Consider the following 121,896-nt stretch of genomic DNA (forward strand, 5'->3'; position numbering starts at 1 on the left):
CGCCCAAAACAGCTCGAATTTGAGATTGGCGAACAGTTCCAGTAGAACAACGCTCATCTCTAGTTAGTACCTGCATTTTTTTTGTTGAATATCTTTTATTGCAGTTTTTACAATTCATATGATTCTTAAATCATGTGATTCCTTGATTCCTCATAAAACTTACATTTTTGACCATGTCAGAGAAAATAATGGAGGCCTAAGGAAGAAAAATACCACAATGTGGCCAATAAAAGCTATTTCAAGAGCAAGTTGCAATTTTTGGGGAAAAAAAGCCAAAATAACAAAAAAAGTTAAAGTGGAAAAAGGAACGATGCAGTATATGTCTTGTATTTAAAATGTATCATTTTAATTCTAGCAAATATCTGGTTGCAGCAATTTTGGGGAAAGAAATACCACAGAAGACTCTTCCAAAAGCTTTTTTCAGTCTTAAAAAAAAGCACTTAAAAGGATTATATCAAAGGCGTTTGATTAAACCAACACCCCCTTTTTGCTCTTAAACTTGGCCAACGTTTTTCTGAAAAATGTTGTAACCTTGCATGGGTCTACATTTATAGATCAACTTATTTATATTTTATCATCTATTCAAGGAAGCTAAATGTTGACCATAAGGTTAAGTGCACATGGTGCATTTTTTATGCGTTTTCACAGCGATTTTTCAGCACGGAAATGCATAAAAAACGCTATGTAATCCGTCTGCCAGCTAATGCAATGACAATCCTGATGTGCTGTGCACATGATGCGGAAATTTCCGCTCAGGATTGTCATTGCGTTTAGATACGCAGCATGTCCATTCTTTGTAGCGTTTCTGCAGTGTTTCCCGCCCATTGACAGGTATAAATATATTTGCGGATTTGCTTCAATTGTTTGCTGCATATTTGACTAGTCAGTGGGTCAAATACGCTGCAAAAACGCACATAGAATGGTACCCGGGACGGCTGGGGAAGACTACTTCTCCCATCATCTGACCGCCACTCCCGCTGATAACAGCAAGAGAAGCACGGCTGAGGGGAGCATTAGTCTCCTCAGCTGAGCCGGGGATGTGCGCTGTGTTAAAAAAAAAGTAAAATAAATAAAAAAACACCTATGCTCACCTGTCCGGTGTCCCCCACCATCCTTACGATGTCCCCTGGCATCCTGATCAACCGGCGGCCAGCGGTACACTGACGGGAGAGCGCTCGCTCCCGGCAGTGTATATCGCTGCTGCTGCATGAGGTCACGCGAGTTCACAGCATGGGACAATCTGGATTACATCGTGATGGAGGACTGGTGAGGAATATGGTTGTTTTTTACAGAAGATTGAGGACTTTGGGGATTTTGCAGCAGAATAAAAAAATTATTAAAACCATGTGTAATTTTATTTCAATAAAATACTTTATTCTGGCCATGTCTTTTATTGAAAAAGCGTCGTAAACTTTACTACGGGTTTAGTAATGGGGGCGTCTCCTAGACGCCTCTCCATTACTAACCTGGGCTTCATGTTAACCGCAAATACAAGACTGACATGAACCCCAACCCCATTACCCACCGCTACACGGTAGTGGGAAGAGTTGAGGCTAAGCGCCAGATTTTGCGCATCTTATGGATGCGCCATTTCTAGGACTGCTGAGGGGGTGATATTATTAGCCGCGGAGGGGGCTAGTATCCGTGGCCCCTTCCTTGGCTATTAATATCAGCTCACAGCTGTCTGTTTAGCCGTTGCTGGTTAGATTTTATAGGGGGACCCTACGTCAATTTTTTTCTGGGGTCCCACTGTAATCTAGCCAGTAAAGGCTAAGCAAACAGCTGTTATTAATAGCCAGGGAACATTTTTGGCTAATGGTCCCTTCCCTGGCTACTAATATCAGCTCCCAGCAGTCGGCTTTCCCTCTGCTGGTGTTAGAACTCTCCTGTTAGGTTTTTTCTATTTTGCTGGTCACATGACCTTTTTGCCTATTTAATCCTGCTCCGTCCTTCTGGCCATGCTGGACTTCTTTGTAATTTCTACTCTTAAGCTAGCCAGGTGCTTTGTAACCTTTCTCAGTCAGTTTAGCTAGGTCTTTTGACCTTTATGTTCTATGTTGTGTGTTTGTCTTTTTACTGCTACAATTTCTGCTAGGAGGTGTCCATCTTTCTCCCAGTCCCTAGTTCTTGTAGGGATCCCTCCCTCACATTTATAGGTCTTCGTTCAGACTAGCTGAGGACTTTAGCGGGTCTGATCGCAGGATCAGGTTCCCCGTTACATTGTAGGGATCTAGCTTAGTTCTATTGTAGGGACAGATCTCCTGTCTTTCCTTAGTGCTTGTAGCCTATCATAACAGTAAGTCCAGCCCAAAAATATCTCTAAGGAAAGACCTACAGTTTCCATCATGGTGTCGGTTCAGGATTTGGCTCAACGCCTGCAGGGACTCTCTCTGGAGATGGCCGAGCTCCAACAACACGTGAGTAGCTGTTCTGGAGCGCATTTTGTGGAGCCAAAGGTACGATTGCCTGATTTATTTTTTGGTGAACAACAAGATTTTTTTTCCTTTAAAAATGCTTGTTTATTGTATTTTCGTTTGAGACCCAGATCCTCTGGGGATGAATCACAGCGCATAGGGTTCATAATGTCACTTTTGCGCAAAGAACCTCAGGGATGGGCCTTTTCTCTCCAACCTAGTGATCCGTGCTTTAGATCAGTGGATAGTTTTTTTTCTGCTTTGGGGTTTTTGTATGATGATCCTGATCGTGTCTCATCAGCTGAGACGGAATTGAGACTTTTGAGACAGGGATCAGGTAATGTGGAAAATTATTGTACTCACTTCTGTCGGTGGTCTGCTCAGGTGGGGTGGAACGATTCAGCTCTGAAAAGTTTGTTTCTTGCTGGGCTAGGTGAAAGGGTTAAAGATCTGATCATTGCTTATCCTACACCTGGGAACTTGCAGGAGGCAATGCAATTAGCTATACGGGTGGACAGGAGACTGCGTGCAAGGGTTAATGAGAGTAAATCCTTTGCCATGTCAGCTCCTAGTCTTGAGAGGGTATGTACTGACATTGGAGAGCTGATGGAGATTGGGGCGATGTCACCCCACTCTCAGGAAAAAGACCGCAGGTTTTCTGAAGGTTTGTGCTTTTATTGCGGAAAATCTGACCACTTTATTAAGAACTGTGAGCTTCGTTTGAACAAAGAAAAAAAAAAGGTCAGTTACGCCCGTATTGCCTGTTTAAATTCTAAGGGGGTATTTCTTTCTGGAAGCACCTCAGTCCAGGAGGAATTGATTGAATTTCGAGTATTTGTGGATTGTGGTTCTACACTCAATGTGATTGACAAGGGATTTTTGGAAAAACTTAAATTAAAACCCAAACCTTTGTCATGCCCTATTACCGTGGTTTCTGTCGATGGCTCTCCCTTGAAATGTGTTACTCACAAGGTTTATGAATTTCCCCTCACTATTAATGGTATTCACCAAGAAAATTTGGATTTGGTAATATTAAATAATTTGCCTTCTCCAGTAATTTTGGGGTTACCCTGGTTAAAATTGCACAATCCTGTCCTGGATTGGTCTACTAATGAAATTAAGTCCTGGAGCCCTAAGTGTTATGACAAGTGTTGTAACGGGCGCATTGCTGCTGTGGATAAAGGGGAATTACCTGTACCTATTCAGGATTTTTGGAAAGTTTTTTCTGAGGAGGAGTCGCATATTTTGCCTCCCCATAGAGACTATGATTGTACCATTGAATTTGTCCCTGGAGCGACTCTTCCTAAAAGTAGTTTATTTAATCTTACTATTCCTGAGAGAAAGGCTTTGGAGGAACACATACAGACGAGTTTGGCCGCCGGTCATATCAGACCCTCTAAGTCACCTGTGGCTGTTGGATTTTTTTTTGTTAAAAAAAAGGACGGCGGTTTACGTCCTTGTCTGGACTTTCGCGAGATTAATAAAATTACTGTACATAATCCCTACCCACTGCCATTGATTCCTGATTTGTTTAACCAGTTAGTGGGGGCCAAGTGGTTCTCTAAAATTGATCTCCGGGGGGCATACAATTTGTTGCGCATGAAGGAGGGTGATGAATGGAAGATTGCTTTTAACACTCCTGTGGGTCATTTTGAGAATCTGGTTATGCCTTTTGGTCTTACCAATGCACCAGCATTTTTTTCAGAATCTTATTAATGACATCCTTAGACCTTTGATCGGCAAAAATGTGGTTGTGTATTTGGATGACATTCTGATTTATTCGCCTGATCTGGAGTCTCATTGGCGGAGCGTACGTGAGGTATTACAGTTATTAATTGACAATTCGCTTTTTGCTAAGCTAGAGAAATGTGAGTTCGCTGTACAGAGAATTAGTTTTTTGGGCTACATTATCTCCAGTGAGGGCTTTGAGATGGACCCGGTGAAAGTTCAAGCTGTGCAGGAATGGCCTAGGCCTATTGGTTTGAAATCGATACAGAGGTTTTTGGGTTTTGCCAATTATTACAGAAAATTCATTAAAAATTTTTCTATTATTGTTAAACCACTGACCGATCTCACCAGGAAAGGTGCTAATACGGTTCAGAGGACTACTGAGGCCATTGAGGCGTTTGTGTTTCTAAAGGAGAGGTTCAGCTCTGCCCCCATCCTTATGCAGCCTGATGTGACTAAGCCGTTTTTGGTTGAGGTTGATGCTTCTTCTGTGGGGGTCGGTGCGGTGTTGTCTCAGGAAAGCAAGGATGGAGTACATCCCTGTGCCTTTTTTCAAAAAAATTTTCTGAGACTGAACTTAATTACGATATTGGTAATCGGGAATTGCTGGCTATTAAACTCGCATTTGAACACTGGCGTCATCTCTTGGAAGGTGCTGAATTTACCATTCAGGTTTCCACTGATCATAAAAATCTGATCTATCTTGATGCTGCCAAGCGCTTGAATGCTCGTCAGGCTAGGTGGGCACTTTTTTTTTCGCGGTTTAATTTTTCCGTTACTTACATCCCGGGTACCAAGAATGTTAAAGCTGATGCGTTGTCTCGCAGCTTTTCTCCCATGGTCGGTGCTGAGGAGGAGGAGAGCATTTTACAAGAAGGTGTTGTGATTGCTGCATTGGACTCCGTTTTGGAAGATGAGATTCTTAAAGCACATGAGAATGCCCCATCTAACACGCCCCATGGGAGGTTGTTTGTGCCTAGGACCTTTAGGAGAGATTTGTTTGTTGAGTGTCATGAGTCTCGGTTGGCAGGTCATCCAGGAATTTCTGAGACCAAGAGACTTGTGGGTCGCAGTTTTTGGTGGCCTGGATGGCAGAAGGAAGTCATTAAGTGGGTGCGTCAATGTACGGTGTGTGCTAGATCTAAGTCTTCGCATGCTCCTGCTGCGGGTTGCTTTGCCCTCTGGAGGTTCCTAGTGCACCTTGGACACATCTGGCTATGGACTTTATTACTGACCTTCCCTCCTCTGAGGGTTTCACGGTCATCTGTGTGGTCATGGACCGTTTTAGCAAGATGTGTCACTTGGTTCCCTTCATTAAACTGCCCTGCGCTAAGACACTCGCTAAGGCCTTTGTCAAGGAAATTGTCAGACTCCATGGTGTTCCTACTGACATTGTTTCTGATAGGGGACCTCAGTTCGTGGCTCGTTTTTGGCGTGCCTTTTGTGACAGGTTGGGAGTTCATTTGTCGTTTTCATCTGGATATCATCCTGAGTCTAATGGCCAGACAGAAAGGAAGAATCAGGATGTTGAGCAGTTCTTGCGTTGTTTTGTGGCAGACAATCAAGAGGGGTGGCCTGAGTTTCTGCCGCTTGCTGAATTTGCTCTTAACAACCATACATCCTCTTCTGCTGGGTGTTCGCCTTTTTTTTGTTGTTCTGGGAGACATCCGTCTTTTGGGTCATTCTCCAAATTGGTATCGGCTGTGCCTGAGGAGGAGAGTTTTTCCGGTGAGTTGGAGAGAGTTTGGACGGATGTGCGTGGTAATCTTCAGGAGGCTAACAAAAAATCTAAGAGGTACTTTGACAGGAAACGTCAAGAGGTTTTGTTTACGGTTGGTGACATGGTTTGGTTGTCCTCTAAGAATCTGCAGTTGAGGATTCCTTCTAAAAAATTGGGTCCCAAGTTTGTAGGGCCCTTTAAGGTGCTTCAGGTAGTTAACCAATCTGCTGTTAGGTTGGAGGTTCCTACCTCCGGGAAGATTAATCCGGTGTTTCATGTTTCTCTGTTGAAAAAAGCTGATGTATCAGATAGAGACGCCACTGCCACTGTTCCTCCAGTGGTGGAGGAAGGGGAATATGAAATTTCCCGCATCCTTAATTCTAGACGGTATAGGGGGAGTTTGCAGTATCTCGTCGCTTGGAAGGGTTTCGGTCCCGAGTATAACTCATGGGTGAGGGCGGATGATGTTTCTGCTTTCAGACTTGTCAGAGCGTTTCACAGGAGGTTTCCTGATGGTCCTAGGGGATCCGGAGGATCCTCTTAGAAGAGGGGGTACTGTTAGAACTCTCCTGTTAGGTTTTTTCTATTTTGATGGTCACATGACCTTTTTGCCTATTTAATCCTGCTCCGTCCTTCTGGCCATGCTGGACTTCTTTGTAATTTCTACTCTTAAGCTAGCCAGGTGCTTTGTAACCTTTCTCAGTCAGTTTAGCTAGGTCTTTTGACCTTTATGTTCTATGTTGTGTGTTTGTCTTTTTACTGCTACAATTTCTGCTAGGAGGTGTCCATCTTTCTCCCAGTCCCTAGTTCTTGTAGGGATCCCTCCCTCACATTTATAGGTCTTCGTTCAGACTAGCTGAGGACTTTAGCGGGTCTGATCGCAGGATCAGGTTCCCCGTTACATCGTAGGGATCTAGCTTAGTTCTATTGTAGGGACAGATCTCCTGTCTTTCCTTAGTGCTTGTAGCCTATCATAACAGCTGGTTATGAAAATGACACGGGAGCCCACGCCATTTTTTTTTTATTTTAGGCTATGTGCCCACAATTTAGACTTAGCAGCGCTTGGGACGCATATTTTTGCTGCGTCCAAAATGCTCTGTTCTATTGAACGCAGGTAAATCCACATGTGTTCACTGAACCATGCGGATTTACCGCATTCTATACATTCTAGTGGTCAAATTTCTGTTGCGGAGACTAGCGACTCGGCAAGAGAATTTGACATGCTGCGGTCCTGAAAGACGTGCTGCATGTCAGTATCCACGGGTGATTCGAAGCCTCAGATGCACGCATAGTAGACATGGGATTTCTAGAGATCCCATCCACTATTCTGTAACATGTGGACACTGCAGGTTCAACGCTGTATAAATACGCAGCTTCAAACCTGCAGCGGCTCCTGATCGTGGGCATGTGCCCAAACTCACCAGCAACATGTCAATTTCTGTAGCAGACATGCTAGTCTCTGCTGCAGATTTTGACTGATTGAAATGTCGTTACATACGGTGGATCCACGTGTATTGACAACAAAAGTGCGGCATTAGAACACAGCGTTTTGGATGCAGCAAGAATATGCTGCGTCCAAAGCGCTGCTGGGTGCTGATCGAGGGGACGTAGCGGCTAACGAACCAGCTGTGAGCTGTTAGTAATAGCCAGGGAACATGTTTGCCTACTGGCACCTTCCTAGGCTAAAAATAGCAGCTCTCAGCTGCCATAGAAATTACATGAATGGGAATGCTAATGAAGATTGGGTTTATGGGACTAGCTGACACCTAGCCCTTTTGTTTGGTGATGACAAGGTGTCAATCAGACCCTTTCATTACCAAACCTAATTAAAGTAAAGTAAAGAGTTAAATCAAGTGTTTCTGAACGCAACGATACTAAATATGTGAATTTCTTTATTTTTTTTTATTTTTGATGGGACAAAAGGGGGGTGATTTTAACTTTTTGGGTTTTTTAATTTTTTTGATATTTTTTAATTTAGCTTTCTACTTTATTTAATAATCCAATTAGGACACTTGAAGCAGGTATCATCAGATCACCTGTGCTATACATATCAGTGCTTTAGTCCTGATATGTATAGCAAAAATGACGATCTACTATGAATGTCGGCCTTGAGCCTGCGTTTACAGGAACATCGGGATGACAGGTACGAGGATCTTCTTCAGACCCCCGGCTGTCATGGCAACCTATCGGCACATGTGACCACATTACAGGGGCACCTATGGGCGGGGTTTGTGATGCATTTCCGGCTGGCGTGACTTAAATGCTCCTGTCAGTGATTGACAGCGGCATTTAACCCCTTTCCGACATTTGTGGTAATAGTACGTCCCTGTGCCCTGAACCTATTTGACCAGGGACGTACTATTAAGCAGAATGCGATCGCGCCCGCACACAAGCGGTGCGATCGCCGCCGGGTGTCAGCTGATAGTTACAGCTGACACCCGGTACTATGTGCAGGGAGCGGTCCCGGGGGCAAGGGGAGGTAAGCGCCGATACCTACCTCCTCTCCGGGGTCCTGCGGTGTCTGTGGCCGGATGCCAGATGTTGTCATGGCGACCCAATGTCGTCATGACAACATCCAGGTCACCAGGAGGCAGGAAGTTACTTTGGTCAAGCACAGTGCATGACCAAAATATCTTCTGCCTGTGCAGCTCTTACAGCCTGTATAACACAGGGATGCTGCTGCATTCCTGTGCTATATAGGCAATCCGAATGTAAAATGTGAAAGTCCCATAGTGGGACAATGTGTAAAAGTCCAAAAAGTGTAAGAAAGTGAAAAAAATAAAAAATAAAAAAAATTGTAAAAAAATGAAAAAAATAATCCCCAAAAAATAAAAATATAATATTATTAAGAAAAAAAAACAATAAAAGTACACATATTTGGTACGGAACGACCTGACCTATAAAACTGTCCTGCTAGTTAACCCCTTTAGTGAACACGGTGAAAAAATAAATTAAAAAGGGAACAAAAAACAGTGCTTTATCATCATACCGCGAAACAAAAAATTTAATAAAACGCGATAAAAAAACAAATGTAAATAAAAATGGTACCGCTGAAAATGTTATCTTGTCCCGCAAAAAACAAGCTGCCATACAGCTCCATCAGCCGAAAAATAAAAACGTTAAAAAAGTTATAGCTCTCAGAATAAAGCAATGCAAAAAAAAATATTTTTTTCTATAAAATAGTTTTTATTGTGTAAAAGCGCCAAAACATAATAACTGACCCAAAGAATAACGCTGCCTTATCAATTTTACCACATGCGGAACGGCATAAAAAAAAATTCCTGAATTGTTGGTTTTTGTTTATTCTGCCTCCTAAAAATCGGAAGAGAAAGTGATAAAAAAATGTCACGTGCCTGAAAATTGTACCAATAAAAACTTCAACTTGTCCCTCAAACAATAAGCTGTCACATGACTCTGTCGGCCGAAATATGGAAAAATTATAGCTCTCAAAATATGGCGATGCAAAAACTAGTCTTTGCAAAAAAAAAAGTTTTTTTTAGTGTGTGACAGCTGTCAATCATAAAAACCCCATATGAATCTGGTATCACTGTAATTGCACCGACCCGAAGAATAAAGTCGTTTAATCACTTATACCGCACGAGGAACGGGGTAAAAAAAAACTCTAGGGTTAGGGTTGTGTTAGGGTTGTTCTAGGGTTAGGGTTATGCTAGGGTTACGGTTGTGCTAGGGTTAGGGTTGTGCTAGGGTTAGGGTTATGCTAGGGTTGGGGTTGTGTTAGGGTTAGGGTTGTGCTAGGGTTGGGATTTTTTCAAATGTAAAAAAAAAAACAATATGGCGACTAGTGTTGAGCACAAGTGCTCGCTACTTGAGTTTGCATCGGGTGCTTGGGTATGCACCGAGTCTCTGCCCCATATGCTTTGCAGCCAAAAAAACCTTGTGAGGATTGCCTGCCATGCATGGGTGATTCCCGCATATTTTTTTGGGGGTGTCTAACAACCGTGAAACATGTGGGGCGGGGACTCAAGCATATTTCCATTGTTTAGCCACATCAGGGGCTCCCCAAACGCAACATGGCGTCCGCTAATTATTCAAGCAAATTTTACATTCAAAAAGTCAAATGGCGCTCCTTCCCTTCCGAGCCCTGCCGTGCGCCCAAACAGTGGTTTTCTCCCACATATGGGGTATCGGCGTGCTCACAACAAATTTTGGGGTCCATTTTTTCCTGTTACCCTTGCAAAAATAAAATTGGGGTCTAAAATAACATTTTTGTGAAAAAAGTTAAATGTTAATTTTTTTCTTCCACATTCCAAAAATTCCTGTGAAGCACCTGAAGGGATAATAAACTTCTTGAATGTGGTTTTGAGCACCTTGAGGGGTGCAGTTTTTAGAATGGTGTCACTTTTGGGTATTTTCTGTCATAAAGGCCCCTCAAAGTCACTTCAAATATAATGTAGTCCCTAAAAAAATGATTTTGTACATTTTGTTGTAAAAATTGAGAAATCGCTGGTCAACTTTTAACCCTTATAACTTCCTAACAAAAAAAAATTTGGTTCCAAAATTGTGCTGATGTAAAGTAGACATGTGGGAATTGTTATTTATTAACTATTTTGTGTGACATATCTGTCTCATTTAAGGGCATGAAAATTCAAAGTTTGAAAATAGCAAAATTTTCAAAATTTTTGCCAAATTTACGATTTTTTCACAAATAAACGCAAGTCATATAGAATTTGACCACTATCATGAAGTACAATATGTCACGAAAAAACAATCTCAGAGTCACGGGGATCCGTTGAAGCGTTCCAGAGTTATTACCTCATAAAGTGACTGTGGTCAGAATTGTAAAAATTGGCCTGGTCATTAACGTGCAAACCACCGTCGGAGGTAAAAGGGTTAACTGGTTAACAGCTGCGGGTGGATCCCATGTGGGCATAATAACATGAATTGTAAGAGTTGGCGTCACCACATGTTAGACTTTCTTTCCTACACATCATTGCGCATTTGAAGCCTGGTGTACACTTCTTGACCTCATAGGCGCACTGCACATATCTTGAAGCAAAGCAGAGGCCTGAAGTCAGAAGAACTGTCACACTAGATATGGAGAGAATCCAGCGCATAACGACGGGAAAAGGGGAGGGAGCCCTACAACTAAGGAAAGGGAGAGTGGAGACCCCTAAACAGATCTAAACAACAAACCCTAACTCCCCTATAGACCCTAAATATGTTCTGCACCTATCACCGAGCAGGAAACCTGGCCCTAGCTGACCCGAAGGCTAGGCCCTAGGTAGACAGCGGGAGGGGTGAGCACTGAGTCAGCCCCACTACCAACTAAAGTACACACAGGGTAGTGATGTGTCGGTCGTGAACGATCTGACACAAAGAGCCGGCTCCCTGCCTTGACTGACGGGAGCTGGCACCCCAGTGAGAGCCACTAACTTCTCTATATGGCTCTCACTGGGCGTAAAATCGTTCAGAGGTCGTAACTCCACCCACCCAAGCCAAACCACCCACTCTTCAATTTAATTGGCTACTTGTGAGTGGGCGGAGTTTTCGCGGCATCTATGTCATCTTAAATATGTGTTCCCCCTATGGTGAACTCATATTTAATAAGGATCCATTTAGGATCCAAAAGAGCCGGCTCTTTTTGGTGAGCGGAGCCAGAAGAGCCAGATCACCAAAAAGAGCCGGACTGCCGATCACTAACACAGGAGAAACAAACAGGGAATACCCTTAGCTCCAAGATGACACCGGAGAAAGCATGGCAACAATCCACAAAGGAACTTCAAGGTAAATCTAGTATACTAGAATCCCAAGCCTAAATAGGTATAACATGCTATCACCAGCAACTCTCTGAGCAATCTGAGTGTATTTAAAGAGGTTGTCCACTACTATAGCGAATGCCCCAATGTATTTAAACAGTGGAAATAAGTATTTTTGTAAATACCTTCTGTTGTGATTTTTGCCTGTGAGCGGCGCGATCGCTGACTGCTCACCAGACATCACGTGATCCCGGCTGCAGCCGGCTCTGACATCCGCTGATGTCACGTCAAGTTCCGGCTGCAGCCGGGCGTGACCCAGTGACGTGCTCTCCTTTGATTGATGGGCTGTTAGCGGGGGTTTCACAGCACGTCACAGCCCAGCATCCACCGCATTGGGAAAGCGCGAGGTGGATGCTAGGCTGTGGTGCGCCTCTGGTCTCAGGCGTCGGCAGATGGGACTACCACACCCATCAGCCTACACCCGCTGATGCAGATAACAGCGAGAGCTGGTGCCGCTGATGGAAGTATTCATCTGCAGGCGCTTGCACTATAAACAAATTAAAAAATGGCATGGGTTCCCCTGTAGTTTTGATAACCAGGCAGGCAAAACTGATAGCTGCGGGCTACAACCCTCAGCTGTCAGCTTTAGCAAGGCTGGTTAGAAAGAAGAGAGGGGTCCCCATGCCATTTTTTTAATTATTTAAATAAATAATTTAAAAAAACAACGTGGGGTCTCCCCTATTTTTGACAACCAGCCAAGCATTAGCATACAGCTATGGGCTGGGAAAAATAGTTTTCAACCTGGACGGTGCCAAAATGCGACAGTCCAGGCTGAAAACCACTGAGGAATGAGCTGCTGTGAGCTCAGCCTCAGTGACCAGCGGTGACGTCATAGAGTTCACCGCTGATCACTGAGTCTGCGTTCCCAGCTGGGGCAATGAACTGCGGTGACCTCAGTGAGATCTCTTCTAGCGGCCAACAGTCACATCTTGGCACCGCCCAGGTTGACAACTATTTATCCCAGACATGGATTACGACGTGGAACAGAACTTGGGACAAATGAGGGATATGGTTGTTTTTTATTTTTGTTTTCTTACAGGAGACGATGGCTTCAATGGAATGGGCGTTAAGTGAGTAAAACTATGTTTGTTATTTTTAAATAAAAATGTAAAAGTGTGTTTGTTTTATTTCAAATAAAAGACTTTATTCTGTCTGTGTGTTTATTTACAATATAACTATAGGATTAGTAATGGATAGGCATCTAATAGATGCCTCCCCATTATTAACCCGTGGGCTTGATGTCACCGGACAATACAAAGGTGACATCAACCCCACAAATATTACCCCACTTGCCACCGCCACAGGGCAAGTGGGAAGAACTGGGCAAAGCGCCAGAATTGGCACATCTAATAAATGTGCCTTTTCTGGGGTGGCTACGGACTGCTATTTTTAAGCTGGAGGGCCAATATCCATGGCCCCTAACCAGCCTGAGAATACCAGCCCCCAGCTGTCTGCTTTAGCTTGGCTGGTTGTCAAAAATGGGGGGGACCCAAAGCCGTTTATTTTATTATTTATTTAAATATTTTTTTAAAAAATGGCGTGGGGACTCCTCTATTCTTGATAACCAGCCTTGCTAAAGCTGACAGCTGAGGGTTGCAGCCCACATCTGTCAGTTTTGCCTGGCTGGTTATCAAAAATACAGGGGAACCCACGCCATTTTTTAATTAATTTATTTATAGTGCAGGAGTCTGCAGATGAATACTCCCATCAGCGGCGCCGGCTCTCGCTGTTAACAGCAGGCGTAGGCTATTGGGTGTAGTAGTCCCATCTGCGGACGCCTGTGATTGGAGGTAAACTTTTTACCTCTGGTCACAGCTGCGGGCTCACGCTGTTATCTGACAACGTGGGAACCGCAGCTCTCTGACCGGCGGTAAAGATCGTACCACTGATCAGAGGCAGTGTTTGTCGCGCTGTCATGCACATGCCAGCGTGGCAAACACCCGATGTTCAGGTCCCTCATTCATATGAATGGGGTCCGGGTACTGTCCTGGTACCCGAACCCGAACTATTAATAAACTGTTCATCCAAGGGTTCGCCCATCACTAATAATTAGTATAAAATCGGTTTAAAACAAGTTGTTATGGAATTTATGTATGCTATCCCTAACTAGTATATCCTTTATTTTTAAATGCAATAATTTAAATACAATATATGTATATAAACACTAGTCTTTTCATTAATCCCCACTTTTTTTTCTTTATAATATATATGTAATCATATCAACCAAACCTTGGTTGATAGGATTCAATAGTAGAAAATAATATATGAGGAATTTTTAAGTAATAATATATACTGTATGTAATCAATTTTTCCTTATTGGAATTATAGGATTGCATACAATTCCTGGTCCCATTAATGGACGTATCGACTGTGTAAGTCAGATCCACAGGTTCAATCAGGTGTAGATTCTGTATTACGGTGTCTATCTCATGATCAGCTGGTATGTTTATGTATAAATAACAGCCTTCAGAAACATCATAGATTATTTCTTATATTTTTTTTCACGATGCAGCTATCAGAAATAATTGTTTTATATTTAATAATTGTCCAATGAATGTGTTTATGCTACGTACATTTGATGATATATGTCTTACAACTATTGGCAGTAATATATTTTATTTTTTTGTGACATATACATACTCTCTTCACATATATGTAGGTTACGTATAACATCATACGCATACCATCACACTTTAAAACAAAGTCTCGATTTAATGGATGCTATAACACCTATGTGACTGATGTTTAATGAACTTTTTTTATTTTTCAGATATAAGAACGTATTTCCAGTAGAGAAATCTCCACTTGCTCTTTATTATCTTATGGTTTTATCTCGATGTCATGTTAATCCAGATGTTTTTGGCATGTTTTTCTTTTGTTGAAATAACACATAATATATGTTTATCATGTAGTGATATGGTGGATCCTTTATATAGCACTTCCGCTTTTGGTTTGTTACATTCTATGACTAAGGGCTTCGGCCAGAAACGCGTCAGAATGGACACGGTTTTTTAACGGTTTGGATATCGCTATTTTTAATCTCATGGAATAAAGATCAGAACTTTTAAATATTTAATGCTGTATGGATCCGTTTTCTACAAATGCTGTTGGTTTGTGGTCCTGGGGGACCGGTCAGGTTCCCATTAATAAAAAAATTAAAGGTCTCGGAAAATGACGATCTTTTTTTTGTAAACGTAAGAATGTTTTTAACCATTAAAATAGTGAAAATCTTCTATGTTTGGTCATTATCGTGCTGACCAGAACAATCATCATTTGTGCCCCACAATGACGCAAAATGCTGAAGTTGGTTTGTTATTCGACAGTTTCTTATTCGGCAATTTTTTTTTTCATTTTTTTTTACAGGTTTAACAACAAAAGTAAAAAATCACAATAATAAAATACAATGCAGCGAGGTGGCCTGATCTGAATACACTTAAAAGCACCTAAGAAAACGATAAAACTGGCACAAAAATGGGCATCAAATTGAGAAGGGAATGGCGTTATTGAAAGGGTTAAATGACTTTGGGCCACTGATCTCACACTGCAGACACATAGATCAGGATGCCTCACATCAAATTCAGGTCACTCCAGCCTGGCCCAAATGGGTTTGGGCATCAGTACATGCATCAAAGCGGGCAAATAGTACATTTTCACAGATTTAAATAAGTAACTTGTGTTTTTCAGGGGTTAAATGATTTTGGGCCACTGATCTCATACTACCAATACACAGATAGTGATGGCCCGCATCAAATTCAGGTCACTCCAGCCTGGCCCAAATGGATTCTGGGCATCAGAACTGGCATCAAAGTGGGCAAATAGCCAATTTTCACAGATTTAAATAAGTAACTGATGCTTTTAAAAGAGTTAAATGACCTTGGGCCACTCTTCTTATAACACCAGCACAAAACAGGAAGATCCACATCAAAATCATTTTCCTTCGGGATGGCCGGAGTGGTTACTGATCAAATTGCAACTTTGTACGGATTTGAATAAGTTACTTATTTGTTTTAAGGGTTAAAGGGGTTGTCCCGTCTTAAGCTAAAAGTCTGCAGTTTCTCTATGTGACAGCAAACTCGTGAATCATTATATCGCATGCACTGCTCACTGTGAGTATTCTCCGGTGCCGGCGCCATGAGAGAGGGCATGTGACCATAGGCAGATTATAATGAGGGCAATCTCTGCTACCGCCTGGGGCCCGAGGCTTTGGAGGGGCCCATCTCCAGATTGCCCTCATTATAATGTTTCATGCGTCCCATCTGCGGCACACAAATCCCAGCAAGGACCTTTCTTGGTGCTGCGCTGCCAACATTGCAGAATGGCACCGCAAGTAGCTACAGTGGAGCTCCTCTCGCCTCTGCCATGACAGCGCGATGACAGCATCAGTTAACGCCGGCGGTGTCATCGCACTAGCATGTACGCGCTGGCCAGACTAAAAGTAGAGCGTTGGCAACCAGAGCAGAGCGCCAGGAGAACGGGAGGCTATATGGGGGCTCACACTGTATATAGGCTATATGGGGGCTCACACTGTATACAGGAGGCTATATAGGGGCTCACATTGTATATAGGAGGCTATATAGGGGCTCATACTGTATATCGAGGCTATGTGCGGGCTCATACTGTATAAAGGAAGTTATGTGCTGGTTCATACTGTATACAGGAGGCTATGTGCGGGCTCATACTGTATACCGGAGGCTATGTGGGGGCTCATACTGTATACATGAGGCTATGTGTGGATTCATACTGTATAGAGGAGGCTATGTGTGGGCTCATACAGTATACAGGAAGCTATGTGCGGGCTCATACTGCATACAGGAGGCTATGTGCAGGCTCATACTGTATACAGGAGGCTGTGTGCGGGCTCATACTGTATACAGGAGGCTATGTGCAGGCTCATACTATATACAGGAGGCTATATGGGGGCTCATATTGCATATAGGAGACTATATTGGGGCCCACATTGTATACAGGAGGCTATGTACGGGCTCATACTGTATATAGGAGACTATATGGGGCTCACACTGTATACAGGAGGTTATGTGCGGGCTCATACTGTATACAGGAGGCTATGTGTGGGCTTATACTGTATCTAGTTAGCTATATGGGGGCTCATAGTGTATATAGGGGACTATGGGACTTATACTGTATATAGGGAGCTATGTGGGGGCTCATTCTGTATGTAGGGGGCTGTGTGGAGGCTCATATTCTATGTAGGGGCTATGTGGGGGCTCATATTGCATATAGGAGACTATATTGGGGCCCACAATATATACAGGAGGTTATGTGCGGGCTCATACTGTATATAGGAGACTATATGGGGCTCACACTGTATACAGGAGGTTATGTGCGGGCTGATACTGTATACAGGAGGCTATGTGTGGGCTTATACTGTATCTAGTTAGCTATATGGGGGCTCATAGTGTATATAGGGGACTATGGGACTTATACTGTATATAGGGAGCTATGTGGGGGCTCATTCTGTATGTAGGGGGCTGTGTGGAGGCTCATATTCTATGTAGGGGCTATGTGGGGGCATATTGCCTTGGCCTGTGAGCTGTTATGCTTATTGTTGCATGGCTTATGGTCTCCTTTTCTTGTTCTGATTGAAGGAACTCCCTGATGAACCCCTGAATGACCAAAAAAGGGGGAAACGCGTCGGAATAAGATGCCATTAAGCTCAGTACACAACTGTTTAGGCCATATAGGATATATATATATACATACAGGATAGTCCATGGCCACAGAAATGTGACTGTGAGGTATATGGATGTTTTGTGGTATTAATTGCAATGCCACTTGACCGGCCATTTATGATTTGAAGGGTTATTCTTTGTTTGACATGGACATCATATATGTTTATTCTTGTACTTTGTCAAGGGTATGTGCACACACGTTGTGTTTTGCTGCGTATTTGCTTCAGATTTTTATGTAAATTTTCAGCTGCATCTGCCAGTACCAGCAAAGTATATGAGAAGCCAGAATTCACTGTTCCCACATGTTGCTTTTTGTTTGCTGCGTATTTTCAGTGATTAGAAAAACGCTGAAAGTGACATGTCACTTTTTTCCTCATTTTTTCAGCGTTTTTTCACCCATAGGAAGTAATGGGGGGATGAAAAAACGCTACAAATACGCAGCAAAAATGCACCTGCGTTTTTTGCTGTGTATTTGCAGTGTTTTTGATGGCAAAATAGAATAGGAGTCTTTTTTTTCACAGAACTTTATGTGCATTACTAAATAGAGACAGAAGGACAGTGAAAAAAACGCTGCAAATACACAGCAAAAACGCAACAAAAAACGCAGCTAAACCTGCGTTTTTGACGCAGCTAATCTCCTGCCAGAGAAAAGTTATTAGCAGATTTTGCTGCAGAAAACATGCAGAAAAAACACAACGTGTGTGCACATACCCTAAGGGTTTTTTCTGGTCAGATTCTTGAAAAATATTGATGATATATACAGTTAGGTCCATATATATTTGGACAGAGACAACATTTTTCTAATTTTGGTTCTAGACATTACCACAAGGAATTTTAAACAAAACAATTCAGATGCAGTTGAAGTTCAGACATTCAGCTTTCATTTGAGAGTATCCACATTAAAATTGAATGAAGGGTTTAGGAGTTTCAGCTCCTTAACATGTGCCACCCCTGTTTTTAAAGGGACCAAAAGTAATTGGACAATTGACTCCAAGGCTATTTCATGGACAGCTGTGGGCAATCCCTTCGTTATGTCATTCTCAATTAAGCAGATAAAAAGCCTGGAGTTGATTTGAGGTGTGGTGCTTGCATTTGGAAGGTTTTGCTGTGAAGTAAACATACGGTCAAAGGAGCTCTCCATGCAGGTGAAACAAGCCATCCTTAAGCTGCAAAAAACAGAAAAAACACATCCGAGAAATTGCTATAATATTAGGAGTGGCAAAATCTACAGTTTGGTACATCCTGAGAAAGAAAGAAAGCACTGGTGCACTCATCAATGCAAAAAGACCTGGGCGCCCACGGAAGACAACAGTGGTGGATGATCGCAGAATCATCTCCATGGTGAAGAGAAACCCCTTCACAACAGCCAACCAAGTGAACAACACTCTCCAGGAGGTAGGCATATCAATATCCAAATCTACCATAAAGAGAAGACTGCATGAAAGTAAATACAGAGGGTTCACTGCACAGTGCAAGCCACTCATAAGTATCAAGAATAAAAAGGCTAGACTGGACTTTGCTAAAAAACATCTAAAAAAGCCAGCACAGTTCTGGAAGAACATTCTTTGGACAGGTGAAACCAAGATCAACCTCAACAAGAATGATGGAAAGAGAAAAATATGGCGAAGGCGTGGTACAGCTCATGATCCAAAGCATACCACATCATCTGTAAAACACGGCGGAGGCAGTGTGATGGCTTGGGCATGCATGGCTGCCAGTGGCACTGGGTCACTAGTGTTTATTGATGATGTGACACAGGACAGAAACAGCCAAATGAATTCTGATGTATTCAGAGCCATACTGTGTGCTCAGATCCAGCCAAATGCAGCCAAACTGATTGGTCGTCGTTTCATACTACAGATGGACAATGACCCAAAACATAAAGCCTAAGCAACTCAGGAGTTTATTAAAGCAAAGAAGTGGAATATTCTTCAATGGCCAAGTCAGTCACCTGATCTCAACCCAATTGAGCATGCATTTCACTTGTTAAAGACTAAACTTCAGACAGAAAGGCCCACAAACAAACAGCAACTGAAAACCACCGCAGTGAAGGCCTGGCAGAGCATCAAAAAGGAGGAAACACAGCGTCTGGTGATGTCCATGAGTTCAAGACTTCAGGCAGTCATTGCCAACAAAAGGTTTTCAACCAAGTACTAGAAATGAACATTTTATTTACAATTATTTAATCTGTCCAATTACTTTTGGTCCCTTTAAAAACAGAGTGGCACATGTTAAGGAGCTGAAACTCCTAAACCCTTCATCCAATTTTAATGTGGATACCCTCAAATGAAAGCTGAAAGTCTGAACTTCAACTGCATCTGAATTGTTTTGTTTAAAATTCATTGTGGTAATGTCTAGAACCAAAATTAGAAAAATGTTGTCTCTGTCCAAATATATATGGACCTAACTGTATATACCCATTCAGCCCAGTAGTATTTATTGTATATACACTGCTCAAAAAAATAAAGGGAACACTCAAATAACACATCCTAGATCTGAATGAATGAAATATTCTCATTGAATACTTTGTTCTGTACAACGTTGAATGTACTGACAACAAAATCACACAAAAATCATCATGAGGGCTACACATGGAGGGCTGTGCGGCCCCCAAAAGAAATGGCACCCCACACCATTACTGACCCACTGCCAAACCGGTCATGCTGATGGATGTTGCAGTTAGCAGATCACTCTCCACGGCATCTCCAGACTCTGTCACGTCTGTCACATGTGCTCAGTGTGAACCTGCTTTCATCTGTGAAGAGCACAGGGCGCCAGTGGCGACTTTTCCAATCCTGGTGTTCTGTGGCATTTCTTTTGAGGGCCGCACAGCCCTCCATGTGCTCGGCAGAGGTAGCCTGTCTGCCATTAGGTACCGAGATGAGATCCTCAGACCCCTTGTGAGACCATATGCTGGTGCGGTTGGCCCTGGGTTCCTCCTAATGCAGGACAATGCCAGACTTCATGTGGCTGGAGTGTGTCAGCAGTTCCAGCAAGATGAAGGCATTGAAGCTATGGACTGGCCCGCCCGTTCCCTAGACATGAATCCGATTGAGCACATCTGGGACATCATGTCTCGCTCCATCCACCAACGTCACGTTGCACCACAGACTGTCCAGGAGTTGGCAGATGCTTTAGTCCAGGTCTGGGAGGAGATCCCACAGGAGACTATCCGCAACCTCATCAGGAGCATGCCCAGGCATTGTAGGGAGGTCATACAGGCATGTGGAGGCCACACACAAGACTGAGCCTCATTTTGACTTGTTTTAATGACATTACATCAAAGTTTGACCAGCCTGTAGTGTGTTTTTCCACTTTAATTTTGGGGGTGACTCCAAATCCAGGCCTCCATTGGTTAATAAATTTGATTTCCATTGATGATTTTTGTGTGATTTTGTTGTCAGCACATTCAACTTTGTACAGAACAAAGTATTCAATGAGAATATTTCATTCATTCAGATCTAGGATGTGTTATTTGAGTGTTCCCTTTATTTTTTTGAGCAGTGTATTTATATATGTTCATTACATATTATCTGATCACATATTGAGAATGACTGGTCAAGAAGTTTCCTGCCATTGCAGTGGTCACTGCTTATCCATAGCGTTAGTATACACAGTCTATCTTGTGCAATCTGTTGTACTGATGAAGGTCTCTTGACCGAAACTTCTTCACTTTTTGGATTGCTTGCACTATAAATAAATACACTGCTCAAAAAAATAAAGGGAACACTTAAACAACACAATGTAACTCCAAGTCAATAACACTTCTTTGACATCTACCTGTCCAGTTATGAAGCAACACTGATTGTGAATCAATTTCTCCTGCTGTTGTGCAAATGGAACAGACAACTAGTGGAAATGATAGGCAATTAGCAAGATACCCCTTATAAAGGAGTGGTTCTGCAGGTGCTGACCACAGACCATTTCTCTGTTCTCATCCTTTTTGGCTGTTGCTTTGGTCACTTTTTCATTTTGCCATTGCTCTCATCCCTAGAGGTACAGTAGCATGAAGTGGTGTCTACAGTACAACCCACAAAAGTTGCTCAGGTAGTGCAGTTCATCCAGAATGGCACATCAGTGCGAGCTGTGGCAAGTATTATGATCTGCAACATGTACTAAGGAAAGATGGGGGAACTCTGTCCCTACAGTAAGACTAAGCTGAATCCCTACGATGTAGCGGGCTGCCTGTTCCTAGCGAACAGACCCGCCTTAGTCCTCGGCTAGTCTGAACGAAGACCTATAGCATTAAGGGAGGGGTCCCTAAAAGAACTAAGGATTGGGACAGAAATGGGACACTTCCTAAACAGAGAAGTTGTTGCAGAACACAAAAAGACAAACTGACAAAAGGTACTAGAGGTCCCAGAAGGACCAAGCGAACTGACAGAGAAAGGCACAGAAGCACCAGGCTAGAGAAACAGTCAAACACTGAAGTCCAGCACAGCCAGAAGGGCGGAGCTGGAATATAAAGGCAGATGGTCACGTGACTGCAAAACACAAGATGGAAAAAACAAATAGGAGGGTTCTAACAGTGGCCCTTCTTTTATGAGGATCCTCCGGATCCTCCAGGCCCAGGCCTATCCGGATACCTCCTGTGGAAAGCTTTAACAAGCCTAGGAGCCGAGACATCATCCGTCCTTACCCAGGAGTTGTCTTCGGGACCGAAACCCTTCCAGGAGACAAGATACTGTAATCTCCCTCTTTGCCATCTAGAATTCAAGATACGAGAAATTTCATATTCACCGTCTTCCACCACAGGAGGAACTGTGACAGTGGCGTCCCTATCAGATACATCAGCCTTTTTCAACAAGGAAACATGAAACACAGGATTAATCTTCCAGGAAGTAGGGACATCCAACCTAACAGCAGACGGGTTAACAACCTGAAGCACTTTAAATGGACCCACAAACTTAGGACCCAGTTTTTTAGAGGAAATCCACAACCGCAGGTTCTTCGAGGACAACCAAACCATGTCACTCACAGTAAACAAAACCTCCTTACGTTTCCTGTCAAAATACTTCTTGGACTTCTTGTTAGCCTCTTGAAGGTTGCAACGTACATTAGTCCGAACTCTCTCCAAATCACCGGAAAAATTCTCCTCCGGCACCACCGACCCCAATTTGGAGAGCGAACAAAAAGACGGATGTCTCCCAGTACAACAAAAAAAAGGAGAACACCCAGCAGAGGAGGATGGATGATTGTTAAGAGCAAATTCTGCGAGAAGCAGAAACTCAGACCACACCTCTTAATTGTCCGCCACAAAACAACGCAAAAACGGTTCAACATCCTGGTTCTTTCTTTCAGTCTGTCCAATAGACTCAGGATGATAACCAGACGAAAACGACAAATGGACTCCCAAACTGTCACAAAAAGCACACCAAAAGCGAGCCACAAACTGAGGTCCTCTATCAGAAACAATATCCGTGGGAACACCAAGAAGCTTGACAATCTCCTTAACAAACGCCTTAGCGAGTGTCTTGGCGCAGGGCAACTTAATGAATGGAACCAAATGACACATCTTACTAAAACAGTCCGCGACCACCCAGATGACAGTAAAACCCTCAGACACAGGAAGATCAGTAATGAAATCCATTGTGAGATGCGTCCAAGGCGCACTAGGAACCTCCAGAGGGCAAAGCAACCCCGCAGCAGGAGTATGTGAAGCCTTTGACCTAGCACACACAGTACACTGACGCACCCACTTGAGGACTTCCTTCTGCCATCCAGGCCACCAAAAACTGCGACTGATAAGTCTCTCCAAAATTCCAGGATGACCTGCCAACCGAGATTCATGACACTCCACAAACAAATCTCTCCTAAAGGCTCTAGGCATGAACAACCTCCCATGGGGAGTGTTAGATGGAGCATCATCTTGAGCTTTCAGAATCCCATTCTCCAAAACGGAGTCCAATGCCGCCACCACAACTCCTTTCTGTAAAATGCTCTCCTCCTCCTCGGCACCGACCGTAGGAGAGAAGCTGCGAGATAAAGCATCGGCTTTAACATTCTTAGTACCAGGGATATAGGTAACAGAAAAATGAAACCGAGAAAAAAAAAGTGCCCACCTAGCTTGACGGGCATTCAAGCGCTTGGCAGCATCCAGATAGATCAAATTCTTATGATCTGTGAAAACCTGAATAGGAAATATAGCGCCTTCCAAAAAATGACGCCAATGTTCAAAGGCGAGTTTAATAGCCAGCAACTCCCGATTTTCAACATCATAATTCAGTTCGGTTTCCGAAAATATTTTCGAAAAGAAGGCACAAGGATGTACTCCACCCTTGTTCTTCTGAGACAAAACTGCTCCGACCCCCACCGATGAAGCATCGACCTCGACCAAAAAAGGCTTGGTCTCATCAGGCTGCATAAGGATAGGGGCAGAACTGAACCTCTCTTTTAGATACTCAAACTCTTCAATGGCCTCAGTAGTCCACTGGGCCGTATTCGCACCTTTCCTGGTGAGATCGGTTAGAGGTTTAACAATTACAGAAAAATTCTTAATGAATTTCCTGTAATAATTGGCAAAACCCAAAAATCTCTGTATAGATTTCAAACCAATAGGCCTAGGCCATTCCTGCACAGCCTGAACCTTCACAGGGTCCATCTCAAAGCCCTCGCTGGAGACAATGTAGCCCAAAAAACTAATTTTCTGCACAGCGAACTCACATTTCTCCAGCTTAGCAAAGAGTGAATTATCACTCAATAACTGCAAAACTTCACGTACACTCTGCCAGTGGGACTCTAGATCTGGTGAGTAAATCAAAATGTCATCCAAATATACAACCACATTCTTACCAATCAAAGGTCTCAGGATGTCATTAATAAGGTTCTGAAAAAATGCAGGTGCATTGGTAAGACCAAAAGGGATCACCAGATTCTCAAAATGACCTACCAGAGTGTTAAAAGCAGTTTTCCATTCATCACCCTCCTTCACTCGTAACAAATTGTATGCCCCCCGGAGATCAATTTTAGAGAACCATTTGGCCCCCACTAACTGGTTAAACAATTCAAAAATTAACGGCAATGGGTAGGAATTGCGTACGGTAATCTAATTAATTTCACGAAAATCCAGACATGGACGTAAACCCCCGTCCTTTTTTTTAACAAAGAAAAATCCAACTGCCACAGGCGACTTAGAAGGTCTAATGTGACTAGCAGCCAGGCTAGTCTGTATATTTTTCTCCAAGGCCTTTCTTTCATGGATAGTCAGATTAAACAAGCGACTCTTGGGAAGAGTAGCTCCCAGGACAAACTCAATGGCGCAATCATAATCCCTATGAGGAGGTAAAATTTGCGACTCCTCCTCCGAAAAAACCCTCCAAAAATCTTGAATAGATACAGGTAATTCTCTTTTTTCCACAGCCGCAATGCGACCATTACAACATTTATCATAGCACTTCGGACTCCAAGACTTAATCACATTAGTAGACCAGTCCAGTAAAGGATTGTGCAGTTTTAACCAAAGCAATCCTAGAACAACCGGAGAGGGTAAATTATCTAAAACAACCAAGTCCAAAATTTCTTGGTGAACTCCGTTGATAGTGAGGGGAAATGCAGCAACCTTGTGGGTAATACATTTCAAGGGAGTGTTATCAATTGCAATCACAGAAATAGGTGATGACAAAGGTTTGGATTTCAATTTAAGGTTTTACAAAAACCCTTTATCAATCACATTAAGTGTTGAACCACAATCCACAAATACCTGAAATTCAATCAAATCTCCCTGCAAAGTAGTACTCCCAGAAAGAAATACTCCTGCAGAGCGTAAACAAGCTATACGGGCGTAACTGACCTTTTTTTTTTCTTTACTTAAACGACGCTCGCAATACTTAATCAAATGATCAGCTTTACCACAATAAAGACACAATCCCTCGGCGAACCTCCGGTCTCTTTCCTGAGAGGAGAGCGACTTCGCCCCCACCTCCATCGGTTCTCTGCCATCTGAGCAGATTTTCTCGGGACTAGGACCTGACATTACAGGAGTCTTTACCTCATTCAGCCTGCACCTCAGCATCCTGTCCACAGGAACAGCTAATTGCATGGCATCCTGCAGAGTCTCAGGTGCAGGGAATGCAATTAGCAGATCCTTAACCCTTTCACTCAGACCAGCAAGAAATAAACATTTCAGCGCAGGATCATTCCATTTAACTTCTGAGGCCCATCTCCTGAAGTGTGTGCAATAATTTTCAACATCACCTGACCCCTGATTCAAACGCCTGAGTTCTGATTCAGCAGATGAGATTCGATCAGGATCGTCATATAATAGCCCCATAGCAGAAAAAAATTCTTCAACAGACCTTAAACACGGATCATTAGGTTGGAGAAAAAAGGCCCACCCCTGTGGTTCATTGCGCAAAAGTGACATAGTAAACCCAATGCGCTGTGATTCATTCCCAGAGGACCTTGGTCTCAAACGAAAATATAACAAACAAGCATTTTTAAAGGAAAAAAAATCTTGCTGTTTAACATAAAAAACATCAGGCAGTCCTACCTTGGGTTCGACAAAATGCGCTCCAGAACAGCTACTCACGTATTGCTGAAGCTCGGCCACCTCCAAAGACAATCCCTGCAGGTGTTACGCCAATTCCTGGATGGAAACCATACTGATCCCCGAATTTCTTTCCTTTTAGCTTTTTGGGCTGGACTTACTGTTATGATCTGCAACATGTACTAAGGAAAGATAGGGGAACGCTGTCCCGACAGTAAGACTAAGCTGAATCCCTACGATGTAGCTTTCTGCCTGTTCCTAGCGGACAGACCCGCCTTAGTCCTCAGATAGTCTGAACGAAGACCTATAGCATTAAGGGAGGGGTCCCTAAAAGAACTAAGGACTTGGACAAAAATGGGACACCTCCTAAACAGAGAAGTTGTTACAGAACACAAAAACACAAACTGACAAAAGGTACTAGAGGTCCCAGAAGGACCAAGCGAACTGACAGAGAAAGGCACAGAAGCACCAGGCTAGAGAAACAGTCAAACACTGAAGTCCAGCACAGCCAGAAGGGCGGAGCTGGAATATAAAGGCAGATGGTCACGTGACCGCAAAACACAAGATGGAAAAAACAAACAGGAGGGTTCTAACAGCAAGAAGGGCAGCTGTGTCTGTCAGTACAGTGTCCAGAGCATGGAGTAGATACCAGGAGATGTGGAGGGAGCCATAGGAGGGCAACAACCCATCAGCAGGACCGTTACCTCCTCCTTTGTGCAAGGAGGAACAGGAGGAGCACTGCCAGAGCCCTGCAAAATGACCTCCAGCAGGCCACAAATCTGCATGTGTCTGCAAAAACGGTTAGAAACCGACTCCATGAGGGTGGTATGAGGGCTCGAAGTCCACAGATGGGGGTTGTGCTCACAGCCCAACACTGTGCAGGAAGCTTGGCATTTGCCACAGAACACAAGGATTGGCAAAGTCGCCACTGGCGCCCTGTGCTCTTCACAGATGAAAGCAGGTTCACACTGAGCACATGTGACAGACGTGACAGAATCTGGAGAAGCCGTGGAGAGCGATCTGCTGCCAGCAACATCCTTCAGCCTGACTGGTTTGGCAGTGGGTCAGTAATGGTGTAGGGTGGCATTTCTTTGGAGGGCCGTACAGCCCTCCATGTGCTTGCCCGAGGTAGCCTGACTGCCATTAGGTACCGAGATGAGATCCTCAGACCCCTTGTGAGACCATATGCTGGTGCAGTTGGCCCTGGGTTCCTCCTAATGCAGGACAATGCCAGACCTCATGTGGCTGGAGTGTGTCAGCAGTTCCTGCAAGATGAAGGCATTAAAGCTATGGACTGGCCCGCCCGTCCCCCAGACCTGATTCTGATTGAGCACATCTGGGACATCATGTCTCGCTCCATCCACCACAGACTGTCCAGGAGTTGGCAGATGCTTTAGTCCAGGTCTGGGAGGAGATCCCACAGGAGACCATCCGCAACCTCATCAGGAGCATGCCCAGGCATTGTAGGAAGGTCATAGAGGCACGTGGAGGCCACACACAATATTGAGCCTCATTTTGACTTGTTTTAAGGGCATTACATGAAAGTTGGATCAGCCTGTATTGTGTTTTTCCACTTTAATTTTGGGGGTGACTCCAAATCCAGGCCTCCATTGGTTAATAAATTTGATTTCCATTGATGATTTTTGTGTGATTTTGTTGTCAGCACATTCAACTTTGTACAGAACAAAGTATTCAATGAGAATATTTCATTCATTCAGATCTAGGATGTGTTATTTGAGTGTTCCCTTTATTTTTTTGAGCAGTGTATATTCAAAATATTCTTTGATTCACCACGAGTGGCAAGTCTTTTCAACATGGTTAGTTAGAGTAGTTTAAGGGCTACACAGGGGCAGTCGACGAGGAGCTGGGGCGCTATACCGTTTCAACTTAGGGTGCCAACCACTGCTGTCAGGAAGGGCATTGTGAAGGGTGAAACTAGTCCCTGTCTCCTCTCATTTCTGCTCTTTTTTATATCACTCTTTTTCTGTGCAATGTGTGTGCATTTATGTCTTTATGTATTGGGTTTTAAAACTAACTAAATAAAGATATCTGACTGCATATCTGACTGTCTTTAAAAACTGTTTCTATCTGTCTCCCGGTACGTTCCCTGTATCCATTATCTGCTGTGTATCCACTGATCCCTGCTAATTTCATTCTATCTGTCCTTGGTATGTTCGGTCCAATCTACATGTTCATCACCTCAATCCTTTGATCCCAATACACACTGGTCCCTATCTGTCTGTTTTCTGATTTAATTTAGCCTCTGTGTCCTAATTACTCCTCCCCACCTTCACCCATGCTTTTGTCAGCAGTGTCCCTGCGACTCCTCCCCTCCTGCACACCTGACCCACCTAATGTGCTGGCCAGAGCTCCATAAATCAAGGGAGCCAGGTCTGACACAGACGGGTCTGGCTTTTAAAGGGTTGCTTTTTAAGGGGCTAAAAATGAAATATGCCAGAAGTGACCAGAAGGTAAGGATAACTATCTACTATTTGTACTTAGATTCTCTTTCTCATTCTCCCTTACACTTTCATCATTCTTACACATTCCCTTACTGTTTTTGCCCCCCTAATGCTCACTCTCCTTCGCTATCCCCAAACCCCAGCACCCTCTAACCAAAGCATCATCTCTCCTTCCCCACCGAACCTCATCTACAGACCTGCTCCTCAACCTCGGATCGATCCTACCAAAACATATCACAAGCCGGACACTCTCCTTCTCCCACCTGCTCTCCCTCTCTCTGCTTCTCCTCAGTGCTGGTGTTGCGCCCCTGAGGGTTCAGTCGCCACAGAGGTACTGCACCTCACCCAGAGGTGTGGCATCTCCTTCTCTCAGGTAAGGATGGAGTACTGCCCGGGACCCCAACACCTGCACTCAACACTACACTACTCCGGGCCGGCTGGAAGGGCATTATGCACTTTTTTTGCTGCCCCGTCCCTGGCTGGAGTGGGGGGAACCAAAAGTGAGGGGGAACCAAGTAGTGGGTGTTGGTGGAGGACGCAAAACAGGGGAGCACTTAAAGAATATATCTAAAAAGGGAAGCTATCTTAGAGAGTGGAGTTCAGTCAAAGGAGGAGAAGTGGAAGGAGCAGGGGCTCTTCAGGAGCTCTGCTCGGGAGGCAGGCTTGGCCTGTCATGCCCAAGGGAGAGAAGAGGAGTGGGAGCAAGGGAGGAAGGCTCCAGTAACAGAAGGGATCCCAGGGGGTACGGTGAGTGCAGGACGGCACCCGTATGCCCGAATCTGCCAGGTGTCAGAGGGATCAGGCCCGCAAGAAGGGAACCGGTCATTGGACTAGCCGAGTTACTTTACTTCTCAGCTGGAAAACCGGAGGCTTCTGCACTTTCAAGGTGCAGTTGCCACATCCGCACCTACGCCGCCGAAAAGGGCACCAAGCCAGGTCCGGGAACTTCAAGTTGCCCAGAGGGATCTCAAGGTACCTGATCTGGACTTTGTGTGGCGGGGCACAGGGCAGGAGGGAGAGACCCAGCGCGGGAATTTGGCTAAGAAAGTAACATACAGAGAGGGGTCCCGTTAAGTGCTCTTGAGAAACTTGAGGGAGTACTGAACCCCTGCCTGGTGAATGCAGCGCGACGTGGGAGACTGTCAGCTATCTAGTCCTACCTGAGGAACCTGAATAACTGTGAGTAAACTCGGATGACTGCACCCCACTGTTTCTGTCAGTTATTTCTACCACGCTATCGCTCCTGCACTACAACGCCCAGCATCACCATCTGCACCATCTGCACCTACACTGCCCTGGAGCTGAGCTCTGCCTGTGGGGAGCCGCACCAACCCAGCTGCCCTAACACCTGCTCCAGAGGTCTGCAGCAGCGCTGGTACTCATTACCAGAAACCACAGGTGGCGTCACAAGACAAAACTAATATTCATCCCCTTCATGCAACAACCCCCTTTTAAGAGTGACCCCAGGGTACGGGCCCGGGAGCCGGCCGCCGTGATATCCCAAGAAGGTAAAGGCCCGGGTACCGAGTCCCCCATATCCCCCTGGGCGAGTCATCTCTTCCTGGCATCACGAACAGGATTCAAACAAACCCGTTATCACTGGGTATTGTGCGCCTAGAGACTGTTTTTCTTTACTGAATGTGGCGCTCGCCCCAGAAGAACGGGCGCCATTATGTGCGTACTCAAAGACAAGAAGGAATCACCTCCCATCGTGGGCCGAGTCCCAGAATGGCGCCAAAAGCGTGGCCCACCCCAAGCAACAGTGACCATGTATGTAGATGTGTCTATCAAAGTGGGGGGGCCACCCTTAGGAGTGACCGACAAAAGGCTGCCATGGAACCGCCCCCGAAAGGGGAAAGGAGGAGGAGAAAAGCAGTGGAGACAGGGTGTGGTCTTAACCAGTCTAGACAGACCGCACCCGGCAGCCAGCATGGACAGAAGCCAGGACCGCGCCTCCACCTCTGACCTGCAGCAACAAGTGACCCCCCTCACCCTGGAGGGAGCGATAACCAAGCTGTCCCCGGAGGATGCCGAGTTCCTCCAGGCCGAAGTGCAGGAGCTGAGCAAGCAAGTGGAGAAGGCCCAGCAAGCAGCAGTTGCCAGGTGGAAAGAGGAACTGCTGGCGAAGATCGCAGCCCGGCGGCAGCCAGCGCTGCGTGTCACCAGTAGAACCCCAGCCCCGGCGGAGCCTGACGAGCGCCAGGAGGCCGCGTGCAGCACAGGAGCAGGTAGGAGAAGTTCCCCTGTCCCGGGAGCTGAAAGCGCCGACCTACTCCTGGGCCTCCTGCAGAACCCTCTGTCCCCGGGCGTGTACGCCCTAGAGCAGCTGCTGAGCCCGGAACCTCCAACACTGGGCGCCGATTCCGCGGACCTGCTGCTCGGCTCCCTCCCAGAACCGCCAGCCCCGGCACCCGAGTGGGTGTACGGAGCCCCCTCATTTGACTGGTCCGCCAAATACAAGGATCAGCAATAACCCCCTCTAATCCCTGCACCAGCGCCCCCGGCTTCCCGCCAAGAAGGAGAAGAATTTAGGTGGGAAAACTGGGGGGGGGACCTCGTGGGGTTCCCGCAGGAGACCCAGGCCCAAGCTCTCCCGAAGGAGGAATTCTGCAGACAGGAACTCCAGCAGCTGGCGAAGGAACAGCGCACCTGGTGGGTGCGCTGGGAGCAAATGGGGGCCCGGAACAAGGCCGCCAAAGCTCAAGTCCGCCAGTCGGAATCCGCCCGGCCTAGTCCCTGTGCGGAGGGACTAATAGTGAAATTTGATCTGGAGGCCGGATGGGGCTTTATCCGGGATCCGCAATTTGATCGAGACATTTTTGTTAATCGGCGGGATGTCGAGCCCCACCTGGAGCAGGGCCATCCCGACCGAAACCTTTACCCCGGTGACCGTGTCACTTATACCAGGCACCACGGAGAACGCGGGTGGTATGCCCTCCAAGTGCATCGCGTGGTCGAGGAGGAAGAGGACATGCCCCTGCAGCCAGAGGTGGCTGACCCGGCTGGGTCAGCCTGCAAAAATCAGAAGTACACCCCCAGGCGGGGACACCACTACTAAGCAGTAAGTGGGATTGAACTGTGTGAATAAGTTACCCGTAAGGGTACAAACAGTTATATGTGTGTGAACTGGAAATATATGTGTGTGTTGCCCAGTTACCCGTAAGGGTATAAAGACTTGTAGGCTGAGGACTTTGAGCAGCCAAAAACTGTCCGTTGTAAATAGTTGCACTTATTAAAGTGCTCCCTATTGGTTTTATATTAAGAAGACCACTGAACAAAAACCCGTTTGGCGTGGCCGATGACATGGTCCAACACCTGGATCACTTATGCCCTGTAGCCACGCCCAGGGCCTACGTTGAGGGTTTTCAGACAGGTCCCTCATGCTACTCATGTTGCACCTTCACCGGTGAGATGGACACCTGGTTATGGGACTCACTGTAACTTTAAGGAGAATGTCTTATATGAAAAATGTTTTATATACTTGAAGAAAGTTTTATAATGTTTTGATAAAAGTAACCAGTAACGTTTAAGAAAAAGAGCCTCCCATAAAGGGAAGAAAGCGTTTGTTTATAATCTTATATGTGATGCATCTAAAAACTGCGTGTCTGTAATATACCGTGTTTTACTCTGTTCCAGCCCGCGGACGTGCTGTGCCTTACCGGGGGGGAATGTGGCGCCCCTGAGGGTTCAGTCGCCACAGAGGTACTGCACCTCACCCAGAGGTGTGGCATCTCCTTCTCTCAGGTAAGGATGGAGTACTGCCCAGGACCCCAACACCAGCACTCAACACTACACTATTCCAGGCCAGCTGGAAGGGCATTATGCACTTCTTTTGCTGCCAAGTCCCTGGCTGGAGTGGGGGGAACCAAAAGTGAGGGGGAACCAAGTAGTGGGTGTGGGTGGGGGACGCAAAACAGGGGAACACTTAAAGAATATATCTAAAAAGGGAAGCTATCTTAGAGAGTGGAGTTCAGTCAAAGGAGGAGAAGTGGAAGGAGCAGGGGCTCTTCAGGAGCTCTGCTCGGGAGGCAGGCTCGACCTGTCATGCCCAAGGGAGAGAAGAGGAGTGGGAGCAAGGGAGGAAGGCTCCAGTAACAGAAGGGATCCCAGGGGGTACGGTGAGTGCAGGACAGCACCCGTACGCCCGAATCTGCCAGGTTTCAGAGGGATCAGGCCGCAAAAGGGAAATAGTCCCTGGACTAGCCAAGTTACTTTACGTCTCAGCTGGAAAACCGGAGGCTTCTGCACTTTCAAGGTGCAGTTGCCACATCCGCACCTAAGCCGCTGAAAAGGGCACCAAGCCAGGTCCGGGAACTTCAAGTTGCCCAGAGGGATCTCAAGGTACCTGATCGGGACTTTGTTTGGCGGGGCGCAGGGCAGGAGGGAGAGACCCAGCGCGGGAAGTCGGCTAAGAAAGGAACATACAGAGAGGGGTCCCATTAAGTGCTCTTGAGAAACTTGAGGGAGTATTGAACCCCTGCCTGGTGAACGCAGCGCGACGTGGAAGACTGTCAGCTATCTAGTGCTACCTGAGGAACCTGAATAACTGTGAGTAAACTCGGATAACTGCACTCCACTGTTTCTGTCAGTTATTTCTACCACGCTATCAATCTTGCACTACAACGCCCAGCATCACCATCTGCACCTACACTGCCCTGGAGCTGAGCTCTGCCTGTGGGGAGCCGCACCAACCCAGCTGCCCTAACACCTGCTCCAGTGGTCTGCAGCAGCGCTGGTAATCATTACCAGAAACCACAGGTGGCGTCACGAGACAAAACTAATAATCATCCCCTTCAAGCAACAACCCCCTTTTAAGAGTGACCCCAGGGTACGGGCCCGGGAGCCGACTGCCGTGACATCCCAAGAAGGTAAAGGCCCGGGTACTGAGTCCCCCATATCCCCCTGGGCGAGTCACTGGCGACATATCTCCCAATCCTGGACCCCCACAGCTTGCACCTTCCACCAATTCCCCCACCTATCGCATCAAACCAACTGCAAACTACCACAACCTTTCTTATGCAAAACCGGTCCTCCTGACGCCTACCCCGCTGCTCCCTCTCTCTGGAGCACTCTGGAATGCACGCTCTGTCTGCAACAAGCTCCATTTTGTCCACGACCTCTTTACCTCTCGTCATCTCTCCTTCCTGGGCATCACAGAGACATGGCTGACACCCTCTGACACTGCCTCCCCTGCCGCGCTGTGGTACGGCGGCCTCCACTTCACCCACACTCCTCGCCCTGGAAACAGACATGGTGGAGGAGTGGGTTTTCTCCTCTCTAGCAACTGCATCTTTAGCCCTACTCCTCCTCTTCCCTCCCTTATTCTCAAATCTTTTGAAGTCCACTCTGTCCGCATTTACTCTGCCTCCAACCTCCCAAGTGGCTGTCATATACCGACCCCGGGGCCCAATCACAGCCTTTATTGACCAATTCTCCACCTGGCTTCTTTACTTTCTCTCGGCTGAAATTCCCACAATCATCATGGGCAATTTCAACATCCCCACTGACACTCACCAGTCAGCAGCATCCAAACTCTTGTCGCTTACTTCATCCTTTGGACTTACTCAGTGGTCTTCCTCAGCCACCCACACAGACGGACACACACTAGACCTCATCTTCACCCGACTCTGCTCCCTATCTAACCTCACAACCTCCCCCCTACCACTATCTGACCACTATCTACTCACATTCTCATCCCTGTCCTCCTCACCTGTCACCCATGTCCGGCAACTAGCACACCCCCGCAGAAACCTTGCACATCTAGACACTCACACTCTCTGACTCTGTTCTACCACTCACATCCATATCCTCACTCCATGACACAGACACCGCCACCGCTTTCTACAATGCCACTCAAGCATCAGCTATTGACTCGGTCGCCCCTCTTGTGCATGGCAAGTCGCGACGAGTCAACAGGCAACCCTGGTACAACAACCTCACTAAACAGCTTCGACAAGCGTCCAGGGTTGCGGAGCGGCGTTGGAAGAAAACACATACTCAAAATGACTTCACTGCATTCAAACAAGCAACGCTCGCATTCAAATCAGCACTCACCTCTGCTAAACAGGCCTACTTCAGAACCCTCATATCCTCCGTATCCTACAACCCCAAACAGCTATTCAACACTTTTAACTCTCTCCTCCGCCCTCCACTGCCCCCTCCGACCTCCGTCATCTCTGCTGAGGAGTTTGCCACACACTTCAAAAACAAGATTGACCAAACACGGCAAGTCTTTACTGTCCGACCACCACAACCCCTTTGTTTTCCACACCATTTCCCTATCCCTATAACCTCCCTTCCCAACATCACGGAAAGAGACCTTACTCGTCTCCTCTCCAAATCACACCTCACCACATGTGCACTCGACCCCATCCCATCCCACCTCCTCCCCAACCTCAACCCCACACTCGTCCCATCCCTAACCCATCTCTTCAACCTATCACTATCTTCTGGTACTTTCCCCGCTGCCTTCAAACATGCCACAATCACGCCCATCCTCAAAAAACCATCCCTCGACCCAACCGCCTTGTCCAGCTATCGCCCCATATCGCTGCTCCCATTTGCCTCCAAACTCCTTGAGCAACACGTTCACGCTGAACTTTCCTCCCACTTTTCATCTGACTCTCTCTTCGACAACCGACAATCCGGCTTCCGTCCCCACCATTCCACCGAAACTGCCCTTACCAAAATCACCAATGACTTACCTCTCTCCTCCGTACATCTCTGAACTAATCTCCCGATATATTCCCTCACGTAACCTCCGGTCCTCCCAAGACCTCCTTCTCTCCTCCACACTTATCCGTTCCTCACGCAATCGCCTCCAAGATTTCTCCCGAATATCCCCCGTCCTATGGAATTCTCCGCCTCCACACGTCCGATTATCCACCACACTTGGATCTTTCAGACGGAATCTGAAAACCCATCTCTTCAAACAAGCTTACAGCCTGCCATGACCCCACTGCCTCCTCAACAACACCGGAGCTACTGCAACCCCTCAACCTACTGTCCCCGCCCCATTCCTGTAGAATGTTAGTTCTATCATTGTTAGTTTGTTTACTGTAAGTGATATTTGTATTTGGTATGTAACCCCTTATGTACAGCTCCATGGAATCAATGGCGCTATATAAATTAATAATAATAATAAAAAAAGAGAGAATTTTCTAAGGGTATTTTTTGTTATGGTTTACATGTATAGGGGCCCCATAGGTTGATCACTTTGGCTGTTGATTGTGGGGGCTCATAATGTATGTAGCGGACTATGTGGTGGGTCATACTGTATATAGGGGTATGTCAGCATACTTAATTCTGCTCATTATTAAGTCAATTATTAATAAGATTTTTTTATATGATATTAATATTGAGCAAAATTTATTTCAGCCTATTAGTTTTGCCTCCACAACAGTCATGATCTCTCATGTGGCCCCTTGGGAAAATTAATCTCCCACCCCAGCTCTATTTTGTTTAGCGCTATGTTATATATAGTGCCGTACAGAAAGGGAAAATTTTTGCAGAGCGGTAACGCACCGCTGTCATTTTCCATGTGCAGATGTGCCCCAGAGCACCTGTGTGTTATTCACATGATCTATCACAGGGGATCATGTGATGTCACATGATATATTGGGTACCTGGCCGGGGGGGGGGGGGCGACGCCTTCTAAACTGCCTGGGACCCTGGCTACTTTTAATCCACCCCTGCGTGTGACCGTAATAATGTGATTTGCATACTTTCGGCCACATTCTGACTAGATGTGTCTGGCCTCGCTAAATTCACTTGCGTTGGGCAAAGCTGCACCATTTAGTCGGCACATGACAGCATGTGTGCAAATCACATTCTTGCAGTCACGCGCCCTCTCTCATGGCGCCGTCACAGGAGAATCGTCACAGTGAGAAGTGTGTGCGATGTAAGGATTCACGAGTCTGCAGTCACATAGTCAGACTGCGGACTTTTAGCTTAAGATGGGACAACCCCTTTAACCCTTAAAACAAATAAGAAACTTATTTAAATCAATAGAAAGTTGCAATTTGCCAAGTTTAATGGCAGCTATTTTGATCAGTAACCACTCCGGCCATCCCGAAGAAAACTGATTTTGATGAGGATCTTCCTGTTTTGTGCTGGTGTTATAAGACGAGTGGCCCAAGGTCATTTAACACTTTTAAAAACATCAATTACTTATTTAAATCTGTGAAAATTAGCTAACAGCCCATGCTAAAGGCCAACTCTGCTGCCCAGAACCGATTTGGGCCAGACTGGAGTTACCTGAATTCGATGTGGGCCATCACTATCTGCGTATTGAGATCAGTGGCCCAAAGCCATTTAACCCCTGAAAAACACCAGGTACTTATTTAAATCTGTGAAAGTTGGCTATTTGCCCGCTTTGATGCCACTTCTGATGCCCAAAACCCATTTGGGCCAGGCTGGAGTGATCTGAAATTGATGTGCGGCACCCTGATCTATGTGTCTGCAGTGTGAGATCAGTGGCCCAAAGTCATTTAACCCCTGAAAACCACCAGTTATTCAAATTATTAAAATCGACTGTCTGCCAACTTTGATGCCAGTTCTGATGCCCAGATCCCATTTGGGCCAGGCTGGAGTGACCTGAATGTGATGTGGAGCATCGCTATCTGTGTAATGCTGGTGTGATTTCAGTGGCCTAAAGTAATTTAACCCTTTCAATAATGCCCACTTCTGTGGCCGTTTTATAACTTTTGCGGCTAATTTCAATCGTATTCTCATCAAGGCCCCTCGCTGCATTGTATGTTATTATTGTGATTTTATAATTTTGCTGTTAAAGCTGTAAAATACTGAAGAAAAAAAACAGACGAATAAGAAACCGACTCCAGCATCTTCAGTGGCGCGGTGAAAACAAAAACTAAGTTGGAAATGCAGTTTTTTTTCACATTTTTTTTTTCATTGGCATTTTTTCCTTTTTCCAGCACATCACATGGTAAAACAAATGGCGTCACTGAAAACTATAGCCCTTCCGGCATAAAACCGGCCTCGTACGTTTATGTCCAGGGTCGTACTGGGGCAACGGGACACCGAAGAATTCTCCGGTGGGCCCGGGTCCTCAGCGGGTCCCCGATCAGGACGCACGGGGGCCTGCTGGTTAACATGGCCGCCGGTGAGCCTGCACGGGGGCCCATGGTGGAGGGGGGCCCTTGCTGTGCGCATGATGAGGGCAATCTGGCCTGCTTCTTGGGCCCCCAGGCTCAGGGGGCCATGGCCAGATTGCCCTCTCATGTGCTCCGCTGCTGACAGGAGAAAATGGCAGAGGAGAGAAGGGATCTGTCCTTCCTCCGTGACACAGGCTCGTGCTGCTTGATGACGTAATCATGCAGAGCGGGCCTCTGTCAGGGAGAAACATGTCGGGCAGGAAGCAGAGTTATTAAATAACAGGCAGAGAAAGAACGTGCATCTAAGCAGTGATCACCAAAATAATAAATGAAGAAAAAAAAATTATATATATAGTAATGAGTACCCTGGGTATAAAGTACATCAATTAATTTTATTTAAATATCATCAGACACAAATAAAGGACATACCAACAAGTTTAAAACACCATTACAAAAGTGGAATAAACCACTATATGAGGAGCCAGCTACTCAGAAAACCTTCCCATGATATTGTAGAATAGAATGCTGAATGCACATAATCAAGTCGAACCGCACAGGCTGTATAGAATATCTGTAGTGGTCAATATTGCACAAGCCCTATATTGCACACACCCAAAACAAGAAGATTGTATATTGCACACTATGTTTGCATGATCAAAGTAAGCAATAATTTTCAATCAATTGATAAATGCCTATTCCCCATATGCCCGGGTGCCAGGCCTATGGTGTATTGCACACTCAGTTAGAGTAATCAGGGTGTAGACAATGATTTTTCAATAAACTAATAATATACCAAAAATGAATATCTGCAAAAAATTAGTTAGTCACCATGACTATAAAGGCAGGAAAAGCAGCTCCCCGCACATATGGCAATCTAGACCCGCAACATGACCCTAAATATACTTAATTCAAAACAGCATGTGCTCTGGAAGGTGAAGCTAGGACCTCAGTGCCCAACGCGTGTCGCCACGCAAGGTGGCTTCATCAGGGGCATGTATGATCCCATACCATGTGTCGATATATAAAGCCTAAGTAATCAGTAATTTTCCCAAGAAACAGCTGTATCCCAGGAGACGCCGGAGCCCCGGACATCGCGGAGCGGAAGTGTGTGTGTCTGAACCGGAAGTGCTCACACCGGAGTAAACATATCAAGTGCAGCCAGTATAGTATGCGTCCTGAGTTGCTAGGGAGACCCACGCCCACAGACCATCCAGTCCCCGTACATTGGCGCATGCGCAGCTTCATGAGGAGCATCCACAATATTGGCCACAGAGAAGATGCTGGCCCAATCAGATGGGAGGTTCAAAAATAAGAACTCTCCACCTAGACCCAATAAGGTGAGCATGGGTACAGTAATAAAGTCCCAGCTCAGTCAGAGCTAGGCTATGTCATGACAATAGCAGCATATCAAAGATAAGACACATAGGAGTGTGTACAGTAGTCAAACCCCTATGTGTCCTCTGGAAGATAGACATTTTGACTTATAAAGAAAAAGTTATTGAATTAGATCAGGGTCACTCAAGGTCCAATCCTGTCCAGTTAGTATTGATCATTCTGTTGCTAGATAGAGAGAGAGGAAAGTACACGTCACTTTTTGCTAAGATTTGTAAATGACCCCCCATTAAAAGAATGAGATTTCACAATAAACGCAAAACCACCACCGGAGCACTTATGGCACTATCCAACCGCACAATAATGCAACTCAATTCATATCATACATGGGCGTCGTTATATGTATTAATTCTTCCTTTAATGCACTCCTTATAAAGTGGGACGACAGATCCCCAAATTTTCTCACAGAAGTGGGCTTTAACGGGTGGATATTTTCTATTACCCAGCAAGGTCATCAATGACTACTGTATGTGCATCCAATACAATATAACCGTTATTGACCACCACAGATAAAGAATGGAAGAAGCCTAGTAGCCGACAAGAGGAGCAAGTAATAAACAAATAAATAATGTACATAAATAACCAATATACATAAATGACCCAACTGTCCTCTTGGGTGCATGGTAACTGCGCCCACATGGTAGGTTCCATCAAGTTACGGTGCCACGGGAGCCACAAGTAAATCATATGAGTCCTATCCGTCCCTCCAGTTCTTCTGAGGCCGCGGGAACAACAAGGGCCCAGACATACCAGTTATGCCGGCCGAATCAGAATTCCAATCCACAGTCCGATATTGAAGATGGATGAATGGTAAAGAGAGAGATAAAGGTTGTGGAGTTTGGTTCCCCGATTCCTCCTCACACCCCCTCCTTCCCACTCTCTCAATGGTCCCAAGGAAGTTATAGGTCCCTCGAGCAGTGAGTATCGTCCCTTCCACCATCAAGAGGACCAATAGACGTATATCGAAGATGTCTTCAGGGGATCCAAGATGCTTGGACCATCTTCAGTCGGCTTCAAGGGGAAAGTATCGTGAATAGAGCCAGATTTCAGATACAATAGAACTGATGCATGTTTCTTACAACAAACGTCCTGTGAGAGAAAGGGTAAGAGAACACAGGGGGTGAGAGTAGAGACAGGGCAAACTCACAACTGTTTATAGAAGCCTGTGAATAGAAGTTCCCCATTTAAACCTCCAGGCATCAGGCTCTGTAGATCAAAGATCCATTTGGATTCACACCTCAAAAGGGCATTAGTGCAGTCACCTCCCCTAATATTAGTTTTTATCTGCTCCAAACCCAGTACCTGGAGTCCAGATGGTCGACCATTATGGACATCCAAGAAATGTGTCGCCACAGACGTTATTGTTTTATCCTTGTCACGGTCCCTCCTGGCCGTGGAGATGTTGGAGATATGTTGTTGGATTCTCTTCCTGAGTTCTTACGATGTCTGTCCGACATATATCTTTGGGCAGCCACAAATCAAGGCGTATACCAGGTTTCGTGATCGACAGTTGAAGTAGGTCTTTGATCTGATCTGATAGGGAAAGATGGAAAGTGTTATACCATCTTGTGCAACTGTGTATTGGCAGATGTTACATCCCCCACAAGGATAAGTACCAACGATTCTGCCCCCTCTGTCCAATCTGGTAGAGGGTCGCGTATAGTGGCTCTGACACAGTTTATCTTTTAAATTCCTTGCTCTGCGGGCTATCAAACTAGGAGTCGTTGAGATGTGTGTAATCAGTTTTGGCTCACTCAGAAGAATTCCCCAATTCTTTGTGAGCACATTACGAATGTCGGACCACTGATTATTAAAGGTGGTAATTAGGCTCAGAGGTCTGACCGGTCTTGCCCCTTGTGTCTGCAGTAAGTCATTATGGTTCCTACCTCTTGCATCCTGGAATGCGCTCGAGATGACTCGTCGTGGGTAACCTCTCTTTAGAAAGCGTCGTGAGAGGTCCTTAGATTGTTCCTGGAATTCCTCCACACTGGAGGGACGGATAGGACTCATATGATTTACTTGTGGCTCCCGTGGCACCGTAACTTGATGGAACCTACCATGTGGGCGCAGTTACCATGCACCCAAGAGGACAGTTGGGTCATTTATGTATATTGGTTATTTATGTACATTATTTATTTGTTTATTACTTGCTCCTCTTGTCGGCTACTAGGCTTCTTCCATTCTTTATCTGTGGTGGTCAATAACGGTTATATTGTATTGGATGCACATACAGTAGTCATTGATGACCTTGCTGGGTAATAGAAAATATCCACCCGTTAAAGCCCACTTCTGTGAGAAAATTTGGGGATCTGTCGTCCCACTTTATAAGGAGTGCATTAAAGGAAGAATTAATACATATAACGACGCCCATGTATGATATGAATTGAGTTGCATTATTGTGCGGTTGGATAGTGCCATAAGTGCTCCGGTGGTGGTTTTGCGTTTATTGTGAAATCTCATTCTTTTAATGGGGGGTCATTTACAAATCTTAGCAAAAAGTGACGTGTACTTTCCTCTCTCTCTATCTAGCAACAGAATGATCAATACTAACTGGACAGGATTGGACCTTGAGTGACCCTGATCTAATTCAATAACTTTTTCTTTATAAGTCAAAATGTCTATCTTCCAGAGGACACATAGGGGTTTGACTACTGTACACACTCCTATGTGTCTTATCTTTGATATGCTGCTATTGTCATGACATAGCCTAGCTCTGACTGAGCTGGGACTTTATTACTGTACCCATGCTCACCTTATTGGGTCTAGGTGGAGAGTTCTTATTTTTGAACCTCCCATCTGATTGGGCCAGCATCTTCTCTGTGGCCAATATTGTGGATGCTCCTCATGAAGCTGCGCATGCGCCAATGACTGGATGGTCTGTGGGCGTGGGTCTCCCTAGCAACTCAGGACGCATACTATACTGGCTGCACTTGATATGTTTACTCCGGTGTGAGCACTTCCGGTTCAGACACACACACTTCCGCTCCGCGATGTCCGGCGTCTCCTGGGATACAGCTGTTTCTTGGGAAAATTACTGATTACTTAGGCTTTATATATCGACACATGGTATGGGATCATACATGCCCCTGATGAAGCCACCTTGCGTGGCGACACGCGTTGGGCACTGAGGTCCTAGCTTCACCTTCCAGAGCACATGCTGTTTTGAATTAAGTATATTTAGGGTCATGTTGCGGGTCTAGATTGCCATATGTGCGGGGAGCTGCTTTTCCTGCCTTTATAGTCATGGTGACTAACTAATTTTTTGCAGATATTCATTTTTGGTATATTATTAGTTTATTGAAAAATCATTGTCTACACCCTGATTACTCTAACTGAGTGTGCAATACACCATAGGCCTGGCACCCGGGCATATGGGGAATAGGCATTTATCAATTGATTGAAAATTATTGCTTACTTTGATCATGCAAACATAGTGTGCAATATACAATCTTCTTGTTTTGGGTGTGTGCAATATAGGGCTTGTGCAATATTGATCACTACAGATATTCTATACAGCCTGTGCGGTTCGACTTGATTACGTGCATTATTTGCATTCTATTCTACAATATCATGGGAAGGTTTTCTGAGTAGCTGGCTCCTCATATAGTGGTTTATTCCACTTTTTTAATGGTGTTTTAAACTTGTTGGTATGTCCTTTATTTGTGTCTGATGATATTTAAATAAAATTAATTGATGTACTTCATACCCAGGGTACTCATTACTATATATATACATTTTTTTCTTCATTTATTATTTTGGTGATCACTGCTTAGATGCACGTTCTTTCTCTGCCTGTTATTCAATGCCACTTTTTTGCGTGCAGCAGCTAGATCCCAATCACCAGATGGTGCCCTCCTTAATTGGTTGTTGGGCAGGAAGCAGAGGACGATGCTGCGGGGGAATGAGCAGACAGGGTAAGTGTTGTTTTTTTTTTTAGCTAGAGCGATGGTGCTGGAGCAGGTGGGGAGAACAGGGATACCAATGGTGCTGGAGGAGGTGGGGGGAGATATAGCAATGGTTCTGGAGAAGGTGGGCGGAGATATGGCAATGGTGCTGGAGGAGGTGGGGGGGTGATATGTCAATGGTGCTGGAGGAGGTGGGGGGAGATATGCCAATGGTGCTGGAGAAGGTGGGGGGAGATATGCCAATGGTGCTGGAGGAGGTGGGGGGAGATATGCCAATGGTGCTGGAGAAGGTGGGGGGAGATATGCCAATGGTGCTGGAGAAGGTGGGGGGAGATATGCCAATGGTGCTGGAGAAGGTGGGGGGAGATATGCCAATGGTGCTGGAGGAGGTGGGGGGAGATATGCCAATGGTGCTGGAGGAGGTGGGGGGAGATATGCCAATGGTGCTGGAGAAGGTGGGGGGAGATATGCCAATGGTGCTGGAGGAGGTGGGGGGAGATATGCCAATGGTGCTGGAGAAGGTGGGGGGAGATATGCCAATGGTGCTGGAGAAGGTGGGGGGAGATATGGCAATGGTGCTGGAGAAGGTGGGGGGAGATATGCCAATGGTGCTGGAGGAGGTGGGGGGAGATATGCCAATGGTGCTGGAGAAGGTGGGGGGAGATATGCCAATGGTGCTGGAGGAGGTGGGGGGAGATATGCCAATGGTGCTGGAGAAGGTGGGGGGAGATATGCCAATGGTGCTGGAGAAGGTGGGGGGAGATATGCCAATGGTGCTGGAGAAGGTGGGGGGAGATATGCCAATGGTGCTGGAGAAGGTGGGGGGAGATATGCCAATGGTGCTGGAGAAGGTGGGAGGAGATATGGCAATGTTGAAGGAGCAGGTGGGGGAAGATATGGCAATGGTGATGGAGGAGGGAGATATGACAATGATGGAGAGGGTGGGGCAGAGCAATTATGGGGAATTATTTGGATGCTATATGCTGTTAATAACTGGTCTGGTCACGGTGTGGTGGTATTTCTTCCTTGTATGTAGTATTATTCAGTCACTATGTGGTGGTAATATGTGGTCTGGTCACAGTAGATGTGCAGGAGCTGTGATTTACAGCAGACGCTCCACTATAAGGGGGATATCAGCAATCAGGTATTTGCATAGTGCTGTAGGGTGGGCCCCGAGGATCAATTCCTCCTGTGGGCCCCAGACACCGAAACTGGTTGTCTATGGGAAAATAAAACAACACAACAGTCCCATTCCTTGTGCTCCGCCCCGGGACTCGTGCAGCTCCCGGTTCCCGCCCCTTTCCCCGATGCTCTCTGTGACCACCGCGCAGATATAGCCCAGGCACGGCGGCGGCTCCGCGTCCTGAGCAGCACGTGCTTCTGTGTTGTTCTCTTTTGCAGCCAATAGATGACCACTTCCTCAGAGGTCCTCAGCCCCTGATTGGTGGAGCCTGCCTGACGTCATCACCATAGAGCACAAGCCTCTGAGAACATCCGACGCCATGTTGGAATTGGGAAACTATCCAGTTACTAATAAGAATCATGCAGGACTTGTTCTGCTTTTTATAAAAGAAGCCGCCGGTGTTCGGGAGACCATTACTGATCCCACAATATGGAGGGTGTAAATATCGCTGTTGTAGTGTATAGCACGACGTTGCCCTCATCCAATATGGCCGCACCTGAGCCTCTGCGCCTCTTAACTATGTCACTGTGCAAGTTACTGTCTCCAGGGCAACGCTGCGCTCAGACGTCACTTCCCGTCTAATCGCGACTCGCGTGGTGCTCCGCGTGTTGTGTGCCCACTAGTCCCCGGTGTTACCCGGTAGAGGGGGCGGGCGGGCTGCACAGGCCTGCCCCCGGTGTCACGGCGGGAGACATGGCGGAGCCAGCAGGGGTGTCCAGCAGACATGAGAAGAGTCTGGGGCTCCTCACTAGTAAATTTGTCTCCCTCCTGCAGGAAGCGAAGGACGGAGTGCTGGACCTGAAGGTGGTGAGTGAGCAGTGCCCTATCCCCCGTGCCCGGTACCAGCACCACGGCGGGGGGAGATGGAGGCCGAGGCGCCCCCTGTGGGTGAGCGCTGCCATCTGCTGTACTTGGGGTGTCTGCACCGGAAACGATGTCCTGCAGAGCCGCACGCTTCTATTAGAGCGTGTTCACACTTTTATAGCTTTTTTTTTTGCATAAGTGATGGCTGCAGAAACGCTGCCTACATTACTATGGGTTTTATGCATTAAAATTGTGTAAAAGCTAAAAGAATTGACATGCTGCGGTTATGAGACCGCACACTGCAGATCAAAAGTCACCAGGGGGAAAAAAGGCCCCATGTGAATGAGACTATAGAAACCGCACTTATTTTGCTGCTGGACCTTTTAGGGGCCTTGAACCTGTGATCGTCCAGTCTCTTATTCCATGTTACTGGACTATAGAGTGTAAATGGCCGTTTCCTAGAACGCTCGGCCTGCGGCAGCCACATGGCCTCCAACCGGCCCCCAGCTGCCACAGTATCCAGTGGTTCCCTGCGATTGTGTTGCGGGGTCACATGGGAGCCGGTGTGTTCTTTGCGCAGCAGCAATGACGTCCTTGGGATGTTGCCGTCAGAGCCCGGCAGTAGCGTCTGAATGGCTCCCAGTGATCGGAGCGCAGGTGTTACAGCCAGTTGCCGGCTATGGCATCCACTGCATGTGGAGAGAGCGCAGCTCCGGAGCCCCCGCTGCACACACTACACCCATATGCGCAAAAGTGTTATGAAAAAAAAAGGTGACAAATGCCGCCGTTCTCACCGGGTCTGTGCTGCATTGTTCTCCGGCTGCACCGGTTTCCACCATGTAGGTGATGTCTCGATCTTCGCTCACCTGACTGCTGAGGACTCACTCGCAGCTGCCTTTGTTGCAGAAATCTTCACTACCGACAATTGGTTTCATGTTAAAAAGGTTCTTTCTGCTGGGAGCAAATTGAGTTTTTGTTTCAGATGAACGGGGCAGTTGCAGATATTTTGTAATGAGATCTGTACAGCCGTCCTTGGGCTTCTGTGCATAATTATATTTTAGACATTGCTTTTACGTGTTTAATGCCTATAGAGGGAAGGCATAACCCCCAGCACCACCACCCCCCAACGCGCGCCTGGAGCATGCTGAGATAGCCCGGCGCTGCTCCATCAGTCACATGAGTGACTGCGCACGCTGACCGCCGCCATTTACACAGTGATGTGTGTGGCCGTGCTCGCTCCTCCCAGACTACAGTGGACATTTCACCAGTAAAATGTCAGATAACATTTTCATCCAAACTTTGACCGCCCCCATTATAGATCAATCAGGTCCAATCGGATCAGTCTGATTTCACATTTTTGAATTAGAGCAGACACAGCCAGTACTTGACATAGGGGGCCGTCCATCTTGGATTCTGAGGTCTGGCACAGCTCTTTATTAGCCCTCCCACCCTGTCTCTCTTATAGCCCCTGACCAGTCCGTGCATTGCAGTCCGTGCTCGTACCCTGTTGCATGGACGCCTGCATGAGCCCTTACACTACAAGCGGCCCTTTGAAGACAGCCATGCTGCTGATATGGCCCTTGGTGAAAATTGAGTTGAATTAGCTGATCTAAAGACGTGCCACCACTGTGATAAATCTGGAGCATTTTATGATTTACTTTTCTGAAGTCGGCCAATTGTTTGTCCTACAGCTATCTCTTCTCTTACACGGGAACGCTCATTTCACTGCCGACAGATCTCTATGAGAAAGCCGCAGACTGATCTCTGCCGGTGACTTATCTCTGGGAGAGCAAACCAGTCTGAAATCGGGCATGCCTTATTAACATCTTTCCCTATCATCGGTAGGTCGGGGCCCCCATACACATTAATGTGTTGGCCAAACCCATCAATATTGGTAACGTATAGATAAATTGATGGCTGGGTGTCACTGGTGGTGAGCCCCTTCACATGCTGACATTGTCCAGTCTGTGCTGTCAATTGCAGTGGTAAATCCCGCTCAGATACAAATAACAGTGCTCCAGTATTACAACTCAGTGGAGATTAAGACCGTTTACTGTATCTGATGCCAGGAGACCCCTTTTTAAAGTGGTTGTCTAATTTGGATAATTGCTCTTAGGGCCATATTACCAGTCCGAGTGCGATCCAGGAAAATATCATTTCGCACTTGGACCAGTGTTTATTTTTGGACCACATTCTCCATGCAAGTCAATGAGCACGTGGAAATCATCAGACTGCACTAGGATGACATCCGAGTGCAGTCTGATTTCCACGCACTGACACAATGGAGAAGATGGAGACATTTTGTTCTTCGTGTTCTCCACAGTCTGCTCCGGTTCCCTCATCTGTGAGCGAATCTACTGCCGTCTGCATGAGCACTTAGTGAGAATTTTCCCCCTACACGTATCATTGTAGAAAAGCTGTTTTTATTGAACTGCAGTGACTACTTCTGTCTTTCAGGCTGCTGATACTCTGGCTGTGAGACAAAAGCGCAGAATATACGATATAACAAATGTCTTGGAAGGAATTGGTTTGATAGAGAAGAAGTCAAAGAACAGCATCCAGTGGAAGTAAGTAATGTCTGACGGAGAAATCTCCCTTCTGGCAGCTCACAGATGATAGCCACAAAAATCAGTTTAATAAAGGGCCTGTGCGTTTCTCTATTTTAAAGGGACACTAAACCAAAAAATAAATAATGCATGGGAGATAACTTTGTTCCCTGTAATTTTCAGGTTGTAGGATTTTCTGTACCTTGCTAAAATGAATCTTGAAGAAAACACATGGGCTTATCTGAGGGTCTTTCATTTTTGGCTGGATAATGACTGATGGGGGAGAACTAAGTAAATTAGAGGAAGCAAGGAAGGAATTAAAGGGAGTAACAGATGGGATATCTTTATTTTTTTATGCATTTTTTATGTTAGGTTATGAAGGAGTTATAGACTTATGACGCATAGGTACTTCATAGGTCGTGTCCAGGCATTTGAAGCGGGCTCTGGCGCTGAGCCCAAATCTTTTCAGGCACATGACAGCCGATCTGATCAGCTGACATGTGCCCCTAACAGCCGCGGGTGGAATCGCGATCCACTCACGGCTGTTAACATGTTTAATACCGCTGTCGATCTCCGACAGCGACATATCACATGATCGCGTCTGAATTATGTCACTAACCCCCGCCCATTGGGGCCCCTGTCACATGACCGTGGGGCGCCGATGGGTTGGCATGACAACGGGGGGTCTGCAGGAGACCCCCGTTCTTGTCATTGCTGATCTGCTATGAACGCCGCCCTGTGGCCGGCGTTCATAGATGATGATTTTTGCTACACATAGTATAGCAGAAGTGATCTGACGATCGCAGCTTCTAGTCTCCGAAGAAGACTATTAAAGCAAGTAAAAAGTAGAAGAAAAATATTTTTTTTTTTAAAAAAAATATAAAAGTTCAAATCACCCCCCTTTTGCCCCAATCAAAATAACACAATTAAAAAAAAAAAAAAAATCATCAAAAATACACATGTTTAGTATCGCCACGTTCAGAATCGCCCGATCTATCAAAATATAGAAAGAATTAATCCCATCGGTAAATGGTGTAACGAGAAAAAAAATCAAAACAGCAGAATTACTTTTTTTTTCGTCGCTGCAACATTGTAATAAAATGCAATAACGGGCGATCATAACATTGTATCTGCACCAAAATGGTATCAATAAAAACGTCAGCTCGGCAGGCAAAAAATAAGCCCTCACCCGGCCCCAGATCCCGAAAAATGGAGACGCTACAGGTCTCGGAAAATGGCGTCATGTTTTATTTTTTTGATGTTTGTTTGTTTTTTTACAAACTTTGGATTTTTTTTTTCACCACATAAATAAAAAAAAGAACCTATACATGTTTGGTGTCTGCGTACTGGTAATGACCTGGGGAATCATAATGGCAGGTCAGTTTTAGCATTTAATGAACATGGTAAAAAAACAAAATAAAAAAACAATTGTGGAATTGCACTCTTTTTGCAGTTTTACCACACTTGGAATTTTTTTCCCTTTTTCCAGTACAGTATATCATAAAATTAATGGTGTCTTTCAAAAGTACAACTTGTCCTGCAAAAAAAAAGAAGCCCTCACATGGCCATATTGATGGAGAAATAAAAAATTATGGCTCTGGGAAGAAGGGGGGGAAGGGGGCAAAAAATGAAAGTGGAAAAACCCAAGGTGGTGAAGGGGTTAAGATTTATACAGCAGTTGCAGTAAGAATAATGCAGTTTTTTTTTTGCTTTCTGCATATTATGATGGTTCCCTAACTTCACAACTAGCGTGATCTGAGGTTGTTTCCTTTCTTTGTAAGGGGGGTCGGTGCCGGGTGCAACACAAAAGAAATCCTGGATCGACTGAAGAATCTTAAAGCGGAAATTGGAGATCTGGAGCTGAAGGAGAAGGAGCTGGACCAGCAGAAAGTGTGGCTGCAGCAGAGCATCAATAATGTGATAGACGACTCTGGGAATCAAACATATCCTTTATTACTGCAGTCCTAAGATAGGAGGGATGGGGACCACCACGGCTTCTGCACATCCAATTCTCACTATGTCTAGAGGGGATCGTATTAGATCAATTTCTATTAGAGGGGAAAACTCCAAGATAACGTTACATTGTGCTATTACAAGTGCCCCAGACTAAAAAAAAAACTTGTTCAGATGTGTATCTATAGTGGAAGGAAACGCACTAACAACACACATGCGTTTTTTACCTCTGTATTTTCTGCATCTATGCAATTCTATGGGAAAAATGCACACAACACTCAGCGTACCCGCCAGAGAAATAAACATTTTGCAGATTTTAAATACGCACCGCTGGTCAGGTTACACAGTGTGTTAAAAAAATAAAGAAATATTAACAAGCCCTATATTTAAAGCGGTCAGTCATTGGTTGTCATTTCTGAAAATCTGATGTGCGCACAATCTGATCCCATATACTTGCATATGTTGCCCATAGACTCTCATGGTAGGAAAATGTGCACGGTTTCTTTGTAAGAACCAGTATGGCCGCAATGCCACTTACTGGTCCCTTACTTACCATCCCAACATATGATAAAAGAATGCTATTTGTGTGGGTATGTCTAGCTGGTTCATTTCTGGTGTAACTTTGAATAAAAAAAGGTCTGCTGATCTAGGTCATGTCTGACAAGCCATCAGAATCATCTCTGGGAGTATAAAGGGAATCTATCAGCAGGTTTTTGCTATGTAATCTGAGAGCATCATAATGTAGGGGCAGAGACTCTGATTCCAGTGTTATTACTTAGAGGTATTCCTGTCTCCAAGATCCTATCCCAATATGTAGCTGGTGTAATAATAACAATATTAGCAAATACCTCCAATTAGAAATGTAGTATAGTTCTTCTGATTCACTGTCACCCCATGTGCAGGGCATTCCAGTAGCTTAGGTATCCATGGTTACGACCACGCATATAGGCACAGTTAATGGTCGTAACCATGGATACCTAAGCTACTTCAATCCCCTTCAAAATAGGGTAAGAGAGTGAATCAGAAGAACTATACTACATTTCTAATTGGAGCTATTTGCTAATACTATTACACCTAGTACATATTGGGATAGGATCTTGGAGATAGGAATACCCTTTTAATGGGCTGTTTGGTGCAGTTTTGATAGAATCCCTGTTTTTCTCTGCTGTGGATGTAGCAGTGCTATGAAAGTTGATCTGTATAACGCCGCCCACACCCCTGATTGGCAGCTTCCTCTGTACACTGTCAGCAAGCTACCAATCAGTGGTGGGAGCGGGGTTACTCAGATTAGCCTGACTGGCCTGCACAAGACACCTAGTCCTGTAGTGATAATTTCCTGCTGATAAAACACTGATTGTATTGAAACTACAGCACACAGCTTAATAAGGGACACAATACTGGAATTGGGGGTCTTTGTCCCTATCTCATACCGTTCTCAGATTAAATTGCAAAAGCCTGCTGACAGTTTCCCTTGAACCTGTTCTACTGTAACAGAAAATATGCTAAAGAGAAGGTCTGACAATTGGTAGAGGGTTAATAAAAAAAAAAAGTCTTTGTATAGATTTGTCTATGCTCCTTAATAAAACCATACATTTTCTTTTGTAACCCACGATGACCTTTGTAATAGCTTTAATGGTAAGTTTGCATTTGGTAGCGACCCAATAATGTAAAATAATATTGTCTGTTCCCCTCCATACTACGCCGGCGTTCATGTACAGTAATCGGCATTTCTTCCGGTCTGTATAGTGCAGCTGTGACCCGGAGGGGTTTAGTTTTGGGTGTTCTTTTGTTCATACAGTGTAAGCATTATTTAATATGTCTGTCATACATATAGGGATCACTTTGTTCCAAGCCTGGGGCAGAAAACAACAATCTGCCATTAACAAGTTAGCATTCTTCTTGGAGAAAAGATTTTGCACAAATCTAGTGTTTTATCCTACTTTATGTAGTAAAGACATTCTATGGGTCTATGGCAGAGAATGTCACAAAGAAGAGATCTAGGGTAAAAATTCCAATATTTTATTTGGAAATCATTTAAAATATTATCACGTAATAAAAGAGGGAGACCTCAAATACAGTTTTCTTTACTTTAAAGCTGTACTTGAAGTGATATGTTAATTGGGGTTAAATGAGAGATCTAATATTGATTGCACTAGCATTTACAAACTAAATTCTTTTCATTGTATATACATTTTTTTTATATACAAATCACATTTAATTACAATCAAATGGTCTGTACTTTTTTTGAGGTCTCCCTGTTTTATTAGATGATTAATAATCTTTTTATTTATATAGCCCCAACATATTCCGCAGGGCTTTACAATTCAAACAATTTGCAGACATTATCAGCACTGTCCCCATTGGGGCTCACAATCTACATTCCCTATCATTATGTCTTTGGAGTGTGGGAGGAAACTGGAGAACCCGGAGGAAACCCACAGGGAGAACATACAAACTCCTTGCAGATGTTGTGTATTTTAAATGATTTCTTAAATAAAATATTAGAATTTTTTTTACCATTGATCTTCTTTGTGACATTCTCTGCCATAGACCCATAGAATTTCTGGAACCGGTAGTCAGGGCCGGCTCTGGGCGAAAGAGACTCAGTGGGCCCGTTTAACACATACCACCATATAACGCTCCATACAGGATACTGGTCCCCATATAACGCTCCATACAGGATACTGGTCCCCATATAATGCTCCATACAGGATATTGGCCCCCATATAACGCTCCATACAGGATATCATCTCTCACCCCCTCCCCCCAACCATATAATGCCCCATGCAGGATGTCGTCTCCCCCCCCACCCCATATAATGCCCCATGCAGGATGTCAATTGTTCCCCCCACCATATAATGTCCTATGTATCCATGCATATAAAAAAAATAATCAAATACTCCCCTCACTTCTTACCTGCTGCCGCTGCACCTAACCCCTCTCCCCCGCCGGTGTCTTCCCGCTGTACGCTGCATGTGACTGGTCAGGAGAGCGCGCGGTGTAAAGACGTCACCGTGCCCTCTGGCCTGAGACGTCACAGTGCAGCAGCTGTGGAAGAGACCGGATGTGCTGCGGAGGCACGGGGAGAGGTAAGTATTGTGCTGGGGCCCTTAGCAAGCGGGGGAGAGCGGGCGCTGACACCGGCACCGCACCACTCATGGGTCCCACAGCGCGGTGGGGCGCCCGACTGTGAGCGGGCCCCACCGCCTGCTCAGGGCCCAGGTGCGCCGGGTGCTGACCCCGGCCCTGCCAGTAGTGATAATTTATTGTGTGCTGAATGAATTACATTGTTCTAGGGCTATGGCCATATGGTGTCAACGCACATTCTGGTGGGGTTTTTTTTCTCCTTGCAAAATTTCAACAGGAAATAGATTTGGTTTAAGCCTGATCTGTCTGTATGTTGTGCAGCCATGGAAGTGTTGGATAAAGGAGACCCCCGGTCATAATCCTGATCGTTCTGGAACTGTAGTATTTAGTCATGATTACAATTTTATTTTAAATAGCCTTGTAAATAATACTCAAGAGGATAGATAATGTAAGCCGCTAGGGGTGCACCTTTGAGACCCCAGGAATCTTACATTCCTCACCCATCTTAGGGATGGCTATTATTTGGGTAAATGCCCTGTAAAAGATAACTTTGTGATACATATTTGCAGGTGATACACTTTTGGCCGTCCAGGCGCCCTCTGGCACACAGCTGGAAGTTCCAATTCCAGAAACGGTGAGTGCAACCTCCTTATAAAATGCTTCCGTAAGAAAAGAATGGTTCTTGAACTAAACCCCATACTTGCTAAGCCCTGCCCTCACTTACACATATAGTGGGAAGTCGTTGTGAGTGAGGCTCACTAAAATGTTGCCTCCTAATAAGTGGTAGAAAAGAATGCTGAGTCTAAGCTTGTGGCATGTGTTTTCTTCTCTTTTCTCCTTCTAATAACACCCACACTTCCCTCAAAACAAGCAATTTTTTTCCTTGCATAATGGATCCTAAAGATTACGGGAGAAGCTGGGAAATGAGTGCACCTAGCTTTTCCTGAAAGTCAGGGCTTGTTCAGACGAGCGTATTATAATGGATGTGTGCTGTCCATGGCGCACACAGACCGCACATGCATCCCTTATAGCACATGCCCTTGTGCGCATGGCCTTCTTTGTTCTTCACACTCTGACCAATGGTCTGCATGGAACAAATAACAGCACGCACTACTTTGGTCCAATTTATAGACTAGACTCCTGCACTTGTCTGATCCAGTCACATTTGCAATGGCCCAAGGTTTCTTACAGCCATCTAATGCTGGCCTCAAAGGGTTATTTCAGTGTGACATGCCATAAGCATCCCACATCTGGGACTTGTACCTATCTTCAGACGGTCCTGTAGAAGTGACTTGGTAGAGATGCACACAGGCGACTACATCAGCAGGCAAGGAAGAAGGTCCTTGGACTCCTCTTTCGGATATGGATGGGGCCCACAGCTGTCAGACATTGGTGAGATGTTGTCAGGATATGCCACTAAGGTTTAAGCTGGGAATAACGCTTTAATCTATAGCCATGCGATATACCACTGCCCGTTATGTGTTCTGAGAGCGATGGATGATCTTGTTTCTCTGCTTTCGCATAAAGCTGCCTCAGTTTATTCTAAGGATCATTGCTCAGATGGTGGTTCTGTTACATCTAGAGTCAATCATCTCCTCGTTGTGTACTTGGAGTGAAGTACAACCCTCATTGTGCCTCTTCTGGATAGATGTGGCCAGCCATAACTTACATTTGTGCACACCATTGCAGAGACTGGTATCCCTCCCGACTGACAGCTGGGCGCCATTACACAGTAATTATAATAGTGCTGTAATCAAGGATTATTCCTGCGTGATGCTCCAGACCTGCATTACCACGATGTGGCGCTACTAGAGCTCTGCCGTCTCCTAGTTGTCTTTTGTGCATTAACTTTACTTTTCTAAGGCAAATGTTGTTTTCTTTTAGGGTCAAAATGGACAGAAAAAATACCAGATCAGCTTAAAGAGCAGTTCTGGGCCCATCAGTGTGCTTCTGATCAATAAGGATTCCAGTGCCTCCAAGCCAGTGGCTTTCCCTGTCCCCCCGCCCGATGACATTACACAGCCGCAGGTTCAGGCGGACTCGTCCAGTGCGCTGAAATCGTCCACACAGGATAAACCTCAGCAGACAGAGGAGGATCCAAGTAAGGATTCACAGGATTCTCAGGCCAGTGAGCCAATTTGATGTATAGTCCAAGTAAATGGTTAGGCTAGAAATAATCTGTTCCCAACTTTGTATATTTAGTAGATGTACATGCATGCAGGGGCGGACATATCATTGGTGCGACTTGTGCAACTGTCTACTTCCACCTCTTCTACCTCCAAAGCAGTTGCAATTTTGCATTTTTAGGAGCTCTTGGGCCCATATATTGTTCTTGCACAGAGGCCCTTTTCTGTGTCCGCCAGTACATGCATGCATGCATACACATACTGACACTTTATGTAGTGCTCCCTCCAGCTCCAATGACAAGGGAGTCCAGGGCAGGGGACATTGTCTATCACATTTATATATCTTTAACAGTAACTACTTAAAGGGAATGTGTCGTGATTTTTGTATTAATAATTATTGATTATAGAATCAGTTATTTTTAAAACAAAATGACATGTCGTGTTTTAACATGTATTTACTTAACTTTTGTCTGCAGCCACTGGGGGCTGCCATTTTTATTTACTGACATGAAAGTGTCTAAGCACGATGATGGTACAATACAGGGCTGCCGACCGGCGCTCTCCACCACTGCTAACACTGCAGTATTATAGCGCAGCAGTATAATCATCACGTTGCTGTGTTCTGAGCACTGACTCCGCTCTGCTCACTCAGTATAATGCCTCATTCAGAGGTCTGTAATACAGGGACGTCCAGGATGAGGCTTTACTGCTGAATCTGCAAAGGACATCAGAAGTCTGTGTGCAGACACAGCAGTAAAGCCTCATTCAGACGTCCCTGCATTAGAGACCTCTGAATGAGGCATTATACTGACTGAGCAGAGCTGTGCATGTCATCCCATCATGTGTGATACGGTCCGCTGAGTCGTGAATCTGTTCTGATCATGTTATATGGTCCCCTGAATCGCATATCTAATCCCTGCATGTGATACAATCCGCGTACCTAATCTCCGCTGCCGGCCGTCCTCCGTGACACTGTCCACATCTCTGTATCACTTTGCAGTCACCAACAAAATGTCTCTGCACTGTGATTCTAGTCTTAATCCTCCCTTATCCTTGTGCAGATGCCCAGAGGAGGGGAGGAGTCACTACGCACACACGCGCACACGTGAACAGACCCTGCCCACATTTACTGCAGTCGTAATCAGAGCTAGCACTATGGGAAATTTCAGCAGCTGCTCCCCTTAGTGTATAAAAGTGGAAAATATCAAAACTGTTTAAATTGTTTTTCATATTATAATTAGTGATGAGCGAGCAATAAAATGCTCGGGTACTCGTTGCTCGGGTCAAGCAAATCGTAATGCTCGGGTGCGCGACCCGAGCAACAAGCCCAATGTAAGTCTATGGCGATCTGCAGAGGGCCTAAAAATTGCCCAAATCGATAGGAACAGTGCTGAAATGACATGGGAACAGCATGGGGAAGTGGGGAAGACCCCTGGAAGCATTTCTGACTCCCAGGTCACTGCTGTCAACAATGTTGTCAGAGTATTACGCCACTTTTACGGACTCACAATAAAACATACAAAAACGAAGCCATAATGGATTTTCTGTAAAAAAAAAAAAAAAACGTCAATAGACATTCTTTCCAGGATATTGACTCCTCCACACCTTGGGCTATGTTCACACATAGTGTTTTTGATGCGTTTTTGCACTTTTGCATTTCTTTCAACGGTGAAAAATACATTCACTAGTAAATGTAATTTTAACATTTTACTACCTTATCTGGTCATGTGGTGTGTGTGATATATCATCAGACACATCCTGTTTCATTTGGAGGAGGGAATCTGAAAGTCACAGCCTATTTTTATAGGGTCATCAGGTGGCCCTTACTATTGTTAGAGGGCCATCAGCCTGCTATGCTTTGTTGTACCCATTATTAAGAAGTGAGTCTCCTATACTGTTATTGCATATGCAGTGTCTGCAAGGGCTGCCAAAAATTTGGACACACCCCAATACCCCTTTGAAGAAATGTAGAGGAGGTCCTCATTAAAAAAAATTTTTTTTACCATTGTTAAGAAGTGGGTCTCCTATACTGGTAATGCCCATGCACTAAGTGTACGGGCTGACAAGCATTTACCCCTGGGGGGATATACATGAACATACTGTGTAACATACAGAATGTTAGAGGTAGGCCTCTAAAAAAAATTTCCTACTGGCATCATAAACATCCTTAAGAAAAAATTATGTGGGTGTTTCATCACGGTCATATGGTGGTGGAGAAGGAGGACGACAACAGAAAATAGACAAAATCAGGAAGCGTATACCCATTTCTGGGTGTGAAGACAGAGGTGCATGGGAATAGTTAGACCTCCCAAAAAAAAAAGCCACTAGATTTGACTTTATGTTCCGCTGCTATCATTGGGTGGTGTTGAGAAGTCTGGCCCAATCCAGCCTGTCAGCATTTTCAGTTGACAGGTGGATGCGCCTATTGGTTATAATTCCACCAGTGGCACTAAAAACCCGCTCTGACAAAACACTATCGGCAGGGCAGGCCAGGACCTCCAAGGCGTAGAGAGCCAGTTCATGCCACGTGTCTAGCTTGGATACCCAATAATTATAAGGCACAGAGGAATCACTAAGGACTTCGGCAAGGTACTCCTTCAGCATCTTCCAAAACTTTTCCCTCCTTGTGAGAGTACCCCGCGCCTCAGGGCCTGGGCGCTGTGAGGGGCTGAGAAAACTGTCCCACACCTTTGACAGTGTTCCCCTGCCTCTTCTGCATCATATTTGTGTCTCTCTCGCCTGTACTCTGTGGTTGTCCAACAAACTGTGACCTCTGCCACCAGCGTTTTCAGATGGGAATTTATTTTAATAATTCCACAACAAGGGCCTTCTGGCACTGTAAAATTTTATTAGACCTGTCCTGCGTGGGAATAAGAGACAGAAAGTTCTTCTTGTAGCGTGGGTCTAGAAGTGTGACCAGCCAGTAATTACTGTTGGCCAAAATGTTTACAACGCAAAGGTCACGGGAAAGGCAGCGGAACATAAGGTCAGCCATATGTGCCAGACTGCTAACAGCCAAGTCTTCCCTGTCCTGACCAAAAGGACGACAGTCCATGCTCTCCTCCTCATCCTCCTCGTTCTCCCTTTCCTCAGGCCATCCACACTGAACAGACGTATGACAGTTGTGTGGGTAGTACTGTCTGTAGCGCAGGAAACTAGCTGCTGTTCTTCTCCTCATTATCACCCAATCCACGTTGGGAAGAGATGAGGCTGGGCTGTGTGTAATCACCCTGTATGGTTCCTTGCTCCATCTCCTCTTTAATTGTGAGCAGCAAGCATTTCCGTAGACAGAGAAGCGGGATGGTGATGCTAATTATGGCATCATCGCCGCTCACCATCTTGGTGGAGTCCTCAAAGTTTTGGAGGATAGTACATACGAGGGCCAGTCAATAAGTAATGCCTCCTATTTTTTTTCTTCTTTTAATTGGCAAGAAATCCAAATGCAATTACATAGGTTGAAAACCACAACATTAACGATTAATTTGTCACTTTTCAATATAATCTCCATCCATTTCCACAGTCTTGGTCCACCGTTTAACAAGCGCATGTATTCCAGCATGGTAAAAAGCATTCTTGGGACTCACCGTGCACAAACTTTTCTGTATCCCAGTTGTCCAATAACTTTCATCACACTGCCTTTACTGAGGCAGATAATGCCACACAATTCATCTGCAGTCACCCGGCGGTCACCATGAATGATGTCATCGACTCGCTGAATGTTGCTTGGAGTCACTGCGGTTACTGGCCTGCCACTCCGCATTTTGTCAGCCAACGGTGATGGCCCTTCAGCTGTGTTACAGCGACGAACCCATCGTCTACCAGTACTGACATCCACTGTTGCATCACCGTACACATTTTTCAGTCTCTCATGAATTCGAATGGGCGTTTCACCTTCTGCATGCAAGAATTCAATCACAGAACGTTGTCTAATACCAACATCGATGTCAGCCATTTTGCAAACGGATACAGTCCTGCCACCTGTTGGTGCAGGAAGTTGCAATTGCTGTGGATTGGAGAAGAAGGTTTGAGGAATTGTGCCAAATTCGAATATTTAATATAACTACCTTATTTAAGGAGAAAAAAAATAGGAGGCATTACTTATTGACTGACCCTCATATGTCTGACATCCTCGCCCACTCATGACCTCTTATGTGCAGAGGCTGACCTGAATAACGACGGGCGTGTTGAAGCTCACTCAATAACTGCCCTCTGCTGCTCACAAACCCTTCCCAACAGCTGCAGTGTAGTGTTCCAACGTGTGGGGACATCACACACCAGTCGGTGAGCTGAAAGCTGCAAATGCTGCTCAAGCACGGCAAGGGCGGCGGAAGCTGTAGGTGACTTTTGAAAATGTGCAAAAACGCGGCGTAATTTCACAAGCAGCTCAGGCAGATCCAGGTAGGTTTTGAGAAACCGCTGAACCACTAGTTTGAGCACATGGGCATGGTACGTGTGCGAGCTCGCCTAGCCTCAGAGCCGCCACCAGGTTCCGGCCATTGTCACACATGACCATGCCTGGCTGTAGGTTCAGCGGTGACAGCCACAGATCTGCCTGCTCTTTTACAGCTGTCAACAACTCTTCAGCGGTGTACGGTTTGTCACCTAAGCAGATTAGCTTCAGCAATGACTTGCTGTCACCCTGACTTAGTGGCAATTGTCTCATCATCATCCACCTCATGCGACAATAATTGCACTTTCCCACCGTCGCCTTCCTGTGACCGTGGCTGCTCAAATTTTTGAGCATCGGTACAAGCGTTCTCCTCTTGTCCTGCTTGAAGCCGGTCTGGCGAGAGGCATCTATAAATGGGAAAACTGAACAGCTCTTCTGAGTCTCCAAGTGTGGGATCAGTTGTCTCCGGGCACTCGGCATGGTGGGAGGAAGGAGGATCAGGGTGAGGAATATGTGGTCCAGACTCACGGCTACTAAGACTGGACTGTGTGGAAGACGGTGGTGGTGGTGGAAAACGGACTGGAAACATTATCTGCTATCCAATAACAACCTTTTCACCCTGCTCCGTCTTAAATAGTTGTGTTCCTGGGCCTCCTAGTAATTGGGACAGGAAGGTAGATCGACATGATGTGGGTGTTTGTTGTGCTCCCTCAGCAGGCACCGTTTCATCTTGCCTGCGTGCACCATCACGTCCACTTCACCGTCCTTTTCCACACACCTTGCCCATTTTAAATGGAGTGTAATATTTGGCCCACTCCAAAAAATGTCACAATTATTACCGTAGTAATATGGGATCACATCTGGTGACCACGGTTTTAGGCAGTGGCCTTCTAATATACTATTGGTCAGCAACCAAGTGTGAAATAGGATGAACAACACCCAAGTGGCAGACTTAAAGGCTGCGTGCCCACTATGCATTTTTCAAGCGTTTTTTCCGCGGAATTTCCGCAGCGAAAATGCTTAAAAAACGCTTGGTAATACGTGCCCCATGGTCCCCGATGATCCACATGTGCTGAGCACATACTGCGGAAATTTCCGCTGCGGATTATCATTGCGGAAAAATACGCAGCATGTCCATTAATTTTGCGGACACGCAACGTAATTGCCGCCATTGACTTGCATTGGACCGCGTGACATCTGCATCTGCACAAGCGGATATCGTACGGTTCAATGTGCGGATGGTACCCAGGTCTGGAGGAGAGGACCTATACATGATTCAATATGCCTACATGTATGTTTACTCTCAGGTAAAGTGCTTGTAGGGTAACCTGTCATACATGAAAATGGCATGGGTCATGAGTATAAGTGGATCATATGTTGTGCTTTCCACACATGTCCTGATCAAGAATGAGTGCAAATAGTCACAATCCTCAATGAGAATCGATATACCAATCCAAAATGGGTTATCCTATATCTCTACATCCACCGTATACCTATTAGGGGAAATGCTCATGGTTGTATTACCTGGTTGTCCGTGGTGACCCCAGGGTCAGCGTGCAACACACAGCAGCATGGACCACCAGGTAACACAACCTTGAGCATCCACGATGGATTCACTTGGGTCACTATAGAATTTCTTGTAATATACTTTGACATATAATATATGCCTCATCCAGTATATGTTCTACTCATAGGGTATGTTTACTTTAGATTTTGTCCACTACTTTAGCATTGATGACCTATTCTTGTGACAGGTCATCGATGTCTGATCGGGTCCGACACCTGGCACCTCCGCCGATCAGCTGTTCAATGTCCAGAAATGCTCACTTGCGGAGCTGGCAGTCTTCTGATGGTGGCCGCGGCTGGGTACTACACGTCCACCTCCTATTCAAATCAATAGGTGTAGTGTGCAGTACCCAGCCGTGGCCACCATCAGAAGACTGCCAGCTCCGCAAGTGAGCATTTCTGGACATTGAACAGCTGATCGGCGGAGGTGCCAGGTGTCGGACCCGATCAGACATCGATGACCTGTCACAAGAATAGGTCATCAATGCTAAAGTAGTGGACAACATCTTTTAGTATTTGCCGACATCAATATATAAACAATGTCTTTTGGCAAGAAAGTGTGTTGTTTTTTTTTTTTTTTTTCCCCCCGGTAATAAGAATGTCTGAAAGAACTGACCGGCTGCAGATGTGAAACTGCTTCAAGTCTGTAAGGAAAAAAATAAGTAACGTGCATGAGATTTTCAGAAATCTGATTCACTTTGCTGGGACAGTAAGAGGTTGTTTATGCTAGAAAAATGAGACGTATGCACATACCCTTACTTCTTGTGGATTCAGGCCTATCTTTTGTATTAAAGCATCTGATGAGCGTGTGCAAAGGTGACTGTGAACGGAGGGGGAGCAGGGGAGCTGTGACATCCCCTTCTGTGATTGGTGGATCCTGTGTGTAGAGTTGTTACCGGTCATTGGAATCCTGCCACTGATGATAACGAGACTGCTGAAAACTGTTAAAAAACATTATCTATGAATCTAGAATAGCCCCAGTGAGACAATTGTAAGATATATATATATATATATATTTTTTTTTTTTTTAAGATTAAAATGAAAAACAATTGCCAAACATTTTTTGTAAAAAGATCCATATAATACAACACCTGATGTACCCAGTATACAATGCAGTGCTATTTGAGACATTATATTTGTGCGGTTTCTTCTCTTTCTGATTTGATTCTTTCCTGCTCCTCAGATGATGGGCACAAGAGCACAACTACAAGCAGTTTCTGTGATCCGCCGGACTCCTTCCTGTACCCTCCCCTCTCAGACTTGGCCCCCACCACTGCCAGCTCCAGTGACTTCCTTCCATTGGATGTGAATAATTTCTTTAAGACCAGTACATTTGACATGACAAAGCTGGATGATACAGAAGGTAATGGGGGTCAATGGGGCGTCACCCTTCAGCTTGTATTCGATGAACGATTTATTTTGCATTTTGCAAAGAGACCAATGTTTAAATAGACTAAAAGTAGTGATGGTCTCCTCACCGCCCCCTGCTGTCCACGTTCAGCGCTTCCTTGGTCTGCACTGCGCTGGGCTTCCTGGGCCATCTTCACATGTAGGAAATGCTGCTCAGGCAGAGACTAGTCACAGCGGTGACCCATCGTTTTCAGTGACGGGAAAATACCTGTTGAAAAGATCATTGGCTGAGGCGAATCATTGCTACTGCCGGGGATCCCAGTAAGTGGCGGGGCGGTAGTGGAGAAGGATTGGTCAAGATGGGTATCTCCCACCCCCTCTGCTTGAATTATATATTTTTTTATTTAACAGTCAAGATGAAGGTTTGTTAAAATGTCCAAATTTTTTTATTTTTATTAGGTCAGATAAGCGGAGACTTAATTGATGAGCTAATGTCTTCTGATGGTATGTATGACCTTCCTCAATTTGTAATGAATTTGCATTTCATGAAGTGTAAGCATATAACAGTAACTATTAACCCCTTCTTGACCGGCGACTTATATTTACATCATCAGCCCTGTCCCTGTCTTTTGATACGGGCTCACACGCTGAGCCTGCTTCTTTCCACGCACTTGATGGCTGATTTAATCAGCCATCAAGTGCCTCGAACAGCCGTAGGTGGGCCTCAGATCCACCCTGTTAACCAGTTAAATGCCGCTATCACTCACCGACAGCAGCATTTAACACGCAGACAGGCAGCACATCATTGATCCGGCCCATTGGTACGCCCGTCACATGATCACGGGGTGCAGATGGGTTGTCATGACAGCAGGGCGTTTGCTGAAGACCCACGTGCCTGTCATCGCAATTCTCTTGTGAGCGTCCGTGTTCATAGATCGTGACTTTTCATCTCTGACAGGGATTTAAACACGCGCCAGCCGGAAGCGCGTCATTCTGTCTGCCCATCGGCGCCCCTGTCATGTGATTGAGGAGCGCTGAAGGGTTGTCATGACAGCCAGGGGTCTGTAGAATATCATTATGATATTCCTGTGAACGCTGGCTTTCATAGGAGATCGGAATTTTTGCTATACATTGCAATTCTGAAGCCCTTCAAGCTTCATAACAAGACTATTAAAGGGAATCTGTCACCACAAACTATTACAGGCAGCTCAGGACAGTGATCCCTGTATGTCTGATATCAGATGTGTTGTTGTGGATAAATCCTCTTTTATCACTTTATATAAATGACCTCTTCCGAGCTCTGAGGAGGACTCTGCCTGGTGATAACTCGGCCTCCATGGATTATTATACATGAAGGGGGAGTTACCAGTGTGATGTGTAATGGCCGCTCTCTGCTCTCCTGATCTCACTGCAGAGCTGTGTGTGATTATACCTGACACATCTGCAGGTTCCTCTCAGCTTCCATCTCACAGGCAGACAGGGTGTAATAATGTTACAATACAGAAGAGCTGTGAGAGCTGCAGCAGATGTGTTTGCAAGAAGACAAAGTTCACTTCTCCTGTTCTGTGTTAGTTCTTTGTCTCGCACTGGTAACTCCCCCTTCATGTATAATAATCTCTGGAGGCAGAGTTATCTTCCAGACAGCGTCCTCCCCAGAGTCTGGAAGACATATTTATATAAAGTGATAAGATTATTTATCCTCAACAAGGCATCTGATATGATGAATACAGGGGATCACTCTCCTTACAGGTTATTGACTGCTATGTGCATATTAATAGTTTAGATAGGTCAAATTTCTTTACAAATTCCATTTAAATACACTAAAAAGTGAAGAAAAATTTTACAAAATATTAAAAAAAACAAGTTCAAATCACCCTCTTTTACCCCATTAAAAATAAAACAAAAAAAAATACACATTTGATATCACCACGTTCACAAATGTCCGACTATCAAAATATAAAACGAATCCGATTGGTAAATAGCGTAATGAGAAAACTCCACAATTACATTTTTTTGGGCCATCACAACATTGCAATAAAATGCAGTGAAAGGCGATCAAAACCTCATATCTATCCCAAAATATTATCAGTAAAAACATGAAACTTAAGGTGCAAAAAATATGAACTCACCCAGCCCTTGATCAGAAAAAATGAGAATGTTATGGGTCTCAGAAAATTGGCAACAATAGCGGGAAAAAACATTTTTGGACACATTTCTGAATTTAGTTTTTTTTTTTTTATTCTGCGCAGGCGAGTCACTGTAAGTGGAAGTAGCAGTGACTCGTTCACCTGTGCAGAATAAAGAAGACTCCATAGAAGGGCGAAAACGTCAAGTGTAATCGCGCTATTGCAGGACGCAGGTGCGGGATTCTGGGGCCACAGCTGCACGTGACAGGACACTGTGACGCTGAACGGAGGGGGTGGTACACTAATGAAGAGCACAGGCAGAGTTTTCTTCCAGGCACCGCACACCCCAGAGCCTGGAAGAACTCATTAAGACAAACTAATAAATGTTTTCTCCACAACAATACCACAGTTATGGGCATACAGGTAGGACTATTTTAACCATTCTATAACCTGTATGCCTATAGTAATAGATTGCATAAGTCCAAGGTGTGACAAATTCCCTTTAAATTAGGGATATCAAACTCAAACACACAGAGGGCCAAAATTAAAAACTTGGACAAAGTCGCGGACCAAGCAGTATACAGTATAATGGGTCTCACGTAGTCCTCCATACTGAATAATGGGTCCCACGAAGTCCTCCATACAGAATAATGGGCCCCACGTAGTCCTCCATACAGAATAATGGGCCCCACGTAGTCCTCCATACAGAATAATGGGCCCCACGTAGTCCTCCATACAGAATAATGGGCCCCACGTAGTCCTCCATACAGAATAATGGGCCCCACGTAGTCCTCCATACAGAATAATGGGCCCCACGTAGTCCTCCATACAGAATAATGGGCCCCACGTAGTCCTCCATACAGAATAATGGGCCCCACGTAGTCCTCCATACAGAATAATGGGCCCCACGTAGTCCTCCATACAGAATAATGGGCCCCACGTAGTCCTCCATACAGAATAATGGGCCCCACGTAGTCCTCCATACAGAATAATGGGCCCCACGTAGTCCTCCATACAGAATAATGGGCCCCACGTAGTCCTCCATACAGAATAATGGGCCCCACGTAGTCCTCCATACAGAATAATGGGCCCCACGTAGTCCTCCATACAGAATAATGGGCCCCACGTAGTCCTCCATACAGAATAATGGGCCCCACGTAGTCCTCCATACAGAATAATGGGCCCCACGTAGTCCTCCATACAGAATAATGGGCCCCACGTAGTCCTCCATACAGAATAATGGGCCCCACGTAGTCCTCCATACAGAATAATGGGCCCCACGTAGTCCTCCATACAGAATAATGGGCCCCACGTAGTCCTCCATACAGAATAATGGGCCCCACGTAGTCCTCCATACAGAATAATGGGCCCCACGTAGTCCTCCATACAGAATAATGGGCCCCACGTAGTCCTCCATACAGAATAATGGGCCCCACGTAGTCCTCCATACAGAATAATGGGCCCCACGTAGTCCTCCATACAGAATAATGGGCCCCACGTAGTCCTCCATACAGAATAATGGGCCCCACGTAGTCCTCCATACAGAATAATGGGCCCCACGTAGTCCTCCATACAGAATAATGGGCCCCACGTAGTCCTCCATACAGAATAATGGGCCCCACGTAGTCCTCCATACAGAATAATGGGCCCCACGTAGTCCTCCATACAGAATAATGGGCCCCACGTAGTCCTCCATACAGAATAATGGGCCCCACGTAGTCCTCCATACAGAATAATGGGCCCCACGTAGTCCTCCATACAGAATAATGGGCCCCACGTAGTCCTCCATACAGAATAATGGGCCCCACGTAGTCCTCCATACAGAATAATGGGCCCCACGTAGTCCTCCATACAGAATAATGGGCCCCACGTAGTCCTCCATACAGAATAATGGGCCCCACGTAGTCCTCCATACAGAATAATGGGCCCCACGTAGTCCTCCATACAGAATAATGGGCCCCACGTAGTCCTCCATACAGAATAATGGGCCCCACGTAGTCCTCCATACAGAATAATGGGCCCCACGTAGTCCTCCATACAGAATAATGGGCCCCACGTAGTCCTCCATACAGAATAATGGGCCCCACGTAGTCCTCCATACAGAATAATGGGCCCCACGTAGTCCTCCATACAGAATAATGGGCCCCACGTAGTCCTCCATACAGAATAATGGGCCCCACGTAGTCCTCCATACAGAATAATGGGCCCCACGTAGTCCTCCATACAGAATAATGGGCCCCACGTAGTCCTCCATACAGAATAATGGGCCCCACGTAGTCCTCCATACAGAATAATGGGCCCCACGTAGTCCTCCATACAGAATAATGGGCCCCACGTAGTCCTCCATACAGAATAATGGGCCCCACGTAGTCCTCCATACAGAATAATGGGCCCCACGTAGTCCTCCATACAGAATAATGGGCCCCACGTAGTCCTCCATACAGAATAATGGGCCCCACGTAGTCCTCCATACAGAATAATGGGCCCCACGTAGTCCTCCATACAGAATAATGGGCCCCACGTAGTCCTCCATACAGAATAATGGGCCCCACGTAGTCCTCCATACAGAATAATGGGCCCCACGTAGTCCTCCATACAGAATAATGGGCCCCACGTAGTCCTCCATACAGAATAATGGGCCCCACGTAGTCCTCCATACAGAATAATGGGCCCCACGTAGTCCTCCATACAGAATAATGGGCCCCACGTAGTCCTCCATACAGAATAATGGGCCCCACGTAGTCCTCCATACAGAATAATGGGCCCCACGTAGTCCTCCATACAGAATAATGGGCCCCACGTAGTCCTCCATACAGAATAATGGGCCCCACGTAGTCCTCCATACAGAATAATGGGCCCCACGTAGTCCTCCATACAGAATAATGGGCCCCACGTAGTCCTCCATACAGAATAATGGGCCCCACGTAGTCCTCCATACAGAATAATGGGCCCCACGTAGTCCTCCATACAGAATAATGGGCCCCACGTAGTCCTCCATACAGAATAATGGGCCCCACGTAGTCCTCCATACAGAATAATGGGCCCCACGTAGTCCTCCATACAGAATAATGGGCCCCACGTAGTCCTCCATACAGAATAATGGGCCCCACGTAGTCCTCCATACAGAATAATGGGCCCCACGTAGTCCTCCATACAGAATAATGGGCCCCACGTAGTCCTCCATACAGAATAATGGGCCCCACGTAGTCCTCCATACAGAATAATGGGCCCCACGTAGTCCTCCATACAGAATAATGGGCCCCACGTAGTCCTCCATACAGAATAATGGGCCCCACGTAGTCCTCCATACAGAATAATGGGCCCCACGTAGTCCTCCATACAGAATAATGGGCCCCACGTAGTCCTCCATACAGAATAATGGGCCCCACGTAGTCCTCCATACAGAATAATGGGCCCCACGTAGTCCTCCATACAGAATAATGGGCCCCACGTAGTCCTCCATACAGAATAATGGGCCCCACGTAGTCCTCCATACAGAATAATGGGCCCCACGTAGTCCTCCATACAGAATAATGGGCCCCACGTAGTCCTCCATACAGAATAATGGGCCCCACGTAGTCCTCCATACAGAATAATGGGCCCCACGTAGTCCTCCATACAGAATAATGGGCCCCACGTAGTCCTCCATACAGAATAATGGGCCCCACGTAGTCCTCCATACAGAATAATGGGCCCCACGTAGTCCTCCATACAGAATAATGGGCCCCACGTAGTCCTCCATACAGAATAATGGGCCCCACGTAGTCCTCCATACAGAATAATGGGCCCCACGTAGTCCTCCATACAGAATAATGGGCCCCACGTAGTCCTCCATACAGAATAATGGGCCCCACGTAGTCCTCCATACGGAATAATGGGCCCCACGTAGTCCTCCATACGGAATAATGGGCCCCACGTAGTCCTCCATACGGAATAATGGGCCCCACGTAGTCCTCCATACGGAATAATGGGCCCCACGTAGTCCTCCATACGGAATAATGGGCCCCACGTAGTCCTCCATACGGAATAATGGGCCCCACGTAGTCCTCCATACGGAATAATGGGCCCCACGTAGTCCTCCATACGGAATAATGGGCCCCACGTAGTCCTCCATACGGAATAATGGGCCCCACGTAGTCCTCCATACGGAATAATGGGCCCCACGTAGTCCTCCATACGGAATAATGGGCCCCACGTAGTCCTCCATACGGAATAATGGGCCCCACGTAGTCCTCCATACGGAATAATGGGCCCCACGTAGTCCTCCATACGGAATAATGGGCCCCACGTAGTCCTCCATACGGAATAATGGGCCCCACGTAGTCCTCCATACGGAATAATGGGCCCCACGTAGTCCTCCATACGGAATAATGGGCCCCACGTAGTCCTCCATACGGAATAATGGGCCCCACGTAGTCCTCCATACGGAATAATGGGCCCCACGTAGTCCTCCATACGGAATAATGGGCCCCACGTAGTCCTCCATACGGAATAATGGGCCCCACGTAGTCCTCCATACGGAATAATGGGCCCACGTAGGGCTGGTGGTGTTGGTATCGCAGGCCAAATAAAACCACCCTGTGGGCCAGAGTTTGACATGTAAGCTTTAAACCCTGCTAATGATTAATCAGCTCAGACTCTTTACGGGTTTTAAAAGTATATTTACTAAGGAATACTAGTTTCAGAGTAACATATGTGCTGCAGTCGCACAGCCGGTGGCCATGGCGGTAGTTTTGGCAACATGAATCTGATGACAGGTTCTCTTTTAAAGGAGGGGGGGGGGGTATTCAGCCTTTGTATGTTCTCCTGTCACATTGATTAATGTTTACAAGTTTTTACAGTATTCCTTGTGACTTATATCTTCTTTTTCTCTTCCAGTTTTCCCACTTCTGCGACTCTCTCCAACCCCCGGGGATGACTACAATTTTAACCTAGATGACAGTGAAGGAGTCTGTGATCTGTTCGACGTGCAGATACTAAATTATTAGGTTTATTCCCTACTCTCTGGACTTCTGTCTACCTCCATCTGCCTTAAATTATCTGCCTTAAATTAGCGTATTTTTTTTAACATTTTTTTAACTTTTTGTTTTTTGTACAGTGGAGTAGATTTTATAAATGTGTCACTTGTTCTGATTGTTGGACTTGTTTGTAGAAGAAAAGTCTGATTTTATTCTGAAACTAACGGGCTCATCACATTGTGTTAGATGCAATGAAATCTGCTGGTGAATGGAGGGTTTAAGAAATGGGAGCTAAAGTTAACTTTTAAGTAGAGATGCTCACGCTCAGCGAGGACTCGGAAAGTAATTAACGTTTGCTTTATCAGATCTGTATGTATCCAGAAATAGAGATGAGCCGATAGTTTTTCACAATCCCGGTCCAGGTCTGTGCTCTTTGGCCATGGACAGGGGCTACACAGATTTCCTTACCCTCAGCCATCCCAGACTCTGCCGCATAGATGACACAAAGCCAACGAATCAAACCGCCGGGGAACCCAGAAGTTCAGGAAATTCACTTAGCTCCTGTCCATGGCCAAAGCACTTTTTTTTTTTTTTTCCTTTTTTTGTGTATTGCCCAGTCATTTTGTACATCCGTCGTGTATTTTCTGTACTGAGTAGCTGCATTTTCACGAGCGAAAACATTGTTCATACAAAGAGTCTACCCATTTTTTGCAGTCACCGTTATATCCATACAACAAATAATTGTCAGCGCCGGCCCGTCCTGTGCGCCTGCTGCCCCGCCGGCCCGTCCTGTGCGCCTGCTGTGTATATTGTTTTTGCCTATAGACTATAGGTATTTTGCTGATTTACATGTACAAAATTCTGCTAATACCTTCAGGACCTAGAAATGATATTCTACTAACAGTGCATCTGCTTTTACAGTGTTCATGGGTGTTGAGTCACAAGATCGTGACTGACGAGTCTTCTAGGCAATTGTTTTTCTTCCTTAAAGACTACCTCTCCTAGCGATAGATCCATCATTTAATCAGTATGAGATCAGCACACCCTTCTGATCAACTTAAATCTTCTCCAGTGGTTGTCTGATATAAGCCGTGTACGGACAGAACGCAGCAGTACCCCGAGGACCGCTTACATGGCCAATGCAGGGGCCACATACAATGTACGTTGCTTATATCTCGCAATCCCTGGAGCGGATTTTCGCTGATCCATGTTGGACCTGCACCCATTTCACATTGATGACCTGTGCTAAGGATCGGTGGTCCATGAAAATATCTTTATATCACTAGTGACCACACTGCTCCTGTTATGTCAGAGTGGTCAAGAGGGAAGAGAGAAACAACTCTCCTTGATTCTTGGACCCTTGTGAGCAGAATATTGGTCTGCAGCCATCTCAAGTGATCCAAGTCCAGGAGAGAGGGCTTTCTGGACTCGTCTCTTAACCAGGATACAGACCATGCAATGCATCCATGATTCCCTGAATTCAGTGCTTTTTTCTTCTTTGCCAGTCCTCACAGTTTTAGTTTATATAATTTTTCAAAAAAGCGTTGTGTGACTCGAGCCTTAAGTGGTGATAGAACCGGTCTGTTTTTCTCCATGAGAAATAATGGCAAGTACAGCTTGTAGACATGACTGGGGATCACTTCACTAAAGGAAAGGGTGATTTATTTATTTTTTACAAACAAATATTGTCCCCTTTAGAATTGTAGACAATGCCTGCTCAGCCAGTCCTGCCCTTAGCCAGGGATCTGTCAGCATTGGAACTGTGAATAGTCCCTATTTGTTAGAATCTACTGCACCCTCTTTGCCAAAATATTAACAATTATGCACAAAATCTTGTGCAGGTTCTTGTATTGAAAAGTCACCTGTACCGACTAAGCAGGCTGCCGCCGTCCGGCCCGTGCGCTGCAGCCAACACTGCTCATTTACTAAGTTGGAGGGGGTAGGTTCCAGCTTTGTGCAAAAATGTGAAGTGGACATGTTGGCTTTCAGTGACTGCAGCCTACCAACGTAATTCATGTTTGTAAACTATATGATCTCGGGCATATTCTCTTATTGGAAGCCATGTGTGAACAATGTCCACTTCGGCCCCACTGTAGACATAACTGTACTACCCCAAAATTATATGTATTTACATTTTATTTCTCAATTATCCCAGCTGAGTCCATGACTACTGCACAAAAAAAAAATACATTACCTGTATGCTGGGAAAAGTCTCCTAGTACATACACTGGTTTTCATACACTCCCATTCACCTCTCTCTGTACAACATATCGTGGCCATTTATGGCCTCCGCTTATAAAACTGTATAGGAAAGTACGACTCCCTATACTGAGAGCTACTGCAAAGAGAAATATATATATATATTTTTTTTTTTTTGTGGTCTCCATCCAGACTGGCCACTGCCGCATATATACGTCGCGGGAATATACATCCAACAGTAACTGAAGACGCAGTGCACACAGTGTTACATCCACATTGTCCGAAACGCACAGTGGCATAAATCTTCCATCAGAAGGAAAATGCATTTACAGCACAAAGCAGTTATCGGCTGCATTCACACCTGCCTGCTGGTCGTCTTCTCTAGTCTGTGATCATACTGCCTCAGCGACATTACAAGGACGGCATGTTTAGGGTCTAGTATCACACAGCCTTTATGGAGTTCTTAGATGTAGCCATTACCCGCATGGTGCATTTTGTGCCAAACCTTTTTATTTTACTGACATGATGAGTAATCACTGCCACGTCTCACGCCTGATTACAGCAAGTGCCTTGTGGTTATAGCACTTTCTCCGGGTCAGTCCTTTGATCGGTTGTGTAACGTACATGGATCTGTAATAACGTCCCATAGTCGTCATCGTGTAACCACTTTTTTTTGTACTTTATGTTTTTAATAAAATGTACATATATTCACTTAGTCCTTGTGTGCACATCACTGGATGCTTGATAGAAAAACGGACGTCCATCATAGATTGGAAAACAGGGCAGCGGCGTTTTCTATGTCAACAGGGGCTGCTGGAGCGGGTCGGGAAATCTAGGAAAGAAAATAGATTAAATTTACACCCATTCTTCCACGCACATATGGTTTCTACACCAGACTTCCACATCAGTTCTCTACAAAGTTGGTCACAGCGCTGATCTGTGGCTGCAGACGGGAGCCGTGCAAACTAGCTAATCACTGAGGGCATCAATGGCTCTCTTTCATTAGGCAAAATCACGCCACGGTGATCACGTCAAGCCATGTTGTCCAATCAAAAGTGCCAGTGCAGAGGATGCCATCAGGTAAAAGGCCGTTCTAGGGCAATGACATAGCTGCAGGATTGGGTCCTAAAAAAAAAAATCAATTCCCACTGACTATAGTATAATTTTTTATTTTTTTTTTGTAAGGGACACGCACCCATACCACTACATCTATATGTAACAATTGGAAAACAAGGTTTACTTATTTTACTCACTTCTATAGCAGCAATAATTCCACAGCGCTTTAGACATTATGGGCACTGTCCCCATTAGGGCTCACAATCTAAATTTCCCTATCAGTATGTCTTTGGAGTGAGAGAGGAAACCCATGCAAACACTGGGACACCATACAAACTCCTTGTAGGTTACCTTTTGCAGCGTTTTTTCACCCATAGATAGCAGTGGGTAGTTTTAAAAAATGCAGGTATCAAGTTTTGCTGCAAAAACCTAAGGAAATTGCATCATGGTTTTTTTTGGGTGGGGAGGGAATAAATCTTTATCAGCATGCACACGAGACAAAAACTGGGCAAAACCTGCTTTTTTGAAGCTGCTTCTTTACTGCCAAGAGAGCAAGTTTTGCCTGCGGAAAAACGCAACGTGTGAACATAGCCTTATACTTACCCGCAGCCATCTTCATCTGTTCTCGGCCCCGCTCCGGTCGGTCTACAGTACTTTGGAACCTGTCTGATCGCTCCAGCATTTGCTGGGCGATCCAGAAGTTCCAATTCAACGTAACTCTATGAAAGCCAAAAAGAGACTCAATAGATTTACACAGAGCTTGTGACTGATACCTTTGAGTTCTGGTCAGATGGTGGCACACGACCAGAACGGAGCCGGGAACAGCTGAAGATGGTGGCTGGTGAGTATGATACTCAGGTCAGGGAACTTACATTGGTGGCGCCACTCCAGCCCTGAAATAAAAAATAATGCTGGAGGTGCTTTAATTACAAGGTAAAATGTAGCATTTAAGGTCAGCATAGGAGATATATATATATAAAATTTTTATTAGTCCCGTGTCGTCGTCGTCGTCCCCCCCCCCACTTCCAATAAGACCCCAAAACACCCTAAGTTCTGCAATGAGAGTAAAAGACCATCTATCCCTATAGGGCAAAACATGAAAAATTATATCCAGTCTGGAAATAATCTACACTAAAGACTCCCTCAAAACTAGTCATAATCACATCAGTAACGTTTGCAGGTAACAGACACTGCGGGAAAAATCTCAAGGGTACAAAGTACCCCACAGGGCTACAAAATACCCCACATGGCACCATATATGAGATCATATCCACGAAGCACAAAATTACAAAATGAAGTGAACGGAAAAAAGACACTGTCCTCTAAGCAGTCAGCGCCCACATATTAGACCCCTCCAGAGTGGCAGGTGACCCCCACTGCTGTCACATCTTGTGTTCACACCTAATGGGCAATGTAAAGGCTGTATGCACAAGTTCCCTACATGTCCTATTTTAATAAAAGCATCACTAAGTAAACAGCAGCACACCCTGCTCCATCCACTTTTATGGGAGCAGTGGTGTAATGTGTGACCCTGCTCCGTTCACTGCATTACTATTCTTATAGCAGTGGACAGAGAAGGGTCACACATTACACTACTGCTCCCATAGAAATGCGTGACCGAGCTCTGCCTACTTCTATGGGCATTAGATGCACTGTTCTGTGGTGTGGGGGAGGATCATTATGATGGCCATTAGATTCACAGCTCTGGGGGGTGTATCACCAGGGCAGGGGCGTACATAGAAATCATGGGCCCCATCGTAGAAGTTCTACTTGACATATACAGCTCTGGCAAAAATTAAGAGACCACTGCAAAATTTTCATTTTCTCAAATTTTTTTCTTTATAGGTATATTTGAGTGAAATGTACATTGTTGTTAAATTCTATAAACTACTGACAACATGTCTCAAATTCAAAGCTAAAAATTTTGTATTTATTTGCAGCAAATGAGAAATCGTCAAAATAATAAAAAAAGAAGCAGTGCTTTCAGACCTCAAATAATGTAAAGAAAACAAGTTCTTACTCATTTAGAAACAACAATACTCATGTTTTAACTCAGGAAGAGTTCAGAAATCATAATTTGGTGGAATAACCATGATTTTTAATCACCGCTTTCATGCGTCTTGGCATGCTTTCCACCAGTCTTTCACGCTGCTTTTGGGTGACCTTATGCCACTCCTGGCACAAAAATGTAAGCAGTTCTTTGTTTGATGGCTTGTGACTATCCATCTTCTTCTTGATTACATTCCAGAGGTTTTCAATGGGGTTCAGGTCTGGAGATTGGGCTGGCCATGACAGGGTCTTGATGTGGTGCTCCTACATCCACACATTGATTGACCTAGCTGTGTGGCATGGGGCATTGTCCTGCTGGAAAAACCAGTCCTCAGACTTGGGGGGAACATTGCCTGAGCAGAAGGAAGCAAGTGTTTTTCAAGGATAACCTTGTATGCAGCTTGATTCATACGTCCTTCGCAAAGATTCACCTGCCCAATTCCAGCCTTGCTGAAGCATCCCAAGATCATCACTGATCGGCTGTGTGCCCACTATGCGTTTCAGCATTTCCGCAGCGGCAATTCCACTGCAGAAATGCTTAAAAGAGGGATTTTTGGTACTCACTGTAAAATCTTTCTTGGAGCCTTCATTGGGGGACACAGGACCATGGGTGTATGCTGCTGTCGCTAGGAGGTTGACACTAGGCAAAAACGAAATAGCTCCTCCTCTGCAGTATGCACTCGCCTACAGGCACCAAGCTCACTAGTTAGTGGCTAAAGCAGTAGGAGAAACATAAAATAACCAACTATGCAATGCCCAATGGGGCACAACCGTGAAAACTAAATGAGATGCCCAAGAGGGCCAACTGGACATATGCCCAAAATCAGGGAGGGTGCTGTGTCCCCCAATGAAGGCTCCAAGAAAGAGATTTTACGGTTAGTACCAAAAATCCCTCTCTCTATCGCTTCATTGGGGGACACAGGACCATGGGACGTCCTAAAGCAGTCCCTTGGGTGGGAGAACACAAAATAGTCACAGACTAGGTCAGACTGCGGGCAACCGCCGCCTGCAGGACCTTCCGTCCAAGACTGGCATCAGCCGAAGAATAAGTGTGGACCTTGTAAAACCTTGAAAAGGTGTGGAGTGAAGACCACGTTGCAGCCTTTCAGATTTGAGAAGCCGAAGCCTGATGGCGAACCGCCCAAGAAGTCCCCACCGCCCGGGTGGAGTGAGTCCTTACTCCCGGAGGGGGAGGTTTGTCTGAGACGCGATATGCCTCCAAAATTGTCGAACGTATCCAACGGGCGATGGTTGACTTGGAAGCAGGAAGACCCTTGCGACGCCCCTCAGGGATGACAAACAGGGCATCCGAACGCCGAAGGGAAGCCATTCTAGAAAGGTACACTCATAGAGGTCTGACCAGATCCAGTTTATGTAGGGATTTCTCCCGTGGATGCACTGGAGCCGGGCAGAAAGAAGGTAAAACAATGTCCTCATTGATGTGGAAAGAGGAGACTACTCTGGGCAAAAAGGTAGGCACCGGCCTGAGCACTACCTTGTCTTGATGGAAGACCAGAAAAGGTGACCGACATGAGAGGGCTGCGAGCTCTGCAACCCTCCTAATTGAGGTAACAGCCACCTTCCAGGAGAGAAGAGAGGCTGAGATGTCCTGAATGGGTTCAAACGGGGCTGTTGGAGAACGCTTAGGACCATATTAAGGTCCCATGGGTCCACTGGAGGGCGATAAGACGGCGCCAGGTGAGCCACCCCTTGTAGAAAAGTCTTGACCCGAGGACGGCGTGCCAAGTTACGTTGGAATAGAATGGACAAGGCCAAAACTTGGCCTTTGAGAGTGCTTAGAGAGAGTCCCGCATCCAGGCCAGACTGAAGAAAGGCTAAAATGACCGGTAACGAAAAGGACATGGGAGCTAGCTGATCTTGTTCGCAGTGACGAAAAAATGCTCTCCAGGTTCTGTTGTATATGCGCGAGGTAGCAGGTTTTCTGGCGTTAATTAGTGTCTGAATGACGTGGTCAGCAAAACCCGCCTTCCTCAACACTGCGGCCTCAACGACCATGCCATTAACTTCAGAGAACGAGAACTCTGATGAAGAATAGGTCCTTGAGAGAGGAGATCCGGACAGTCTAGTAGTCTCCAGGGGGAGTCGACGAGCAGGTTTACTAGATCTGCGTACCAGACCCGTCTGGGCCAATCGGGGGCTACTAGAATTACCGGTACTCCTTCTGTCTTGATCTTTTTGACGACTCGAGGGATCAAAAGGTAGAGGGGGAAAGAGATAGGGCAGCTGGAACTGAGCCCATGATATGACTAGTGCGTCTTGAGCGATCGCTAGCGGGTCGCGGGACCGAGCTACAAAGGATGGGACCTTTTGGTTTAACAGAGAAGCCATGAGGTCGACGACCGGCGTGCCCCACCATAAGCAAATCTGATGAAACACCTCGGGATGGAAAGACCATTCTACTGAGGCAAGGCCCTGCCGACTGAGGAAGTCGGCCGCCTAATTGTCGACCCCCGAAATGTGGACTGCTGAGATTGCCGGAACTGTCCTCTCGGCCCAAACTAGCACTCTTGCCACCTCTTTCAAGACGGGCTTGCTGCGCGTTCCTCCCTGATGGTTAATGTATGCCACGGCCGTGGCATTGTCCGATTGTACGCGGACTGGGAAACCTGCTAGGATCTCCTGCCAGTGACGCAACGCCAGGTAAATTGCCCTCATCTCCAAGATGTTGATCGGTAGGGAGACTTCGTGGGGGCTCCACCGGCCAAGCACCATGTGGTGAAGGAAGACTGCCCCCCAACCGATGAGGCTGGCATCGGTCGTGACCACCTGCCAGCGAAGCGGTAGGAATGACCTCCCGAGTCTGAAGGAAGAGGGGTGCGTCCACCAGGTTAGTAACCTTCTCACTTGAAGAGGTAACCTGGTGCGTCGATCTAGAGATGACGGGTTGTTGTCCCAAGCAGACAGAAGGGACAGTTGAAGAGGCCGGGTATGGAACTGGGCAAACGGCACTGCCTCCATAGCTGCCACCATTTTTTCCCAGGACACTCATGCATAGGCGAAGGGAGCGTGGACTTGGGTCGGAGAGAAGGTGGATCCCCCAATGGAGAGTGTTTTAACTTTTCCCTCGGAAGAAGGACCCGGGCACGGGTCGTGTCGAACTGCATCCCTAGGAAGGTTACACGTTGAGATGGGACCAGGGATGATTTGTCTGTGTTGATCAGCCAGCCTAAGCGAGAGAGTGTGTTCAAGGTAATCTGGAGGCTGTGGAGACAGTCCCTGAATGTGGGGCCTTTGATTAACAGGTCGTCGAGGTAGGGGATAATTACAATCCCCCTGGCTCGTAGAATGGCCATGACCGTCGCCATTACCTTCGTGAAAACCCTCGGGGCGGAAGCGAGGCCGAAGGGGAGGGAAATGAACTGGTAATGTGCGTTCTGAAAGGAAAAGCAAAGGAACTTCTAATGTGATGCGCAGATAGGGATGTGAAGATACGCATCCTGAATGTCCACTGAACATAGATATTCTTCGGCTTCCATCGAGGCGATTACCGACCTGAGGGACTCCATTCTGAAGTGCCGGGTGCCTACTTGTCGGTTTAGCTGTTTGAGATCCAGGATCGGATGTAGTGAGCCGTCCTTTTTTGGAACAATGAAAAGATTGGAGTAAAAAACGGCCTGAAGGAAGCCGGGTTGCAGAGATGGTTGTGGGGGGCGGGACCTGAGAAATCGTGTTCCTGGCCTGGCGTTGAATTCGATTTTGGAGCCGGAGGTCACAGTCTCCTTAACCCAGGCGTCTTCTATCGCCGAGACCCAAGAGTCTTGGAACAGAAGTAGATGGCCGCCCACCCTGGGAGAAGTCCCAGGTGAGAGTGACCCATCATGCTGAGGAAAATCTGTTGGATTGTGATCGGGATCCAGAGGACTTGGAGGAGCGACCCTTTGCGCGCCAGTTGGGAGTGGGCCTAAAGGAAGGCTTACGTCTCTCTCGCGGTGCTGGGGTACGGTCCTGTTGAGAGGAGGGGCCCGGTTGAGCGAACTGACGAAAGGACCGGAACGTCTCCTAGGAAAGGGGCGTTTTGGTCAGAGCTGGGGAAGGGAGGTGCTCTTGCCCCCAGTGGCATCAGAAATGATCTGGTCTAACTTAGACCCAAACAGCCTGGAGCCCTGAAAAGGAAGATTTGTTAGAGATTTTTTGGAAGCCGGGTTGGCGCTCCAAGCCTTCAGCCAAAGAATTCTACGTAAGGCAATAAGATTGCTAGAGACACGGGCTGAGCAGGCAGCGGCGTCAAGGGACGCCGTGATCAGATATTTCCCTGCGTGGCCGATCTGATCCGATAGGTCAGCTAGATCGTCCGGGGAAGCCCCCGTTAAGATGCCCTGCCTACGCTGTTTGGCCCATGCGGACACTGCTTTTAATACCCAAGTTGAGGCAAAGGAAGGCGCCAGCAGCCACAAAGGCTGACTTAGCCAAGGCCTCAACCTGTCTATCCATAGTGTGCTTAAGGGAGGAACCGTCTTGAAGAGACAGCACCGTTTTGGCTGAGAGGCGAGAGACAGGAGGATCCACTGATGGGGACTCCATCCATTTACTGACAAGGTCATGGTTAAACGGGTATAGCATGTTTAACTGTTTCTTTCCTGTGAAGCGCTTTTCTGGATGCTCCCACTGTTTCTGAAAGACACCGTTAAATTCTGTATGGTTAGAAAAAGTGCGTGCCGGGCGCTTAATTCTCTTGAAGGAAAAGGAGTAGTCCTAAGAAGGGCTCTCGTCCTCTTTAACGTGCAGAGTCTGATTAACGGCCAATATAAGGCTGTCAATCATGTCCTGGATCTTGGAATATTGGTCCGTGTCGGAACCAGAGTCTGAATCAGATGCAGAGTTAGATCCCAGGGCGACCTCCGGGGAAGAGGTGCGAGATGCAGGGAGCATCTTGGAGTCTGGAGAGCTGGAGGATGAGCTTGTGCGAGTCCGTTTCTGAGAACGTGCTCTCAGTCTGCCCTTGGGAGGAGGGGGCAGTGGTGCCTGAGAACCGTCCATGGGAACGTTCAGAGCACTGGTGGCCGTGGATAACAAAGGCAAGCGTTCTAGGACCTGCACCAGAGATTGAGATACCTTGGTGATGTCAGACAGACTGAGACATAGCAACAGCCCACTCCGGAGGAGAGGGAGTTCCTTCATCCTGGGTGGCGGGGGGATCTTGGGGTGCCAGCATGGCGGGAGGTTTGCAGGTCGAGCAGAAAGCTGTTGTGAGACCCGTGGGCCACTTAGTACCGCAAAGAGCACAGGCGTAGTATGTGACTATGTGAGAAAGACGGACAGAGAGCTCCCTGGGTTTGGAAATATGTGCCTGACCAGGGATACTGCAGAGGAGGGAGCCTGTGGGTCGGTGCCAGGGCAGAGCCTACCCAATCCTGAAGTGGCCACGGTCCCGTGTCCCCCGTCGGAACTCCGGAGCTCAGGCTGGAGCGGGCTGTTGCCAGGCAGAGTGGTGCCGCCGGAGTCAAGAGCAGAGCTGCGGTGATGAAGCAGCCAGGCAGAGTGATGGCGTCGGCGTAGAGGGCCCTGATGACGAGGGGCGCCGAGGCTCTGATAGGCGGAAGGAAAGGGGGCGGGCTTAAAGGACCCGGCCGCTGATAGGTCCGTGGGAGGGCTTGTGGGCGTGGTGGAAGCGTCACAATGTTCCACGGCCCTGATTGGTTGAATTGCCGGAGGGGGCGTGTACCTGCCGGTAACAGGAACGGCCCACCAGAGACGCCCCCCGGAGAAAGCGCGGGCAGTTTTGCCGCGCATAATGGGGAGGAAGGAGGTGGGGAATGAGGACGCTGCAGATACGAGAGGGGGCGTGGCCTGGAAAGTGCTGCTGAAGTAAGCGCCATGTTTGATGAGAGGGAGGGGGAGAAGCGGGTAGGACAGGCAGCGCTGGGGGCCTGGGACCTGCGGTTGTGAGACAGCAGGAGATGTACCTTTCTGTCCTTTTTTTAGGGTCCCGATACTTCTTTTTATCCCCTTCTGGGGATGGTCACAGGAGGTCCTCCGTGGATAGGGGGGAGATCCTGGCTCTTCCTTCTGACTGTGTCAACCCCAGAATCTGGGGGAAGGTCACCGCAGGGACCACCGTCTCCCTCCCAGGCCGCTCCGAGGAGGGGGCTGGTGTGGGGAATAGGCAAGGACTGGCCACCAGGAATCACTCAGACACAGTGAGGTGACAGGGGATAGGTCCTGCCCAGCGGGTCCGAGAGTGGGCAATGCCACACTGCTCTCTCAGTCGCTTGAGAATGGGGATAACAGGGGACGCAGTGTTACCTGTTAACCCTGAAGAGCTGTATCTAAAAAATAAAGAACAAGTATTAATAAAACACAACAGGGTTGGATCTGTTAGGATCCAGTCTACCTTCTACAGACACTAAGCTTAAACTGGTGAGCTTGGTGCCTGTAGGCGGGTGTATACTGCGGAGGAGGAGCTATTTCGTTTTTGCCTAGTGTCAACCTCCTAGCGACAGCAGCATACACCCATGGTCCTGTGTCCCCCAATGAAGCGATAAAGAAAAACGCTTGGTAGAAGGTCTGCCATGTTCCCCAATGATAATCCGCATGTGCACATGCTGCGGAAATTTCCGCTGCGGATTATCATTGCGGAAAAATCCGCAGCACTACCAATTATTTTGCGGAATCGTGGCGTTTTTGCCACCATTTACTTGCATTGGATTGCATGTAATCCGCATCACTGCATCTGTACATGCGGACAACATGTGTTTAAATGTGCAGATGGTACCCGGGTTTGGAGAAGAGGAGACTCTCCTCCAGACCCGGGTACCACAGTACCTGCAAAAAAAAAAAAAAAAAAAAGATAAAAAGAAATATTATACGTACCTTCTGATGGCCCCCGGTGTCTTTGTCCTGGCTTGCCGGCAGCTCGCGGCAGACTTAAGGACCTGCGGTGACGTCATTTAGTCATGTGACGGGTCACGCGACCGATGACGTCGGCAGGTCCTTTAGTCTACCGCGAGGTGCCAACAAGCCAAGACAAGGACACCAGGGGCCATCAGAAGGTAAGTATATATTTATTTTTTACCATTCTTTCGGTCACAGTATATAAATCCATGCCGGTTGCATAGATTTATATAGTGTGACCAAGTTGTCAAGCACTTTCCAAGTGATGCTAAAATTGCTTGGAAAGCGCTTGACAACCCGCATACGGAAAAGCAAGTGAAGAACGCTTCACTTCCGCTTGTCCCTGGCAGAAAAAAAGCATGTACAATCCACATGCGTTTTTTCTGCCAGGGAGATGCAGAAACGCTCAGGAAAAATCCGGAGCATTTCTGCATCGTGGGCACTTAGCCATCCTCCATCAAATTTCACAGCGGGTGCAAGACTCTGTGGCCTGTATGCCTCTCCAGGTTTCCGTCTAACCATTAGACGACCAGGTGTTCGGCAAAGCTGAAAATTATACTCATCAGAGAAGATTACCTTACTCCAGTCCTCTATGGTCCAATCCTTATGGTCTTTGGCAAACTTCAGCATGGCTCTCCCTTTGCTTCTCATTGATGAAAAGCTTTTTTCTAGCTTTACATGACTTGAGGCCTCTAGGAGCCTGTTATGAACTGTTCTTGCCGTGCACTTCACCCCAGTTGCCATTTCCTTTTGTTGGTCACTTGATGTCATCCTGCGGTTGCTGAGTGACATTCGAATAAGATGACGGTCATCCCGGTTAGTGGAGAATCGCTTTTGCCCTCTGCCGGTCCCCAATGTCTGCTGTCCCCAATGTCTGCTGCTTGACCTTGTTGTAATGGACTGCTGTCTTTGAAATTTTAAGGATGGAGGCAACATGACGCTCACTGTATCCCTCGGCTAGTAAAGCCAGAATTAAGCCCTTCTTTTCCTCACTCAAAACTTTTCTTTTCAACTCCTTTGGCATGGTTAAAAGTTATTTTTTCATTCACATTACTTTTGGGCTATTCCTAGCACTTGTTTTGCCATCCAGCTTGTCCTATTGCAACAAGAGGATTGTGACGACCACAGCAGTGTTTTTTATACTTTCCCTCGTTACATAAGATTTGGTTCAGGTGATCACCTAATCATTAAGTAGAATGAGGTGGACTTTGGTTGCACTGGAATGGAAGTCAGACATGTAGAGATGGTGATTTTTAGAAAACGGTGCAGTGGTCTCTTAATTTTTGCCAGATATACAGTACAGACCAAAAGTTTGGACACACCTTCTCATTTAAAGAGTTTTCTGTATATTCATAACTTTGAAAATTGTACATTCACACTGAAGGCATCAAAACTATGAATTAACACATGTGGAATTATATATTTAACAAAAAAGTGTGAAACAACTGAAAATATGTCTTATATTCTAGGTTCTTCAAAGTAGCCACCTTTTGCTTTGATGACTGCTTTGCACACTCTTGGCATTCTCTTGATGAGCTTCAAGAGGTAGTCACCAGAAATGGTTTTCACTTCACAGGTGTGCCCTGTCACGATTAATAAGTGGGATTTCTTGCCTTATAAATGGGGTTGGGACCATCAGTTGTGTTGTGCAGAAGTCTGGCGGATACACAGCTGATAGTCCTACTGAATAGACTTTTAGAATTTGTATTATGGCAAGAAAAAAAGCAGCTAAGTAAAGAAAATCGAGTGGCCATCATTACTTTAAGAAATGAAGGTCAGTCAGTCCGAAAAATTGGGAAAACTTTGAAAGTGTCCCCAAGTGCAGTTGCAAAAACCATCAAGCGTTACAAAGAAACTGGGTCACATGAGGACAGCCCCAGGAAAGGAAGACCAAGAGTCACCTCAGCTTCTGAGGATAAGTTTATCCGAGTCACCAGCCTCAAAAATCGCAGGTTAACAGCAGCTCAAATTAGAGACCAGGTCAATTCCAGACAGAGGTCTAGCAGCAGACACATCTCTTCAACAACTGTTAAGAGGAGACTTTGTGCAGCAGGCCTTCATGGTAAAATAGCTGCTAGGAAACCACTGCTAAGGACAGGCAACAAGCAGAAGAGACTTGTTTGGGCTAAAGAACACAAGGAATGAACATTAGACCAGTGGAAATCTGTGCTTTGGTCTGATGAGTCCAAATATGAGATCTTTGGTTCCAACCACCGTGTCTTTGTGCGACGCAGAAAAGGTGAACGGATGGACTCTACATGCCTGGTTCCCACCGTGAAGCATGGAGGAGGAGGTGTGATGGTGTGGGGGTGCTTTGCTGGTGACACTGTTGGGGATTTATTCAAAATTGAAGGCATACTGAACCAGCATGGCTACCACAGCATCTTGCAGTGGCATGCTATTCCATCCGGTTTGCGTTTAGTTGGACCATCATTTATTTTTCAACAGGACAATGACCCCAAATACACCTCCAGGCTGTGTAAGGGCTATTTGATCAAGAAGGAGAGTAATGGGGTGCTACGCCAGATGACCTGGCCTCCGCAGTCACCAGACCTGAACCCAATCGAGATGGTTTGGGGTGAGCTGGACCACAGAGTGAAGGCAAAAGGGCCAACAAGTGCTAAGCATCTCTGGGAACTCCTTCAAGATTGTTGGAAGACCATTTCCGGTGACTACCTCTTGAAGCTCATCAAGAGAATGCCAAAGCAGTCATCAAAGCAAAAGTTGGCTACTTTGAAGAACCTAGAATATAAGACATATTTTCAGTTATTTCACACTTTTTTGTTAAGTATATAATTCCACATGTGTTAATTCATAGTTTTGATGCCTTCAGTGTGAATGTACAATTTTCAGTGTCATGAAAATACAGAAAAATCTTTAAATGAGAAGGTGTGTCCAAACTTTTGGTCTGTACTGTAGATAGATAGATATAATTTCAGCGGAGTCATGGCAGAGCATATCTCATAGCTTTGCGGACCTTACAAAGTAATTTTGATACTATTGAACCCCCTAGATTCCCCATATACTCCTCCATATAGTATAATGGCCCCACATAGTCCTCCATACACTATAATGGCCCCATATAAAGCAGAGTCACTGTGTTGAGATCACAGCAGAGTGATGATTTCTCTACTGTGCTCTGAAAACGGCGGTGAGCAGTGATCTGCAGCCTTATATTGTACTACTGCGATCACTGCTTCCCGCCGCTGATACTCACCCCATCCAGGACCTCCGCTTCCTGCATCTCCTGTCATCACTCCCAATCCAGCAGCTCCTGTCACCACTTGGCTGAGCAGTGACAGGGGGAAAGTGTAGCCCGCAGCATATGCTGTGGGCTTAACAAAAATGGTGCCGATCTCCTCCCACAGCTGTGACATGAAAAGCCCAGGTCACAGCAGGAGATGTAATCGGACAGCGACCGCAGATTCCTATGTACAGGAGTTGCGGTAAGTGTCGTAACACACCAGGAAATGCAAATGGCAGCTCCCAGTGGCTGCAGAAAAAAAAATAAAATAAATAAAAAAAAAAAAAAACACCGAATTTAACTTTGTATTACAAATAATTGATTATATAATCAATAATTATTAATACAAAAATAAAAATTGCAGCACCTTCCCTTTAAGGAATCGGGCCCATGATCTATACCCTAATGTCTTGCACTCACTGACCTGACTCTCCTTTGGTCCTGCTGCGGGCATCTTCTTTATCTGGGCCACATTTTTGTGCAGCTGGGTAAAAGCCTGGTTTACTTTGCTGATTTTGTCACTTGTTGCAGCATTGATCTTTAAATTTAAAAAAGAAAAGCATGAAGAATACAGACTCCAGGTAGCATCAGCCGGGTCCTCGCTCACATCTTACCTTCTTCAGGTTGGACATTACAGGCTTTGCTTTATTTTTGGCTTTCACACTCTTAGTGTTGGCAATGTGAAATACATTCTTTTGTTTCTGTCCTTTTCCTTTGCTTTTGGCCATTGCTGGATGCGCTTCAGATCTTTGTTATTCTGGAAAAAAATATATAAATTGCATTATCTCTTGCTGTGTCCTAAGTTTTATGCTACCCAATTAAGATAGAGTGAGGCTACAGCCCTGATATGAACATGATCAGAAAACATTAAGAAATAAAAGCAACTTTTCGGCTAAATAACCATCTGGAAAGTTTTGTGTGTTCTCCTTCACCCATTTCAGCTACTGGGCTGATCTAAGTGATTTTCTCACTGTGGTTAACCCCTTACTGACATATGACCCCTTACCCGTTACTCATGCTATGAGCTGGCCCATTGATTTTGATACAGGTCAGGAACTGAGTTCACATCTTTGCCACTGGATCATGGCTGTGATATTCAGCCACTATCTGCTTCTAACAAGCTGTTAACCTATTAAATGCCACTGTCAATCTCTGAATGCAGCATGGGGAGCTCATCATTCTATATGCCCGTCTGCAATCATGGGGTGCCGATGGGTTGCCATGCTTGCCAGAGGTTTGAGGAAGGCTCCTGTGAACACCGACTTCTGTTTGGTGTTCATAGAAGATTGTGATTTTTGCTATATACAGCAGTATTATGATATTGCTGTATATGATACAAGCGATCAGACGATGGTGGGTTCAAGTCCCCTAAGGGGATTAACAAATACAGTGAGAAGTAGAAAAAAAATATTTTAAAAAATATGAAAAAATACATAAGTTCAAATCATCTGACAACCCCCCCCCGCACCCATTAAAAAAATACAAGTGGAATTATGTACAGTACAGACCAAAAGTTTGGACACACCTTCTCATTTAACCACTTCGCGCCAGAGCCTGTTTTTGCCTTCGTGACCGGGCCAATTTTTTCAATTCTGACCACTGTCACTTTATGAGGTAATTACTCTGGAACGCTTCAACGGATCCCCCTGATTCTGAGATTGTTTTTTTGTGACATATTGTACTTCATGATAGTGGTAAAATTTCTTTGATATCACTTGCGTTTGATTGTGAAAAAAATCGGAAATTTGGCGAAAATTTTGCAATTTCCAAACTTTGAATTTTCATGCCCTTTAATCAGAGAGATATATCACACAAAATAGTTAATAAATAACATTGCCCACATGTCTACTTCACATCAGCACAATTTTGGAACCAAAATTTTTTTTTGTTAGGAAGCTATAAGGGTTAAAAGTTGACCAGCGATTTCTCATTTTTACAACAAAATTTACAAAAACATTTTTTTTTTAGGGACCACATCTTATTTGAAGTGACTTTGAGGAGCCTTTATGACAGAAAATACCCAAAAGTGATACCATTCTAAAAACTGCACCCCTCAAGGTGCTCAAAACCACATTCAAGAAGTTTATTAACCCTTCAGGTGCTTCACAGGAATTTTTGGAATGTGGAAGAAAACAATGAACATTTAACTTTTTTTCACAAAACTGCTACTTTAACCTCAAATTTTTAATTTTCACAAGGGCAGCCAGAAAAAATGGACCCCAAAATGTGTTGTGTAATTTCTCCTGAGCACGCTGATACCCCATATGTGGTGCAAAGCCACTGTTTGGGTGCACGGCATGGCTTGGAAGGTAAGGAGCGCCATTTGACTTTTGGAATGGAAATTTGACTGGAATGGATAGCGGACGCCATGTTGCATTTGGAGAGCCCCAGAGGTGTCTAAACAGAGGAAACCCCCAACAAGTGACCCCATTTTGGAAACTAGACCCCTCAAGGAACTTATCTAGATGTGTGGTGAGCACCTTGAACCCCCAGGGGCTTCACAGAATTTTATAATGTTGAAGTGTGAAAATAAAAAAACACATTTTTAACACAAAACTGCTACTTTAGCCTCAAATTTTTAATTTTCACAAGGGCAGCCAGAAAAAATGGACCCCAAAATGTGTTGTGCAATTTCTCCTGAGCACGCTGATACCCCATATGTGGTGCAAAGCCACTGTTTGGGCACACGGCATGGCTTGGAAGGTAAGGAGCGCCATTTGACTTTTGGAATGGAAATTTGACTGGAATGGATAGCGGACGCCATGTTGCATTTGGAGAGCCCCTGAGGTGCCTAAACAGAGGAAACCCCCAACAAGTGACCGAATTTTACAATCTACTCCTCTGTATAAATTAATCTAGTGGTGGGAAAATAAGTAGATAGGTAAATGGTCACTAAACCCATAGATGAATTCCCACAGAGGTGTCATTTCTATAATGGGGTCACTTCAGGGGGGATTATGCTGTTCTGGCACTTTTCAGAGTACCAGAGCTAAAGAATCCCCCCTGAAGTGACCCCATTTTGGAAATGAAACCCCTCTGGGAATTCATCTATGGGTTTAGTGACCATTTTAACTCAATGGATGATTTCCAGAAACAAGCACGCAATGGAAGGTTTAGATTCTGGAGAACCCCCCCTGGAAATTAAGTGAGCTCTACTCGAATGTGTCATTCACTAAATGAACCAAATGTTTGAATGACAAATTGGGATACATTTTTACAGTTTAAAAACGTGGTTCTGTGTGGAAGATTTTAAAGCAGTCAGTGACGCATAAGGCTGGCAATGATGGGCATTGTGGGCAATAGTAGCGGGTATCACGCCTCATTGCTCTCTTAGTACATACACGACATCTTTTCTGGGGGTTCCTTCTTGTTTCCGTTGCTGGAATAAGTGCAATAAAATGTCGCTCAGTGAGTCTTTTCACATCCTCAGATTCTAATGGATGAGCGGGGCTAACACTTTGAAAGACAAGATTTTCAATTACCTTTTCTTGATAATCAAGAAAAGGATCTGAATTTCCTGCTTTTTTGTACAACACAAAAGAATTGTATGTGGCCACCTGAAACAAATAAATAACCAACTTTTTATACCAGGTATAGGACTTTCTTGATACCTGGTATGGCTGTAGAACCTGGTCTGCAAGGTCCACACCCCCCATGTGTTTGTTGTAGTCAATGACTGGCACAGGTTTTTGCTTCGGAGTGGTGGATCCTAGTTCTACAGTGGCCCTTGTGGCATCTGTGTGGATCGAGCTGAGGACAAAAATATCCCTCTTATCCCTATATTTCATGGCAAGCAGCTCTCCGTTGCGTACAGCCCCTGACTGCCCCTTTTGAAACTTTTGGTTGACCAATGGTTGTGGAAACCCCTGACGGTTTTTACGGATGGTCCCACAAGCCTCGATGTTGTGTTCAACCAGACTTTTAAATAGGGGTATGCTGGTGTAATAATTGTCCACATATAGATTGTAGCCTTTTTGAAAAAATGGACTTATCAGCTCCCAAACAATTTTTCCAGATGTCCCCAGATAAGTAGGGCATCCTGGTGGGTTTAGTTGGCTATCTTTCCCCTCATATATGCGAAAAGCGGATGTGTATCCGGTTGAACTTTTGCACATTTTATAGAGCTTTATTCCAAACCTTGCCCTTTTAGATGGGATAAATTGCTTGAGGTGCAGTCTTCCTTTGAATTTTACAAGGGACTCGTCTATAGAAATATTTTGTGTTGGGGTGTAGAGGCTTAAGAATTTTTCTGACAAATTTTCAATGATGGGTCTAATTTTATATAACCTGTCATGTTCTGGGGCATTTCTGGGCAGGCATTGACTATTGTCGTTAAAATGCCAAAACCGCATGAGCATTTCATAACGGGTCCTAGGCAGAATGACTGAAAACATAGGGGTGGCTTGAACAGGGTGGTTGGACCAGTAGGATCGAATGCTCGGTTTTTTAACAAGCCCCATGGCAAATGTAAGTCCTAAAAATTTTTTTATTTCCGGGACATTAGTTGGTGTCCATAAATTTGCCCTAGCATAGTAAGATCGGGGATTCTGGCTTATGAATTGGGACGCGTATAAATTTGTTTGCACGACAATATGCTCTAGCAAGCTGTCTGTAAAAAACAAATTAAAAAAATGAATTGGTCCAAAATCTTCCACCTCCACATTTATACCAGGAGTGGCGTTGAAATCAGGGCTGAATGGAGCAGCCGAATCCGAAGCCTCCCATCTGGGAAATGCTAGATCATGTGGCAACGCCCCTTGTACACTGGCGTGCGCCAATTCACTAGTAGCAGGGACAGCGCTTGTACTGGGCAGTGTTCCCTGATTTGGAGACGTTTCTCCAGTAGCGCTATTTGCCCCTATTGCTGTACTGGTCCTTGGGCTTGAGGATGGAACAGAATCACTGCTCATTTCTGGGCTCTCAGTGTCGCCGCTACTAAAGCCCTCAAAATCCATATCTCCATCTGAGATTGCGCTGTCATCAGTGTCAGAACACAGCAGGGCATACACCTCCTCTGCGGTATAAGTCTGACGGGCCATTTTATTTTTATATTTTTTTGACTGGACTGAACGGACCGGACTGAAAGGACGGGACCGGTGTGACAGGACTGACTGACTGACTCACAGATCTGACAGGACTGACTGACTGACTCACAGATCTGACAGGACTGACTGACTGACTGACTGACTGACTCACAGATCTGACAGGACTGACTCACAGATCTGACAGGACTGACTCACAGATCTGACAGGACTGACTGACTCACAGATCTGACAGGACTGACTGACTCACAGATCTGACAGGACTGACTGACTCACAGATCTGACAGGACTGACTGACTCACAGATCTGACAGGACTGACTGACTCACAGATCTGACAGGACTGACTGACTCACAGATCTGACAGGACTGACTGACTCACAGATCTGACAGGACTGACTGACTCACAGATCTGACAGGACTGACTGACTCACAGATCTGACAGGACTGACTGACTCACAGATCTGACAGGACTGACTGACTCACAGATCTGACAGGACTGACTGACTCACAGATCTGACAGGACTGACTGACTCACAGATCTGACAGGACTGACTGACTGACTGACTGACTCACAGATCTGACAGGACTGACTGACTCACAGATCTGACAGGACTGACTGACTCACAGATCTGACAGGACTGACTGACTCACAGATCTGACAGGACTGACTGACTCACAGATCTGACAGGACTGACTGACTCACAGATCTGACAGGACTGACTGACTCACAGATCTGACAGGACTGACTGACTCACAGATCTGACAGGACTGACTGACTCACAGATCTGACAGGACTGACTGACTCACAGATCTGACAGGACTGACTGACTCACAGATCTGACAGGACTGACTGACTCACAGATCTGACAGGACTGACTGACTCACAGATCTGACAGGACTGACTGACTCACAGATCTGACAGGACTGACTGACTCACAGATCTGACAGGACTGACTGACTCACAGATCTGACAGGACTGACTGACAGATCTGACAGGACTGACTGACAGATCTGACTGGACTGACTGACAGATCTGACTGGACTGACTGACAGATCTGACTGGACTGACTGACAGATCTGACTGGACTGACTGACAGATCTGACTGGACTGACTGACAGATCTGACTGGACTGACTGACAGATCTGACTGGACTGACTGACAGATCTGACTGGACTGACTGACAGATCTGACAGATCTGACTGGACTGACAGATCTGACTGGACTGACAGATCTGACTGGACTGACAGATCTGACTGGACTGACAGATCTGACTGGACTGATCTGATCTGACTGGACTGATCTGATCTGACTGGACTGATCTGATCTGACAGGACTGATCTGATCTGACAGGACTGATCTGATCTGACAGACTCACTAACCCTAACTCTTACTTTCTTTTTTATTTTATTTTTTTTTTACTTTCACAGTGGCAAGGCTGACAGCTCTTGTCACACTGTTTCTCCTCTGCTCTCTCACTGAGATCGGAGGAGAAACTGCATTTATCAGGCAGATCGCCCGGGAAAGTTTGTTGCTAAAACAAACTTCCCTGGTGATCTCTCTGATTGGCTGGTGTGACGCTGACATCATCGAGACCAGAGCCAATCAGGTCTCGATGATGTCAGAGGTCACAGCACCGGGATCCCCGCCGCTGACAGGTATGTGGGGGGTCCCGATCGCCGACCACCGGCTGTCCCTATCTTTTAAATGCCGCGATCGCTATGGATCGCGGCATCTAGAAGATAGGAACAGGTTAACATCATGGGGACCTGATCCAATCAGGTCCCCATGATGCCACATGTCAGAGCTATCGCTCTGAACCGGTACCGCAGCGCTAGCAGGACCCTGGGGGTCCTGAGCGCTGCGGGACCACCCACCGTTTTTAAACGTCGGCGCTGCACAGAGCCCAGGCAGCGCCGACGTTTATGTACAGTGGGCGGTCCTGAACCGGTTAAAGATTTTTCTGTATTTTCATGACTATGAAAATTGTACATTCACACTGAAGGCATCAAAACTATGAATTAACACATGTGGAATTATATACTTCACAAAAAAGCGTGAAACAACAGAAAATATGTCTTATATTCTAGGTTCTTCAAAGTAGCCACCTTTTGCTTTGATGACTGCTTTGCACACTCTTGGCATTCTCTTCATGAGCTGCAAGAGGTAGTCACCGGAAATGGTCTTCAACAATCTTGAAGGAGTTCCCAGAGAAGCTTAGCACTTGATGGCCCTTTTGCCTTCACTCTGCGGTCCAGCTCCTCCCAAACCATCTCGATTGGGTTCAGGTCTGGTGACTGTGGAGGCCAGGTCATCTGGCGTAGCACCCCATCACTCTCCTTCTTGGTCAAATAGCCCTTACACCGCCTGGAGGTGTGTTTGGGGTCATTGTCCTGTTGAAAAATAAACGATGATTCAACTAAACGCAAACTGGATGGAATAGCATGCCGCTGCAAGATGCTGTGGTAGCCATGCTGGTTCAGTATGCCTTCAATTTTGAATAAATTCCCAACAGTGTCACCAGCAAAGCACCCCCACACCATCACACCTCCTCCTCCATGCTTCACAGTGGGAACCAGGCATGTAGAGTCCATCCGTTCACCTTTTCTGCGTCGCACAAAGACACGGTGGTTGGAACCAAAGATATCAAATTTGGACTCATCAGACCAAAGCACAGATTTCCACTGGTCTATTGACCATTCCTTATGTTCTTTAGCCCAAACAAGTCTCTTCTGCTTGTTGCCTGTCCTTAGCAGTGGTTTCCTAGCAGCTATTTTACCATGAAGGCCTGCTGCACAAAGTCTCCTCTTAACAGTTGTTGAAGAGATGTGTCTGCTGCTAGAACTCTGTGTGGCATTGACCTGGTCTCTAATCTGAGCCGCTGTTAACCTGCGATTTCTGAGGCTGGTGACTCAGATAAACTTATCCTCAGAAGCAGAGGTGACTCTTGGTCTTCCTTTCCTGGGGCGGTTCTCATGTGAGCCAGTTTCTTTGTAGCGCTTGATGGTTTTTGCAACTGCACTTGGGGACACTTTCAAAGTTTGCCCAATTTTTCGGACTGACTGACCTTCATTTCTTAAAGTAATGATGCCCACTCGTTTTTCTTTACTTAGAATTTGTATTATGGCAAGAAAAAAGCAGCTAACAGTCTATTCAGTAGGACTATCAGCTGTGGATCCACGTGACTTCTGCACAACACAACTGATAGTCCCAACCCCATTTAAAAGGCAAGAAATCCCACTTATTCAACCTGACAGGGCACACCTGTTAAGTGAAGACCATTTCCGGTGACTACCTCTTGAAGCTCATCAAGAGAATGCCAAGAGTGTGCAAAGCAGTCATCAAAGCAAAAGGTGGCTACTTTGAAGAACCTAGAATATAAGACATATTTTCAGTTGTTTCACACTTTTTTGTTAAGTATATAATTCCACATGTGTTAATTCATAGTTTTGATGCCTTCAGTGTGAATGTACAATTTTCAAAGTCATGAAAATACAGAAAAATCTTTAAATGAGAAGGTGTGTCCAAACTTTTGGTCTGTACTGTATGTAAAAGTCTGATCAAAATATAGATGGCGATAGAGCAACAACAAGCAGATGCGCATGAGTATATAAATGTCTGGCCACCCCTTAGTACACCAAGCAACTGTACTTGGTTTGAACAGTCGTTCTGTGCTGACAGTCTTTTTAAAGGAACGCTGTCAGAGCAGAACAACTGCTTAAACCAAGTACAGGAGCTCGGTGCATCATGATGCGGCCAAACATTTATATGCACCTCACAACCTGCTTGTTGTCGCTCTATGAAGCCAGAGCTGTCTTATCAAAGAGGATAGAAAAAGAGGAGATAGATGGAAAACAAGCCGGTGGGAAGCAGGGCTGTGGAGTCGGTATAAAATGGACCGACTACTAAAATATATAATGAATTGGGTACAGTAGTTCAATGCAGTTTATGGGGAATATTTTTTCATAAGAATTTGGGAAAGTTATGAAATGTCCTATAAATGTCTGTCCTATTCCTGATCTAAGGGTCTAGGCTTTTAGCTGAGATGAATCTGTGCTACAATAAATTTATCACTTAAACATGAGCCGCGTATGAGGGAGTCGGAGTCATGGAAATTGAGGAGTCAAGAGTCAGAGGTTCGGCTTACCGACTCCACAGCCCTGGCACTGGGAAGGTGTATATAAATGATTGCACTTGGTCTGAACAGTCGTTCTGTGCGGACAGATTCCCTTTAAAGCGGATTTGTATTTCTTAAAAGTAAACAAAATCACATAGTCACAAACTTGTCACCGTGCACAAGACAGGGAAGGGCTGAGGCTGCACTAAATTAGTGTTAGAGATGAGCTAACCCACACTGTAAAGTTCAGGGTTCGTAGCGGTCACCAAGTGTCCAGTGCTGTATGCTGAACACGGACTTCTCATGGAGAAGAAAGAGAAAAAAAAAGAAAGAGTGAGTGAGAGCATGCGTGTGTGAGTGAGATTCCAGCACCGAAGTTCATTGATTTCTATGGGGTTCGGGTTCAAGTTTGGGCTCAGTTCTGGTACTCAAACCAAACTTTGGATTAAAGTTTGCTCGAACTTGACAAACCCAAACTTCCACAGGTTCGTTCATCCCTAATAAGGGTATAACGTGTACTATTCGGGGGATTTAACAGTATCAGTGCAGGGCACAGAATAAGACTCGCTCATAGAATCAGACTGTGGTGCTAATACCTGCTGGTATCCAGCGCAGATGGGGCGCATCATTATGTCACCAGTCGGCAGCCATTAGGACAGACTGACCGCTGACTCAGTCTCCACGCAGATGAAATCAAGTAACTCCTGCCATATAGGAGACCCCAGAGAACTCCGGTCTCCTCTCTGTATCCGCTATGGCCCCTGTCAGCTCTTACAGGGGCTGGGGATGATTTTTGCATTATACTCTTAAGAGTCTGAAGCTGCTCCTAACACAGAGGCCAGTAACCACCTCCAGTATAGGATACATACAAGTATATACAGAGAGCCGGACCTCCTAACACAGAGGACAGTGACCGGCTCCTGTATAGGACACATACATACCAGTATATTATATACAGAGAGCCGGACCTCCTAACACAGAGGACAGTGACCGGCTCCTGTATAGGACACATACATACCAGTATATTATATACAGAGAGCCGGACCTCCTAACACAGAGGACAGTGACCGGCTCCTGTATAGGACACATACATACAAGTATATACAGAGAGCCGGACCTCCTAACACAGAGGACAGTGACCGGCTCCTGTATAGGACACATACATACAAGTATATACAGAGAGCCGGACCTCCTAACACAGAGGACAGTGACCGGCTCCTGTATAGGACACATACATACAAGTATATACAGAGAGCCGGACCTCCTAACACAGAGGACAGTGACCGGCTCCTGTATAGGACACATACATACAAGTATATACAGAGAGCCGGACCTCCTAACACAGAGGACAGTGACCGGCTCCTGTATAGGACACATACATACAAGTATATTATATACAGAGAGCCGGACCTCCTAACACAGAGGACAGTGACCGCTCCTGTATAGGACACATACATACAAGTATATACAGAGAGTCGGACCTCCTAACACAGAGGACAGTGACCGGCTCCAGTATAGGACACATACATACAAGTATATACAGAGAGCCGGACCTCCTAACACAGAGGACAGTGACCGGCTCCTGTATAGGACACATACATACAAGTATATACAGAGAGCCGGACCTCCTAACACAGAGGACAGTGACCGGCTCCTGTATAGGACACATACATACAAGTATATACAGAGAGCCGGACCTCCTAACACAGAGGACAGTGACAGCTCCTGTATAGGACACATACATACAAGTATATACAGAGAGCCGGACCTCCTAACACAGAGGACAGTGACCGGCTCCTGTATAGGACACATACATACAAGTATATACAGAGAGCCGGACCTCCTAACATAGAGGACAGTGACCGGCTCCTGTATAGGACACATACATACAAGTATATACAGAGAGCCGGACCTCCTAACAGAGGACAGTGACCGGCTCCTGTATAGGACACATACATACAAGTATATACAGAGAGCGAGAACTCCTAACACAGAGGACAGTGACCGGCTCCGGTATAGGACACATACATACAAGTATATACAGAGAGCCGGACCTCCTAACAGAGGACAGTGACCGCTCCAGTATAGGATACATACATACCAGTATATACAGAGAGCCAGACCTCCTAACACAGAGGACAGTGACCGGCTCCTGTATAGGACACATACATACAAGTATATACAGAGAGCCGGACCTCCTAACATAGAGGACAGTGACCGACTCCTGTATAGGACACATACATACAAGTATATTATATACAAAGAGCCGGACCTCCTAACACAGAGGACAGTGACCGGCTCCTGTATAGGACACATACATACAAGTATATACAGAGAGCCGGACCTCCTAACATAGAGGACAGTGACCGACTCCTGTATAGGACACATACATACAAGTATATTATATACAAAGAGCCGGACCTCCTAACACAGAGGACAGTGACCGGCTCCTGTATAGGACACATACATACCAGTATATACACAGAGAGCCGGACCTCCTAACACAGAGGACAGTGACCGGCTCCTGTATAGGACACATACATACAAGTATATACAGAGAGCCGGACCTCCTAACACAGAGGACAGTGACCGCTCCAGTATAGGATACATACATACCAGTATATTATATACAGAGAGCCGAACCGCCTAACATAGAGGACAGTGACCGCTCCTGTATAGGGCACATACATACAAGTATATACAGAGAGCCGGACCTCCTAACAGAGGACAGTGACCGGCTCCTGTATAGGACACATACATACCAGTATATACACAGAGAGCAGGACCTCCTAACACAGAGGACAGTGACCGGCTCCTGTATAGGACACATACATACAAGTATATACAGAGAGCCGGACCTCCTAACACAGAGGACAGTGACCGCTCCAGTATAGGATACATACATACCAGTATATTATATACAGAGAGCCGGACCGCCTAACACAGAGGACAGTGACCGGCTTCTGTATAGGACACATACATACAAGTATATACAGAGAGCCGGACCTCCTAACATAGAGGACAGTGACCGGCTCCTGTATAGGACACATACATACAAGTATATACAGAGAGCCGGACCTCCTAACAGAGGACAGTGACCGGCTCCTGTATAGGACACATACATACAAGTATATACAGAGAGCCGGACCTCCTAACACAGAGGACAGTGACCGGCTCCGGTATAGGACACATACATACAAGTATATACAGAGAGCCGGACCTCCTAACATAGAGGACAGTGACCGGCTCCTGTATAGGACACATACATACAAGTATATACAGAGAGCCGGACCTCCTAACAGAGGACAGTGACCGGCTCCTGTATAGGACACATACATACAAGTATATACAGAGAGCCGGACCTCCTAACACAGAGGACAGTGACCGGCTCCTGTATAGGACACATACATACAAGTATATACAGAGAGCCGGACCTCCTAACACAGAGGACAGTGACCGGCTCCTGTATAGGACACATACATACAAGTATATACAGAGAGCCGGACCTCCTAACAGAGGACAGTGACCGGCTCCTGTATAGGACACATACATACAAGTATATACAGAGAGCCGGACCTCCTAACACAGAGGACAGTGACCGGCTCCGGTATAGGACACATACATACAAGTATATACAGAGAGCCGGACCTCCTCACACAGAGGACAGTGACCGGCTCCGGTATAGGACACATACATACAAGTATATACAGAGAGCCGGACCTCCTAACACAGAGGACAGTGACCGGCTCCTGTATAGGACACATACATACAAGTATATACAGAGAGCCGGACCTCCTAACAGAGGACAGTGACCGGCTCCTGTATAGGACACATACATAAAGTATATACAGAGAGCCGGACCTCCTAACAGAGGACAGTGACCGGCTCCTGTATAGGACACATACATACCAGTATATACAGAGAGCCGGACCTCCTAACACAGAGGACAGTGACCGCTCCAGTATAGGATACATACATACCAGTATATTATATACAGAGAGCCGAACCGCCTAACATAGAGGACAGTGACCGCTCCTGTATAGGGCACATACATACAAGTATATACAGAGAGCCGGACCTCCTAACAGAGGACAGTGACCGGCTCCTGTATAGGACACATACATACAAGTATATACAGAGAGCCGGACCTCCTAACACAGAGGACAGTGACCGCTCCAGTATAGGATACATACATACCAGTATATTATATACAGAGAGCCGGACCGCCTAACATAGAGGACAGTGACCGCTCCTGTATAGGGCACATACATACAAGTATATACAGAGAGCCGGACCTCCTAACACAGAGGACAGTGACGGGCTCCTGTATAGGACACATACATACAAGTATATACAGAGAGCCGGACCTCCTAACACAGAGGACAGTGACCGGCTCCTGTATAGGACACATACATACCAGTATATACAGAGAGCCGGACCTCCTAACATAGAGGACAGTGACCGGCTCCTGTATAGGACACATACATACCAGTATATACAGAGAGCCGGACCTCCTAACACAGAGGACAGTGACCGGCTCCGGTATAGGACACATACATACAAGTATAAACAGAGAGCCGGACCTCCTAACACAGAGGACAGTGACCGGCTCCTGTATAGGACACATACATACCAGTATATACAGAGAGCCGGACCTCCTAACACAGAGGACAGTGACCGGCTCCGGTATAGGACACATACATACAAGTATATACAGAGAGCCGGACCTCCTAACACAGAGGACAGTGACCGGCTCCTGTATAGGACACATACATACAAGTATATACAGAGAGCCGGACCTCCTAACACAGAGGACAGTGACCGGCTCCTGTATAGGACACATACATACAAGTATATACAGAGAGCCGGACCTCCTAACAGAGGACAGTGACCGGCTCCTGTATAGGACACATACATACCAGTATATACAGAGAGCCAGAACTCCTAGCACAGAGGACAGTGACCGGCTCCTGTATAGGACACATACATACAAGTATATACAGAGAGCCGGACCTCCTAACATAGAGGACAGTGACCGGCTCCTATATAGGACACATACATACCAGTATATACAGAGAGCCGGACCTCCTAACACAGAGGACAGTGACCGGCTCCTGTATAGGACACATACATACAAGTATATACAGAGAGCCGGACCTCCTAACACAGAGGACAGTGACCGGCTCCTGTATAGGGCACATACATACAAGTATATACAGAGAGCCGGACCTCCTAACATAGAGGACAGTGACCGGCTCCTGTATAGGACACATACATACAAGTATATACAGAGAGCCGGACCTCCTAACACAGAGGACAGTGACCGGCTCCTGTATAGGACACATACATACAAGTATATACAGAGAGCCGGACCTCCTAACACAGAGGACAGTGACCGGCTCCGGTATAGGACACATACATACAAGTATATACAGAGAGCCGGACCTCCTAACACAGAGGACAGTGACCGGCTCCTGTATAGGACACATACATACAAGTATATACAGAGAGCCGGACCTCCTAACAGAGGACAGTGACCGCTCCAGTATAGGATACATACATACCAGTATATTATATACAGAGAGCCGAACCGCCTAACATAGAGGACAGTGACCGCTCCTGTATAGGGCACATACATACAAGTATATACAGAGAGCCGGACCTCCTAACAGAGGACAGTGACCGGCTCCTGTATAGGACACATACATACCAGTATATACAGAGAGCCGGACCTCCTAACAGAGGACAGTGACCGGCTCCTGTATAGGACACATACATACAAGTATATTATATACAGAGAGCCGGACCTCCTAACACAGAGGACAGTGACCGCTCCAGTATAGGATACATACATACCAGTATATTATATACAGAGAGCCGGACCGCCTAACATAGAGGACAGTGACCGCTCCTGTATAGGACACATACATACAAGTATATACAGAGAGCCGGACCTCCTAACACAGAGGACAGTGACCGCTCCAGTATAGGATACATACATACCAGTATATTATATACAGAGAGCCGGACCGCCTAACATAGAGGACAGTGACCGCTCCTGTATAGGACACATACATACAAGTATATACAGAGAGCCGGACCTCCTAACACAGAGGACAGTGACGGGCTCCTGTATAGGACACATACATACAAGTATATACAGAGAGCCGGACCTCCTAACAGAGGACAGTGACCGGCTCCTGTATAGGACACATACATACCAGTATATACACAGAGAGCAGGACCTCCTAACACAGAGGACAGTGACCGCTCCAGTATAGGATACATACATACCAGTATATTATATACAGAGAGCCGGACCGCCTAACATAGAGGACAGTGACCGCTCCTGTATAGGACACATACATACAAGTATATACAGAGAGCCGGACCTCCTAACACAGAGGACAGTGACCGCTCCAGTATAGGATACATACATACCAGTATATTATATACAGAGAGCCGGACCGCCTAACATAGAGGACAGTGACCGCTCCTGTATAGGACACATACATACAAGTATATACAGAGAGCCGGACCTCCTAACACAGAGGACAGTGACGGGCTCCTGTATAAGACACATACATACAAGTATATACAGAGAGCCGGACCTCCTAACACAGAGGACAGTGACCGGCTCCTGTATAGGACACATACATACAAGTATATACAGAGAGCCGGACCTCCTAACATAGAGGACAGTGACCGGCTCCTGTATAGGACACATACATACCAGTATATACAGAGAGCCGGACCTCCTAACACAGAGGACAGTGACCGGCTCCGGTATAGGACACATACATACAAGTATATACAGAGAGCCGGACCTCCTAACACAGAGGACAGTGACCGGCTCCTGTATAGGACACATACATACAAGTATATACAGAGAGCCGGACCTCCTAACATAGAGGACAGTGACCGGCTCCTGTATAGGACACATACATACAAGTATATACAGAGAGCCGGACCTCCTAACACAGAGGACAGTGACCGGCTCCTGTATAGGACACATACATACAAGTATATACAGAGAGCCGGACCTCCTAACACAGAGGACAGTGACCGGCTCCGGTATAGGACACATACATACAAGTATATACAGAGAGCCGGACCTCCTAACACAGAGGACAGTGACCGGCTCCGGTATAGGACACATACATACAAGTATATACAGAGAGCCGGACCTCCTAACACAGAGGACAGTGACCGGCTCCTGTATAGGACACATACATACAAGTATATACAGAGAGCCGGACCTCCTAACACAGAGGACAGTGACCGGCTCCTGTATAGGACACATACATACAAGTATATACAGAGAGCCGGACCTCCTAACACAGAGGATAGTGACCGGCTCCTGTATAGGACACATACATACAAGTATATACAGAGAGCCGGACCTCCTAACACAGAGGATAGTGACCGGCTCCTGTATAGGACACATACATACAAGTATATACAGAGAGCCGGACCTCCTAGCACAGAGGACAGTGACCGGCTCCGGTATAGGACACATACATACAAGTATATACAGAGAGCCGGACCTCCTAACACAGAGGACAGTGACCGGCTCCTGTATAGGACACATACATACAAGTATATACAGAGAGCCGGACCTCCTAACACAGAGGACAGTGACCGGCTCCTGTATAGGACACATACATACAAGTATATACAGAGAGCCGGACCTCCTAACACAGAGTATAGTGACCGGCTCCTGTATAGGACACATACATACAAGTATATACAGAGAGCCGGACCTCCTAACACAGAGGACAGTGACCGGCTCCTGTATAGGACACATACATACCAGTATATACAGAGAGCCGGACCTCCTAACACAGGACAGTGACAGGCTCCGGTATAGGACACATACATACAAGTATATACAGAGAGCCGGACCTCCTAACACAGAGGACAGTGACCGGCTCCGGTATAGGACACATACATACAAGTATATATAGAGAGCCGGACCTCCTAACACAGAGGACAGTGACCGGCTCCGGTATAGGACACATACATACAAGTATATACAGAGAGCCGGACCTCCTAACACAGAGGACAGTGACCGGCTCCTGTATAGGACACATACATACAAGTATATACAGAGAGCCGGAACTCCTAACACAGAGGACAGTGACCGCTCCAGTATAGGATACATACATACCAATATATTATATACAGAGAGCCGGACCTCCTAACACAGAGGACAGTGACCGGCTCCTGTATAGGACACATACATACCAGTATATACAGAGAGCCGGACCTCCTAACACAGAGGACAGTGACCGGCTCCTGTATAGGACACATACATACCAGTATATACAGAGAGCCGGACCTCCTAACATAGAGGACAGTGACCGGCTCCTGTATAGGACACATACATACCAGTATATACAGATAGCCGGAACTCCTAACACAGAGGACAGTGACCGGCTCCGGTATAGGACACATACATACAAGTATATACAGAGAGCCGGACCTCCTAACACAGAGGACAGTGACCGGCTCCTGTATAGGACACATACATACAAGTATATACAGAGAGCCGGACCTCCTAACACAGAGGACAGTGACCGGCTCCGGTATAGGACACATACATACAAATATATACAGAGAGCCGGACCTCCTAACAGAGGACAGTGACCGGCTCCTGTATAGGACACATACATACAAGTATATACAGAGAGCCGGACCTCCTAACACAGAGGACAGTGACCGGCTCCTGTATAGGACACATACATACAAGTATATACAGAGAGCCGGACCTCCTAACACAGAGGACAGTGACCGGCTCCGGTATAGGACACATACATACAAGTATATACAGAGAGCCGGACCTCCTAACACAGAGGACAGTGACCGGCTCCTGTATAGGACACATACATACAAGTATATACAGAGAGCCGGACCTCCTAACACAGAGGACAGTGACGGGCTCCTGTATAGGACACATACATACAAGTATATACAGAGAGCCGGACCTCCTAACACAGAGGACAGTGAGCGGCTCCTGTATAGGACACATACATACCAGTATATACAGAGAGCCGGACCTCCTAACACAGAGGACAGTGAGCGGCTCCTGTATAGGACACATACATACAAGTATATACAGAGAGCCGGACCTCCTAACACAGAGGACAGTGACCGGCTCCTGTATAGGACACATACATACAAGTATATACAGAGAGCCGGACCTCCTAACACAGAGGACAGTGACCGGCTCCTGTATAGGACACATACATACAAGTATATACAGAGAGCCGGACCTCCTAACACAGAGGACAGTGACCGGCTCCTGTATAGGACACATACATACCAGTATATACAGAGAGCCGGACCTCCTAACACAGAGGACAGTGACCGGCTCCGGTATAGGACACATACATACAAGTATATACAGAGAGCCGGACCTCCTAACACAGAGGACAGTGACCGGCTCCGGTATAGGACACATACATACAAGTATATACAGAGAGCCGGACCTCCTAACACAGAGGACAGTGACCGGCTCCGGTATAGGACACATACATACAAGTATATACAGAGAGCCGGACCTCCTAACACAGAGGACAGTGACCGGCTCCGGTATAGGACACATACATACAAGTATATACAGAGAGCCGGACCTCCTAACACAGAGGACAGTGACCGGCTCCGGTATAGGACACATACATACAAGTATATACAGAGAGCCGGACCTCCTAACACAGAGGACAGTGACCGGCTCCTGTATAGGACACATACATACAAGTATATACAGAGAGCCGGACCTCCTAACAGAGGACAGTGACCGGCTCCTGTATAGGACACATACATACCAGTATATACACAGAGAGCCGGACCTCCTAACACAGAGGACAGTGACCGGCTCCTGTATAGGACACATACATACAAGTGTATACAGAGAGCCGGACCTCCTAACACAGAGGACCGTGACCGGCTCCTGTATAGGACACATACATACAAGTATATACAGAGAGCCGGACCTCCTAACACAGAGAACAGTGACCGGCTCCGGTATAGGACACATACATACAAGAATATACAGAGAGCCGGACCTCCTAACACAGAGGACAGTGACCGGCTCCGGTATAGGACACATACATACAAGTATATACACAGAGAGCCGGACCTCCTAACACAGAGGACAGTGACCGGCTCCTGTATAGGACACATACATACAAGTATATACACAGAGAGCCGGACCTCCTAACACAGAGGACAGTGACCAGCTCCTGTATAGGACACATATATACAAGTATATACAGAGAGCCGGACCTCCTAACACAGAGGACAGTGACCGGCTCCTGTATAGGACACATACATACAAGTATATACAGAGAGCCGGACCTCCTAACAGAGGACAGTGACCGGCTCCTGTATAGGACACATACATACAAGTATATACAGAGAGCCGGACCTCCTAACAGAGGACAGTGACCGGCTCCTGTATAGGACACATACATACCAGTATATACAGAGAGCCGGACCTCCTAACACAGAGGACAGTGACCGGCTCCTGTATAGGACACATACATACCAGTATATACAGAGAGCCGGACCTCCTAACACAGAGGACAGTGACCGGCTCCTGTATAGGACACATACATACAAGTATATACAGAGAGCCGGACCTCCTAACACAGAGGACAGTGACCGGCTCCTGTATAGGACACATACATACAAGTATATACAGAGAGCCGGACCTCCTAACAGAGGACAGTGACCGGCTCCTGTATAGGACACATACATACAAGTATATACAGAGAGCCGGACCTCCTAACAGAGGACAGTGACCGGCTCCTGTATAGGACACATACATACCAGAATATACACAGAGAGCCGGACCTCCTAACACAGAGGACAGTGACCGGCTCCTGTATAGGACACATACATACAAGTATATACAGAGAGCCGGACCTCCTAACACAGAGGACAGTGACCGCTCCATTATAGGATACATACATACCAGTATATTATATACAGAGAGCCGGACCGCCTAACAAAGAGGACAGTGACCGCTCCTGTATAGGGCACATACATACAAGTATATACAGAGAGCCGGACCTCCTAACAGAGGACAGTGACCGGCTCCTGTATAGGACACATACATACCAGTATATACACAGAGAGCCGGACCTCCTAACACAGAGGACAGTGACCGGCTCCTGTATAGGACACATACATACAAGTATATACAGAGAGCCGGACCTCCTAACACAGAGGACAGTGACCGGCTCCAGTATAGGACACATACATACAAGTATATACAGAGAGCCGGACCTCCTAACATAGAGGACAGTGACCGGCTCCTGTATAGGACACATACATACAAGTATATACAGAGAGCCGGACCTCCTAACACAGAGGACAGTGACAGCTCCAGTATAGGATACATACATACCAGTATATTATATACAGAGAGCCGGACCGCCTAACATAGAGGACAGTGACCGCTCCTATATAGGGCACATACATACAAGTATATACAGAGAGCTGGACCTCCTAACATAGAGGACAGTGACCGGCTCCTGTATAGGACACATACATACAAGTATATACAGAGAGCCGGACCTCCTAACACAGAGGACAGTGACCGCTCCTATATAGGGCACATACATACAAGTATATACAGAGAGCCGGAGCTCCTAGCACAGAGGACAGTGACCGGCTCCTGTATAGGACACATACATACAAGTATATACAGAGAGCCGGACCTCCTAACACAGAGGACAGTGACCGCTCCTGTATAGGACACATACATACAAGTATATACAGAGAGCCGGACCTCCTAACATAGAGGACAGTGACCGGCTCCTGTATAGGACACATACATACAAGTATATACAGAGAGCCGGACCTCCTAACACAGAGGACAGTGACCGGCTCCTGTATAGGACACATACATACCAGTATATACAGAGAGCCGGACCTCCTAACACAGAGGACAGTGACCGGCTCCGGTATAGGACACATACATACAAGTATATACAGAGAGCCGGACCTCCTAACACAGAGGACAGTGACCGGCTCCGGTATAGGACACATACATACAAGTATATACAGAGAGCCGGACCTCCTAACACAGAGGACAGTGACCGGCTCCGGTATAGGACACATACATACAAGTATATACAGAGAGCCGGACCTCCTAACACAGAGGACAGTGACCGGCTCCTGTATAGGACACATACATACAAGTATATACAGAGAGCCGGACCTCCTAACACAGAGGACAGTGACCGGCTCCGGTATAGGACACATACATACAAGTATATACAGAGAGCCGGACCTCCTAACACAGAGGACAGTGACCGCTCCTGTATAGGACACATACATACAAGTATATACAGAGAGCCGGACCTCCTAACACAGAGGACAGTGACCGGCTCCTGTGTAGGACACATACATACAAGTATATACAGAGAGCCGGACCTCCTAACACAGAGGACAGTGACCGGCTCCTGTATAGGACACATACATACAAGTATATACAGAGAGCCGGACCTCCTAACAGAGGACAGTGACCGGCTCCTGTATAGGACACATACATACAAGTATATACAGAGAGCCGGACCTCCTAACAGAGGACAGTGACCGCTCCAGTATAGGATACATACATACCAGTATATTATATACAGAGAGCCGGACCGCCTAACAAAGAGGACAGTGACCGCTCCTGTATAGGGCACATACATACAAGTATATACAGAGAGCCGGACCTCCTAACAGAGGACAGTGACCGGCTCCTGTATAGGACACATACATACCAGTATATACACAGAGAGCCGGACCTCCTAACACAGAGGACAGTGACCGGCTCCTGTATAGGACACATACATACAAGTATATACAGAGAGCCGGACCTCCTAACACAGAGGACAGTGACCGGCTCCAGTATAGGACACATACATACAAGTATATACAGAGAGCCGGACCTCCTAACATAGAGGACAGTGACCGGCTCCTGTATAGGACACATACATACAAGTATATACAGAGAGCCGGACCTCCTAACACAGAGGACAGTGACAGCTCCAGTATAGGATACATACATACCAGTATATTATATACAGAGAGCCGGACCACCTAACATAGAGGACAGTGACCGCTCCTATATAGGGCACATACATACAAGTATATACAGAGAGCCGGACCTCCTAACATAGAGGACAGTGACCGGCTCCTGTATAGGACACATACATACAAGTATATACAGAGAGCCGGAGCTCCTAGCACAGAGGACAGTGACCGGCTCCTGTATAGGACACATACATACAAGTATATACAGAGAGCCGGACCTCCTAACACAGAGGACAGTGACCGCTCCTGTATAGGACACATACATACAAGTATATACAGAGAGCCGGACCTCCTAACATAGAGGACAGTGACCGGCTCCTGTATAGGACACATACATACAAGTATATACAGAGAGCCGGACCTCCTAACACAGAGGACAGTGACCGGCTCCTGTATAGGACACATACATACAAGTATATACAGAGAGCCGGACCTCCTAACACAGAGGACAGTGACCGGCTCCTGTATAGGACACATACATACAAGTATATACAGAAAGCCGGACCTCCTAGCACAGAGGACAGTGACCGGCTCCTGTATAGGAAACATACATACAAGTATATACAGAGAGCCGGACCTCCTAGCACAGAGGACAGTGACCGGCTCCAGTATAGGACACATACATACAAGTATATACAGAGAGCCGGACCTCCTAGCACAGAGGACAGTGACCGGCTCCGGTATAGGACACATACATACAAGTATATACAGAGAGCCGGACCTCCTAGCACAGAGGACAGTGACCGGCTCCTGTATAGGACACATACATACAAGTATATACAGAGAGCCGGTCCTCCTAACAGAGGACAGTGACCGGCTCCTGTATAGGACACATACATACAAGTATATACAGAGAGCCGGACCTCCTAACAGAGGACAGTGACCGGCTCCTGTATAGGACACATACATACAAGTATATACAGAGAACCGGACCTCCTAACACAGAGGACAGTGACCGGCTCCGGTATAGGACACATACATACAAGTATATACAGAGAGCCAGACCTCCTAACACAGAGGACAGTGACCGGCTCCTGTATAGGACACATACATACAAGTATATACACAGAGAGCCGGACCTCCTAACAGAGGACAGTGACCGGCTCCTGTATAGGACACATACATACAAGTATATACAGAGAGCCGGACCTCCTAACAGAGGACAGTGACCGGCTCCTGTATAGGACACATACATACAAGTATATACAGAGAGCCGGACCTCCTAACACAGAGGACAGTGACCGGCTCCAGTATAGGACACATACATACAAGTATATACAGAGAGTCGGACCTCCTAACACAGAGGACAGTGACCGGCTCCTGTATAGGACACATACATACAAGTATATACAGAGAGCCGGACCTCCTAACACACAGGACAGTGACCGGCTCCTGTATAGGACACATACATACAAGTATATTATATACAGAGAGCCAGAACTCCTAACACAGAGGACAGTGACCGGCTCCTGTATAGGACACATACATACAAGTATATACAGAGAGCCGGACCTCCTAACATAGAGGACAGTGACCGGCTCCGGTATAGGACACATACATACCAGTATGTACAGAGAGCCGGACCTCCTAACACAGAGGACAGTGACCGGCTCCGGTATAGGACACATACATACAAGTATATACAGAGAGCCGGACCTCCTAACACAGAGGACAGTGACCGGCTCCTGTATAGGACACATACATACCAGTATATACAGAGAGCCGGACCTCCTAACACAGAGGACAGTGACCGGCTCCGGTATAGGACACATACATACAAGTATATACAGAGAGCCGGACCTCCTAACACAGAGGACAGTGACCGGCTCCTGTATAGGACACATACATACAAGTATATACAGAGAGCCGGACCTCCTAACACAGAGGACAGTGATCGGCTCCTGTATAGGACACATACATACAAGTATATACAGAGAGCCGGACCTCCTAACACAGAGGACAGTGACCGGCTCCTGTATAGGACACATACATACAAGTATATATACACAGAGAGCCAGAACTCCTAGCACAGAGGACAGTGACCGGCTCCTGTATAGGACACATACATACAAGTATATACAGAGAGCCGGACCTCCTAACACAGAGGACAGTGACCGGCTCCTGTATAGGACACATACATACAAGTATATACAGAGAGCCGGACCTCCTAACACAGAGGACAGTGACCGGCTCCTGTAAAGGACACATACATACAAGTATATACAGAGAGCCGGACCTCCTAACACAGAGGACAGTGACCGGCTCCGGTATAGGACACATACATACAAGTATATACAGAGAGCCGGACCTCCTAACACAGAGGACAGTGACCGGCTCCTGTATAGGACACATACATACAAGTATATACAGAGAGCCGGACCTCCTAACAGAGGACAGTGACCGGCTCCTGTATAGGACACATACATACCAGTATATACACAGAGAGCCGGACCTCCTAACACAGAGGACAGTGACCGGCTCCTGTATAGGACACATACATACAAGTATATACAGAGAGCCGGAACTCCTAACACAGAGGACAGTGACCGCTCCAGTATAGGATACATACATACCAATATATTATATACAGAGAGCCGGACCGCCTAACATAGAGGACAGTGACCGCTCCTGTATAGGGCACATACATACAAGTATATACAGAGAGCCGGACCTCCTAACAGAGGACAGTGACCGACTCCTGTATAGGACACATACATACCAGTATATACAGAGAGCCGGACCTCCTAACACAGAGGACAGTGACCGGCTCCTGTATAGGACACATACATACCAGTATATACAGAGAGCCGGACCTCCTAACATAGAGGACAGTGACCGGCTCCTGTATACGACACATACATACCAGTATATACAGAGAGCCGGAACTCCTAACACAGAGGACAGTGACCGGCTCCGGTATAGGACACATACATACAAGTATATACAGAGAGCCGGACCTCCTAACACAGAGGACAGTGACCGGCTCCGGTATAGGACACATACATACAAGTATATACAGAGAGCCGGACCTCCTAACACAGAGGACAGTGACCGGCTCCTGTATAGGACACATACATACCAGTATATTATATACAGAGAGCCGGACCTCCTAACACAGAGGACAGTGACCGCTCCTGTATAGGGCACATACATACAAGTATATACAGAAAGCCGGACCTCCTAACAGAGGACAGTGACCGGCTCCTGTATAGGACACATACATACAAGTATATACAGAGAGCCGGACCTCCTAACACAGAGGACAGTGACAGGCTCCTGTATAGGACACATACATACCAGTATATACAGAGAGCCGGACCTCCCAACACAGAGGACAGTGACCGGCTCCTGTATAGGACACATACATACCAGTATATACAGAGAGCCGGACCTCCTAACACAGAGGACAGTGACCGGCTCCTGTATAGGACACATACATACAAGTATATACAGAGAGCCGGACCTCCTAACACAGAGGACAGTGACCGGCTCCTGTATAGGACACATACATACAAGTATATACAGAGAGCCGGACCTCCTAACACAGAGGACAGTGACCGGCTCCTGTATAGGACACATACATACAAGTATATACAGAGAGCCGGACCTCCTAACACAGAGGACAGTGACCGGCTCCGGTATAGGACACATACATACAAGTATATACAGAGAGCCGGACCTCCTAACACAGAGGACAGTGACCGGCTCCGGTATAGGACACATACATACAAGTATATACAGAGAGCCGGACCTCCTAACAGAGGACAGTGACCGGCTCCGGTATAGGACACATACATACAAGTATATACAGAGAGCCGGACCTCCTAACACAGAGGACAGTGACCGGCTCCTGTATAGGACACATACATACAAGTATATACAGAGAGCCGGACCTCCTAACAGAGGACAGTGACCGGCTCCTGTATAGGACACATACATACCAGTATAAACACAGAGAGCCGGACCTCCTAACACAGAGGACAGTGACCGGCTCCGGTATAGGACACATACATACAAGTATATACAGAGAGCCGGACCTCCTAACACAGAGGACAGTGACCGGCTCCGGTATAGGACACATACATACAAGTATATACACAGAGAGCCGGACCTCCTAACAGAGGACAGTGACCGGCTCCGGTATAGGACACATACATACAAGTATATACACAGAGAGCCGGACCTCCTAACACAGAGGACAGTGACCGGCTCCTGTATAGGACACATACATACAAGTATATACAGAGAGCCGGACCTCCTAACACAGAGGACAGTGACCGGCTCCTGTATAGGACACATACATACAAGTATATACAGAGAGCCGGACCTCCTAACACAGAGGACAGTGACCGGCTCCTGTATAGGACACATACATACAAGTATATACAGAGAGCCGGACCTCCTAACACAGAGGACAGTGACCGGCTCCTGTATAGGACACATACATACAAGTATATACAGAGAGCCGGACCTCCTAACACAGAGGACAGTGACCGGCTCCTGTATAGGACACATACATACAAGTATATACAGAGAGCCGGACCTCCTAACAGAGGACAGTGACCGGCTCCTGTATAGGACACATACATACCAGAATATACACAGAGAGCCGGACCTCCTAACACAGAGGACAGTGACCGGCTCCTGTATAGGACACATACATACAAGTATATTATATACAGAGAGCCGGAACTCCTAACACAGAGGACAGTGACCGCTCCAGTATAGGATACATACATACCAGTATATTATATACAGAGAGCCGGACCGCCTAACATAGAGGACAGTGACCGCTCCTGTATAGGGCACATACATACAAGTATATACAGAGAGCCGGACCTCCTAACAGAGGACAGTGACCGGCTCCTGTATAGGACACATACATACCAGTATATACACAGAGAGCCGGACCTCCTAACACAGAGGACAGTGACCGGCTCCTGTATAGGACACATACATACAAGTATATACAGAGAGCCGGACCTCCTAACAGAGGACAGTGACCGGCTCCTGTATAGGACACATACATACCAGTATATACACAGAGAGCCGGACCTCCTAACACAGAGGACAGTGACCGGCTCCTGTATAGGACACATACATACAAGTATATACAGAGAGCCGGACCTCCTAACACAGAGGACAGTGACAGCTCCAGTATAGGATACATACATACCAGTATATTATATACAGAGAGCCGTACCTCCTAACACAGAGGACAGTGACCGGCTCCTGTATAGGACACATACATACAAGTATATACAGAGAGCCGGACCTCCTAACACAGAGGACAGTGACCGGCTCCTGTATAGGACACATAAATACAAGTATATACAGAGAGCCGGACCTCCTAACACAGAGGACAGTGACCGGCTCCAGTATAGGACACATACATACAAGTATATACAGAGAGCCGGACCTCCTAACACAGAGGACAGTGACCGGCTCCTGTATAGGACACATACATACAAGTATATACAGAGAGCCGGACCTCCTAACAGAGGACAGTGACCGGCTCCTGTATAGGACACATACATACCAGTATATACAGAGAGCGAGAACTCCTAACACAGAGGACAGTGACCGGCTCCTGTATAGGACACATACATACAAGTATATACAGAGAGCCGGACCTCCTAACACAGAGGACAGTGACCGGCTCCTGTATAGGACACATACATACAAGTATATACAGAGAGCCGGACCTCCTAACACAGAGGACAGTGACCGGCTCCTGTATAGGACACATACATACAAGTATATACAGAGAGCCGGACCTCCTAACACAGAGGACAGTGACCGGCTCCAGTATAGGACACATACATACAAGTATATACAGAGAGCCGGACCTCCTAACACAGAGGACAGTGACCGGCTCCTGTATAGGACACATACATACAAGTATATACAGAGAGCCGGACCTCCTAACAGAGGACAGTGACCGGCTCCTGTATAGGACACATACATACCAGTATATACAGAGAGCGAGAACTCCTAACACAGAGGACAGTGACCGGCTCCTGTATAGGACACATACATACAAGTATATACAGAGAGCCGGACCTCCTAACAGAGGACAGTGACCGACTCCTGTATAGGACACATACATACAAGTATATACAGAGAGCCGGACCTCCGAACACAGAGGACAGTGACCGGCTCCTGTATAGGACACATACATACAAGTATATACAGAGAGCCGGACCTCCTAACACAGAGGACAGTGACCGGCTCCTGTATAGGACACATACATACAAGTATATACAGAGAGCCGGACCTCCTAACTCAGAGCACAGTGACCGGCTCCTGTATAGGACACATACATACAAGTATATACAGAGAGCCGGACCTCCTAACACAGAGGACAGTGACCGGCTCCTGTATAGGACACATACATACAAGTATATACAGAGAGCCGGACCTCCTAACACAGAGGACAGTGACCGGCTCCTGTATAGGACACATACCAGTATATACAGAGAGCCGGACCTCCTAACACAGAGGACAGTGACCGGCTCCTGTATAGGACACATACATACAAATATATACAGAGAGCCGGACCTCCTAACACAAAGGACAGTGACCGGCTCCGGTATAGGACACATACATACAAGTATATACAGAGAGCCGGACCTCCTAACACAGAGGACAGTGACCGGCTCCTGTATAGGACACATACATACAAGTATATACAGAGAGCCGGACCTCCTAACACAGAGGACAGTGACCGGCTCCTGTATAGGACACATACATACAAGTATATACAGAGAGCCGGACCTCCTAACACAGAGGACAGTGACCGGCTCCTGTATAGGACACATACATACAAGTATATACAGAGAGCCGGACCTCCTAACACAGAGGACAGTGACCGGCTCCTGTATAGGACACATACATACAAGTATATACAGAGAGCCGGACCTCCTAACACAGAGGACAGTGACCGGTTCCTGTATAGGACACATACATACAAGTATATACAGAGAGCCGGACCTCCTAACAGAGGACAGTGACCGCTCCAGTATAGGATACATACATACAAGTATATACAGAGAGCCGGACCTCCTAACACAGAGGACAGTGACCGGCTCCGGTATAGGACACATACATACATACAAGTATATACAGAGAGCCGGACCTCCTAACACAGAGGACAGTGACCGGCTCCTGTATAGGACACATACATACAAGTATATACAGAGAGCCGGACCTCCTAACAGAGGACAGTGACCGGCTCCTGTATAGGACACATACATACAAATATATACAGAGAGCCGGACCTCCTAACACAGAGGACAGTGACCGGCTCCTGTATAGGACACATACATACAAGTATATACAGAGAGCCGGACCTCCTAACACAGAGGACAGTGACCGGCTCCTGTATAGGACACATACACACAAGTATATACAGAGAGCCGGACCTCCTAACAGAGGACAGTGACCGGCTCCTGTATAGGACACATACATACATACAAGTATATACAGAGAGCCGGACCTCCTAACAGAGGACAGTGACCGGCTCCTGTATAGGACACATACACACAAGTATATACAGAGAGCCGGACCTCCTAACAGAGGACAGTGACCGGCTCCTGTATAGGACACATACATACAAGTATATACAGAGAGCCGGACCTCCTAACACAGAGGACAGTGACCGGCTCCTGTATAGGACACATACATACAAGTATATACAGAGAGCCGGACCTCCTAACATAGAGGACAGTGACCGGCTCCGGTATAGGACACATACATACAAGTATATACAGAGAGCCAGACCTCCTAACACAGAGGACAGTGACCGGCTCCTGTATAGGACACATACATACAAGTATATACACAGAGAGCCGGACCTCCTAACAGAGGACAGTGACCGGCTCCAGTATAGGACACATACATACAAGTATATACAGAGAGCCGGACCTCCTAACACAGAGGACAGTGACCGGCTCCAGTATAGGACACATACATACAAGTATATACAGAGAGCCGGACCTCCTAACACAGAGGACAGTGACCGACTCCTGTATAGGACACATACATACATACAAGTATATACAGAGAGCCGGACCTCCTAACATAGAGGACAGTGACCGGCTCCGGTATAGGACACATACATACAAGTATATACAGAGAGCCGGACCTCCTAACACAGAGGACAGTGACCGACTCCTGTATAGGACACATACATACAAGTATATACAGAGAGCCGGACCTCCTAACATAGAGGACAGTGACCGGCTCCGGTATAGGACACATACATACAAGTATATACAGAGAGCCGGAGCTCCTAACACAGAGGACAGTGACCGGCTCCTGTATAGGACACATACATACAAGTATATACAGAGAGCCGGACCTCCTAACACAGAGGACAGTGACCGGCTCCTGTATAGGACACATACATACAAGTATATACAGAGAGCCGGACCTCCTAACACAGAGGACAGTGACCGGCTCCTGTATAGGACACATACATACAAGTATATACAGAGAGCCGGACCTCCTAACACAGAGGACAGTGACCGGCTCCTGTATAGGACACATACATACAAGTATATACAGAGAGCCGGACCTCCTAACACAGAGGACAGTGACCGGGTCCAGTATAGGACACATACATACAAGTATATACAGAGAGCCGGACCTCCTAACACAGAGGACAGTGACCGGCTCCTGTATAGGACACATACATACAAGTATATACAGAGAGCCGGACCTCCTAACACAGAGGACAGTGACCGGCTCCGGTATAGGACACATACATACAAGTATATTATATACTGAGAGCCATACCTTCACGTGTGAGATGTGACGTCATCAAGACGCGACCAGGAAGCAGGTAACACCGCATTCTGCAGGGAGGACGCTCTATATGGCTGTCGCGTCTCGCTGATTCCTGGAGGACTGCACGGCCCAGCTCTAGCGTCACACTGCAGTGGGCACTATAACTGGACAGAGAAGTCAGGTGTCCACCTCCCACCAGTGTAACTATCGCTGCCCCAAACCTTTGGAGTACAGTGAGAACACAAGTTCACAGTAATGGGGAGACCGACCAGCTACATGACAGGGGACGTAACTGTGCAGATTCACAAAGCTGTGTGCACACAGCCTGCTGAATGGGAAAACCGCACACGTTTTACAGCAGTTTTTTTGGCTGCATTTTTTTTACAAGTAAAACATTTTAGCTGCAAAAAAAACAGTGACCAACCCACCAGGCACATTTCAGAACTGGTCAGACGCGTGCGGCTGCTGCGTGACAACATTCATTATACCTGAAAATGGAGAAAAACAAACAAGTTGGATGAAATAATGAAAAAAAATGTTATTCAGCCACTAGTTTTCTGGGTTTTGGTGTTACACTGGTGATTATGTGGTGATAATGACCTGGCAGCGTGACTCTTCATACTATTATGCCGATACAAAACTTCTATATTTTAATGGCTAAAAATGTTCAGAACTTCGTAAAAAAGCAAACTTTTGACCCTGACAATTTCCATTGATGGAGCTGTGTGACGCTTGTGCTTTGTGTGACCGGATGTCGTTTTTACCATTCTAGACAACTTACACCTTTTTGATTGCTTTTTTTTATTGCATTTTTGGGAAGAGGCTGGGGTGACCAAAGAACCTCTATTTTGCAATTTGATTTTTTTAAATGCTTTACGCCGTTTGCATATTTTCATAGCTTAGACCTGTATGGAAGCAGCGACGCCAAATATGTTTATTTTTTTAAAAATTTCCATAGTTTTGAATCGGTAAAGAGGGCGAGTCAAACTTTTTTTTTATTATTATTTTTACTTTATTTTTTAGTTCCCATATGGGACTTGAACCTGCAATAAAATAGTATGACTGAATATACTACAAGTAATGATCTCCTATAAAGCTCAGCTTCTAGCTGAGCTACCTGGAAGAATAAAGATCGTGTCCACGGGGGCCTCCAGCATGACCCCGGCTGCCATGGCCAAATATCGTCAGGGAAGTTGGGCAGTGAGCACCCGAATGGTAGTGCCATGCAATGTATGGAGTCGCCGAGGGGGTAAATTATTAATGTACATATATACCAACGAACTAGCTTAGTAATTTTGCCTTTGCTTGATCCTCAGTGATCAACTCCCCATCACCATTATTTAGGGGACCCTCCTGTGCGGACTTTAGTTGTATTGTAAGGTGGCCAACAGTCACATAGTCGATGGGAGGTATGTATCACAGAGATGGCTGTCCTCTGTGATGTAACCTGGAGTGTTGCTTTAGTGCACATAAGCACTAAGAGGACTGATTGGTGCACCGGGAACCGGGTTTCGAGTAGTTTGGAGAGTTGGTCGGGTCTAGCTACCCACATATCTCCCTCTGGGTGTGGTTAACAACCTATAAAATGGAGGCCGTTTGTTCAGCATATGGTCTGTGTTTTTGGAGGAGAAGGCCTCCTGTGTGTTGTTGTCTCCCTACCGAGCCACTGGATACTACCCAGCCTGTGTGCACACAGGACTGGTTAAGTGGAGACTTGCTTAAAGGACACTTTACTTTGTTTGCCTGAACTAAAGGCAGTTTGTTTGCTTTTTGGTTTATGAAGTAATAAACCGACATGGGCTTTGAAAGGAACATGCTTCCTGTTTGCCTCCTGTCGCACGCAAGTGAGTAAAAACCCTACAGTTGGTGTTAGACGTGCGGGCAGCATTCACAGCAGATATATGTGACTGCTACAAGTAGGACTGCATGTCCTGGTTTGCTGCAAGCCAACAAGCATCGCCGGACAAAATGGAGGACCTGCTGAAACACCTGGTCCATTCGCAGCAGCACCAGCAGGAGACCAACAGGCTGTTGTTACAGCAGATGCAGCTTCTGGCAACCGCCATCCAGGGCAGGACGAGAGCCCAAACCCCAAGTCCGGCTGATGACTCCCAAGTCCGGAAGGCGGTAAGACGGGCATTGCAGAAAATGACCCCAGAGGATGGCATTGAGGCCATCCTGACTGTGTTTGAAAGGGTCGCCGAGAGGGGAAACTTCCGAAAGAGCAGTGGGCAGAGGTACTGGCGCCATACTTGACAGGGGAGCCCCAGAAGGCTTACTATGATTTAGCTCTGCAGGATGCCAAAGAGTATGGCAAGCTAAAAACCAAGATTCTGGTGTGCTTGGGCGTGACTATGACTATCAGGGCGCAGCGGGTCCACCGCTGGGCGTATCATCGGGGCAAACCCCCTCGCTCCCAAATGTTTGATCCTTTGCACCTGGTCCAGAAGTTGCTGCAGCCGGAGTCCTCTACGCCTGCGCAGATGGTAGAGCGAGTGGTGATGGACAGGTTTGTGCATTCCCTGCCGAGGCCAATACAGACTTGGGTTGCCCAGGGTGATCCCCGGAGTGCCGATGAACTGATTGGACTGGTTGAGAGCCACAGAGGGCGGAGGCCCAAAAGGGAGTCGGACGTCCAAGGTTCAAAGGGGTGGGGAGGTAATGCCCAAGGTCCCTACGGGTGATGTCATTTGCTGGAGGTGCCATGGCCCAGGCCACATAGCCGCCCGTTGTTCCTTGACCCACAAACAGATGGACTGCAGCATAGGACACCGCTGTTTGTATTATGCGTATCCAGCCTGCAGTGTGAACTGTCCAGCCAGCAAGGGGCCAAAAACATGTCCCGTAAAAGTGAATGGTTGGCAAGTAATGACACTATTAGACTCTGGCAGCCTGGTGACCCTTGTGAGGGCCACACTTCCTCTCCAACTGTTCCTGGGGAAAAAAGGTCGGCGTACGGTGCATTCTTGGTGATGCTAAGGACTACCCCATGGCCAGAGTGGACATTTAAACGGCCCACGGTACTGAGTCCCACGAGGTCGGCATTGTTCAGGACTTGTTGCACCCCATTATTATAGGCCGGGACTTTTGTTTATTTTGGGATCTGTGGGGAATAAGAAACCAGTTAACCCTGAAGAGGTGTCACCACACCCAGAGTCAGACAGGTTTCCCTTTTGTGTCCTTGGGGATGAGGAGGTAGTGTCCCCTGAGTCTAACATTCCGGAGTTAGGGGGGACCAGTGAGAATTTTGGGTCTGCTTAACATAGAGACCTAACTCTGAGGGAAGCCACAGTATAGCTTGCGAGTTGGTCCATGTTTTCTCCCGGACAGGGTTGCCAAAGGAGATCCTGACTGACCGGGCACCAGCCTTTATGAGTAAGGTGATGAGGGAATTGTGCAAGGTCCTGCAAATTTCCCAACTGAGAACATCAGTATACCATCCTCAGACAGATGGCCTTGTGGAGAGGTTCAACAAAACTCTGAAGAGTATGCTGAGGAAGGCCATAGAAAAGGACGGGAGAGACTGGGACTGTATCTTGCCTTATCTGTTGTTCTCTATACGAGAGGTTCCACAGGCCTCTACTGAGTTCTCGCCATTTGAACTCCTATATGTCCGACATCCACGGGGTCTCTTGGACGTAGCAAAGGAAACCAGGGAAGCCGAGGTCATGCCCCACAGGAGGCAGCACATAGCAGGATGGGTTTTGCACATAGCAGGATGGGTTTTGCACATAGCAGGATGGGTTTTGCACATAGCAGGATGGGGGCAGCACATAACAGGATGGGGGCTGCACATAGCAGGATGGGGGCAGCACATAGCAGGATGGGGGCTGCACATAGCAGGATGGGGGCAGCACATAGCAGGATGGGGGCTGCACATAGCAGGATGGGGGCTGCACATAGCAGGATGGGGGCTGCACATAGCAGGATGGGGGCAGCACATAGCAGGATGGGGGCTGCACATAGCAGGATGGGGGCTGCACATAGCAGGATGGGGGCAGCACATAGCAGGATGGGGGCAGCACATAGCAGGATGGGGGCAGCACATAGCAGGATGGGGGCAGCACATAGCAGGATGGGGGCAGCACATAGCAGGATGGGGCAGCACATAACAGGATGGGGGCTGCACATAACAGGATGGGGACAGCACATAAAAGGATGGGGGGCGCAGGATGGGGGCAGCACATAGCAGAATAGGAAACCATATACCAATAAAAATGCTCGCCACCTTCTATGCTCGGCATAGAAGGGGTTCATGCTTGCGCTCCTCAGTGTCAGGCTGTGACGGCATCCAGATGAGCCGAGTCTCTCACGCTCACCGCATGCGCTGGAGAATTCTCCCACACTGTCAGTGACGTGCATGAGGTGAGCTGAGTTCATTGTCGGCTCATCTGGATGCCGTCACAGCCAGACACTGAGGAGCGCAAGCATGCCTTCGCTTCTCAGTGTCTGCGGGATGACAGGCTGGATGGCAGCTTTCTGCTGCGATCCAGCCTGTCATCTCGATGTAGCAGAGCTGAAGCTGTCCTGGGAACCATGGAAAGGTAAGGATGATGTTGCTTTATTATTTTACTTTTATTGCAGGAGATCGTTGGCTTCAGCTGGAATGGGCGTGACAGTAAGTATGGTTTAATTTAGAACATTAAAGAATTGTGTGTTTATTTCAATTAAAGGACTTTACTCTGGGTGTTGTTTTTTTTAAATACTTTACTAGAAATTCATGGCGGTCATGTCTAATATTGGCGTGACCCCATGAATTTCGGGCTTAGGGCCAGCTGATAATGCCAAGCTGGCCCTAACCCCTTTATTACCCAGTGAGCCACCGCACCAGGGCCCTGGATGAGTTGGGTACAGCGCCAGAAGATGGCGCTTCTATGAACGCGCCATTTTCCCGGGTGGCTGCGGACTGCAATTTGCAGCGGGGGGGGGGGGCCAGAAAGCTTGGGCCTCCCTGCGCTGCGGATTCCAGCCCCCAGCTGCCTAGTTGTACCTGGCTGGACACAAAAATAGGGCGAAGCCCCACGTATTTTTTTTTTTTCTTTTTACTTATTTCATGAAATTCATGAAATAATAAAAAAAAGGGCTTCCCTATATTGTTGTGTCCGGCCAGGTACAAATAGGCAGCTGGGAGTTGGGGGCAGCCCGTTCCTGGATGCTGTACCTGGCTGGCATACAAAAATATGGCAAAGCCCACGTCAAAATTTTTGGGAAAAATTAAAAAATAAATAATAATTTAGGGACTGCATCTTTATTAACCCCTCAAGTGTCATTTAGTGTTAAAATAAAGGATTTATTGAAAAAAAAATTGGCGTGGGATCCCCCATAATTTTAGTCTCTAGCGGAGGTTAAGCAGACGGCTGGGGCAGATGTTTGAAGCCTGGGAAGGGGGGTAATACCCACGGAGCTTCCCAGGCTACTAATATCAGCCCCCAGCTGAATACCTAGCCTTTACTAGCTATAAAAATGGGGGACCCCCAAAAAAATGACGTGGGGTCCCCCCTATTTTAATAGCTAGCAAAGGCTAGGCAGACAGCTGGGGGCTGATATTAATAGCCCAGGAAGGGTGCCATGAATATTGGCCCCCTCCCAGGCTAGAAACACCAGCCGTCAGCCGCCCCATAAATGGCGCATCCAATTCTGGCACTTAGCCTCGCTCTTCCACGCTGCCCTGGTGCGGTGGCAGGGGGTAATAGTGGTGGGGTTCATGTCAGCGCCAGCTGCCATGAAGCCCAGGTTAGTAATGATGGGCGTCTATAAGACACCCCCATTACTAACCTACAAAGTGTTAAAAAGAAAAAACACACACTACACCCAGAACAAAATAATTTATTTGAAATAAAACACACCATTTTATTTAATTCTTAGTTTACAAAAAAAAAAAAATAGTTACCTGTCCACGTTCCTGCGCTGATCTCCCATGCACAGCTGTCACATCTGGAGATGGTGACAGCTGTGCATGGCTGCTGTAAGCTCACACTGCCGGGAACACGTCCGCTCCCGGCAGCGTGAGCCCCTGACTGAGGTCACCGGAGTGCATTCAGTCAGCGCAGCTCCGGAGACCTCCTTTACGGCACTGCTGTACCGTGGGAATTTCTCACGGTACAGCATGGAGGTAAAGGAGCTAACCGGAGCAGCGCTGCCTGAACTCCGGCGACCCCGCTTATGCAATGACGGGGCTGCTTTACGGCCCCATCATTCTAGCGGCGGCAGCGGTTCAGAGCGGTCACATTCTATGTGGCCGCTCTAAACTGGAGATCTTCGTGGGACACTCATGGACTACTACGGAGGGGTAAGGATAAGGTTGTGGTTTATTATTTTATATTTTATTACAGGAGATCGATGGCTTCGGGGAATTAGGTGTCTAGGTGAGTATAGGTGTAGTTTTTTATTTTTTACTTTATTTTAGGTGGCGATCGGCGGGGACAGGTAATGTATGAACTAATTTATTTTAGGTAACCACTGGCCACCAATGACATGTATTTAAAATTTATTGGGGACCAAAAACAAATATATATGGGGGCCTAAAAGAATAAAACATGCGTATAGGGGCAAAAATAACATATGGGGCAGTTTAAATAGCAGGATCAGGCTGATGGGAACTACTGCTCCCATCGAGCTGATCCTGCTGGCACGAGTGGACGGGGGACAGACATAGGCCGATGGGAGTAGTAGTGTCACATC

The 121,896-nt window shown here is 46.4% G+C and overlaps 2 protein-coding genes across 4 annotated transcripts; one reads left to right on the plus strand and one right to left on the minus strand.

Annotated features, from left to right (window-relative positions):
* The first annotated feature begins 44,407 nt into the window (after positions 1–44,407).
* E2F5 (E2F transcription factor 5) lies at positions 44,408–71,685 on the plus strand. Its single transcript, XM_073679521.1, has 9 exons — positions 44,408–44,676; positions 47,131–47,240; positions 49,001–49,160; positions 50,762–50,807; positions 52,829–52,893; positions 54,144–54,360; positions 61,525–61,704; positions 62,151–62,195; positions 68,696–71,685. Exons 1-9 carry the CDS (start codon positions 44,563–44,565, stop codon positions 68,803–68,805), a joined length of 1,047 nt encoding a protein of 348 aa, XP_073535622.1. The 5' UTR covers positions 44,408–44,562; the 3' UTR covers positions 68,806–71,685.
* RBIS (ribosomal biogenesis factor) lies at positions 71,467–115,379 on the minus strand. 3 transcript variants are annotated; one of them, XM_073679528.1, is made up of 5 exons: positions 115,225–115,293; positions 85,701–85,963; positions 84,790–84,932; positions 84,600–84,713; positions 71,467–71,806 (listed from the first exon to the last, which is right to left on the minus strand). In XM_073679528.1, exons 3-5 carry the CDS (start codon positions 84,901–84,903, stop codon positions 71,738–71,740), a joined length of 297 nt encoding a protein of 98 aa, XP_073535629.1. In that variant the 5' UTR covers positions 84,904–84,932; positions 85,701–85,963; positions 115,225–115,293; the 3' UTR covers positions 71,467–71,737. The 3 variants fall into 3 exon arrangements, with proteins under 3 accessions (XP_073535629.1, XP_073535630.1, XP_073535628.1); XM_073679529.1 differs by lacking the exon at positions 85,701–85,963 and adding an exon at positions 91,325–91,609 and having other exon boundaries at positions 115,225–115,287; XM_073679527.1 differs by lacking the exon at positions 85,701–85,963 and having other exon boundaries at positions 115,225–115,379.
* Positions 115,380–121,896: the final 6,517 nt, after the last annotated feature.

This window comes from Phyllobates terribilis, unplaced genomic scaffold (assembly GCF_046119375.1).
Source record: "Phyllobates terribilis strain yellow unplaced genomic scaffold, ASM4611937v1 Scaffold_4__5_contigs__length_816908805, whole genome shotgun sequence".
Taxonomy (NCBI): domain Eukaryota; kingdom Metazoa; phylum Chordata; class Amphibia; order Anura; family Dendrobatidae; genus Phyllobates; species Phyllobates terribilis.

Coding starts and splice junctions, on each gene's coding strand:
- E2F5 (XM_073679521.1), top strand. CDS start 44,563: ATGGCGGAGCCAGCAGGGGTGTCCAGCAGACATGAGAAGAGTCTGGGG. Junction 44,677..47,130: donor GAGTGCTGGACCTGAAGGTG/GTGAGTGAGCAG, acceptor TCTGTCTTTCAG/GCTGCTGATACTCTGGCTGT. Junction 50,808..52,828: donor CCTTTGTAATAGCTTTAATG/GTAAGTTTGCAT, acceptor ACATATTTGCAG/GTGATACACTTTTGGCCGTC.
- RBIS (XM_073679527.1), bottom strand. CDS start 84,903: ATGGCCAAAAGCAAAGGAAAAGGACAGAAACAAAAGAATGTATTTCAC. Junction 84,714..84,789: donor TAATGTCCAACCTGAAGAAG/GTAAGATGTGAG, acceptor TTAAATTTAAAG/ATCAATGCTGCAACAAGTGA. Junction 71,807..84,599: donor CAGGACCAAAGGAGAGTCAG/GTCAGTGAGTGC, acceptor TTTCTTTCCTAG/ATTTCCCGACCCGCTCCAGC.